Source organism: Lycorma delicatula, chromosome 4, assembly GCF_047948215.1.
Source record: "Lycorma delicatula isolate Av1 chromosome 4, ASM4794821v1, whole genome shotgun sequence".
Taxonomy (NCBI): domain Eukaryota; kingdom Metazoa; phylum Arthropoda; class Insecta; order Hemiptera; family Fulgoridae; genus Lycorma; species Lycorma delicatula.
The window spans coordinates 183,903,097-184,047,275 of NC_134458.1; positions in this window are offsets into that span (position 1 = coordinate 183,903,097).

Here is a 144,179-nt window from a genome sequence, read left to right on the forward strand (position 1 = left end):
GTGATAAGTTTTTCATATGAATTTTTAAAATTAAATATTTATATAATAATCAAAAATTATATCAGAGTAATTAAAAAATAAATAAATAAAATGGTAGATGAAGATTTGTGCAAGAAGATATCTAAAAAAAGACAATGATCTGCAAGTAAAAAAAACACTGAAAATACCGTCAATACATTTAACTTGTATAGACTTGTTCATTCAACTTAACAACTATCACACGAATGAAAGGAACGGTGTAAATCAACAACCCACAAAAATGTTGACAGAACTACTAAAAAAAAGTAGGTAAAAGAAAAAAGGGAACTAGAAGAAAAAGAAGGATAAAAAGAGGGAAGTAAATTGAAGTTTTTCCACTTCAAACTACACTGACACGCATGCACGATTTCAACTTCTTTGCAGTCAGTGGATCTCAAGAGGTAAATCTATAAACGTAAGGAGAAAATAAAACATTTAAGAAAGGGAAGTAAAGAAAAAAAAGATTGAATGTACACTCGAATAAATTTAAATATCTTATCATTTAATTCCATTTTATTATATTTCGCTAAAATTTTTAGACCATTCAGCCAAAATATACGCCTGTAAAAAAAAGTGGGTGTATATATAATTTTTTTTTGTATACGGATAAAGCTCTATCAAAAGACAAAGTCTAGCTGAAATAATCATATGATATGAAAAGAAATATTAAATTTTAATTTTTTTATTTCTTATTAAATTTCGTACAGTCAGTAAAACACTACAACACGAGAGCTAATTAAAATTTCATTTATAGTTTTAAAAGCGATAATTAATTAATTTAAATAGCTTTTAATTTTTGTAATTAATTAAAATATTGTCTTTCTAAAAAACTTTTAGAAAGACAATAAAGACAATTTCAGTTCCACACCGACAGAAATAATTATTCATGGTTAATCTCTTTTTCTTTAGATTTGGTTAAACAAAATATATTAAAATGAAAAATGTTAAATTTTTTAGACTAAAACAAGATGCTTATAAGAAGTATTAAAGCGAGTATTAGCATGACCGTTTTGAGTGCATAAATGTTCGTCCTACGAAATACGAAGGCTGATTTTTATAACTCGTCCATCGGAAAAAAACTATAGTGTATTGTTCATTTTTAAAGTTTATGTTTAATCTAATTCACCTAAAAAAATTATTTTGAAATCTTACAAAATAAATTAATATTTTAATTTTCATGAATAAAAGAAAAAAACAGGGTACTTGACTTTCAGTTCATTTTCCCTAATAGGTTTTGTAATCGTGTAGCAATAGAAATATTCAAAATAAAAAGAATTCAAGAATAATGTACTGGAATATGTAAAACAAAAAATTTAAGAAAATACGAATAAATATGAATTTCTAGAAAAGGGATTCAGGAATTAATAAAACTCGTTAATTCTGTTCGTGAAGCTTTAGTAAGGTAATTTAAAAATAAAATAATTAATAAAAAAAAAAAGTTAAAGAAGATAAGGAATAATGGTAAAGGAAAACATCAAAATTGACGATGTAAAAGATAGAAGTGTTTATACTGATGTGATAAAAGGAATAAAGGACCTGATACTGAAAACATCAAATCCGAATTTAAAATTGTAAGGAAGAAAGAAATCACACGCACGTAGAATGAATATTGGGAAGGAAGGAAATAGAAATAATATCAGATGAAGAAATCGTAATTGCAAGCTTATGAGTGGTCCTATAAGAAAAACATGTTAGCGTATATGAAAAAGATATTCCATCAAATAGCGAAAAACGGAAAAAATGAAGAATACATTTTTGATATGCTTGACAAAAACGTTCACTTAATTTCGAATGGTTTTCGCTCAACTATGAGATACATTATTATCGATAATAACGAAACATTAAAATTTTGGTGCGATTTCATATTTCATGTTAAAGCAGAGGAGATTATTTGTGGTCATGCACAATAAATTTATTTTTCTTGTAGTTTTTCTTTAGGTCTACGGAATAACAACGCATATTTAATTAAAAGGAAGTGTGGGACATAGTATGCAACTGTCCGTAAGATATCAATTTGCTGTTTTATTTCACTTTTTTTAAGTAGCATTAATTGGGATCATATTGGTGCCCTTTCTGGATTAATTATTTTTCTTCCTGTTTTATGACATTGACTTATAGTTATATTTTTGGTTATGAGCCGAGGAGTTATCCTCGGCTCATAACCCCTACTAATTTTTATTTTACCAATTTATATCTGAAAAGTTGCCGACTTCCGTGGTAGGGTGGTAGAATTTTTCTTCCGGAGGTTCCGGGTTTGAATCCCGATAGAGCCCAACATTTTTTACCTGACTCAAATTTCCATACCGCTTTCTCTTATCTTACCTGGCTTTAAGAAGGGCACCCAGTCATAAATATTTTCTTAAATCCCATTTGCCTAACACAAAAAAGGGGTAAAAATTCAACAAAATTTTATATTTGAAAAATTATTATAAATTTAACGACTGTTTGTAACTATTATGAGTCAATTAATCTCTTAATTGAAATCTAAAAAAATTTAAAAAAAAGTGAATTCTGATACGTTTGTTATAATTAAAAATAACGTAAACATTTAATACCAATAATTAAACCTAGCTTAAATTAAACAATACAATTTATTGCTTTAATTAAAAGACTAGTCATTTACTAAGTGTTCAAGTATTACAAGTAATAAAGTCGAGTTATTTATTTATCACTTTACCAGAACTTTTATGTTTATACCATCCCTCTCTAATCTTAAAATTAATATGAAATATACATCACTTATCTTAATATTTCGTGCCTGTTTATCAAATCTTTTCATTGCTTAACTGTTGTTCTTTAAAATTTTCTTTACTTGCTTGTTAATAAAAGATGACAATTTTTGAAGAATTTCAGGAACGAAATTAATTTATAAATATATATTTTAAAACACTTTTAAGTCTTGAACCTCTAAGACTAGAAGGTAGAAACTCTGTTTGACCTATTTTAAAAACGGACCTAAAATCGTATTCTTTTTCAATTTTATTAACAACTGCAAAGTTAAAAAAAAATTTACAAACTTTTATATAAGATATAAACTTTTATTGAAAAAATAAAAGTTATAAATGTAATGTATATTAATAAATTCAGAATAAAAAAGGAATGTATTAAGTTATTTACGAATTGCAATGATGAATTGTGATTCTAAAATCAGATTTCATTTTTCGTAGAATAGCATTCTTAATAAAGGGTTCAATAATGGGTGGACTAAAAGTCATACCACGATATCGTTTAATTAATACTCTCTGCTCGTTAATATTTTTAATTGGTAATATATACACTACATTAGAACTGATCTGTGGCCAACTGTCAAAACAATATCCATCTTTAATACGTACATACTATCTGTACTATGTTATCTTACAGACAGTTCCAACTACTTCGAGTTAGGTAATCCGATAGGCATCGATCACATGAACAGTGAATGAGTTTATTTACTGCAACTGTCCGGCTAAATGAAAATGTAGTAGTCTACCTTTCTATGGACATTCATCTCTAGAGACATGCTATTCTTTTTTTGGGGGTTTTTTACTCTCCTTCTAAAAACCCTTTCTTCTTTTTTTATTTCTCAATGCTGATGCCCATATCAACAAAAAAGAAAACAATTAAGACATTAAAAAAATGTGTAAAAAGTATTTTTTGATATTTTTCACTCTTTTATATTATGAGAAGACCTTTAATCAAAAGTTCTATTTTTCATTTATAATTTTAGAGATTTAACTCTTACATGTAAGAATTTAAAACAAAAAAAATTAAAAAATTAATAATTTATAAAAATTCAAAGAATTTTAAATTAAGTATTACTTACTGATTAATATTTTCTACCCACGATTAAAAGTAATAACTAGGTTAACAACTTCAAAGATAGCTAGCTATATTTCTTCTCCGACCCACCGGGTTGTCTCACACATCTCAGAAATGGTTGACCTCTCTCTCTTTTTCTGTTTAGCATCCGGGAATTACCGTTCAGGTATTACTTCAGAAGATGAATGAGGATAATATGTATGAGTGTAAATGAAGTGTAGTCTTGTACAGTCTCAGGTTGACCGTTCCGGAGATGTGTGGTTAATTGAAACCCAACCACCATAGAACACCAACTCCACGATCTAGTATTCAAATCCGTATAAAAGTAACTGCCTTTACTAGGATTTGAACCTTAGAACACTCGACTTCGAAATCAACTGATTTGCGATGATGAGTTCACCACTAGACCAACCCAGTGGGTAGAAATGGTCGACCTGAGACTCTACAAGACTACACTTAGTCATTTACATTCATACATATCATCCGCTGAAGTAATAAATGCCTTACGGTGGTTCCGGAAGCTAAACAGAAAAAGAAAGAAAAACTATATTCTTCGCAGCCGCTACTTTTACTTGTTTTCCGAAGTTCTAGGTGAACACCTACCCACACACACATATATATGTTTTTTTAATGGAAGAATAGCATTGTACTCATAAAATATCTTAACAATGATTTTCCAGACCGGTTAGACGAACTTAGCTGTTATATCTTAATAATTCACAATTTCTAGAATTCCGTTTAACTCTTAGCAGTGTTTTTGTTAATACAGTGTTATTCCCAAACTGTGCGCCGCGGCCTCTTGATAGTGGCGCCGCGAAATATTCTAAAAGCTTCATAATTAATTGAACCAAGACATTTATAATTATTAATTTAAAGTTAATAAAGTAAAAAAAATAATGAAGATACACGAGTTTTATTTATTTCTATCTCTTACGAGTCATACTTTTACTTAGGGTAGAACCCTATTTTCAAAAGCCTTTTATGAGAAAAGCTTACTAAAATATTTTTAATAACAGGTCATTTGAGATACGGAAACTAGATTTATAATATAATAATTCCAGGAAAAGTTAGATTAGAGTAAACATAAGATAAGTCTTTAAGTAATACTCTCAGTCCTTTTTTAGTAGTTTTTAAAAGCAATGTTTGATGCCACTGTATTATGTAAGCAGGTAGACAACGCTTTCACTATGACTTCTGGGATGTTAAATATTGTTCAACGGATACGTAGTACGTATACCAGTACGCACCCGCTTCTATGAACCACGCCCTTGATTATGCAAAGATCTTTTCCTGGCGCGACCGAGTTATTTCAGATATTGGTGTCGATTTGTTAAAGGAGAGGTATTACAAAATTATCATCTTCTCTGTTTTATGGAGTCTCTTATAAAGGGTGAGGGAAATAGAACGACCCATTTACTTCTCTAGAGATTCGATTTTAAGGTGGGTATAAATGTGTGATGTTTAGTCCGCCTCCTGCACTTAACTTATCACTGGATAACGTCACTAGCATACTGTACAGTCAGTGAATGGTCACTACTTCGGTGGAGGGTGTGCTACACCGATAACTCATTAGGTGTGTGAGAGAGAGAGACAGAGAGTGTGTCTACAACAAACATCTTTCTGGCTCACTCACATACGCGCTAACACTCTCTCTGTCCTCTTTTTCGTAAGCAAGCAATTTTTTTTTATTAATTATAAATTTACAGATAAAATTTAATTATTTAGGGAGAACGATGGTTTGATCCAATCTATTAGGCGTGAATTATACTTAATTATATTCGTCTGGTTTGGGTTCTGATACAAACAGTAATTACATAATCATAGGTTCAATTCCAGATAAACTTCCAAAATCTTTCCGCATAATATTTCGTTAAGTCCTCATTATTCATGGTAAAGTACATGAGAAGATATTTGTTCTAAGAAAAAAAAATATCAACAATAAAACAAATTCATTATTCCTTGACGCTATTTAATCCATAACAATAATGTTTATTTTTAATAATGCATGTTTATTTTTAAGAATATATGAAGAATACTCCTCAAAATATTATTAGCCTTTGGAAGATATTACTTATTAAAAATAAAATTAGTGTTTTTTTTTTATCATCTGAGCGCACTTACTAAAATATACAAAGATGTATTAAATAATATGAGAAACTCATCAGTAATATAGGAAATAATAAACGCGTAAATAAACTGACAAATTGTGGTATATATATATCTCACTCCATATTTCAAAATTATATTTAATTATATATATAAAATTATATATATATATATACATATGTTACCATAAAAACCGATATGTGGCAATGTCGATATTCTCCCGTGAATGTCGACACTTACCAAATACGTCGGTGAAAGACCGAAATATTTGCTTATTCGGACCTTCGCCGGTATATGCCGACAAACACAGATAAGCTCTGGTGGGGATCGAAACTATAACTAAAAATAAAAAAAAATACCCAAAACTGGAAAAATTTTTCCATTATTGGAAAAAGAGATATTACATTCTACAATTTCAATTTCTTTCACGGTAACATATATTCATACGTACCCAGATTCTTCAGGCAGAAATAGATACAAGTTGACATTCTTTAATTACTCACTGACTCTCACGACAAAAAAAAAAAAAAAAACATGTGGAAACTTAATTTTTCAAGATTTCTTATACGCTAACTGTAAGAGAATGAATTGCTAGAAAAAATTTCATAAAATATTTCTGCCAATTAAATCTAAGATATATGATTTCACAAAATAGGATGTCCCAATTAATTTAAAAAAATAATAACTCATTTTATCTGTTAAAATGGGAAAGAGATTTTTTTTTTTTTTTGCTAAACAGAGAGGAAAAATACATTAAAATTAATTTAAAAAAAAAAAAACACAGTTTTAAGGAAAACTTTGTTTCTGTTAGTATAATAACAGAAATAAAAGATTCTTTAATCTACAATCCAAGTAATTGGCGTACTACAAGTTTTCCTTCGTCTTCTCCCTTACCTGTTAAAATTTTATTCAATTAAAACTCTGCTTTCCTATGAACATGATGAAATTAAAAAAAAAAAAAAAAAAAAAAAACACCACTAAAACATTTCGTTCATTAAAATAAAAAATTAAAGGATTAGACGATATATCCTTCTTCAGATTTACACAGGAAGACGATTGTAATGTCCAACATTATGACTGCCTGAAGAGATCGTTTCAAAGCTCAGTATAATAATTTACATTTTAATCTTTTATAATGATTAACCAACCAAATTGCATATAAAAAAAAAAAAAATATTTTTAAAAACTTACTTCAGAAAGTTTTCAGTCGTCTTTGCGTCAATCTTCAGTGACTGGTGCTGTTGTTTTTGCACAAATGACAGCTGATGTTATTGCAGGCAGTTCTTTTAATTAAATAGACACGTATGGTAGTCGAAAACTGTATCTGATTTAAACTGATATACTTTTGTTTTCTGTTTTTGAATGTTTTTTTTTTTTTTTAATCTTATAATGTTCAATTGGGTTGAAAGATAGTGTTTTTTTTTTTTTAATTTATGTGTATTATATGAAGGTTTTTGTTAATTCAGATGAACTGATTTAACATATGTTGATTTTATATTGTTGTGAAAGACTTTATAAATTTTAAATGGAAATTTAATACCCCTGTTTTCCTTAAAACTGTGTTTTATTTATTAATTTAAATTTAATTATCCTCTATGTTTAGCAGTAAATTTTTTATATTTCCCATTTTAACAGATAAACTCAGTTACGATTTTCTAAATTACTTGACACATCCTATTTTGTAAAATCATTTATCTTAAATTTAGGTTTAATCTCCATCTGTTTAAAGCTGCGTACCGATTGATGACTGTATCGGTTGTGATAATTAGTAACAAATGATATATTAAATCAACAAAATTCAATTATACAACACACGTAATACGTATATGCCACATTATAATACACGCCTGCCTAATTAAAAAAAAAAAACCTGCCTGCAGCAGCAGACGCCAGTATAAAAAATCAGCACCATTCAGTGCGGATGGTCGCAAAGACGACTGAAAACGTTTTGAAGCAAGTTTCTTAAAAATGTTTTATTGCAATTTCGTTTAGTTTACTGTTATGGAAGTTTAAAATTTAAATTAATACCATCGCCAATAACCGTGAACAAGAATGTAATTAGCAAAACTTAATACACCTTGTAAAATGGGACTGATATGCAATCAAACCTGTTTGGAAATAAAAAGAGTGATGAAACATTCAAAGAGTGATTATTATTCGGATGTTAAGGAAGTAAAATAGATATTATTACGGAATGAGTTAGGATATTTCTACCAAACGGCAATCAAGGTGAAATAAAGTCATCTCTACTGTAACTTCCTCGTGAATTGCTTTTTGAAATGTAACATTTAATCATTAGTTTTTGTGAACAGATTAATGGAACACATTAATATGTACAATTAAAAAAATATAGCCTATCTTCCATTCAATTTTCAATTGATATAAATAGATCGACGATTTAGAATTCGAAGCTATTCAGATGTACATAGATACAGTAGCTAACACAGCTTTTCGGTTAAAATAGTGATAAAAAATTATCCAGTAAAAATTTAGCAGTAGGAATAAGTATGATATTTAGTCGATCCACACAATTTTAAGGAAATATCATTGATTTTATCATTAAAGAATGAGAAAAACATTTCAACTATCTGAGAATGGATGTTGAAAGATGTTGAGAAATGAGCAAAAAATATTTCTGAGTTTAATATTTCTTCATATTTAATAAAATTATACAAAATCAAACAACTTTTAAAGTAGAATATGATGAAATATAACAGAAAGATAACAATTTTCTGAAAAATGTTTCTGTCATTTAAATCTAAATTAATAGAAACGATTTGACAAAATTACGGGTATCGCAGTGGGGAGGTTTACTTTTATAGTATTTCGTAATCTGGTTAATCAACCAGATAGGATAAGTGGACAGTATAATCTGTACGACGATATAGAAATAGTTAAATTGCAATTAATTAACCAATTATAAGGAAAGAATAAAAAATATTACCCAGTATAATAAAGTTACTTTATCCTAGTTCTTACTCTGGGTAACTCGATAAAGGAAGGTTTTTGTGCATGTTTAACTGGCTTCTTGGTCAGCGGAAACAAGAATACCTCCCCATGAACACACGCACGCGCAGAAAGAGAGGACAGAACAGTCCTACAAATGAAGATTGCATAGCTATATTTTTACGGTAAGACAACTTTGGCAAATCGTTCCAAATGGGATAATAAATTTCAGTCAATCCGTATTTTAGGTTTTTGAATCTATTTTATCTTGAATTATTTATAAAAATGATAAAAAAATTAAATAATTTTTTTCTGGAATTTGTTGAAATAAAGATTACTCGAAACATTCGGAATTCTTTTTATAATTTGATAGCAGTGATTTAACGAAACCGTTAACGCAGTATTTGAAAGATATAAACATGTTTATCCAATGAAACGGGTTAGATACGCAATAAAGTCTGGTGTAAAATACAGAGTGTGGTAAAAGTCAGTAGAGCAATAAGATTTTAAGGCAATATTATGGAACTTGCTACTGTTAAACGAAATAGTATTTTTTAACCAATCGGCAACTGACATGTTTACGGTGGAGATTTCAGTTTAACATTTAGTTCTTTAAAACCTTTTTTAAAATCCGATTAAAACTTAGTGAAAGCATTACTTGTGCATGAATACTGATGAAATGCATTATAACAAAACAGAATTGCAATGCACTTGCACCTCTATTTCACCTGATTCAAGGATAATTACGACATAAATATTTCATAAAAAAATTTTTACGAATTCAATCTACACTGAAAAAAGGCAATATTTACATGAATATCGTAATTGATGACTTTCTGAACAATTCTACGTAAATTTAAACCAATTGAGATGGAGTAAATACGCAATAAAATCTGTTGAAAGTTGGAGAGTTTGAAAATATAAAAAAAGCTAAGGAAACGAGGAAGATTTTAAGGAAATAGAATGAGATGATATATTTCAGTCAACCGAAAATTAAGTGATATACATACATCTCAAAATATCTTTTTTTTTTGCTCCACCACATCAATGTTAAAATTTACACAAAAAAAAAAAAAATAATAAATTTTTTTACGATTGCATGAAAAGTGATGATGTATAACAAAAAAACATAATTTAGAAAGATACATCTTAATGGTTTATATCACTTCAATCTAAAGTGAAATAAATTATTGGAGGAAAAAGTCCACCAGTGAGCTAACGATATTTGCAATATTTTTTACTTTTTAAATCTGTATAAAATACGTAATAAAATGTCTTTACAAATACAATTTATTTTAAAAGTTACTAAATAAGATTCATAACAATGAAGGATTGGGAGGACTTGTAATTATTTAATGAAGAAACAGATTCCAACTAACTAGCAATTAGATTGAAATATTTATAATTGTGTATATGAGTAAAAATGTACAATATTGTAAAACATTTTATAATAATATATATAAATATGAGCAAAAAAAAATTAAATTTTCTTTAAAATACTGAAAACGTCGACCAGCGGTTATGTACAGCCAAACAGTATATATACGTATTTATATTCTCACTTATGAAACTAAAGAAAAATACTAACAAATATTCTTATCAAATCGTCCTTACTTTATGGCTAAAAGTTTGGTTTCAGCTGTAGCCAGAAGTGTAAGAAGTATATACGAGTACAAATCTATATTTTTGTTTAAATCTACCTTTAAACATTTAGAAATAAGTTTTATGCTAAATAAAGCAAACATTTTCATTGTCTATAACTACGCATTTCCAAAACAGCTTAGGATTTTAATAACTAGAGAAATACTGGGCATTAAAATAAATAATTTTATTTCCATAATTTTAAAGATTAAAAGCAAATAACTTAATGATAATATATGTAACAATAGTTTTGCGGTTTACTTATTTTCTTCTGTGGTCAACAATGTATTTGTTTTTGGTCAGGCTAGGCAAACCTGTCACAAAAATTCATGGTCGACTCAACAACAGAAGTAAAGAAAATATTTTTCATCGCAACATAATTCCTTACTAACGGTTGAACAGTATAATAAACTGTTGAAAAGTTCTGGTTGTTTTTTCATATTTTTGCTTATAACATCAAAATTAAATAACTTAGTTATATAACTTTAATATTATCTGAATTAAACTATACTTGGTCGTTTCTGTGGCTTAGTAGTAATATTAAAAATTGCTAAATCTATTTTCTCCAGTATTATTTTTAGCAAGTATTGAACTTTTTCGGGGTGAAAGAATCACCTTTTAAGGCATTTCTAATAATAATGGCTATACACGATCAAAACTAGGCAGGACAATTAAAAATTATCGATAATTTATTATTATAATAAACCACGGTACTAGGAGCATATGTTTAGCGATAAAACAGATTGGCTACCTGGAAAATCCAAATCGGTATCATATTAAATCATTTTTTTTAACATTACTCCCCATAAAGTACGTTTAAAATAAAACAATATGTAAGATCACTTTTTTATTTGAAAATCTTTGATGTGAGTAAATTACATTAAAAAAGAGTGTTACTGAAAATGATAACGGTTGGCTTTTTTCTTTCTGTGATACATAGAATTAAAATAATTTAAAAATTTCCGCTATAAATCTGGTACATTTTTATGATGTTCTTTATACATAAATAACCACTACTCATAAATTTTATGTTAAAAAAAATAGATATCATCACAGAAATTTCATCAACTTGAGCAAATAAAGGGGATTTAATAACGGAAAATTAAAACAGTGAAAGCCAAACTTGCAGCGAATTGTGGTAAAATTTAATTTCGGTAATTGTACAAATAATACCCACAACAGTCAGAAAATTACTAAGATAGACTGTTGCATGACCATCATTGTAAAACTTCATAACACGCTAACAGCCAATTAAATCCTTTTAAACACAAGTATAACATGGAAGAAAATTCTTTCAGGCATACATTTAAATGGTAATAAACCATACAAAGAAAATATTTAGATAAGATTTAAAAATGTCTAATAATAAAAAGTTGCATAAATGCAATTTATTTAAAATAATTAATGCAAAGGTCATTTTAAATATACTTTACGGATAAGCTGCTTATGAATTTTTCAATATATTTACAATACACGCTCTTACTATTTTCTTAAGTACACTAATATATCACAAATAAAACCAAATTCTGTTGTAGTTAACAAACAAATTTGTAATAAAACAAATTTCGTATATTAAAAGGAGTTATATACAGTATACCTGCGAGGATCTACACTTAGTAACAATAAAAAAATTACATTTTTAAATGGAAATTTCCTACATAAACACATCATATTTATATAAATAGAAATTAAAAATCGTAATTAATCGTTAACCTTTTATCAAAAACTTAACGGAATGTAATGTTTTGTTTTTTTTTTTAAATTAATTTCAGTGAAGCAACATTTTCAAATTATACGTATAAAATTAATTTTCTATCTCCAACAAAACCTTAATGTAATACAATTTATAATTAATTGTTTTTTTCAAAATAAAATATCACGAATTGTTATTGAAATAAAAAAAGGAAGACCCTCCATAAACCTCCAAGTATATGAAGAATTAAACACAAAAATTATAATTCTATATGTAACATTTGCTTTATTTTTTATTGTTCATGTTTACGTTGCAATTTATTCAACATGTGAAGAATAAGCAACCCTAATGAGATAAAGATGATATGTATAAATGAAGTGTAGTCTTGTACAGATTCAGGATGAACATTCCTAAGATGTGTGATTTAGATGAGTGAGTTTAGTTTCATTGTGCATGGTTGACATATGTTTTCGGTGCTCCGTGTCTTCTGTAAAATTTAGTAGTAAAAAGTGAGTTTCCTATTGTTTTTGTAGGGAAAGTAATAGTGTTATGTGCGGGTAACATTTTAGTGTATGAATTATAAAAATAGGATCGTTAATTTTTAAGTTGTTTACCGTTTTAATAATTGAAGTGAGTGACCACGTGGCTAAGTGGGACCATGTGTTGCCCAACTTTTTTTGTTCTGTTAGCTATCCTTAGGAAGCGTGTACAGTGTTTAAAAGTAGGTTTAGTTAAGTGAGTTAATATAATTTTATTTGGAAACTCTTAATTATTAAGCCGTTTTTTGAACAATTTCCGGTCCATCACATGTTTTCAAACTTTCGTGTTTACGGGCCGAAACTACGTTTATTTACTAGTTTATTGGTCCATAGTGCTTTAGAATAGATTTAGTTAAGTAAATTCATATAATTTTTATATTAAAACAATTATTTTTAAGCTTTTCCTGAGCAAAATCCGGTCTACCACGTGGTGACTATCTTTCGTATTTTTGCCGTACTCGACTGGTAATACCTCCAAGTTTTGGGGCCTAACCTCCCAGGCACTATTTTCGGGACAAAATAAGTACTTATCACGGGGCTGTATCTGTCGACTACGTTGACATACGGAATACAGGTTAGCGTCGAGAGACGAATAATGCAGTGGGCCGGGTATTGGTCTGGTACGTACTACGTGGGTGGTAGTTCTAGTTTTTATGAATTTTTAAGAGTTTTTATCTCACTACCTTTGTTCTTTGTTGTTGGCGCCAGTTTCTCTGTTGATGTCGTTTGTCAGTTAATCCTAAATTGGCAAGTAGTAGGTTTCTGTCGTTCCTGCGACAACAAATTTTTCTATTTGTCCATTCGGGTCAAAAAGGGTAGCCGGGGCCAGTTTTGTGCTTCTGAGGTCTTTGAACGACAGAAATACAGAGTATTCGGGAATCTTGTTTACGAGAAAAGTTTCGGTTTGTAACTGAACAGGAATGATAGAAGAAGACTGCCTCTTCTGTCATTCCTCGTCAGTAAGCCTCGTAAGAGTATTTCGAGGTCTCCCATCACCGGAAAAGGTAGGGAAATAACGAAGCGCCTAAAAACTGGCAGGTTGGCTCTGCAGAGTTCGAAAAGTTTTCAGGTTTAAAAAACCTTGAAAAATTTTGAGAGTCGGAAATTACGAAAATTACGGAGTCGGTGGCAATGGATGAGGAGAACCCTCATAAATTAGCCAAGGGTGACAAGATTGTAGGTTAAGTTGCCTAAGTGGTGAGCTCCCTTGACCGGAAGGGGTTGGATGGGGGAACGATGGAGAGACTGATCCATTCACTGATACAGTGGACAAGGTGGCCCGTAAGATGATAAGCATGCTACAGAATTTTGACTGCAGTACCAAGAAAGAATTAAAGTCCGGTCTTGCTGAACTACAGGAGATGATGGAAGACCTGATAAGTGCGGCCAGACAAACAGGTGAGCGTGTGATGGCCACCAATGTGGCCACCCAGGCTACATCCAACAAGGGACTTAAGGAGGTGAAAAATCTTCTCGATAAGGGTGTTGGTAGCGAGGATGAGGTGGTGGCAATATGCAATAAGTATTGGCGGGAAGAGTGGTTCCCCCGTGTGGCCATATCTTCTGACCCAACGGCGGATGGTGGATCTATTCATGTTGTAGATCTGGTCGCACACAGAAAGATTGGAGCTGTGAGGTCCATCTTTGGGGCGTTTAAGGTGCTCAGGCAGCAATACGAGATTTTGCCGTGCATTGCAGAAGATCACTGCTACCTCGCACCCTTCCTTATGTGTCAGCGTGCTGGGTAATACGCTGGTTAAGATCTTAAGGAAGTTTTCGGAGTACGTGGAAAGGCAAGGGGAATACAAATACTCCCTTAGAACAGTAGGTAGCGCTGCAAGGGATGTGGTGAATTCTGCAGGAAAGGAGCAATCGACTACTACAGAGACACAAACATTAGTGGTTCGTGCTAAGGGGCGGACTTATACAGATCTGCTGCATGATGTAAAGAGCAGTATCCCTAACGAGTAGGCAGGTGAGGTGTTCTTTGTTAGAAAAGTCATAAATGAATATCTACGTATTAAGGTTAAAGGGGAGAAGAAAGCACCCGCCAAGGTAAGGGAGGTCATAACAAAGAAATTCCCCAACGTGAAGGTGGTGGAAGGAGGGAGCGTCACGTAGCGCTCCTGGTGAGGATCTCAATGAGCTAGCTACGGAGGTGGTGGTGAGGGCAGGTACTGCTACAGCTGTAGAAACCTGTCGTACGAACTCACCCACTTTCTGAGTGGCCATGGGTGCTTTGGCACTTACCTGCATAGGATTGGGAAAAAGGCTTAGGTATTGTGCAGTCGTCGACTCCTCGGAACACGTGGTGTTCTGGTGTGGGTGCTGGTATGAGGTACGGCGCCCAGTAGTTGAGGAATTTGGGGAGTTGGAAGCGTGATTACCAAAATGCTCGAGCGGAGGCTGCATGGAAAGCCGTAGCTGCAATGGTGGAGACCATTGTTCGTGGTAGAGAGGAGGATGAAGGTGAGTAGAGGTTGTCTGATCCCTGTTCGTCCCCGTGGATGTTTGCTTGTGTTTGTTGCAGAGGTGGAGACCTGTTGCAGGGTGGGGACTGCGTTAAATTAAATAAACGGTCCAGTCCGGTCTCCACCTGGTACAATTGCAAAAAAAAAAATATGTGGTTAATTGAACCCCAACCACTAAAGTACACCGGTATCTACTGTCTAGTATTTAAATCCGTATATCACTAGACGAGTAGTACTCACCTTTAGTAGGGTTTGAACTGAAGCATATAATTTGATGGTGATTAAACTTCATGGATATTAACGTCGTATATATAATTTTTTATTTTATCTTATCCTACGAAAGAAGCTTGAAAAAGTTTGCGGTTCGAATCCCGGTCAAGGCATGGAATTTTTTTCATACGCTACAAATTTTCATCGGACTAATGAACACAGCAGTAAATTAAAAAAAAACCTTTTACTTAAACCCTAACAATACATGGCTAATACCATTGTTAAACAATCATATTATTGTATACATCATTATATAATTCCTCAGTATATGCTGATACTGAAGAAAAGGAAATAATATATAAAAAGTAAATGAAAATATATTAAAAAAATAATAAATATTAATAAATAAACAATATTTGCGAACACCATAAAAGGGTATTTCTAATGATTAATGATCTTTGATACATTAAAATTTTAAAAGGCTATTAGATATTTAGTATCGTTATTTAGAATTGATGTTTCTGCCTTATTACTGATAAAGTATCCCAACTAATTCCCTTAGTTAAAAGCCTTTATTTCTAATAAACTTATTTTCTGATCAATTTCCAGGCAATTTTGGGCTACAGCCAAATTTACTTTGTCTTCTATATTTTGCCTACGGTTTCCCATGCTTTAAATGTTTTCCACAGGAACGTTTGACTAATTTAACGTTCATGGTGAATTAATCATTACTGAAGTAAGTTTTTTTCTTATGCAACTCTATATAAGAGGCATACACTTGGTCATGATTGAAAATGTGAGTAGATTTCAAAGATTACATTTTCTTAATGCTAAATTTACCTTTTTTACTGGAATGCCTAAAATGACAGCAGTTGTTTTGTATTTATCAATTCTATTGTGTAAATATACGACGGTCATTTAATAATTAAAGACACAAATAACTGTGGAGGCAAAACTGTTGATAAGAGGGTTACGATACATAAGAACAGTAAGTCGGTAATTATTTTTCATCAGCTGAGTAAAGTTGTTATTCTTTTTAACTTCAAAATCTCATTTTACATCATAAAATGAATCCTTTTTAAGTTTCGGATATAGTTGAACAGCGTGAAGTGATCCTTTTTTGCTTTCCGAAGGTAAAAAACTGATTAATACTTACACTCGTGTGACCAAACAATACTGACAAAATTGTATGAACGGTAGAAATGTTTACAAGTCGGTAGAACATTTAAAGACGGATGAACTTCAGTTACTGACAAGCAACGTTCTGGAGATCCAATTGAAATTTCACATCCAGCGCTTGAAACTGGCATAGACATCCTAAAAGATTGATGGATTACATTTGAGATTATAGCTAAAAAATTACAAGTAACATTTCATAATTTTATCACCAACGCTCAAGTACCGTAAAACAAGCGCAAGATGGATTCTAAGAAAACTGATAGATTATCATAAGCAGACAAGGCTTCGCATAAGCACAAAGTTGAAACAGCGATATCAGCAGGAAGTTAATGCTTTGTGCACAGTATTATAACCTGTGGTGAGACACGTATTATGAACCGGAATCAAAAAGACAGAGTATGGATTAGAAGGAAATGGGTTTACCTATCAAGAAAAACTACCAAATCTGACCGTCAATTGAAAAAAAATCATGATGACAGTCTTTTGGAATGCAAAAAGCCCGCGTTTTTTATTTTCTAGAATCAACACAGCGCATACTTTTGTGACCTTTTTTTTCAGGGCGAAGAACACTTTCGTGTTATCATCGCTCGGGTACAACTTTTTTTTTTACAAAACCTGGACAATTAAAAACTAAAAACCCCGACAGGCAAAAGTGCATCATGCTCATCAAAAATGTAAAGCCAGCAGTGTCGGAGAAAACGGTCTGGATAGTTCATGATAACGCCCAACTTCATACGGCTCAAGTAACTTGAGAAACAATCAAAAAATCGCATCGGGAAGTACTACCTCATTACTGATACAGTCCTGACTTGACATAATCAGATTTCTGTTTATTTAGTCTACTGAAGGAAGAACTACGAGGTAAGAGGTTTTATGGCAATGAAGACGTCAAAGAAAATGTCCTAAATTAGCTCCTATACCAATACAAAGATTTTTTTACACCAGACATAAATAAGATGATTTAGAGATGGGGCAAATGTCCGAATGTTGCTGAAGATTATGTGGAAAACTCAAAAAACCATTATATTGATTAAATTAAATAGTTTTAGCTCCAGAACAATTTATATCTTTAATTATTGAAAGACTTAATTATATATTTAATTATTTTCTGTTTTTTTTTTTTTTTAATTAATATCTATTTTCAATAATAATTTTATTAAGTTTTCAATTATTTGTATAAAAACGAAATCACGTGTAATTTTTAATAAAAAATGTTTATGAGTCTTCTTCATTCCCAACTTTTTATATACATACTTCAATATAAATCTATTTTGTGTTTTTATTTTTGTTCATATATTTCATAACGATCATATCTTGTAGGTTACCTATCTTGAGGCAGGTTCTTTAACCATCTATCTATCTTTGATAGTTCTTATTTCCTTTTAGAATAGTTACCATTTTTCACCTTTTCGGCCTCTTGCACTTTACATTAAATCTCCTAGTATTGTTTTAATAAATCTCCTCTCTTGATATCTCCAATCATTTATATTTTACCTTTAGTAATTGATTCAGTCATACTACAATATTTAGGTTTCGAATAATAATGAAGTTCCGGAGAACGAAAATTAAAAACTTCCACAATTTTTAAATGAAATAATAAAATAATTGTCATACATATGTAAAAAATTCTTTAATTAATGATGACCTAATCATAATTATTAATATATTAGTAATACCGAGTAAATTTTCTTTCGTATTGTATATTTATCAACATTATAAGACAATAATTTACTGAAAAATACACACACAAAAAAAGGATTTGTTGGAGCTTAGAACTAGCAATTTTGTCTATAATGTTCAGTAAATGTGCGATAAAGTTAAAAAAAAATCAGTAATTAATAAACATGTTTAAAAATAAAAAGTAAAACGATTTGTATAATTTCAATGGAAAAAAATTAGAAACAAATCGTTTAAAAATATTCATTGTCTGAATTCACGGTTAAATATGACAAAAAATACAGATAACGACTTTTTGTAACATATGGATAAATAAAAAATATATATATGAAAGAATGGATGTCTTTAGAGTAATAAATTATATTTCAACAGTGTAAATTAGATTAATTGATTAATTATCCCACCTTTTAGAAGAATCACTCGTTTCATTGATAAAAATCTATAGTAAAGTTTTTTAAGAATTTAATAGTAAAGTTATTTAAGACACTTTCTTAGTGGTTTTTCATGCCCTACTTGAAAACTCTTTTTATCTAATCATACTTACAACTGCACTTAAATTTTTATAGAATCCCTTCATGCACGTTGATATTAATTAAGGTTTACTTTGTTATTAAATTAATTTTTTGTTTTTTGTCATATTAAAAACCATTGCTTGTTCTGTCTATTTCATTAGCTCTCAAAGCGTTTAAATAACAGTATATTTAATGCTGTTGGATAAATAAATGTTTACATATCAAGAGAGAACGTTTCAGATTTGTTTATAGAAATATAATTTATAAAAGCACTTTTAGTAGGCTACATGTTCGTTAAATAAAATATACTATTCACAGCCTAATTATTTCACCAGAATAACATTCGTTAAATGTAATAAAATAAAACAAATTATTCACTAAATATATATATAAAATAGTTTAGTTCTGCACACACAGTGCTGACCAGTTCCTGTGTGTGTGTGTGTGTGAGTGTGCGCACGCACACTCACACACACACACACACATATATATATATATATATATATATATATATATATATATATAAACGTAACCCGCTGGTTTAGTCTAGTGGTGAAACTCATTCATCATCTCAAAATCAGAGGATTTTCGAAGTCGGGAGTTCTAAGGTTCGAGTCCTTGTAAAGGATGGAAAACTGGTGGAGATATATAAAAACATATTTAAGAAAACGATAGTGAATTGACGATTTCGGTCGGTCAGGAAGATAGCAGAACGTTCTGTAGCTTCGGAATATTATTAAATCTTAGGACTTATAAACGTTTTCAATCCTAAAGATCTACTTCTGTTTTATAAAACATTATTTAATGCATCTACGCATTAGATTGCTTCTCTGAAATTTTTTCTGATCGTCTTAATGTATTTATCGTCTTCATGGCTAATCTTAATAATTTTAACCATTTTATTCTTCTTTTTTTATATTAGAATGGTTAACTAATAAAGAAATAACAATTAGTTACCTTTAAAACTAAATTTAAAGCTATTCCTTTTCTAATAAAATTAAAAATTTGTTTCATTTATTTATTGATTTTTTTTATTGTTGTAATTTTAAGCAACTTAATACTTTAAAGGCCAACCCCGTTTCATATTCCCTCACAGGTTTGCCTATTTAGACAAAATTATTTAAATATAAATATTAAATACAATAAAAAATAAAATAAAATATTTCGTTTTATTTCTAATGCTTTTTGTTTTTAGTGAATAAATAGATTTCTTTTTGTTTTATTGTCAATTTATTTTTTAATATTATAAGTATAATTTTAACTCAAATTGTCAGGTTTCGGTCTATTACAGGCTTCAGGAACTGTTACATTCTTTTTTACTAGATTTCATGATTAACACATCAATTTTGTTGTGTATATATATATATAAAATAATGCATATTTTTTTCCTTTCTTTTATAAACTACAAATTTAAAACTTATAACGATAAAGTTAGTTAACTTTAGTCGTTAAGGATTAAACTCGTCAAGGGTACTACTATTCGTTTAGTATAGTTTAAATGACATGAAAAAGTTAAATCTCTAGTAAATAACGTTGACTTCAAAATTATAACTTACAACTTTTAATTTTATAGTTCTTTTTCTTGAACATTTATGAACAAAATAAGTAAAATTACCTAAAGATGGTTGGAAAAAAATTATTGATGAAAAAATATATATAAATAAAATTAAAAAAAAAAATATTCTAATCCGTACTACTTAAAATCATACGTCAAAAAAAAAAAAAAATAAATACAAATAATACAGAAACATTAATATTATTCTTATTAATACCTAAATCAGGCGGCAGGGAGCAGGCCTACAAATATCCTTTGAAAAATCAGAAGTAACGTCCTGCATAAAAAACTATCCTAAATAGAAAATTAATATAGAATATGCCCCATGTCCGGAACACAACATCTACGTTCCACGTCCAGGGCGGCAACAGCTGTACTCACGTATATTACATATAGCTGGCTAACGGGGTTCCGAGTGTTGTTTCTCGGATATGCTTTTTTCGGCCGATTTTCAACAATAGGCCGTATTACAGGACTGAACTTCGCGGCCATCTGCAGATACGAAATTATTAACGAATATGGAAATGGATTGATACTACCTTTAGAGCTGGCGATGTGGCGGCCACGGTCGAAGTTATTTGCAGGTGTAACAGAGACCTTTCGCTGTCCACATGCCCCCCGCGATGGCAAGCATGTAGTTAAGGTGCCCATGTTGTTCGGGGCATGGGAGCCCTGAAAGCCTCGGTGTTTAAGGGCCTGAAGTCAGTGCAGAGACTGCGCATCCGCTCTCTGCCAGGACATATGCCGGTTCCACCGGAGTACCGGAACGGACCTCCACGGTTGGTAGCCCTGGAGTGGGGGTGTACCCCGGCGGCTAGCCTTACTACAGAAGGGATCAACCGTTCATGAATATTGAATAACCAAAAGTGGCAGAGGGTTCACGTAAACACCCTCGTCTCGATCCAGCCGTTTCGCCTGAGGCAAAACGGGGAAAGAGCGCAGAATGTAGGAAAATTGAAGTTGAGGCTAGGAAAAGCTTGCAAAAAGCTTTCTTCAAAAGCAACGTTCCAAAGCCAAAATACCTAGTTATTACAAAAGAAGACGGTAATTTCTCTAAGGTGAGTCCATTTCTCATTGCTCGAGAAATAACAAAATGTGCTGCAGGCCCTGTTAAGGAAATTAGGAAAATTTTCACGTGACTTCATGTAGAGACTGTAAATTATATACAGTCTCAGAAGATCCTAGGGCTGAAAAGGAAGGAGAACTGGCTGTACATGTCGATCCCCATGGTACGCTCAACACCTGAAGGGGTGTAGTCGTCTGTCTGGATCCTCTAAATTGTTCGGAGCAAGAAATTGTTGAGGAGTTGTCATCACAAGGAGTAATAGAGTGTCGCCGATTGAACATGAGGAGGAATGGCGAAGTCCTACCTTCTGCCTCTCATGTTCTCACATTTAACCGGCCTACATTGCCGAAGAAGATAAGAGCGGGGATACATCGTTTGGATGTGCGGGCATTTATCCCGCGGCCAATGCGATGCTTCAAATGCCAACGCTTTGTTCACACCGCTATCAAATGTGAGAGAACGCAAATATGCGTGTGCAGCAAAGAGGTGCATGAGGGAGAGCCGTGTAAAGAGCCTCCTACCTGTATTAACTGCAGAGGACAGCATTCCTGTAAATCCAGGAACTGTCCTGTATACAAAGACGAAGTAGCTGTGCAGGAAGTTAAAACCCTGCAAAAGGTCAGCTACTTCGAAGCAAAGAAGATCGTAAACGCTCGCAGACCTAGAGCAACAACAACCTATGCTCAGGCTGCGGCTGCTATTCCTGCTCCTGTTCCAGTTGCTGTTGATGAGAGTGCAATCATCAACAAATTTGCACCTACCTTGGCGTGCTTAATTGAGAGGATAATTGAAAATAAAATGAAGCCTCTCAGCACTAAAGAACCTGTTAAGCCAAAAATAATTGTACAGCCTCCTGAAGACACATCTCCAAAACAGAAAGTCGCTCCAGTACAAAAGAAAATGGACACTAAACCTGAAATCCAAGTGCGTCTTAGCGAGATTTTAGTGGATGAAAAGAAAGTAACAGCTACAGAGTATGTTATGGAGGTCCCAAGCCTCCTGTAACTGAAGTGGTCTCTAAGCCTCAGAGGCCACAAAAAATTTCATAGGGGGGACGAGTGTCCCCCCATTCCAGAGGCGGTGACCGGTGCGACCCCCGTGTCTGGGGTCGGCCAAGTTGCCGCCCCACAATTGGCGCCTGTAACCGGTGCCGATCCATGCCCGTCGTCGTCGGCGGCTTCGGTGGTCTCCGATTCGGAGACCGGAAGCTTCATGGGCGACGACCTTCTCCTCGAACACGATACTGTTCGTAAGATGTAGAAAAAGGACAAAAGGGTGGCCGAAAGGCAAACCCAGACGATAATATAATTTAAAATCAGCGAGTCGATAGTACAATGGAACATCAATGGATGTTTTTCAAACATCCATGAGCTCCAACGCTTGGTACATGATGTAGACCCGATTTGTATATGTCTGCAAGAAACGCATTTCCGCCGAAATGAAAATTTTAAATTAAAAGGATTCGATACATTTCGGCGAGATCAACCGCCAAATATTAGAGTTAGAGGTGGAGTAGCCATACTAACATCGACCTACCGCCGAAGCTGTTGATCTAAATACAAACCTGCAAGCGGTCGCCATTAGAATGAAGCGTCTGTTTCAGGTCACTGTTTGCAGCATATACTTGCCGAATTTTGATTGGAATAAGGATGATAAAGCAAGATTAATTTTTGAGCTCCCCCCACCTGTTTTACTGGTGGGTGACTTTAATGCTCATAATTCTGTCTGGGGATCGGATCTAGTAGATCCCCGCGGAAGAGAACTGGAAAGGTTCCTGATGAATTAAGAACTTATTATTTTAAACGATGGATCAGGAACCTTTTTCAATGCCAGAGATGGATCAACGTCCTGTATAGATCTTGCACTTATAAGCGGATCGATAGCACTGAGGTACAGCTTCCATGTCTTAGACGATTTGCATGGAAGCGATCATTTCCCGGTGCAAATTGTAACTGATGTTACAAGAAAAACATATCCCATCTCTAATAGATAAGGCAGACTGGACGAACTTCACAGCTAGAACGATACTCCTTGAAACAACTGGAGTTATCGTAGACGATGTCGACGCCATAACAAATACGATACTTGAGGCGGCATCGAGATTTATTTCCAAAACATCTGGGAAACTTACGAAACAACCCGTTCCATGGTGGAACGAAGAAATAAGTGAAGCTATTAAAAGAAAGAAAAGAGCGTATAACGCCTTCAAGAAACGCCCTACCCTAAAAAATCTTATTGCCTTTAAAAAATACAGGGCGTATGCAAAACGTCTCATGATTGACTCGATCCTGGCAGCAATACGTGTCATCCATCAACAGAACCACTACTGCGTCAGATGTTTGGAGGAAAGTGAAGGCGATTTGTGGGCGTAAAAATTTTGCGCCCATAACTAGCCTTCAAGATGAAGATGGAATTAAGGACACTCCAAACGAATTCGCAGAGCTATTATCCAATCACTTTGAGAAAGCCAGCAAAACGGCTAATTACGAGGAAGGTTTTCGGACCAAAAAAGAAGAACTCGAAGGTCTACTAAATTTTAGAACTGAGTTTACTTACTCATATAATGTACCATTTAAAATGGAAGAATTCACGAAAGCGTTGGAAAAAGCAGGTAACACAGCTGCTGGTCCGGATGAAATCCATTATAATATGATCAGGCAGCTGAATACCACTGTAAAACGCAGATTATTAGAACTTTATAATCAAATATGGCGGGATGGAATGTACCCGCAGCAGTGGAAAAAAGCTCATGTTGTTCCAGTACCAAAGAAAAATAAAAATTTAACAGATCCCAATAGCTACCGTCCTATTTCCTTGACGTGTGCTATGGGAAAAATACTGGAAAAAATGATTAATAATCCACTCGTCTGGGTTTTAGAAACCTGATATCAACATATCAAGCAGGTTTTCGATAGTACCATTCCTCCACCGATCAAATGATCAGCTTAGAGGACGTTACATAAAACAGCTTTATTACAAGGAAACATTGTGTCGGAGTCTTCTTTGATCTTCAGAAGGCTTTCGATATGACCTGGCGTCATGGTATAATGCTCCAGATACATGAATGGGGGATTCGTGGCAATCTGCCAGTCTTACTGAGCAACTACATGAATGACCGTACTTTCCAAGTACGAGTCAATAGCGAATATTCATCTGTAAGAAATTTGGAAAATGGCATACGACAAGGTTCGCCGTTGAGCGGTACCTTGTTTACCATCGCCATTAATAAATTGATATTAGCCATTCCAGTAGAAATCAGCAAAAGCGTCTATGTTGATGATTTGGCAATTGTGTATGCTAGCAACAAGACTGCTATGGTGAGGTACAAATTGCAACGAGCGATCAATGCTCTAAATGTTGCAAGGAATAACGGATTCCAATTCTCACCAGAAAAAACGTGCTGTGTAAACTTTTGTACGAAGAGAATTCCTCATCAAAGTCCTGCGTTGACAATTGATGATAATCCAATACAATATAAAGACAATGTAAGATATTTAGGACTAGTATTGGATAAATACCTTACATGGGGATTACATATACAGGACTTGAGTGATGCAAAAGAGCCCTAAACATTATAAAATGTTTATCGAACTTAAATTAGGGGCTCAGACAAAGAGACGTTATTGAGATTGTATAAAACATTGGTTCAACCTAAACTAGACTACGGATGTATCGTACATTCATCCGCTAGAAAGTCGCACTTAAGAAAGTTAGACGTAGTTCATAATAGCGGAATAAGATATGCAACAGGCGCTTTCCGCACAAGTCCGGCGGCTAGTCTGATGTCTGAAGCCGGAATAATGACACTAGATTATAGAAGAGAGATCCTTTTATATGGGCTTATCCTGCCCATATAAATAATAAACTTTTCAACAACCATCCTATGGCTGCATTATACGAACGTCGTGCTACCTATTCCAGAACAGCCGGAATTAGGTACCACGAATTAAGAAGCAAATACGAAATTGCCATTCCAGATACACTGGCAATTTCTACTAGAGGAATTCCGCCATGGCTCTTGCCAGCGGTAAATACAAGGTTGGATCTCTCTCAAGGAGAAATAAAAAAGAAATCAGCAGTGATCATCCAACGGGAATTTTTGGCAACCGTCAGTAGTTACGAAGAACATACGAATTTATACTGATGGTTCTAAAACCGAATATGGTGTTGGATGCTCAATATATGTAAATGGAGAAGCCCACTTTTGGAAACTGCCAGATGTGGCCAGTGTCTACACGTCAGAACTCACTGCAATTCAGCAAGCTCTTCGCTACACTGAACACTATTGCGAAGAGAGAGTGCTAATATGTTCCGATTCTTTAAGTGCACTTGTCGCAATTCGGAACAAGAACATTAAGGATGTCCTAATTGCAAACATCCTGTCCATTTTATACGTTCTAAATCAACGAGGACAGCGATGCGTATTTGTATGGACTCCGGGGCACGCTGGTATTACAGGTAATGAAATCGCAGACGAAGCTACCAGAAAGCCAACAGTCTGCGATGATTTGGATGCATTTCCTGTAAGAGTGGCAGATGTTAAAACCCGTCTAACAAACATAGCAAAAAACAAGTGGAATGCTGAATGGAGGAGTTTAAATACAAAATTAAACTCAGTAAAAACTTCTCCTTATAAATGGAAAAGCGACTTTAAATTGACTCGCCGTGAACAAGTAGCGGTGACCAGACTTAGAATCGGTCACACGCGATTAACAAATTCATATTTGTTAACCGGCGAAGTGAGACCAATGTGCGGTGTTAGTAATAAAACACTGAAAATCAAGCATCTAATAGAAGAGTGTACCATATATGAGGACCTCAGAAAGAGGTTCCGTCTTACAAATAATTATTAGTGCTGATCTGGATAATGGAAATGAAGAAAATATAGTTGCATTTTTACACGCCAGTGGACTTCTTAAAAGTCTATAAAATGAATGTTTAAAGCTGTGACAAAAGAATCTCTAAGCGGTAGTTTTATATATATATATATGTATAAGGGAGTCTCGAAGTGTGGCACGTATAGTGACTGGAGGTAGCCCTCTTGCCTAGGCCATTTTGGCTCACCTGCATTCAAGAGCAGGGAGTCGGGGTGTGTCCGATGATGGCACGGGGGACCCTCAAGGGTGGATTGAGGGCGCGAGGCTATGGGTGTACGCCGTCCATGCCTATAGCCTGTCCTTGTCACACTCGACCTTAGCAGTCGATGCCCGTAAAAATTCAGTTAAAAAAAAAATATATATAGAATATCGAAATTTTAAAGTGGTGTCTGATTTCAAAACTCTTAGGAAAACTATAAAATGCAACAGTACGGATAAAGTGGCAATAGAAGACCGAAGAAACATATTGGATAAATTACGTTTCACGACTGAAGATATCGATAATAAACAGAACCTCCTAAAAAGGGCCAAACTCTGGCATTACACCACGGTGATGAGATCAGTGGTACTACATAGAAGTGAACGTTTCACCTTATCAACCTGGAACGGTTAAAGGAAGTAGTGAAAAGAACACTGAGAACAATCCTAGATCCCAGAAAAAACACAGAAGGATACAGGCTGAAATCCCACCAAGAACTATATTAAGAAATGAGGAATTCGAAAAAGCGATAAGAAGAATGACACTGAGATTCCTGGGCCATTTGTTCAGAATGGACGAACAGAAATTAAATAAACAAATTAATCATTAAAATCTGGGAACAAAAAACAGCAATTGTGGGTAGGCTATATTTTTCTGTTACAATCTTTTTTTTTAAAGGAAAAAAATACACGAAGCTGAATTTGAAACGGCGAGGAAGGAAACGAATCGAACCAAAAATAAATAGTTGGGAAAAAGAAAGACCAAACATGCAGAAAGAATGAAAGAATATTGGGATAAAAGAAAAGGAAACCAGAAACGATATTTACATTGTCCATAGTTGACCTAAACGCAAAAAACAATATATATATATACATATATATATACATATACAAGAGTTTGTGGCGGGTTCTCTCCGTCCGTTTGCAACAGCATCACGCGAGAACCAACTGACCGATTTATTTCAAATTTTCAGGATACATTTCTGTTATCACAGGAAAGGTTTTAAGCCTCAGATCGAAGCTCTAGCCTCTTTGGGGGTAAAGTTGTGAATTGTTCTTTGACAGATGTCAGAATAATTTAGTTATAAAAGTTACTATTATTCCGTCTTTTGTAATTTAGTTCTTTCTCAGGTAAGTCTGTGTACTTAATTGTTATTTATCAGTATTACTCTCACAACCATGAGGGTAACGAACACAACGGATGTCCAGGGGGCGGAACCCCCTGACTAGAAGGGAAGGGCGAGCAAAGCCCTAACCGGCTAGTTAACATATACGGGTGGTCTGGAAAGTTCTCCGCCTCGTCCATAGATCGCAGCAGTAATCGTATGATTTTTTCCCACATGCTGGTGCAGCTGTTAGAAGGCATCATGTGAAATTGCAAGTCATTCCATTAAGCATTTGGCTAAAGGCAGCCCTCTGAGTCAGTTGCGGTATGTGTTGGAAATGGAGAACATCGAGTATCGTGCAGTTATAAATTCTTCGTAAATGAAGGATTCTTCCTAGAATCCATTCTAGGATCGTAAATGTGTACTCAATAAAAAATTAAACTACACTGAAAAATGAAACAATGACAAGCTGCACTGAATAAGAGAATAGAAGGTGGAGTCGCATAAATGAATTCCCTATAAAGAGTTCGCTGGGCTGTTTTTGTGGCTCAGTGTTCTCTAGGACACCATCGCTACTTTTCAGAAAGCTACCGCATATCTGCAATCTCAAAAACATCCGGCATACATAAATGAACTCATTCACTCTCATTGTTGTACACTACGGACAGAAAATGCAATTTACTAAACGCGACATAAGAGGAGCCTTATTAAAGGGAAAACTTATTGATAAATTTTGAGTAGGATGCGAGTCAACTAACAACACTTAAATTCTCTGCTGACTTCTGTGCGCAACTGCTTATACTAATGAGAACTGGATCTCTCTGCGTAACATTTACAAACCAATGAAATAAGAAAAACAGACAGAATAAACTGGCAATTTCGAAAATAATGAAGCATCTCCTTGCCATTTAATGTTATTTTAGTAGAATTAAATATTTAGTTACAGCTCCAAAAAAACTCAAGTTGGCTTATTTTTTTTTTTAACTTTTATTATAATTAGGAAGGAGAAGTAAGAAAAAAATCCGAATAATAAACGTTTTCAAAAAACCTTGATTAACAAGAGATTTAAAAATCTGTTGTTTTTATTTTTACGTTGGTTAATAGAATTTCTTTCCTTCCTGTTATTTATTTATTATATATTTTTTTTTAATTTATTTTTTGGCGCGATCGATTTCAGAAAAATCTTGTTTATACGTTTTTTTTATTGTGTGGAGATCTCTTTACAATACCTTAGCGATGTTTCCATTTGCCGTTCTATTACTTTTAAAATTTCTCTTTTATACATAGTTTTTTATTTTTCTGTAAAATTATATAATTGACTTTTACCTGTATTGCAGTATTCTGTAAATGTTTTTCAGGTTATAGTAAGCTCTTTAGTTGTTTTTCTATAGAAAATTAAAAAAAACTACCTTCTTGAAATTATAAATTTGAAAATCACGAGTATTAAGGCCCACTTTTTAAGATGAATTAATATGTTAAATTTTTTCCATCAAAAGATATAACAATATAAAAAAAACTAACTCCACGTCAGTTAATTATGTAGTGTGCGCACGCGTATATGCGTATTACTAATAGGTATTAAAAAAAGTATACAGTTTTCAAAAAAATAATATCTAACTACATACACTTCGATGCCTAGTCTAACCATTTTAAATCTGATTTCTTTAAGTATTTAATTATTTATAAGAACTAAAATTAAAAATAATAAAATAAAATCTCAAAATAAATAAAAAAGACTGAATGCATTGCATCAAATATTGGTTTAAAATCAACATTTAGAATATTCTAAATCATTTTGATTTACTAGTAATATATTTTTAATTTTACTTTATTTTTAAAAAGATATTTAATAAGGTTTTATATCTTAATTTTTAATTTCTTTTAAACAAAATTTTTTTACATTACAGGATAGCTCTGAATATGATAACTATTCGAAAAGGAATGATAATTTTAAAGCTGATTAAGTAGTAATTTATAATAATTTTATTTGTTCTAAAAACCAATTCACTAACCGCGAGAATTTAATACCTGCCAGCTTTCTTTTTCTTATAAAACATTGTGCCACAAAATTCTCTCTTATCCAGTTCGTTTTCAATATTCAATATTCCACTGCAACATCACGTTTTTAAATCCTATATTTTTTCCTTCGTTTTCTTTCTTATTTTCCTTGATTCTCTTTTATAAAAAAATATACTTCATAAATATATTTAAAACTTTTTTTTTTCTAATTTTAATCTATTTTAGATACAAGCAGATTTGTTTTCTTAACAAAAACACTCTTAGTTTGTACAAGTCTGCTTTTGACATTTTCTTTACGTTGTACATCCTTTGTTATTTCATTACTTAAATAAAAAACTTCTGTAACTTCTGGTACGTTGTGCTCTCACGTGTTAAATAATTAACTTCTTATTCCTTTTTATCTTAGACACGGCATTTTAGTCATTAAATTAATTGCAGTTCTGCAAAAGAATTCATTATAATAATCGATTGTAATTGAACGTTATATAAAATATTACCATTAGATGTAATTCTTTTGGCCTAGAAGATAAAACAATACTTTCTATTAACAAATTACTAAATTTAGAAGCCCTGTCCAAAAAATTTCATTTAATGTATAAAAATGTTGTTTAAAAAAAAGGAAAGAATAAAGTAAAATTAGATCAAGGATAAATCTGAACCCTCTTATAAACTTACTTTCTCATCATCTACTTAGGAAAATAATACACTATTTTGGCAAAAAATAAAATATATTAAAAAAATCATCTTAGTAGAGTAGTTCGTTGTAGGATCAACATTTATAAACTTAGAATATGGATTAAAATAATTTTTGCTGCATTTAGAAAACTGAAGAAATGTTTCACTAGATTAATATAAAAAATATTATGCAAAAGAAGTGAATTGCAATATAAAATCTATTATAAAAAAACACTTTACAGTTTCTTTTCATTATTAAATTTTCAACTATATAGTCAAAACGTTCTTCTAACTGTAATAAGTAAATTTTAATATCCATAAATGTAAAATTTTATTAACGGTCACATCTTTTCAATTATTTTCTTTTCAGATAAAAAAAAAAAAATAGATTAAAAGCGTATGGTTTTCTATTAAGATTTAGAGAGCGGAAAATTGGAAACAAAATTGCATTTAAACAGCACAGACATGTGGTATGCATTTTTAATCAATTATACTGAGTATTACCTGTTGTATGTAATTTTAAAATACAAAACAGTCTTTGATCTATACGATTTTAGCACGAATAATAGTCTTAACAAACTCACTGGATACCTTCTATTTTAGTTTAAATGATTGTAAAACGGTAAAATTTCTCCAAAAGTTAAAAAAAAAAATACCGAGGAAGATAGATATTTTTAATATAACAGAGAACAACTTCGAGAATCAATCCTCTAGAAACACATTATTGCAAGTAGGAATTGTAGGGAATGTTTTGCGAGTCAAGAATTTAAAATACATTCATTTTAGCATATAACATATACAAATAAAAAGCTTAATGATGCCATTAAAAAAAAGGTAAAACCTTTATGACAACAGCCGCTAACTGGAGCCAACACAAACCACAACAACGATTAGTTCGAAATTATTTAACAAACATTTTTAATTCTTTCTTTTTTTAATTAATATGTATAATCATTTGATTTAAATGAATTGTCTTACCTAAACAAATGAAAAAGGTTCCTTTTAAATATACCGGATGATTCAAAATGGACTGATATTTTTAATTTTCTTCCATTTTTTCGCGGTAAAACCAGAGAAGAAATTTTATATGCTATTATCTGTAAACACTGAAGTTAAATTATGGAAAAGTACACACTTGAACAACGCTTAAATTTTGTAAAAATAACAATATAACGAGTTTTCGAGAAAAAAAACATATTTAAGCGATGAGGTACATATTCTTCTTACCGGCTTTTTCAGTAAAGAAATGTGTCCAATTTGAAAATCAAAAAATCCCCAAAAAATTGAACTTCCTATGCATACTCGACGGGTCACGGTTTGGTACGGATTTTGGACTGGGGGAGGGGGTTGATTATCCTTACGTCTTCGAAAATGAAAATGGATGCCGTTACAGTCATGAAGCTCGATATCGTAAAATGTTTTCTAACTTTTTAAGTTCTAAAGTTAATTATATGGATGTGGAGGTCATGTGGTTTCAATAAGAATGCGCAGCATGCACACTGCCAATGAACCCATTCATTTATGGCAAGAAGAATTTAATGGTTCTCTTATCTCGCAGCGGGATGATATGAATTGGCCCCAAAGATCATGTGACTGTATACCGTTGGACGTTTTTCATTGAGGTTATCTTAAGAATAAACTGTACATCAATAAACCACAAACATTTTATGATCTCAAAGAAAACGTTTGACACAAGATTGCCGACATTTCCCAGCAATTATGTCAACATATTTTGGAAGATTATATAAAAAAGTGAACATATGGAACCAAGGCACTCATTTGTCAGATGTTTTGTATCACACATAACCTAAATGTCGCTACTTTCTAATAAAAACAAAAATATTATCAAATAAAAAATGTGTTTTATTAAAAATTTAAAATGTCAACTCATTTTAATTTTAATTTTCGACACCTATAGACGAATCATTAATTTAAAAACAATAAATAAATAAATAAAAATTAGTTTTAAATTTATAAATATCTAATTATAAAATTAACACATGATATTAAATTATTCCTAGAATAATACATCAAATTTTCAGAAAACCTAAGTTAATATTTTATTTAATTACAGGTTTATTCCAAAAGAATAATTCAATTATTATTTTTAGCAATTCATTAAGAGGCAATTACAAAAAATTATATTTAAAAAAAAAGAATTCATGTTGCCAAGTAATACTAAAAGAAATATACATAAATATACGGCAAATATAATTGCCGAAATAAAATAAAATTTAATCTTCAAGTTAACTATCAATTTTTCTATTACACATACTAGGGATTTAAATATATGATTTACGTTGAATAAATATAATTTTAAAACCGAAATATTTTAATTTATTAATCTAATAGTTGTTCAATGTAAAAGAGAATACGTATGGAGTCGAATGGACGTGTAGAAGAAACCGATCGGGCAATACGTTGCTTAGCAACTGTTATATCTTAATTAAATTCTGCAAATTTCTGTCTATCCATTCGTTGGTCGTGCGTAAATTTTGCTTGCGAGAATGCGTTATCCATATTCAAACATTACGCTACACCGTTTTTCTCTTTCAAATGTACCGCTTTCATTGAATTTCAATTCTAAAATGTTATTAATGTGTTCACACATGTACAATACACGATGAAATATATTAATACACTCTCCTATATTTATTTACGTTTGATAATCAATTGTTTAAACATTTTTATTATAAAAATATAAAGCAATAAAATACTATTCACTAGATACATCTCTTTGTTGATCAAAATAATTAATCATACTAATGGTAATACTAATGTAATAGTAATCCTAATTAATCATACTAATGGTAATGGTATGGAAGCTGGCATATTATCTCTTCTTGATGATATCAAATACCTTGGAGTACCTTTTAATCTTACGCTGAAATAATTTTTATTAAAATAGATTAAATTATAATCACGAAACATAACAAATTAAATTCAAACAAACGTAATGATATTTTAATTATACCATATGAGTAACTTTCAAAGGTGGTAAAACATTTTACCACCTTTGAAAGTTACCTAGCCGATATTAAAACAAGTTTTAAGTCAAAGACTTTGCTGTTGTAGAACGGTAGAAATTCTAAAAATCTTGAAATTTTTTTATTAAGCATGATTATAAGTAATTTATGAAGAAGTTGCCGCCGTATATAACTACGGATGGACCTTTATTAATCTGAGTAGTATAATTTCTTAATAGCAATTTTAAATTTGGGAAAATTTTTAAATTATAAAACTAAAATGCTTGCCTCTGAAGTTTCCGCGGATGGGATTGTCGATGCTGCTGTTACTAGGCAATTATTAATACCATTGACGACTCCGTCAGTGGTAGCTTCGCAGCCTGTCCCAAGCCAGGATAAAAGAGGGTTGGAAAGGCATGGCAAACTACCCGTAAAACCTGCCAGGAAAATTCCAATTGCAAAACATCAAAACGAAAGTTCAGTCATTGTATCCCTTGATGGGACCCCCGGATCAGTGGGCATCCGAAATTCTCTGGGACATCAAACGGCGAGTAGGAGCCACTATGAGCAACGGCCGGGCGCCAGTAGCTAAGGGCATTATGACGTGGCTGGGGAAAATTCCTGCGGAATCCCTGTTGCTGATGCATCCAGTGGTGAAAGACCCAGTTTGCGCTGACAACAGACAATCACAAAATAGCAACATGGAACGTTCGAGGTATGATAATTACAAATATCAGAAAAGTGTACATCGTAAAAACTGAAATGAAATACTAGATATTGATATCCTTGGAATTATAGAACTGCATTGGACTGGTAGCGGATATTTTCAATCGGACGATTTTACCATTTATGACCATGTCACCACTCGAAGAAACAGGGTAGCTTTCATAGCTCGCAAAAGCATCTATTGAACAGTTAAGAGATATATAATATTGAACGAACGAATTGTGGCCATCCGAGTAAGAGGAAGATCCTCATACTCGTTACTGAACGAGTAACATTCAGCCTCTTACTCGGCTGAATGTTACCCTCGTCGTGGTCTATGTTCCAACGGCAGATGCCTCGGAAGATGTTCTAGAATCATTTTACGCTGGCCTGCAAAAAACCATTGAAGCAAGACCAAAACGGGATATTGTCTACATCATCGGAGATTTCAATGCCAAGGTCAACAAGAAGCAGGCATTGTCGGACCTCCTTTGAACTAGGTAAAAGGCATGAGCCAGGAGATTGCCTGGTTCAGTTCTGCTTGGAAAACAGCATGTTAATCACAAACACTTGGTTTAAACAGCACAAATAGTGGTTTTATACGTGGACAACGCCCAATGGACAATATCGGAATCAAATTGACTACATTTTATGCACTCAACGCTGGAAATGTTCAGTAACAGCAGTGAAAACGTATCCTGAGGCAAACTGCGGTTTAGATTTAGGTAAAACTGTGGTTTTTATTTTGGCTCTAAGTAGCCAAAATAAAAACCAAAATAAATTAGCCAAATAATTAATTAGCCAAAATAAAGTAGCCAAAATAAATTTTAGCAAAAATCAAAAAGCACATTCCGCCGAAAAAATTTGGTAAGTCAAAAATACCAGCAATGTATTCGATCGAGGTAGGAAATCGATTTGAATTATTTAATTCAGATGAAAGACAATCAGAAGAAATACGTAAAGATATCAGTTCCATTACAATGGATGTAGCAAAAAACTTGTCCCATTAAAACTACATAGAAAAGAAAAAAAATGGCTATCAGAAAACACCATCACAATTGCAGATCAATGAAGATTAGCCAAAGCAATTGGTAATCGAGATGAAGTAAGGAATCTAAATACGGAATTTCAATGAGCCGCTAGAAAGGACAAAGAGTCATATTGGGAAAATCTATGCAAAGATCTCGAGTATGAATTTGGTACGGGGTACACCAGAAATCTCTTCGAACAAGTCAAGAAAATAAAATGCCTTTCAGAGTGCTCGCCAAAATACGCGGAAAGATAGAAACGAGAAAAATTTGACGGATCAGAAAGCAATAAAGAGTAGATAGAAGCAATATACCGAGAAACTATACACATGCGTAGATGAACCCAGCATTCCCCAAGATGGTTCTTGGGAAACAAACAGGAACAAACAATTTTGGAATCTGAGGTCTTCCGGGCGCTGAAACAGCTTACTAGCAATAAATCTTTTGGCATCAATAACATTCCAGTCGAATTTCTATATCCAGCACCACTAGCTTCTCTAACGAATCTATGTCAGAAAATCTGGGAATCCGATAGATGGCCCTGTGATTGGAGAAGATCAATCTTCATCCCATTACGAAAAAAAGGAAATACCAGAGAATGCTCAAATTATCAAACAATTGCTGGCATGTAAAATCATGCCAGCAAAATACTTCTGAAAATCATACAAGAACGAATGAAACACTTATCGAAACAGACAGAACTGCCTGCCGTTAAGGCAGGGTTAAGATGTGGCCGTGGCACTCCCGATTCAATTGCAAATCTTCACTGGATCATGAAAAAATGCCATGTATACCAGAAAGAGCTGTACATCTGATTCATAGATTACAGCTCATATTTCGACTGCGTCGAACATGCAGAACTGTGCGAGATCTAGAGAAATTAGGCGTGCACAACTAGATGAGTCGGATATTAGTGTAAAATAAGGTGGCAGGAACATCAATAATTTTCGGTATGCAGATAACACAACTTTATTAACTGAGACAAAAAGCGGCCTGGAAAAATTAATTCAGAGAATCAAAGACGAAAGCGAAAATTAGGCATGTATCTCAATATCATGAACACAAAAATAACGACAACTGCAGGTGATGGCAATATCAAGATAGAAATAATGGCGACGAAATTGAATGTGTCCAAGAGTTTTCATTTTCCTTGGTTCCAACATCAACCGCCATGCAGAATATGCAGCTGAAATTAAACGCTGTATAGCACTTGGATGAACCGCGATGCTTAGTATGCAGAAGGTTTGAAAAGTAGAGATGCCAGATTGAACACAAATTGCAGACTTGTAGAGGCGATAGTTTTTTCAATTACCACGTACGGTTGTGAGAGTTGGACTCTCAGGAAATCAGAACGGCGGAAATTCGACACGTTCGAGTTGTGGTGCTGGCGAAGACTGTTGAGAATTCCATGAACCGCCAGAATCACAAACAAAGAAGTCCTCGAACGTATAAAATCGGAATTTCACTCGAAGCTACGATCTCAAGACTTAAACTGACATACTTTGGCCACGTCATGCGCGCAAATTGCATAGAAACTCGGAATATGCTCAGTATGGTCGGCGGAAAATAAGAAAAACAGGACGACAACGTACAAAATTGACACGATCAAAAGTGACACCAGGAGGACAATAGCGCAGATTAAAGAAGCCGTACATGATCGACAATCGTGAAGAAAATTCGCCTATAGTAACGCCAAGGGTCGAATAAGACTGAATGGCTAATCATCACACTACAAAATATATTTCTTAAAGTAAATTGAAAGCATAATTTTATAATACATTTTTTTTTTCTAAGCAAATATGCAGTAAATTAATGAATGGCTTCTGTATAGTAAATATTTTTATTTTTTCACGTTTTAATACAATGTCTGAAAAAAGTATATCTCTTAATCACACGATACGCTTTTGAAAAATTTAAATTAATAAACGCAAAATAATTTGAAGATATTTCAAGTACTGCTGAGTTTTCACCAATATAGATTTCTAATAACAAGATGTAACACGTTCTTATAATCTAGAAAACTATATTACAAAAATGAATGGATTTAATAGATGCATTTTAAAATCTTATATGTAATATACGAAATGAGAACATTAATAAATTTCTTTTCGTTTTAGCTATGTAAATTAAACATTTTTTTAAAAGAAAAATAAATAAATTTCAAACATTATTTCGCGTACTTTCAAAGCAAATTTAAATATCAGACGAAAACTGCAATAAATAATCAAAAAAGATTGTAAATATAAATTTATATTAATATAAATTTTACTACAAAAACTCTTCTAATAATTATTCGGCTACAACTTTTTTTTATTATAATAAATATTCATAAAATTAAAATGGTATTAAATTGTCACAACTTTTCAACAGTTTTATTAAATGTAAAACACACTTTACGTTGAAAGCGTATTTTTTTTGTATTAACATTTAAAGAGAAAAATCGAAAAAAAATTTGCATTTAAATAGCATAGATATAAGGTCTACATTTTTAACAATGAAAAATCAATTAAGTTTAAAATGTTAGATTATTTTTTAGTGAATACAATTAAACAAATACAAAATAATCTTTGATCTGAGCGATTTTACATTTGGATGTATAATGAACATATATTGTATTTGTTTTTTGATGCTAGAAAGAAAATGACAGTACTATAACTTTTAAGAAACTTATCGAAATTTGAGTACTTACTTTAATATCGAACTACGTGGATAACTTATAATTAAAACTAGCATCCCCGTCGCGGCTTCGCTCGCGCTATTTAACTTCAAAAAGTGGAAATATTTTTTAATACTTATGTGTGAGCTGCTACTATAAAATAAAATATTTATATAAAGGATGTGGTCCCGAAATCAAATTTTTAATGAAATCAGAAGGATATTGAAGTTGTTTTAAAGAAATATTTCCCCCACAGCCCAGCAAAGCTAAGGATTTACAACATTCCATTTTTGGGCAATGCAATGTTACACATATTTTAATCGTATTAACTATTTGAATATCTTTAAAATTCAGATAATCAATTTCAAGATAATAATAATCAAAAGCTGAACATGCAATTTCATTTATCATACAATATTCCTGGAATATTTATATCCCAGGGCATTTATCTCGCAAACTATGGGAAAGAGTATAAAAATGATTTAACACTATTTTATTACACTGTCTCTGATGGTTAGCCACTGATGGTTAATCTTCAAAAAAAATGTCCAAGGTCATATTGGTGACCACATATTTCATTATACAATTTTTTGATCCTTTCATTGTTAGGGTCAAAAATAGGTCATTCCATTTGAAAAAAATTGTGTTAATATTAAAATAAAGTTAAGATCAATCCCAAGGTCAAATCCAAGGTCACCATGAAGTTTCTCTCTCCAATCTGAGTATCTTTTATATTAGGTCATTTTTTTTATCGTGCGTAGTTTACGAGAAAATCGCCTAAGGCTATTAAAATGAAACACCCGATATACGAGTATATGTAGTAATGGAAGTTTGCCGGTTGCAGCAAAAGGTTTAATTAACTGTGAACAGAGTTTGAACTGAATCAATCGAATGAATAATATTACATAATAATAAAATTAAATTTGCATTAAATAATCTATCCAATTACATAAAGAGGAAGAGAGTTTTGTTTTTTCGGAATAAACAAAGACCTTCTCGATTAATCGCAACTAAATTTTTACTAATGTTCCTTTGCTTAACTGAGAAGGTTTTTGTAAATATTTCATCTCGAAATATCTAATATATTTCGAATATATATATATATATTTATTATTATTATTATTTATTATATTATTATTAATATATATATTTATTTAAAGTGGATATTTGCCGGTTGAAGCACAAACTTAAATGAATTGTGAACTGTGAATGTCTGTCACTGTATGAGCTAGGTTTGAACTGAATGGTGTGAATATCTAAAAACTAACTCCTAGATTTTTTGAAATTCCGAGTTTCAAGGGTTAAAATGGATTTTTGAAATTTTTTTCAATCCCTGTTAATTTTAATCCCTGTTATTTCTTTAATTTCTCGGTAAAAAATAAAGAAATTAACCTGATTTTTGGTGAGTGTAATGTTCACGTCAATAAACCTATTTCTAGAATTTTGAAATTCAACCTTGAAAGGAGATGAAGAAAGGTAAAAAAAATTTTTAACAATGATTTTTAATTTTCCTAACCCCGGCTGTAGTAAACGAGGTATTCAGTATATTTGGGCTTGCAAATACTCTTCAGACAAATATTTAAAAACCATTTTCGGTTTTATCTAATTCCGATTTTTTAAGGGGTGCAAAGGTATACGGCGGTGTGGGTCAACCATTCCGATTTTTTAAGGGGTGCAAAGGTATACGGCGGTGTGGGTCAACCTCCGTTACTGAATGTGTGACTGGCTGCACCTGCCTCCGGTTATTTTATTAAAAACCATAAAATAAAAAATATTGACCGCTATGGAAAACGCATGTAACCGTGTAGTGCAGGCAAAGCTGCGACGGTGAGCTAATATTAGTATATAATATATTAATAATATAGTATATATTAATAAATTATATTAATTATCTGAAAATTTATTATTTAAAAAATAATAATATAGGCCTATTATGGGAAAAAATCAATGAAAAATCATCTTGGATAATAAATTTATTATTCTATTTTTCAAATGGTTAAACAACAAATAAGCAGTATTAAAAAGAAAAAAAATTAAATTACGGGAAAATCAAATACCTGAAAATCGGAGAGAAGGTTATTAAAAGTGAAAAATACTTGAAATAAAACACTTAAATCTTTCATTCATTAACTTCAATGTCTATAATATCGTTCTTTAAAATCTCTTTTTTAAGTGTATCATCTATATTAAGTGAAGCAAAATTTTAAAGGCTGAAGAAAAATAAACGAACTGTAAACGAATCATTTTCTGAAGGTTTTTCTTTGCGTAAGATTTATATATATATATATATATATACACACACATTTGAGATAAGATAATTCAAACACAGAGTAAGCGGCATATTTTGTTTATATTCCAATTTATTACTGTAACTCTTTTTGTCAACACTAATCTATAATATAAAAATAACTACGAAGTAAATGGCGTAAACAAATTTATATAAAAGAAATTGAAACTTAAACGAAGCGTTAACCTACATTGTTATTCTAAACATAAAAGAATAATATAATCCCTTGTTCAGCTACTTGGATAAACTATAAAAAGATATTGATTTTCATGCAATTTATCCAATTTTATATCCCTTAGCCTATTTATCAAAATGCTTTATTTATTTCAAATTAATAATATTTAAGAATTTCAAAATCACCTGTATTTTCCTAAACTGAGAAGGACTTCTAAAATAAATCTTTTTGTTTGCAAGGATGCAGCGATAAAATCTGATTTGATCAGTTAGATTGTACATTTTTTAAAAGAATAATAGTTCAAGTTTTAGGCTCAAAATAATTGAAAATTTACAAATAAATTTATAAGATAGTGATATCTGAATTTGCAAGATAATTGAAGATATTTTGGGCTAGAGTGGTATTAGTTAAATTTACTCTTTCATTAAAATCTGCTCTAAACCAATCATATGATAAATATAAATGCGTAAAGAAGAAAACTATCACCAAAAAATTGGAGGAAGACTGTGGAAAATGATATAAAAATATTTTGTTTAAATCCAAGAGTATTCCAGATTAGAAGAAATTGGCGTAAAAGAACTAGGATGATAATCACAAACAGCTTCGAGATTTACAATCGATGGAAAGAAAAATAAGAAGAAAAGCAACTTATAAAAATTGTTTTTAATTGCACATTCCAGGATTCCAATTCTTTATATTTTCGCAAATTTTAAATGACGTTCTATTTATAAAATATGAGGCAGATTAACTTTAGAAACATACAGACTTTTATTTTTAATTAATCAAATCGAGCTTCCCTTTAAAAAATTATGTGCGATTCATATTTTTTTATCTTGCACACTCAATACCAAATGAATAATTCATCATCTTTCAGTGTAACATATCTTTTTACAAAACGAATGATTGATAAGAACTAAAACAGTGAAAAATTGTTTTCATTATTTTTCAATAATTTTTGTCTCAGCGTTGTTTTTGTTTTCAAAACTTCCGCGTTAATTTTTTTTTTGTTTTACATACGTGTCGTTTTGTGGGCTGAGGGTAGGCTGGATCGATAAAAACGAGTGAACAATTCAACTAAATTATGAAACTTAATATTTAAGGAATATTAATATCTAGTATGACAATTACCATACATTATATATATATTTTTCTATCCTTGATTTAAACCAAATATTTTACGTAATTTTCCACCGGCTTCTTCCATCTGATACGTGATGGCCATATCCTGCTTTTTCCCTTCCACATATGGATGTACATGCTTTAGATTTGGGAAATTCATCTGCCACAAAAATATTTGCATACATGAAAAAAGAACCCTTTTTTTCTTTTTAGCCTGCGGGAATCACCGTCAGGTATTACTTCAGAGGATGAATGAAGATGGTATGTGTGAGTGTAAGTGAAGTGTAGTCTTGTACAGTCTCAGGTCGACCGTTTCTGAGATGTATGGTTAATTGAAACCCAACCACCAAAGAACACCGGTGTCCACGATCTAGTATTCAAATTCATATAAAAGTAACTGCCTTTACTAGGATTTAAACTTGGAACTTCGAAATCAGCTGATTTGCGAAGACGCATTCAACACTAGTCCAACCCGGTGGGTTCATAAAAAAGAATTTATTTGTCTTCAACTGGTACTTCTCAAGCTTCTTGATGTTTTTCCCGAAAAGCTAATGAAAATTCATCTCCATGAAATACTGTATTCATAACTAACCAGCAACAAAAATTAGACCTAAGATCCGTACCAATATCTAGAAAAAAAGATGTGATCTAACACAATCCTCTGAATTTGAAAAAGGTCTCTCCAACATATACCAGATACTCTCATTTCAGCTGATATTTGTCTAGTAGGCATTCTGTCACTAAGATCATCCACACTCATGTACTGTTCCCCCCCCCTAATTTTCTGTGGGACTTCTACCGCCCCCCTGAAGGGTTTCAGCACCCAAAAGAGAGCTTTATCGCCCACTTTGAGAACAAATGCTCTAGACTAACTAAACATAACACAGTCATCAGTTTGGCCTCTGCCATGATGCCACCGATTTAAATGCCTCGACTGACATTTCCATTAGTGTATTTACACAACTTACTCGTACTGACGCCTTCGTACAACGTCTTCCAATCACGACCACAGACCATAACGTACAACCCTCAAATATCAAATTAACCGATTCGCGGAATCGGTTAATTTGATCCGAGGCGTGGATCCCCACACCTTCCTCTAACACCGAAGGTTTCACATAAATCTCTTCCCATATCTAACTTTAATTATACTATGCACTCGGATCATTTCTTGATTAAATCTTTATACAACAAAAATACTATTCTCATACCAGCAAAACAACTACTGATCGCTTTTCGCAAATCTTATCCCAATTCTTAAGTTGCTTTACGATCAATACCCAGCAATCCGCTTTATATTTAAAAAGCACAGCCATAGTTTTATAAGATTTTACAATGTTGTTTTTCACTATTCGTCGGTTCATATAGAATGTAAGCAAGAAGTTGTTGATTTTATCCTTGAATAAAACTGGTATCTCATAATAAATTCACAAAAAAGTGCCAATTTTCTATACATTAAGTTGAATACGTTCTAATTAAAACTTACTTCACGATTTTTTTGAGGATTAAAATGAAATATTGATAGTTTGTATTTTAATACAAATTTCTTATACCTAATAATAAAAGACCTAATTAGTTAATATATAAGTATTTGATAAGTACAGATAAAATCGATAATAATTACTATTAGGTTTAACCAATGGAAGTCTATTTTAATTTTTTTTTTTAAGAAAATATGCGACTTAGAAACCTTTCCCAATTTTCTGAATTTTCTGCCGAATAATCTTTGTTTTATAAAAAATAATATTAATAAGATCTACGAGATACTGCGGAAAAAAGTTAGCAATAAAAGATTATCTTGTAAACGTATTTATTTTTTCCTTGGATCTATAAAAATTAATAAAGACATTACATTACTGAAAAATAATATAATAAAAACTAATTACTATTTCATAGAAATATATATATATATAATATTAAATATTCCTCTGCTAGTTTTGTCAAATTTACATACACTAAGTAAAAATTTTAGAACAAAAATTCGATTAAATTAAAAATAAATTATAAAATAGCATTTAAAAATAAATATTACAATTGGAAATGTTTTTAGTTTTCAGTTAAACTCTGCTCTTCCATTCAAGAACAAACTAATAAAAAAAATTATTCTAAATATTACAAATTTTCAATAAATATCTTATTAAAATAAAACTTTAAATATAAAATTTATAAAATAAAAATAATAGCAAAAATAAAAATAAAAAATTTGTTAGTAAAAATACAATCCTTAAGCCAGATACTCATTTCGATTTCTGAATAATGATCATCAGCAGATACAGGTGAATAGAATTAAATGGAAGTATAAAATTAGTATTTATAAAATAAATAAATTGAAAAAAATTATTGACATAAAATACATAATAAAAAAAGCCGGAAATGAATTTCAAAACTTTTCCTGCTAAGCCAGTAGTAAAGACATGCAATTCATTTTTGACATTTTAAAAAATGAAATAAATATTTAAATCAAAGTTGTAATTTTCTCGAAAAGCGGAGGTGAGCATTTTTAGCTAATTATTTTTCAATAAATACTAAAAAGGACTGTCAAAAAATTAGAATTTTTACATTTTAAATGCAATGGATAACGTACAAGATGGAAATAAATTAAACACAATTTTTTCAAAAATTAAGAATATATTTTTTGTTGCCACAGATCATTGGAATGGGACGGGCAAAAACTTGTGATAATGGTTTGAAGGCCTACTGATGTAGATGTAAATAAATATATACGAGTATATAGATGCAAAAAACTAACTCCCTTTTCTGAGGCAAGATTTAACTAAAAAAAAATAAAAATATATAGTCAATTTTTTTTGTGGGAGGGAATGTGATTATTAATAAAATTGTTTGGTAATTTTTGTTATTGATAAAAAAAACTTTTTTTAGGAGGAAAATGTTTTTACGTAAGGGCCCGAGTAAAGACTGACGTTTTATTTCGGCCAAAACATCCCCACCCGTTTTTCCAATTTTTGCAGAAATTTAATACATCTTTTCCTATCGCAGGTATTACTTGTCTTCCTAGTTTGAAGAAAATCAGTCATCGAGGTCCAGAATTATAAGATCAAATACAGGCCAACATACTTACGTGCATACGCACAAACATCCGTCTCATAAAAATAATTTTTTTGACTTGGGAGCATTGGAATAAAAAAATTCTTTCGGACATTATTTACAATAAATTTATTTTTTAATAAAATTTTTGTAATATCTCCTCAAGGCGCAACTTACAAAAGTCCAAATGTTTTACATACTTTTTTTACCCTTTTTTGTACACTCCTAAGTGAGATTAAGACGCTCCTATCTTCGTCAACCGAAATGTCGGTTGACTTCGGCGGGATTGGCGAGCGGGGTTTGTTGTATTACCTAACCGGATGATATCCGACTACCAATAACATGACACATTTGTATATAGAATGCAAACACACCCGACCAGTACAGTACAGTAACTCGTAAACTAAACACAGCAGCAGGAAAGGGGCAAACTTTCAGATCACGTATTGTACACATTTCCGTTATTGCTATAGCTGGGAAAGTAAAAATAAATACTTTATAAACACAATACAAGAATATTTTTATCTTAAGTTTGTAAATTTTATATTTAAAAATGTTTTATTTATTTATTTTTTTGTTAACATTTCTTTTATATTTACTTTTTTTTATTTATTCTTACATCAGTTCCTCTCTCTTTCTACTTATGACTATTTAACAACTGATTATTAAGGATTATTTTTTCAGTAAATATTTTTTGAAATGTTTCTTTGTCAGTCCTATCCTTATATAATTGAAAAAATATTAAGTTTATTTTTTACTATAATTTTTAAAATGTCTTTTGTTTATATAATAAATTAAATAAATAATTAACGTACTATATGTTTTGGCAAGAAACTCATATTACTTGAATTAAAGCACATTTAACTAATTTACTAGTTGCAAGATTGAAGGATTAATAGAATTACCGGTTAGTTATATCCGCATAAAGTTTATGTAAATTTCACATTCATGTAAAATTAATACTATTTGCATGTTCAAGTAACTTTATAATAATATATTCATAAATTGTATGAGCTGATTTTACATTTATTAACAAGTATTATTAATTATATTTCAGTTTAGTATTTTTTTTTTTTTTTCAATGTAATAATTACTGCTGTAATAAGAAAATTTTAATTAATTAAAAAAATAATCTAATAAAGATTTTGCTCATCTTATTTCCCCTTATTTGCGTAAAACTCTTACTCTTTATCAACTCATAAAATTACTTAACTTACTATGAATTTATGTATATTATCTATAATAAAATATTTCTGATTCAATATTTCTTTTAAACTTATTAAAAATTATAAAAAATTCACACGATTTTAATGTTCTGCTTTGGGACTTTCTCCAAACGTAACCAAAAAAAATTGACAAAATATTTTTTTTTGTTTATCTGTTATTATCTACAGCTGGTATACCTCATAGAGGCTGGTAAGTAAATCTAATTAATGATAACTACGTGAAGAGAGGTCCCAGACGAAACCCTTCATTAAAGCATACAAAGGTTCAACACCTCATATATAGAAAAAGCAGCACTTGCGTCCAAGTAAAGTTCAATACTCAACACAGCATCAGAAATGAATCGCAGATAAAAAGTACAAAAATAAAAACAATGTCATTAGTACCATAAGAAAACAACACTATAAATAAAACAAATATTCGTTGGTAATAGATGTAGCTGTAATTTGTACTCTATTAAAGTGACGTTCACTACACAGTGACAGAATGATTCTGTGTTCCCTCTCCTAGGTTTCTTTTCCGGTCATTTCTCTGGTTACATCTCCCGAGTCCAGCACGTGGAAACGTTTTAGTCACCTGATGTCATCGCTGCTGTCCAACAGATTTACTGCCAGATAATTTACATGTTTGTCTAATCTCTGTTTATATCGCGAGCTGAATTTTTGGATCTCTTCGTAAACAGATGGTAATCCTAGATAATCATTAATTTCTTTAACTCTAAAAAACCAATACGTTTTTATTACGGTCCTCACCAATTTATTTTACAATCTTCGAATTATTTCAATATTTCTGTGACTCGTGATCCCCCAAAGCTAGGATTCCGTTCGTCTAGATAGGTTTAAGGAAAACTTTGCACATCAACAATTTATTAGATAAGGATAAGGATAACTGTGAGTTTCTGCCCAGCAACCAGTTTAGTTACCTCTACTTGATGTTAAGTTGTTTCTTCTTAGGTTATGATCCAAGTGTAGGCCAAGGTACCATACCCGATCCACGTGAAAGATATAGACGCTTTCCAGGTGGATCCGTGGTCAATCACCCCTTCTCATCGTAAACGTCACATGGCTCGATTTGTTCTGATTCACCCTTATTCTCCATTTTGTATTTCGTTTTTTTTAGTCTCGCGCCAATCTCGACAAATCTGATTGTAATTTAGCAAAAGATTGATTCGGATCATCGTCATCAGCTAGGATTGTCATGTCGTCTGCAAACGATGGGATAGTGGTGTAATCCGAAGCAGGAAGGTCTGATGTGAAAGTCGAATGCAGAACAGGGCCCAGAACAGAGGCCTGAGAAACTCCCGACTTCGTATTGAAGAACCCAGATAATTCCTGACTAAATTTAACCTGGAAAAAGCGCCCATCAAGGTAACTCCACAGGACTAAGTAAAATGGGTAAGGTGATTACCCATTAGTAAAATGGGTACTCTGTTTAACTTTACAGCAGACCAGGCAGCCAGACAAACGCTGCTCAGCACTACTTTTCTTTCAAGATGTGGTTATGATGGTAACAGCTCTATGTATTTATTTGTTGATAGAGTGCCCACTCCTGAAGTCAAATTGATGATGTGGTATAATCACCTCTCGTTCGAAGATAGGCTACAACCTCCGGAGAAACAGTTTTTCAAAAACATGGATAGTATCGATATAAGTCTGTAGGAAGTAACATCATGAGGAGGTTTACCTGGCTTCGGGACGATTATTATATGGGAGACCTTCTACTCAGATGGGAAACACGTTGTTCTGAGGATCCCATTGTAAAGGTATGTTATGTATATGCCTTTTGTAATGCCTTCCCTTTACTGTTTACTCCTAGTACCTCCGATGTGGAAGAAGTCTTAATTGGTAAACACAGAGGGATCGGTCTGACCAGAAATTCTTTTATTTAATCTTCATCAAGACCCTGTACGTCCAGCGATGAAAATAGCTTGCTCAAATGAGAAGCAAATAAATCGGCCTTTTCGGAATCACTCTTAACCCATGTCCCATTCGAAGCATTCAAGGGAGCCGATGTAGGTGGAGCTCCCTGGAGATGCTTGGCGACTTTCCGTAGAGTTACGGCCAATATTCAGGGGGAAAGATTCTCAAGGAACTCCTTGAACGTTTCTTTTCTAATGGACTTCAGCAGTCCTTTTAATCTAGCCCACCGGGCTGATTTAATGGTTAACTCGTCATCGCAAATCACCTGATTTCGAAGTCGAGAGTTTTAAGGTTAAAATCCTAGTAAAGGTAGTTAGTTACTTTTATACGGATTTGAATACTAGATCGTGTATACCGCTGTTCTTTGGTGGTTGGGTTTCAATTAACCACACGTCTCAGGATTGGTCGACCTGAGACTGTTCAAGACTACACCATTTACATTCATACATAGAGAAGCCTAGGCAGCATTAAGGTACTTTAGGCAGCATTAGAGCCTTTTCACCAGGCGCTTCATCAAATATAACTTCAACTTACTACGCAATAAATGTTTATTTACAGAATTAAAAACAGTTATTATTTCGTTTTCTTTGTTACAGTAAATTATCCTTTAAATAATAGGGTGGAGGGGAATTCAAGTCAACAGAATTAATATTGTGAAGTGGAAAATTTAGATTTTTCGGACTGAGAATAATTTTATTATATTTAGGATAACGTGAAGTAAATTCTTTTATAAGTTAAAACGTTAATGCACGATTAGAGGTTTCATTAAGAAGAACCGTATAACAATTTAAATATTCAGCTAAACAATGGAATGAACTCATTTATTATTATTCTTGTAGATTTTTTAAAATTTTTAGTGATTTGCTGAATCATGAACTCGTTTAAGATAAATTCAAATAATTGATTTTTAAATTTCATTCATTTATTATTTTACATTCTGCACGTTAACCCCCTTTGGATTGTAATATTCAATTGATAGTCTATTCTACAAAGAGAAAATATGTTTTTCTTTTATTAACCCTGTGAATTAAAAACTAATTTTTACCTCTGGTGCCTATGACATGAATTTGTTTACTTAAGAAGATATTTTACATGACCTTCCACACCAAATTTTGTTTTTTATCATTAATCTAATAAAATAAAGATAATTCGGAAATCTCTGCAGAGTAAAATTCCATGCCTTAAGTTCAGAAATTGTTCAGGGCACATAATTTTTTTTTTTACCTACATCAGTCAGATCAGTATGTATTATTAACTATGAATAAGTAATAAATTATAACCATGAGAAAGAACCAAGCGAACTATTACACTAAAAATTTAGAACAACTCGATCTCGATCCTTCGACATTCTCAATAGAAAACTAAAGTATTAAATTAAACTCTTTAATGTATTATTTAAGAATAGGGTAAACCGATATTCAGAAGTCAACAATTAGATTGGAAAAATAGGAAATTAATTAATTATACCTGAATCAGAACACGGCTAGGAAAATAAAATAAATTCAAAATGAGTGGTTTGATCTGTACAGAAGAGGTGTTGGTGATCACTAACCTTGTTAATATGTATTTTTAGAATTTGATAAAAATTTTATAGAAGAAGATAAAAGAATCAGTACAGAAGAATGAATCATTAAATTAAAATTAAAATCTTAGATAATTAAAAACCTCTTTAAAATTTAAACTGTATTGTCCATTATTAAACTTTCATCTCTAAAACCAGACAGCCTAGCTTGTTTAATCAGCACTCAAACGCCAAACCCTGATCATTACATCGTACAATCAATTTCGAGATGATGTATTCCACAATTTTTTCATCACACATCATACCCATTACATTGTTAACCGAACATTAATGTGTAGGACTATATAAAACCATCACTGTACATTATGAGTAATCATAAAAGTCCGATTCAACAAATTGTTTTTATTATTATTATTATTAGTATGTCAAAAGATACAAATTTAAATGCAACTAGTCAATAAATCGGTATCTTAAATAAGAAAATATAATCACAACACTCATTAAAATAAATAAAAAGGTATCTAAAATGCCCTAAATATTTTAAAAATTTATAAATTTATGCTAAATTAATAATTTTTACAGAATATAATAAACATTCTAATCTATTATGATAGTAACATATTTAAATTATTTCAGGGTACACGGAATAACTAACGTCGAATCTAATAGGCGGAATATGGAAAATAAATATGTAATGATTTAGTGAACATACGCTGAAAAATCACTAATCTTCATAAAACTTCGAAGTAGGGCTTTTTTTTAACTTGTGTATATCATAATTTAATACATCAATCGTTAGTGTTTTTAAAAATCAGTGTTGTTTGTTACACCGAGGGGTAAATTATTCATGATTTTATTTACATTAAAATATAACGTTTTCTATCAAATCCACAGAACTGAAATAAATAAAGGTGAAGAAATAGTCCCAAAATATTAAGGCACATATGTACAATTTCATCATTAACATAAGTATATGATGATGGTATATTTGGTCTTTTCTTCGCCAATAACAGCTGATACCTAGGCAGTTGACACCTAGGCAGCATTAAGATACAATCAATCCTAATGTACCCTTTATTAGTTATAGAGTGACTGAACAGTGCTAGTGCTATTGATGATGGATATAAACATAGTTAAGTACCTTTTGATGAGATACATCCATCAAGTTTAAATATGATTCGATTTGTCAATAAAATTAATATATTTTAACAATTTTTAGCCTTGAAAATCATGATATATATAAAATTGATGCTAAGAAACAGTGCAATTAAATAAATTAGTAGAAGTTCCTATCGTAAGTACGTACAAAATAAATGGTTTAAAACAAGAGGAGCAAAGGTTACGAAGAAATAAAGCGAAGAATAAGTAAAGTGTTTAAAAAACGAGAATGAAGATTTTTTAGAGAAATACGGAGAATAAAGAAAGTAATTGGCGGAAATAAAAAAAAAATCAAGTAAATAAAGTATGTATGGATGTGTGCGCACGCGCACACAAATACACACACACGCACACAAAATTCGAGAAAAAGAGGGTACATATATTTACATTTACAATAAAACAAAGACTAAAATGTAAGAACAAAAAGCAGTAGAATATGTGGAAATATCAACAAAAAGGGAAAGAAAGAGAAGACGAGAAAGAAAACAAAAACACTAGAAAACTGATTTATATTAGATTTAAAAAAAAATCATTGAAGTTACTAAAAGAACGATAAGGAAAGAAAAAAAAGTTGAAAATAAAAGATAGTCAAACAAGAATGGGCGAACGATTAATAAGAAAAGAGTAGAAAAAAAGAGGTGGAGTAAGAAATGAAGATATACAAGACTTGGGAAAAGTACTGCAGAAATATAGTTTAGTTTACTACAATAATTTTGATACTCTATCTAAAATTCTAATGTCAAAAACAACTTTCAAATATTTTAGTCTTTAGATTATAAGTTACTGAAAAGTACTTTAAAATTTAGCTCATGAAGAATTTACAACATTCAACGTAGATGGAAAAAAAACACGACTACAAACAGCATCTCACATTTTACAGTCAGCAGCCAAATTATGGAATACTAGTATTTTCTTTCCTTTTATAAAAGATTATGCAGGTTTTTATTTAATTTTTTTTTTTACAGTATGGCCATATTTATTTATCACATATTACAATATTCTGAAGCATGTTGGCATATTTTTCAGATACGGTAGCACCGTTCGTTAGTCATAAAAGCTTAGCATAGGCTTACATAGAAGCATACATACTCAGTGTATCATGTGGTACACGTCCACATGGCTGATGTGTCGCCACTGATACTTCATGACTATAAGCAAACAGAATTATTAATTACAATTCCTTATTCTATTGAGTTGGAGAGTAGCTACAAACTGTCTGACTGATAGTCTGCTGTGGACAGACCACATATTTAATCTAACGTTGTTAGGTGGGAACTACGCGTCCTTTACACGGAGAGGCCCAAAATAAACCAAAATAAATTGAGTTTACTGTCTGAAGAAAATGGATCCAATGATTATCGTCCCCACACGGCGCACGACAATTCAATCTTTACGTCATGTAGCGAATGTTTGTCGTGGATTTTCGATAGACCAATATCGCGAATTTTACGAATTAACGTAGTCACTAAAGTGGAACCACGCTTCGTCCGTCATGAAGAAGAGGTTTGAATCAAGTGAATCACTTTCAATTTCCTGCAGTGCTCATGTGCAATACCGTAGACGTTTATCCATGGTCTGTAGGCTTTAACACTTGTAAAGCCATGGCTTTACAATTGTGGTATCTTGCATGGCTACCATAGCAACGATCGACGATGTAGACTCTGAAGCCTAGTCAGGTTCCTCTTAATATGCAGGGTGACACCCCTGACCGGGGCAATATACAGAATGAAGGACGTTATGTTTGACATACTGATCCTCCTTTTGCATGCACGTGGCGCCGCTTGAGACAAGAGGACGCGCTTCAGGGCCGCGAGTGTTTTCTCCACCCGTTCAGGGACTGCAAGTATGTGATCACTGAACCTGCATGATCTATCAATGGTTACGCCCAAGTATCGGACGATACGCTTAGTTGGAATTACATTTTCTCCAACAGGCAAGTCTATTTGTCTTACCGTTCTCCTGCCAGCCAAAACGATGTATTCACTTTTGTGTGAAGACGATTGTAGACCATGATCCGTTAGCCAACCAGTATTTGAGAGAGGACAAGTTGCCTCGATCCCGGAGTTCTTGCCCGGACCTGCCGCCAATCAGTATAACTGAAAACCTGCCTGAAGAATATTTTAATCATGATAAAAACAATTCAGCAAAGATTTCTATTTACTTTATTTTCCCTACCACCATAATGGCACACCACGACTAAGGGTAGATCCTTGTATAGTTTTATACAGGATTTGGGGGGATGGTATGCCTCGAGTTCCTTTTTAAGGGCGTCGGGTGCCCAGGTGCTCACCAGCCATGTGAATCTGAACCAATATCTGTTTCGGTTTCGCCTGGTGGCTGATGAGTTGTGTGTCTGCGGGGAGGTCCAGTCCAATGTACATATGATGTACGACTGCCCGGCCCTTGGGGGGGCCAGAGACCGTGCCACCCTGGAACTTAGAGGTCAGGGGGAAACCTGGCCGCTCACAAGCGGCGAGGCAGTGTGGCGAGAGCCGCACTGTCGGACCGTGTGGGAGTTCCTCGATGAGGTTGCTATGTTCAACCGTCATCGGTAAATTTAAGGGATTAAATGTAATTGCATTTAGACTCCTAAAGCTTTGCTGCTGGAAACCAATTTACCTTGGTAATAGGGCTGGCCACCAGCCAAATCAGCTCCAAGCGCTGTTAAATGGTGGACAGGTACTAGCTGGCATACAGCGACCGAGGCGTGGCAGCCAAAATTGCTGTCTTTTTAATTAATCGACGTAGTAATAAGTTGTACAAGGGGTGCGCCTCCCCGATCTAGTTTTATGTTTGACAAGTGAGCGATTGGGACACTTCAGCGGGTGCTGTATGGCGCCCTGCTTGATTCGCTCACGCACGTTAGGTAGCTCACTAGGAGCTTTTAGGATTTGGGTCGCTAAACTGTTTGAGGCTCAGTAGCCGTTCTTGGCACGGAACATTTGGTCTATGCTCTAGGGCAACCGAATGGGGTGGTGGTGGGAGAAATGCCAGTTAACCAAATTTCCCTACCACCATCATCAAGACTGGCTGCGACAGGGTCCTACGGTGGTCACGACCAATGTAGGGACCCGTCTGCGGTGGCCAGTCTGCTGATCAGAGAGTGTCTGGAGCCGTCATGACCGCTGCTTCCAGATTGCCGTCTGTTAGACGCAGGCGGAGACCCGGGTATAAAGTGGTGGTTCTCTGACTTGAGTATGCTGTCCGCTAGAAGAAGATACCAGCATCGATCCCCATCGGGAATTATTGTTGATGACGTGCGAGCTGAGCATCTGGGGATCTGCCGGCGCTTCCGTAACGAGTTTGTTCACGCCATCAAGAAAGCCAGACTCAAGTGTTGCTCAGACTCCATGAGCGAGTTGCAGTGCAATCCCTGGCAGCACCATTGCATGTTACGAAATCATTTTACCGGCCAAAACCATTGCACGTGTTGTCCAGTGTTCGATGCGGGTTTGGTGGTCGGGATCACACATTAACATCTGGGCGACATACCACGCGTTCCTGGATACTTTGTTACCAGATGCTCCGGAGGGTGAAGCAGAGGTCGATGTTATGGCGATGGCTATGCCCTTCCCTAGCGCACGGGCTGTGGATCCCGTTGATATAGACCGAGTGGTTTCTGAAATGACACTGAAAAAGGCACCGGGGAATGACCAACTTGACTCAAATGACTGTCTTTCGCCAATGATTGTCTCCTTTTAGTTCGTGGTAATTTACGACCACAGCAGGAATTGTTGCCTAGACGAAATAAATTTTATTTATGGATGTCATATATATTTTTAGTAGTTGACGGGGTGCGCCTACCCATTTTAGCAAATATATGACAAGTAAGCGGTTGGGACACGTAAACCGGTGGTGTATGGCATCGCGTTTAGTCCGCTCACGCTGTTAGGTAAGGTATGTTAGGATACTGGTCGCCAATCTGTTCGAGGCTCAGTTGCCATTTGTGGCACAAACATTCGGTCTTATGCTTTAGGGCGACCGAATGGAGTGGTAGCGAAAGAAATGCCAAGCAAAGTAATCCTCTACCACCAAGTAAACACACATATAGTCCCTCAATGATTAATTAAATTTAAAAAAAATAAAAAAAAAGTAATATGACCCGGGATTCGAGCTCAAAACTTTCCTAAAAAAATAACAGAGATGCCACTCTACCACTGAAGTCAAAATCTAGGTACCTCAAAGTAAGTTACAAGCAATAATATTTGTTAATTTTTAAGAATAAGCATTTTCTGAAATCTCTTCAATCTTTACAAGAATAATAAATTAAAAATTACACGAGCGTGCTAATTTTAGTCGGTGATTCTTTTAAAGATTTATTTTATTGTAGATAAATTACATTATTTAGTATAGATAATTCCTGGTATTAAAAAGGACAGGAATATTAATTAATTTTTAGAAATATTCATCTTAAAATATCATAAATGCAAAAAAAGATCTCTCATACGCAACTGCAAACTCAATAATTACAATACAAAACTAAAATATAAAAGTGAGTAATACGACATGATCAAACTTTTAGTTTGGTACACCAACTTTTATCCCGTCCAATTTTTAGTGGTTGCTTTCAAAATAGTGGTTCTTTCCTTTACTCAGATTTTAAGAAATTAAAAAAAAAAAACAATAATAAAAACTCTTGCACAGTTCTGTGCAAGAAGACCGAATTTTCGTTTTCGACCCCTTCTCTATTTAACGGTCAGAAATGCACTGATTTTTAGAGTTCAACGCCCTACGTACGTTCGATTAACAAGTAGACTCAACACACAAGCATCAATTTTCAACTTACTCATCACTGTAACTCACTGTATAAGTGCGTATGAAAAATACACCACTATACAGTCAACTTCACCTTAAAATATTTTTCGTCCTTAGATTGAGTATAACTCAAGAAAGACTCCACTAATCTGTATAAGATTTTTACATGCACAACTTCAGATACACTACTACAACATACCTAAATTTCAATAAAATTGATTCAGTAGTTTTGGAAATTTTTGAGCCACAATATTTTGTACACAGGACTATATACATATAAATATATGGATTTATATATATCAATAAGTAAAGTACTTTTTATATATATTAAGTATTAAGTATTATATATATATATATATCTATGGTAACCCCAGTTTAAGTGAATGGTAATTTCGTATTTCTCACCACATGAAAACGTAAAGAAAATCAATTTTTACCCCCCTCCCACCATGAGACCGAAAGTAATACCACAATTTTCTTCGAAAAGTCGGTAAAATTTTAAAGGAAACGTTCAGAAGACCCAAATTTAGCTGATTGCAACTGGTACATTTTACCACAAAATTGGTTCAAATTTTAAAGAGTAGTTTATCATTTTTTTAAAACATGAGTTAAATTTCAAATATCTAACCTTTATACTTATCTCTATGTTTTACGTTCTTTATGAAGTATGAAGTCCTGCTAACATTTTAATTATCAGACCTACAACCATAACAACAGATATTAATCGATTCATAATTAATTCATTGTAAGAAATAAAGTATTCAGATCTAATTAAGATGAGCACTTTTTTAGAGATTAAAAAAAGAAGTTTTCTTTTCTAGATAAGGGTGGCAGTAAGCTGACGCTGCCGGGAAAAGAATACAACGTGGCCAGAATCCTCATTGGAAGTGAAGAATCGGTTCATAAATTCCCCTACCCCATAAACCTTAAGTACTAGACATAATACTGTCATCCCAAGAATCATATAAATAGTAAAAAGTAACCATCCTCAGCTTTACATTTTGTAGGCAATATTTAATACCAGTTTATAAATTGTAGCCTAGTATTTAAATGACAATTCGTTGTCCATTTAAACAAATTTTTTTTGAAACAAAAACAAAAATTAAACGGCTCTGAATTAGAAAACCGTGAAAAAGTTACATAGAATGCAAAATTACAAAATCAAAATTAAAAAAAATATGCTATTTTACATGTGGTAGTAAGAGATAATTAAACTTTTTTCAGTACCAATTCATCACAAAAGATGTGTCAGATGTATGCAGGTGATAATTAAAACGTATATTATACCTATAATAATAGGTAACTCTAGAAAATGAACCAGTATTCAGATCCGCTTTAGTTCCAAACTTAAATATAGTAGTAAACATATATATCCTGTAACGCATATATATATCCTTTATTTGAATATAAAGTTCTATATTTACTGTAATGATATAAAATTCACAAACCTCTAGTTGAACTAATTGATTTTTTACAAATAAATTTCTTAAAACTTGATAAAGATTTCAAGCCTAAATTCGTTTGTATAATTAATTCTACTATAACTGGGCGTTCATAATAACTTTAAACAAAGATTTTTAGTTATTTATAAAGTAATTTTTCACGCAGTGAAGTAATTCGCCAACTAAATCTCTTGATTCATTAAAAAGCACACGGTTATCTAATCAGCGATTTAATAAGAAATTTAAATAAATTATTTTAATATTTAGAAAAAAAAATTAATAAATGAATTAAAGAAGAAAAGTTAAATATTGATGAAATTCAAAACAATTTTATAGTTCATCTATGATAGTAACAAATTAAAAAAGCTGACAACGAAGTTGTTCTACTTTTCTGGGATTAGTTATTTGTTCTTATGTAGTGGAAAAATAATGAATGAAAAAGTTAAAATTCAAAATAATCGATATTTTTTTGCTTTTTTTGCCCCAGAATTTATCAAATAACTTAAATTTCTTTAAAAAATAATTAACCAAGGTGTTTTTTTTCCAAATTTATATTATATTTAAAAAGCAGACAGGTCCTAACAATATAACAATGATAAGCTCCTAAAAGTAATGTTCTGAATTTCAGAATATACAAATTACAATTATTTGCCAATCTTATTCTAGAACTGTGAGATAAAAAACTACGTATTTTTATAAATAAATAATAACAGTTTTTTTATACACCTGAATTAATCTGAGACACTCCAAAGTCGTAGTAGAAGGTATAATGAGATACTGCACATTTTAAAAGTTAAATAAAAAATACAAAATATAATTTAACTTTTATGTTTTAATACGTAATTACCGAAAATATAATGCCATTTATTTAGGTAACTTCATTTTTTTAATACAATGTCGGATAAATGTTCTCCACCGTTTTCTAAACACGTTGTAGTCATCCCGCACATTTCGTATTGCTCCTTGAACCATACATGTGGGATTGCTCTGATTTCTTCCTGTTGTAGAGGTTTTGAGTTCGTAAATGTTATTAGATATACCGATAAACAATGTAGACTTTAGATATTCTCAGAGAAATCAATCGCATACTGATAGGTCTGGAGAATATACCGGCCATACAACATCCCCTCATCTGGAAATCATGCATCCCAAAACATAAGTCAAACTACCGGGATGGATGCTCTAGCAGTGTAATGTTGTTCCATCCTTCTGGAACTACACCACATTCAAGTCGAATTCACAAGGAAGCAGTTCAAAATCAAGGAAATCTTGCACCATCGTTGTGTACCGGTTAGAATTGATTGTTCCTGCGTGTGGGACCTCTTCGAAAAAATAAGGGCTTGTGATTCAAAAACTTGCTGACGTACACCACACAGTTATTCGCGGACTGTGAGGAAAATGAATACGACGCTCCTCAGAATTTGTATAAAACTAGTAACGAACATTTTATTAGCTCATTGTGTCCGATAAATAAACGCTTTCACTCATTAGCAGGATCATTCATCGGTAAACAAGTTAATAAAATTTCCCCAAAATGTCACCCGATTTGCTTTGTCACCCGCTTTTACTTGGATGTTCAACTATCATAATATTTTTTGTAATATAAAAATCAAATCTTACCGAATTCTTCTGATACTGCTTGCAGGATTAACGAAGGGCTGCAGTGTGCTTTCTGGTTGAGCGCTTCGGGCTCCTCATCATTGCCTATCTGACGCTGTCAGTGTTTCAAGGAGTTCTCACGGAATGCACAGGACCTAGTGGTTTGTTTTTTTTTACAGAAAGAGTAATTCGGAAATTTGTAATCCACATCTTTATCGTACTGCGGCTAAGAACGGTACCATAACGTAGAATTTAGAAAATGCCGCGGAAATAACCCCTATTTAATCACATCAAAATTGAATCACTATTTTTAAAATACGTTTCCACAACGAACGATCAGTGAACAACAGTCCACTGCTCCATTATAACACTGAAATGGCATATGGTATGCAAGATCATAACAGTCTTTTCGATTCCCATCTACAGGTCTCAGGGCTGCCTCTTGCTTTAAAAATAATCAGGTTCCCGTGACTCATCCTATAACTATTAATTGAAAAAAAGAAACTTTCTTGGTATATAAAAAATAATTCACATAATAAACAAAACCTTTTCATAAGAGTTTTAAATTGTAATACTAAATATTAACCCAAATTACAGATCCATAACTACTTGTGGAAAAATCTTCTTGAAAATTCTATTTACGCATTATATAGACAATAAAATAATAAAAATATATTAATTTTTTTTTTACCGACTTCCCATCAGCCCTCACAGCCATTCCAACCTTCATGAAGATACTTATCAAGAGGGAAGGGATAAGACTTACTCAAAATATGTGAAGAAATGCACAGAACAGTGTAACACGTTAATACATACAGATTAATAATAATATATTGAATTTTCAATAAGATTTTCGAATATGATTTATTAATTTTATTAATATGTAAATAAATATATTAAATTATATACAACATACGAAATAAATACACATTATTGGGTTAAGAAGGGAGAATTCTAATCTTATAGATACATAATCTCATAGATTATGTAAGCTCTAGATTAATTCGGACATGTTTTTTCCCGCTCTGTATTTCTGCAATTTTCCTTATGGTTTTGTACAATAATTTAGTTGTTTTATTCCATTTTCGAGTTGTTTTATTGTTTTATGTTACTGTTTGTCATTTTGTTTCGTTTTTATTTGTTTTAAATTTTATTTTCTGGTGTTTCCCATAGGTAATCAAGGACTGTTTGCTTGGTTACACAGCTGTTAGCATTAATTTATTCAGTTTGTTTACATTTGTTTGATAGTTTTGTTTCATTTTAGATTGTTTTTCTTTAATTTATTTTTTGTTGTTTTTGGACTATGACCGAGCCAGATCGGTCTGGGGGTGCGTCCCCACCTGTTGGAGGGGATTTTACTCCCGCTACTGGAAGAAGGTCCGGAAGGAGGGGTGCTTCTCGGTTTTTGTGGGTGAGGTTCCCTTGGACAGCAGCGGGACCGATAGTGCAGCGGAAATGAAAATTGCGGAATTTCGGCGTGAGGAGCAACTGATGGAAAGACGCAGAGAAACCAAGAAGAAAGTCACGTCGGCTCGGCGGCGGGGACAGGCTGCCGCTTCGCCGATTTTAGCCGCTACGGGTTTCGCAAGTAGCGGCCTTGAGGAGGACTTCCCGCCTCTTCCAGTAAAGTCTGACGATGATATGAAAGTGGGGCAGAGAATTCCAAAGAAATCTCGGAAACGGAGATTGCGCCTTTCTTCACCTCTTGCTGAGGAAACAAAGAAGACTAAGGATAGTGGTAGTGGTTCGTTGTACTCCTCAGAGGAGGCCTCTGAATTCGAGAAATTTGAGTCATTCCAAGATGTCTCTCGTTGGAGGGGGAAAGGAGTGCAGGTGGTGCAAAGAGCCTTAAACTTCGGAAGAGATGTTTTATTAATAACATGACATTTTTGTTTAAACACGTTAGGGATTTAAGGTCGCTTGTACGGCAGCGTACGAACATAAAAGTAGAAATCAAGGAGTGTTCCAAACGTATGGATGCATCTGTTCGTATGATGAAGATATTTTAAGATGTTCTTGATGAAATGATTGTAGTCCTCAGGAAGGACAATTAACATGGTACGATGAAAGAGGCCACCCAGACATATTTCATTGTCAAGGACATGGGTTCGCAGACTCCAACCGCGGGTCTTGACCAGGCTGTGTCCTGGTCAGGTGTGGAGCTCCGTCGAATGATTGGTGATGATGTTGGTGTTGCTGAGGAAGACCTTGAAAGATTGGTCCTTCGGGGCTGGCCTGAGGATATTTTCCAAACTTCAGTCCCGGTGAAGACACCGCTGAGGTAGAAGCAGGTACTGAATTTTCATGAATAATTGATCTGGCGTATTTGGTTTGCTTGGCGTTTCTCCCGCCATCACCCCATTCGTTCGCCCTAAAGGATAAGACCGAATGTCTGTGCCACAAACGGCTGCTGAGCCACGAACAGTTTAGCGACCAGTATCCCAAACAGCTCCTAGAGTTTACGTAACAGCGTGATGGGGGACAAAGGGCGGTGTCATACACCACAGGCTTAGTGTCCCAACCGCTTACTTGTCATATATTTGCTAAAATATATGACAAGTATAACAAGTATATATGACAAGTATAACGCACCCTGTTAACTACAAAAAATATATATGAAATTCAAAAATTAAAATTTATTTGTTCTAGAAAAAAATCGCTGTCACGCCTAAGTCACTGAATACCAGCAAGTACCTGTCCACCATATTAAAGCGCTTGGAGCCATAATTGGCTGGTGGACAGCCCTATATATCGTTAGGTTAGGTTCTCACAGCAGTGCAGTAGGAGCCTTTTTCCTTAGGTAAGCTACTAATTTAACTAATGTCGGTTGAACAAAGCAACCGCATCAAGGAACTCCTACACGATCTGACAGTGCGGCTCTCTCCACACTGACTCGCCGCTTGTGAGCAGCCAATTTTCCAATTGACCTCTACGTTCCAGGGTAGCCCGGTCTCTGCCCCCCTCCCAAACAGCAAGGCAGTCAAACATCATGTGTTCATTTGACTGGACCTCACCACAGATACACAGGCGGAATCGAAACAGAGACTGGTTAAAGTTAACGTTGTTGCTGAGAATCTGAGCGTTTGTTACTCCTGTAAACGAGCTCGAGGCATACCATCCCCCCAGATTCCGTACAAACTTATACAAGGATTTCTTCCCTTAGTCGTGGTGTGCCATTCCAGCTGGCATGCATCCATCGCGAGGCTCTGCAGCCTCTTTCGCAGGCGGGCGATGAGCAACTGAACGAAATTTAGATGCGGTATCTGGATCTTGCGTATGGGGTCAGCTACCTAAATCACAGTCAGGTACTTCGTAAAGCACCATGGATTGGGGACCTGGTTCATTCGGGTAAATTGACGGTGAGCTAAGTCCTTGTTGTATAGTCATCTGCCCGAGACCTGTCAGGGGACGGCGGTAGTTCCAAAATTGATCTTAGTCGTACTGATAATCTTAGTACACCCTAATAATTAATTCGGCGGCTGGGGACCGTGAAGTGGCCTCCATAGTCTGTCGGTCGGTTGCTCAGATGATGAAGGATGGGCACAGTCAGGCGGTGTGTTTCTCAGGACCGTCGGGACGAGTTGGGCAAATTTGCCGCGCACAGTTGAATATTGCAGTCGACGTGTCGGGAAGAAACACTTTGTGTAACTTTTAGTGTCGATGCAGAAAGATGTCGGCAGGAAACGGCCGGTAGGCCCCCGATGACGTCGACGGCGGGTAGTCAAAGCGGAGGGGAAAACTTACGCTGACCTCCTACCTCCTCCGCTGTGTGAAAGGAGCTGTATAGCCAGGTGAAGTCGGGGTCCTCTCCGCGTGTAAAGGACAGGGTGAGGACCTCCACATCCGGGTGTGGGCCGATAGTGGTGTTGCGGAACGGATAAGCAAGGATAGTTCTGCGAAGGTCGAGAGCACCACTACGGCTCTAACAGTGAGGGGTGGTAGGAGGGTCCACATCCGGGTGCGGGCCGATATTGGTGCTGCTGAACGGGTAAGCAAGAATAGTTCTGCGAAGGTCGAGAGCACCACTAAGGCTCTAACAGTGAGGGGTGATAAAACAGTATAACAGCAATAATAATATTTACATCGATTTGCACCTAAAAAAATTATACAATTTTTTCTAAAAGTTAAATGATTATTGTAAATTATTCTAATTCTTATTAATTTAAATTCAAATTAAAATATATATATATATAAATAATAATAAGTAGCATTTCTTTTTCACAATCATTAACATTAAAGAATAAACGAAAGTACTGTGTTTAGATAGGACGTTTCTTGTATTGGCGTGAGTCAGTAGGTGGTAGAAAAGTACTGTGCTAGCTTGCATATCGTGAAAAAAAAGAAAAAAAGGATAAGTGAGAAAAAATAAGTGGGAAGAGAGAAAGTGTGATAGAAGGGACTAAAGGAAATAAAGAGAGAAAGATGAAGATTCCTAGCATTGTTTTAACAGGATCGATATTTTTCCCTCTTTAAACCGTACTCTACTTTCTGAAAATTCTAAGAGTTTGTCCACCGAACTTCAGTCATAGTCTCATATACTATTACTACAACACAAGCGGACATTTTATATACAGTGAACGGACAGAAGGATGGTTAGACATAGTCAAAAGAGGTTTTGCTTCATCACCTACTGTAACATCAACAACCTTAAAAATCCCTCTTACCTAACCCTAACTTTTACCCAACCATACCGCCGTATCATACCTAACGTAACCTGACTCTCCTTATCTAACCTAACCCCATACCTTCCTATCTAACTTAACCTTATCTCATGTAGTTTAATCACACTAACACATTCACTATGATACAGACTACGCACAGATACAAACAGACCCTTGCCTACTCAAACAACAAATAAACAAACAAGGAAGGGTTACAAATAAACAATGATGAGAACAAACAAAACACTTTATCACAGTAGTTAATGAGACAAGCTTACTAGTAAGCTTTGTTCGCTGACCTTTATAAATTATATCACGTTAATTAAACAACGTGTATAAAGTAAATATTGGAGAAAAAAACATATTTATTACACTTTTTACCCTTAATTTTATTCGTTTAATTTATTTTTATATTAGCAATATAAAATTTAATAGTTTATTGAGTATTTAATTTAGCATATAACATAAAACTTTATGTTAATGTAAAAAATTATTTTCTTTTGTTTAATGTAATTTTTCAAAACAGATGGACATAAACGAACTTACCAGCCATATTTTTACACGACTGCCCCAAAAAAAGTGTAATGTATTTAGGGTGTATGTATGTATGTTTGTTCCACCGGCTCAACGGCTGAACCAATTTAGATGTATGACACCGCGTTTGAATCCTTACGTTATCGGGAATATCATCGGCTATATATATATTTGCATATAATACAAATGAATATATGTTCACTATATACAAAATTGTCACCCGCACGCTGTTTAATTATCCTATATTAAACAGCAATGTTTCTTGGCAGTGGTTTTTTTTAAATTTTTAATATTTATCCCTTGTTTTAAATAAAACTACCAGACAAATAAATAAATATTATGTATATCAACAATGTAAACATTTTTATCTAAATCATGTAAGTAATTTTTCTAATTATTTTAACATATTTATTACAATTGTTAACGAAATGAAATATATAATTTACCACAAGCCTTCTCATTTGGCGAGAAGCTGGAAGTTTTCTGATCCTCCCGAACCAGTAAGTTATATTTTAACGCTAATGGCTTCTCAATACTAAAAACTCCAGAAACTACTACGTTGTTGGATCATAATTAATAACACCCTGAATTTATGATTTATGGATGTCACAAGTTACAAGTAAAATATTACATTAACAAGGGGCGAATCTTACTACAAAGCCCAGTGAAAAAAATTGTATTGGATATCTGGATATTGGAATTTTTTTTTGTCCAGTCATTTGATTGGTTTGATGCAGTTCTCCAAGATTCCTTATCTAGATTATTGGAATATCATATGTATAAAAAGGAAACTTATTATTTCAATGATAAAATTCAAAAGATAAAAACATACTTTAGTTCGACTAATCGATTAATGATTTTTGTGTTCGAAAAATTTTTTTATAAACTAAATAATAGAATGTATAAAAACAGTCTGTAAACCCAAGTGGAGAGGAAGGATATCAAAACTGGTCAAATGTAAAAATATCACCTGTTCTTAATGTTGCATCTTATGAATGAAAGTCTTCATTCATTTTAATGAAAGTGAAAAATGTTTAGGACTGAAATTTTTTTGTAACATATTTAGAATGGTAAACAAGAAGCCGCAAAGGAACATAAAGTAAGCCAGAAAATAAAGAAGTGTTATCAAGATTCTTAAAAAAAATGTATTTTCTTCAAATACTAAGTATAAATTAATAAATCTCTTCATTACTGATTTATACATGTATGAAGAAAATACTTTTGGAAGGAGAGTGTAATTTCAGGTCACTGACTACACTGATAAACATAATTTTTGTTTACTAACAAGCGATATATGATTTTAATCTGTTTTTTGATGCTGAAAACGAATATGAACTCAGCATCTTTCTACCACCCACCATTTTTGAGAAATTTTTAATTTTAATTAAAGGATTTTTTTCATTTTTCGACGTATAGTTAGAATTTTAAGCTCCTATATTGTATTTTTTTAGTTCTTTTTTTATTGTTTAACTTTGTTAATATAATTTTTAAGCTATAAATAAACAATACTAGACAAAGAATTAAATCATATCACAGCCACATATTATCACATCATATCTAATACTGAACAGTGAGTCTTCATGGACAAGATTAATTATGTCTGTGCAGGTCAAAACAAGTAGTTGAAAACACAGCTGTGTTGTTTGTATTGAGCACTGGATTTTGAAATGGATTAATTTTGTTTAGACTTATTGCTGTCTTAAGTTTGTTAACACTGCAGCGTCATAATGCCTCGAAATTGTGTAAATGATGTGGATGCCTTTTTTTATGTATGCGGTGATTTTACCGTAAAATCAAATAAAAAAACATTACACATTTAATAAAAAAATCAAATCATTTGTACTTTCCGTGTGAAATTGGTGATCAGGATAAGACTTGGGCTCCTCATACAGTATGCAGAAATTTTTCTGTATATTTAAGAGGATGACTGAAAGGTACACGGAAGGCTTTGTCATTTGGTGTACCTACGGTTTGGCGTGAACAAAAGGATCATGTAACCGAGTTTTACTTTTGTTTAACAAGTGTCTGGAATTTCTAAAAAATCTAAACATACTGTAAAATATCCTTCATTCCAATCTGCAATAAGGCCTGTACCTTACAGTGAAGTTATTCCAGTTGAGCCACCTGTGAATGTATGTTTCGAAAGCAGTGATGAAGATCAGGCAGTTACTGAAGAAGAAAACAATGATTTTGATTTTGAATTATCTTCCAATAAGCCACATCTTATATCACAAGGTGAATTAAATGACTTAGTTAGGAATTTAAATTTATCAAAAAATCAAGCTTAACTGTTGGGATCAAGACTGCAAGGTTTGAATTTACTTTAAAAAAAATACAAAAATTTCGGGCATTCGAAGCCGACAAAAAGAACTTTCTCAGTACTTTATTGATGAAAATAATTTGGTTTATTGCACAAATATTGATGAACATGTTGCACTAAGGAAAAGGTCATAAACCTGAGGACTAGCGCCTTTTCATAGATTCGTCCAAGTGTAGTTTAAAATTGGTTCTACTACACATCGGTAACAAATATCCTTCGATACCAATCGCTTATGGTATTAATTTGAAAGAGACATACGATGTGAGGAAAGACGTTCTTGAAAAAATAAATTATAAAAAAAACAGCAGAAAGATATGTGGTGATTTGAAAGTTATAGCTATTTTGTTAGGCTGCACTAAGTGAATGTGTTTTCTTTGGGAATGGAACAGCCGAGCTAGGATTAAATTATGTCACCAAAGAGTGAAAGAAACGAGAAAACTTAAAACTCCAAATGGGAAAAATATTATTCATGAGCCCTTAGTTGAACCCAAAAAAACATCTTTACCCACTCTCCAAATCAAGCTACGACTAATGAAAAATTTTGTAAAAGCAATGAAGAAGGATAGTCCTGGATTTTTGTACATCAGGCAGAAATTTCCGAATGTAAGTGAAGGAAAAATTAAAGAAGGAATATTTGCTGGTCCTCAAAAAAGAGAGTTGGTCAAAGATGATGTATTTAACTTCATGTTAAATAATGTAGAAAGTGCAGCTCGGGCTTCATTGGCAAACAAAAATCCTACAATTACCACGATATTGTTAATCAACTTCTTACTTCATACAGAGTTATGGGATGTAATATGTCTTTGAAAATACATTTCCTCCACTCAAATCTGGATTTTTTCCCGGACAACCTTGGAGACGTAAGTGACGAACACGGTGAACGTTTCCACCAAGACATTTCAGTAATGGAAAGCCGCTATAAAGAGAAATGGAATACTAACATGCTAGCCGATTACTGTTGGATATTAATTCGGAATGTGCCTGAGACTATTTATAAAAGAACAGCATCAGCGAACTCATTCTAACACAGGTATGGCAATGCAAAATTATAAATTTTACAGATTTTAACTATATTTTACCTTAATTTTTTTGAAGTATAATTTATTTAAAACTAAGGGCGATAGAAAAATTATATTTACAGTTCTGTAAGGTACGCAAAAAAGCAATTCAAGAAATAGTACCACACTTAGAGAAACATCAAAAAAATGTATTTTTATCTATCAAGTGTATTAATTCATATCACCCTCATAAAAATTTTTATAACAAGTAAAATATCTTTCTATCAAAGACTTCTATAACACTATCATCTTTGGAAGCTTGTTGCGTCAAAGGGTCTCAGGCTGACATTCATTCATTGTAAGATGGTTTGAACAACTTAGCAACTTATATAACAACTTGATATTAGTTGCTGCAGTCTTTACTTTAATTCATTTTATCAAAACTACAGTACTTTTTAATGCATTACTAAAAAAAAAAAAAAAAAAAAAAAAAAAAACAAAGAATATTCACTATGTATAATTTATCACTATTTAAAATATTGATTATAAGCACCGAAAATTTTACTGTGTTAAAATTCTATTATATCAATAATGCAAAGTTATTAAAAATATTAAATAATTCGTAGTGGTTTTTTTAAGTCCTTTAAACTTGCATAAAAAAAATCTGAAATTTACAGAATATTTAAGAAATTTAGTAAATATGCAAAGATGGAATTTGTTTACTATATATTAAATTATTTGTGTAATCCTTGTTCCTGTTCTGTTTTGCGACTGTTTAATTATTATTCTTAAGTAGATCTCCTTAAAGCAAAAGTGGTGTTTTTTTGGTAAATGTGATTTATGTGTATGTGAAAACCTCCTTACTATTAGTTCTTTCACTATACATTTAACAATCTCCTGTTCTGAAAAGTTTTCATTGCCCTATGAATTCTAATGTGAAGAAGTTTTTGTATAATTTTTTACTTACAATGCATTGCTATAGTGGTGCAATCATTATTAATGTTACATTTTGAATTCCTGCTTTAAGAAACTTACTTTTAATTCTTATGGCCATACAATTAAGACTGACAGGTCTTTACTTACTCTACCTTCCAGAGGTATCAGGTAGATCTTATCACCTTCCAGAGTAATTCCTTCCGACCGTTCTCTGATTGCGCAGTAGACTACGGCGATCCAATTATGATTCGTCATGGCGGGCAGAAGTCTAAAACCTTGACTGAATCTTATATAGCATTCTTTATAGGTCTCACTTCAAGGCTATTCACTTAGAATTATTTTCTGACCTGACTTCACAGTCGTTCATCGCAGCCTTTAAAAAATTCATATCACACATCCCTACTTAAATATTTTCCGATAACGGTTCCAACTTCCGTTGTGTCAAAAATATCCATAATGAGGAATTATATAAGATTTTAACCCAATTTGAAGCCGATCTCAATTTCCTTCCTATTTTTCGCAATTTATACTTATCACAGAGATCCAGAACCTCTATCACAGGGATACTTTTTCATTGTATGTCCATTGACTTCTGTGCCTGAACCTAATTACCAAAAATTGAAATTACCCACTTAGGTCGCTGGCAACTATTCCAAAACTTTGTGCAATCTATTTGGAAACGATGATCTAAGGACTGTTTGCATTATCTTCAGATACGCAATAAATGGCGTTTTCCTTCCTGTGGCCTTTTAGTTGGAGACTTAGTATTAATTACCAAAGAAAATTATTCACTCGTGCATTGAAAAAATGGAATTGTAACCCAGGTTTATCCGGGTTCTGACAACCTAGTAAGGATTGTTGATTTAGACACAGTTATTAGTCAATTAAGAAGACCTGTGCTCAAATTATGCTTATTACCAATCTGTAATGATTGATTTAATATTCATATACTTTACAGTCATAATAACTTTTGATTTGTTTTCACATAATATGTTTGTTAATACGCTCATAAATATTGTATTATTTATAATATTTTCTGCATATTTATATTAATTTAATTGTGATGTCACACTCACTGCTCTTACACTCCTAAACAGTCTACAGACTAGTTACTATACTACATACATACACAGTTGCACAACATATACATGCACATACGTACAACATATCCATGCAAATACATACAACATATACATATGAGGTGTGTGAGAAAAGTAATAAGAATGGTAACACTTCGAGCGATCTGGCAACGCTGTGTCTACCGGTCTGTGCTAAACTGGTTTGTTCATTCCTTCCACATGCTCAGTACGAGTTTCAGCTCCGTTCAGCCAACACATTATTTTTGACAGCGCCATCAGTGAAGCTGTGTTTTTTTTGTGTTACGAAAATGGAGCATCGGAATTTAGAGCGACGTTGTGAAATCAAGTTTTGTGTTAAACCTCGGGAATCCGCGAGTGTAACCTTTGAAAAGTTGAAACAGGCCTATGGGAAACATTGCTTATCAAGAGCACAAGTTTTCCCCTGCCATAAATCATTTTTGGAAAGCCGAGAATACGTTGAAAATCAACCTCGCACAGGAAGATCTTCAACTACAAAATCTGACGAAAACGTTGACCATGTGAGGGTTCTTGTGAGATCAGACCGTCGTTTAACAATAATGATGATGAGTGAACAGTTAAATTTAAACACTTTAACTGTACATAAAATTTTGACAGACGATTTGGACATGCAAAATTGGTGCCGAAAAACCTCACAACGAAACAGAAGGACAATCGAAGAAACGTGTGCGTTGATCTTCTTTAGAGGATTGACAATGACCAAGAATTCTTCAGTCGTATGATCACAGGTAATGAATCCTGGATATCTGAGTACGATCCTGAAACAAAGCGAAGAGTAGCACACTCCGTCATTTCGTCGACCGAAAAAAATGTCGAATGAGCAAATCAAAGATCTAAACCATGCTGATTTGGTTTTTGACAGTAGGGGTATCGTGAATAAAGAATTTTTTCCTCCATGACAAACTGTCAACCAAGTGTTTTACAAAGGTGTCCTTGAAAGGCTTAGGAAAAGAGCGATTCGCGTGAGACCAGACATTGCAGACAAATGGATACTTCATTATGACAATGCCCCGTGTTACACGGCCATTTCCTTCACGGAATTTTTGACCTCAAAACGCATTCCTACGGTTCTTCAACCTCCTTAATTCACCTGATTTGAGTCCTTGTAACTTTTTCCTTTTCCCGAAATTGAAACATGTCTTAAAAGGACGTCATTTTGGAACTCTGGAGAACATTCAAAAGACTGTGACCGACCAGTTAAAACCCCTACCAGTTGAAGCCTTCCAGCGCTGCTACCAGGAGTGGGAACAACGACTCCGCCGGTGTATAGCTGCCCAGCTTTGAAGGGGATAATATTGTTTGAAAATATAAAAACTTTGGTAAGTAAAAAATCAGTCTCATTACTTTTCTAACACACCTCGTATCCATTGTAAGTTTCATTTATTGATTTATTACTAAGGTGCAATAAGACACAAGTGATTATTTATTGATTAATTTATTTGAGGTATAGATTATCCAAGATTTATTTATTATTGAATATTTTGATATGGATTATATACACGTTAAATGTCAATGGAATAATTTTCTCGCCACTGGATACATCTTACTAGTAGAATCACGAACAACACATTATAAGAAATCCTAGATCTATATGATTTAGGTACAAGTAATTTGTCATCGGTGTGAGTTATATACACGCCAATGGATTATATACACGTTAAAATGTCAATGAAATCATTTGCTTGCCATGGACACATCTTACCAGTAGAATCACGAACAAAACGTTAGAAGAAATCCTAAATCTATATAATTGTAGGTACAATTATTCGTACATATCCGATCATTGATTTTGATCAATTTATTATATTCACTTATAGAATACATAAAATGTGCTTGGTAAACCAACTTAAGATGACCATGAGCTTTATGACTATTATTCGTTATTGTATGATTATTATTAATACTATATGAAAAATCAATGTGAATACAGTTTCAAACTAATTACGTAATACTTGTATAATTAAATAACACTTTTTAATGTTATATAATGTAATATAATACTTAAATAAATAATGGTTTAATTGAATACTCAATTTATTTATTTAAGCGATATGCATAATTAAACATTTGTTAAAATACAACATTTTTGGTTATATTATTTGCGGGATCGAATCGTGGACACGTGTAGGGCCAGGGAGGTAGCCTCATTGCTGACGGCGTCTTGGTCCAGCCACACGCAAGAGTGGTTGGGTCGGGACGTCTCGATGACGCATTGAGGACCCTCGAGGTATGTGAGGCGAGCGCTCTATTCGGAGGGGTATGCGTGGGGTGCATACTCGGAGCCTGACTAGGATGTAGGGAAGGGGACGGTAGCTCTTCTGGGGAGAGGCACTACGGCAACCAGAAGAGGAGGTCGTGTTGATTCGATGAACCAGGAGGGATCCCGGTGGGAAGTCCTGCCTTAGGCTGCTTGTTAAGGTAGTGTTAGTCTACAGCCACGTCACTTAGGGCCGACCGAGGCGACGTCTTATAGGCGGTTACCGGATGGTCTTAAGTAGTTAAAAATGGTCGGCAAAAAAGTTAAATTATTTGTACGATTCATTTATTTATAATTACATGATCATTTAATTATATATTATTGCATTCATATTATTGTATGTGTTATATTACCATTACATTATTAACATTTATGAAATTATTCAATATCACAATGATATTACTTAATCTCACTAAAGTCTATTTTGCTACACTTACGTACACAGTTTTCTAATTTATTCGAAATGGAAGAATGGGATTTGAGTAGATGGAATTCATACTTGAATACGTATTGAACAAAATACACAAAGGCTTATGTTTTACTCAACGTATACAAAGCTAAAGCTATGAATATAATGTTGAATGTGAATAAATATATGTGTGCGTGCTCACTTATATACATACATTACAAATACTTGACATGCATTGTGTTTGCAAGTTTTAGAGTTGAGGTGGAGTGGAAGCTTGAGGCCGTGTAAGAGAAAATTTAAAGGGGGAGTTATACCAGGTGAGATGTAACTTCCTCGACCAACTTTCGCAATTAGTGTCCCTGGAACGTGGCTGAAGTGTTGTCAGATGAGGTTGGAATGAAGGGGTGGCTAAAGGAAAATACGAGAGAAAATAAGACGGAGATAGTAGGATGTGTAAGAAGAAAGAGTAGATATACGGAATGGTGAAACGTCCTAAGAGAAAGAGAGAGAGAGAGAGAACAAAAACAAAGATAAAAAGAGACATGTCCAACTCGTTCAAATACCCCATCCCTTTGCATTCACTTACCGTTCTACCATCCTAACGTACAAGTTGAAAAAGAGCGTAAAGGCATTTTGAAAAGCTATCTACACAACTAGCAAGTAGCTTTACTAAAAATTATATATAGATAATACTCCACAAATTTTGTAGTTTTGTAACATTCATTTAATACCTAATAACAAAATTTGTACCGTACATTTCATTAAACATTTTAACCACAAAAGCCAGGAACCATATAACTAAGAACTTTCTAAAATGTTATATCTTACAACAAATGATTTACAATCAAAGATCGGAATAAATGATTAAGCATGACCCAAATTATTCCTACGTGCAATTAATCTTGCCTTTTGCATTACACAATTTCATAACTTTTACATCAAACTAAAACCAAACAAGCTCATTATTACGTTTTGCGACTATTAGGAAACCAAACAATTACGACCAAACTAATTTTAATAAAACATATATGATTTATTTATCTTAACCCTCATTCCAGTCTAAACTATATATTATGAACCCGTTCACTAATTATAAAATAAAAGGTGGGTTTAACAAAATATTAACCATCTTATACAGAAGAAGGAATCGAAAATATATGGAAGATCCATGGTAGAAATACATATTTATCCAGATTTTACAGGTGCCAAATTAAACGGACTATAAATAAAATTACTCGGAATTGTCAAAATGACTAAATTCCTTTGAAAGTAATTCTCTATTGATTAAATTTTTATCTATTTCGTTATGAAACACATTAGAAAATAATAGTACATTAAGCAACGAGCCTATAATGATAGCCACTAATGCACAAGTGCGATGTAAGTTACGACACAAGCCTTGGCGAGTATCGTAAACTTCGCAAGAGTGCATTAATGACCATAATAGAGAATTGCATACCGTATTTTTTCTGCAGTTGAGAGAATATTGAGATTATTGATTTATCTTTGACAGAATACATTGTTTACGGAATGTTTTTTTTTTTGTTTCATTTAAAAATACACATTAAACAACAAATTTCTGTGTCAATAATTTATTAGTCCTTAATTCCGCCTTTCTTTAGTAATGATTGGCGTTAAAGACATTTCTTTCTCAGAATCAGATATAATTAACAAAAGGTAAACAATATAATATAGAAACTTAGTTATCTATTGGTGCAATTTCAAATTAACCTCTACTTGTTAACAATTAAATATGATTAAAATCAAATTAAAAAAAAGCAGCTGATACCAGTGGTTCCCAAACCTTTCCGGGTCGCGGCGTCCTTTTTCAATTAAAATTTTTCCATGGCGCTCTACCCTAAGTAATAGTATGACTACTTGTAAGTCAGACATAAAAATAAATAAAACTCGTGTATCTTCATTATTTTTAACTTTATTAACATTAAATTAATAATTATAAATGTCTTGGTTTAATTAATTATGAAGCTTTTACAATATTTCGCGGCGCCCCTGTAAAGAGGTCGCGGTTCCCCGGGGTGCCGCTATGCACAGTTTGGAAATCACTGACTTAAGACATTAAACAATATCAGCTTCCGATTGGACAGTGGTTGAAAAGAGTAGGATTGTGATTGGTTGAAAAACTACGAGAAGCACTACTATATCATAAGGGAAATTAGTTTCATAACGACCCTCATTATGATACGGTTTCAGCTGCTTAATTCAAACGTCATTAAACAACGATGAGTACTCATCGTTATTTAAGCAGTCACGTTTCAGCGCATTAGCCATCTCTGCAATTATAACGCATCGGCTATTCCATCTTTTACCTGCCATTTCTAGTGACTTAGCATTAAAATCGTCGGCAACTACCAATACCTTGTTTCCACGCGTCATTATCAAGTCCTGTAACGGTTCGATATAATTCCACTAATGCAGTGTTAAGCGAGTGGTAGCAAGTAGCAGGTACTTTGGTGGTTGGGTTCAGTTAACCACACGTCTCAGGAAAGGTCGGCCTGAGTCTGTACAAGACTCATCTTGTACATCTCTCATCTTTTTGACCATGGAAGGGGATTTCTTATTGGGTGGAAATTCAATGGAATCTTATATCAGACAGAATATTAAAAACCATCATTTTATGTTTACATAATTTTTATGTAAAGACCCTAAACATAAATATATTTTATATTTAGTTCATCCTAGACTTGAAGAAGTTTTTTTATCATTTACCTACTCTCAGGATATAATTTTTTTTTTAAACTGATTAGAAAAAATTTTAAATTCATAAAATTATACATACCAAAATTTCTTACAAAATATTAAAATTTATATGGCGGGTTCAAATTCCTTTTAAGAGTTTTACTGGTAAGTTAATTGGGCATCAATTAAGGGACTACTGGTTGAGACTACTAGCGCAGCATTGAGACCACTGAGAAAGTAGTTTTTTATTCATCCTGATGAATCATAGATATGACCAGAATGATATATAAAATTTTCATAAAATACGAAAAACATGAATAATAATAAAAAGTTACCTATTCCAGCTGCAACGTCATAATAATATTCCTGTTTAGTTTATTTGTTTGGCAAGTAATGTCCATCATGTATCGCGTGACTTTCTTTACGTACTCCAAAGAATCGACGTAAGGGAAATAAGTTTTTTACTCATTCAGCATAGATTTTCATCGATTTTTACCACTTTTTTTCCTCCGATGAATATTTGTGTAAGAGCGTATATAATGTAACCACTCAATTATTTTGTAAAAATTTTCTTAAGATCTTTTTTTCTGAAGATAAATATAATTGAAAAAACTTAATGACTTTACACAAAGATAAACAAATAAATTTGTATCTATTTTTTTTTTTAATTGTATTTGAATCGTTTCTGAGAAATTCAATTTTTAAGAACATTCTACTTAACCTGATTTGATTCAACCATTAAAATGTTAAAGTAAAAAAAAATAATACACAGACGAAAATAAATGCATTACATATAAACGACACAAGTAATCCATAGTATAATTGCTTTTGATTTCGAGGTTCATAATAAAAAAATAGAAAAAATATTTAAGTTCAAAGTAATTTAAAGATTACAGACAAATCGATAGATTAAATTTTGGTAATGTAGAGAAGTCAGGTGTACCATTTTCTGTTTCAGTCTATTCTTTTTATTGTCATTCCCTAGACTACTATCTAAAATCTAGACAGAAGACTAGAGCATGACAAATCTGTTTCTTGCTGCCAGTTAAGCCTCTCTAAGTCCACATACCCATCTTGTACGTGGTTCGCATGTAAACTTCTCTTGTTCTCCTCTACTAAATTTTATCCACCCTTATGTAAGTACACAGTAGTTATACTTCAATCTCCTTCACTATAATGGAGGAATCTAATGGTACAAAGAGAGAGATAGAGGGAGAAAGAGAGTGACAAGAGGAATGAGAATTTCTTCTCTCAAACTAAATTCTATTTTTAGTAGTCAGCTGTATTTTTCATTTATTCATTTCTACGTGATAGTTAAAGAGAGAAATGACCAAATATCTATACTATTACATAAATGGGAAGAGGGTTATACTTGTTCGGGATAAAAAAAACCCTACTCGATCAATAGTAACCAAATATTTACCCATGTTTCTTGACATAAATGAGAAGGTTTATATATATATATATATCTCATCTCGAAAATATATAAGTATATATATATATATAGATATATATATACATATATACATATGTGGTAGTGGAGGTTTGCCAGTTGAAGCACAAATGTTAATGAATTCAATTAATCAATTGTGAACTGTGAATCTCTATCACTATATGAATTTGCTTTAATGTCAACAATAGTCTCAAAACGGCGTCCTTTCATCTCTGATTTCAATTTTGGAAGTAAGAAAAAACCACAAGGAGCCAGATCTGGCGAGAAGGAAGGCTGAGGGAGGGATTCATCTGATTTTTGGAACAAAAATTGACGAATTGGGAAGCTGAGCCTGCAGGCGAATTTTCGTGGTGAAGGAACCATGAATTGTCTCGAAAACGAAGAAAATTAACTAATAACTTACTATACAATAATCAATAATGATTTTTTTTATCGAGTCTATTTTCCATTTCTAGATTATTATTTTCTTACAAATAGTATATAAGTTTTATATAATTTTAAAAACGTTTTTTGCAAAGTTCATAATTTTTTTAAATACTTTTATTTATAGTCGCAGTAACAACTAAAGTCATTAGCGACTTATCAGTGTAATATAACTGTACCAGTAAATATGTAGTCTTGAAAAAACTCAGATCGACTACTCCTGAAGCGTGTGGTTAATTGAAACCCAACCACCAAAGAACACCGGTATCCACGGTGTAGTACTCAAATCCGAATAAAAGTATCTACCTTTATTAGGATGTGAATCTGAGAACTTCAAAACCAGCTGGACCAATCCCGTGGGTTAATCATATTTTTTTATACGAGTCTATTTTCCATTTCTAGATTATTTTCTTACAACAGTATACAAGTTTTATTTAATTTTTTAATATTTTTTTTTTTAATTTTATAACTGATAATAATTATTTTGTTGTTTTAAAGAACAATGTTATCAATAATTTCCTCTAATAACCACCAAAAGTAATAACGTATCGTTTTCATTAACGATTATTTTAATTTTATTATGCAAACATTGAGTAAATTAATAACGATACATCAAACTTGTTTTAATTATTTTATTTGGTTTTGATAGTCATTATTTTTATTTTGGTTTCACAATAGATTTATTGGTTATTGTTATTAAAAAAACTTTGTATTTTCATAGTAGGCTATGTTAAGTTACATGGACTTTTTTATAACTTTATTTTTGTAAGCCGCTTTTTACAAATTTCTAAATTAATTAAAATTTCGTTTTCCATTCATAATCTCTTATTATCTTTTTTATATAAATATTTGGTATTTAGTTAATAATTAATCAAAATTCTTTCTTTTGTTAAATTATGTAGATTTCTTTTACTTTAGAAATTAAAAAAAAATTACATAAAATGAATGGATAAAATATTGATTATTTTGCATTATCGTTCTACCTTATTCTTCTTCTAACAAAAGGACGTTGCTTTTTCCCGCAAACATTTATAATTATTTTTATTTTTTATTAGTGAGGTAATTTATTACTGAAGTTATGTCTCGTATTTCGAAAACGGACAGAAATTTCCAAAAACTGAAAACGTTGTGTTAAACGTGATTATAAAGTTGTAATGACTGCAGTAACAAAATCGAATAACAACTTTTCTAGAAAAAGAGCCTGCTGGACAAATGTAAAAAAAAAAAAAAACGTTCATTTAGCTCTCCTGTAAATTTGCATTTTGTGACATGCTGCCCTTTACCTCCCATACACAGAGATGAACTGTGAGAAGCCACTTTTCTTATTTTTCACGTTCAATGATCTATTAAATGATTTTCAAGTTTGATTTTAATTGCTTTTATGATGTTTTCATCATTATTCTTAAATTATATATTAATAAATTTGTATAACAATTATTTTTCATGCAAAATAACTTTAAACACTTTTATATAAATAAATAAATATATATATATATATATATATATATATATATATATATATAAGTGTGTGAGTGTGTGTGTGTATTTGAAAAAATCATGTGATTAGAACGAATCGTTTAGCAATCTTTCAAAAAAATTAGTTGAAATTTTCTTGAGTTGCAGAAGCAGAAAATACAAACAGTCCTACCATTCTAATATATATATATTTCTATAATCATAAAAATTATTTCAATAAGTTTTCAAGTAATCTGTGACGGTTAATTACTTCAATAGATCAGCTGTAAGTTAAATTGAAGACCTTATTAGTGGATGCAGACTACGCTTACCTCACATGGCATGTTCAGAAATGCTACAATATCAAATCAAAAGGCTATAGTTCAGTGTTAACTCGCCAGCGAGGAGAGGTGTGTACAATAGTATGATGGTTTGTGAATCTCGTCAGCTGATATTACCCTTTAACACCAAAACCGCTCCCATAGTGGAACGGTTTAACTATTGAATGCATCTGATGAAGGGTGAAATACGCAGATATTATGTAAGATTGGAACTCAACATTCAATAAGAATGTGGATGCATCTAATAAATGAAGACCGGTGGGCAGATGGGAATTCTATAATTTTATCCCACAACCTAGAAGATTAAGAACTTTTTTGTGTATTATCAGATGTCAAAATATCAACTCTAAGCTCTTTTGAAAATGATTGCACCAAAACTGGAAAAATTGAGAATTCAAATGAAAGAACGTTTAGGCCAAAGAAAGACTATAATAATAATTTTTTTTTTAATATGGTTTGTATGTCTCTCAGGTACAGATAAATTACAAAAAAATATTATTATAATATTTAGTTTAATAGCGTAAAAATTATGAGTGCGTTTTAGATGTTTTGTTGGTTATATAAAAACTACTTTAACAAAATAATGTTAATAACACAAATGTACATCTAAATTACGAATTAAAGATTCTATGTTTGATTACTATACCGTGCATATTGGCTTGTTTGATTTTTTTAGAAAGTAGTGTTATTCTTCTGCATGTATTCAGTAAGCTACTCTTCTATTTAAACAATATTTGTAAAATTCGTTTCATTAAATTTGTCATTGTGAACCTTATCATGTATTCACACAACTGAGGTAAATCTGACATCGGTCGGTCGTTACGTGTAAAAGTAGCATGTATCCAGCTTATATATTTTATATCCAAACGTATTTTTATGTTTGTTTGAACATGAAGTGGAAAATTCTGATAAGAATTATAAAATACATTAACACAATGAACGATTGCTACAAAAGATAGACGAATCACGTAAACACCAGAAAAAAAACTAAATGTTTATAAGAATAAAGAAAAACTAATAATGCGTAATTTTCGGTAATAAAATCAGATTACCGATAAATAATAATTTACCGGTAATAAATCAGATTACTTTAAGCGGTTAATAATATTCTGGAACATCTGCTAATAGTAATATATTTTGCATGGATGATGTAATGAAGAAATTAATAATAAAATGGGTAAGTTAAATAAAATGAATTATTTACTTCAGCAAGTTGTACGACTCTTAAAGAGAAGATGTACGGTTGCGATTATCTCTGTGATATTGTAGGAATTGAATGTTTGATCCTAGTAGAAAAATTTGAAAAGGGTAACAAGAATAATAATAATAATAATAGGGAAAATACCCGATAACTAATATACAAAAAAAGATATAATGTAATTACGATATCGATAACTATGATTAACATTACAGATTATATTACGATAATGTAATTATGTAATGTATTTACGAGATGAAGGTTATGATTTGGAAGGAAACAGTTAAGATGAATGAAATGAAGCAAAGATTGGTAAACGAGATAAGGTAGTACATTATTAGAAATTTAGAGCGTGATTTAAATCTTTAAATAATATTCCAAGTGATGAGGAAAATTTTGAGAGATTGATTGGTCAGTATGATATACTACAATTTTTTTTAAAAATAGTAATGTTAAATTTTAGTTCATTTAAAAATTCCAAAGTCATCATCAATATTTTTTTAAAACATTCTACTTAAATTTAAATTCAATACAAATATGGTACGCACGCGCACGTGCATGGATATATAAATATAACTAAGATAATATACTTATTTCCTTTTAAATCTTTCATCATTATGTATTAAATTCAGTAAAATATTATGTAAGCAATATATAAAAAAAGAGTAACATAATATTATTTGAATTACACGCAAACGGGTCGTTAAACAAGTTTGAAACGATGTAAAAATTTTTATTATAACAAAGAATATTTAAAGTATTTTACCGAGTTACAAAAGTACATACATAACATAATATTATAATAATAATAAAAAGACATTTTTCATTTGAAAAATCATTTAAAATTTTGGAGTGGAAATATGGTAAAATATTTATTTTCATATGGTAGCTTTACAATTGTAGTGAAAAAGAGTTTATGAAAAACACTTTCAATTTTTATTAGAATATTCCAGATATAATCTCCTTAGTTATTTTATTTATTTACTGAAGTAAATTTCATTAATTTGCCTGAAGGACTCGGTTTCACTTGTTTAAATTGGTTAGGAAATATAATACTGAAATATAATATAATAAAGTATAATATCTATATTACATAACGTAAAGTGATTTTATACCTTATTTAATTGTGTTCTTCGATAAAATTAAGTATAACAATGTTTTTAACATTTTGTTTCAGATTACAGTAAATTTTTCCACTTTAAAGTCATCCAAAATTTAAAAGTAATGTTAATATTGGATAGTACGTTTAAAATAAAACATTTTAATTATTTTAATTAGTAGTATTAAAATTGTTCTGTTTTCCCCACCCAGACTTTTTATAATTTAATTGAAGTTCTATTCTGAGAAATGTACAAAGTAATTTGTATTATAATGTAATACAAAGACAAAAAAACGTACATAAAAACTTAGGTTCTGCTCATGCTTACTGAAGATTATACGAAACTCAAGCTGGAGTTGAATTAATTTTGAACTCTAATTCCCAGTTCCACCAGTTTCAATGATTGCAAAGTACAATTTATACGCCCCTATACACTACATGTTATCGAACTAAAAAAAAAATTAAAAATAAACTTTTACCTTACTTATATGCTGTAGACTCCTTTAAATCTGAATTTTACACTTTTTCAATTTTCAGCAAATAAAAATAACAGAATCAAAAATCCAATAATACTTCTTAATAATATTTGTGTATCTACAGTCGTTGTCTCATCCTAAAACACCAGTCTCGTTCACTCAAAAGACTCCTACTGAAAAAAAAGAGACGTTTCCAATTAAATCGTTACCTTTATTCATTTCAATGATCAGCTTTATAGTAGAGGTTGTAGGTTCCCTCTACTGAATAAACAAAAGAGCCATTTACTGGCAACGGAATAACAAGTAGAGATCGAATTAGAAACGCTGTAGTACGCGCTCAGCTGGAACAAATAAAAAGATATTAGATTGGTAAGGTCATATAGTGAAAATAAGAGAAAAACACAACAGAAATTTGTTATGAAAGTCTAGACCGGAAGGCAAGATCGGGAGGGAAAGACTCAGACTGGAATGCGAAGGAAATAAATATATATATATATATATATATTTATACAGAGGAGGTGGTTAGGAAAAATGAAAGGCTGTTTAGCAAATTATACATATGGCTGCGAACCAGGATAAGTGTATATTAAATGATTGGCTGATGATTGATTTATACGCTTAGTTCCACAAGAGAAAAAAGTACAAGAAAGAATTCTGTTCTGGTGGTCATAATATAAGTTTTTCTCATATAACTTAGGAAAATATTCTTTAACGAAAAAAAATACGTTGGTTACGTAGAAAATTTTAAAATAATCTTTCGTCACAGTTGTTAGATTAATAGCGTAGTGCAATTCTGATATTCAAATCAGTTTCATTCAAAAATTGAAAAAAAAATTAGTTAAACAGCTTTAAAGTAAAAAATTACACATCCCTGCATTTAGAAAGCAATAATTCACAACCGTTAGTTGTAATTTCTTTGCATTCTTTATTTTTATGAAAGTGCGATTAAAAAATAATAGATATTCCTAGAGAGATTTAATAATTGCAGCCGATGGCAACCCCTTTCTTTACCTTATTTCTCTGTATTTGTTTTGTTATTTTTATCAAAACCTAAATTTCTTGGTTTGAGTTATTAATTTGGGTGGCATTTTTGTAATCCTATAAAATTCTAAATAAAAATAAAACTAGAGCAGTAAAAAATAAACAAATTTTTCAATTCTTTTATAAATTTGTACTTTTTAAATTAATCCTAAAATAAGAAATAACAAACTGTTGGTAAGTATTTGTGTCTATTTCGTCTTTGATTTCTAAATATAAAAATTTTAAGAAGAATTAGAAGTAGTATCTTTCATTGCATATATTTTATAAAAAAATTCTGTTGTAATTCTACCAATAACTTATTTACGCTAATAACCATACACTACTCACAACATAAAACTATAATGACAATAAACACAAAAAGAGAAACACTAAAAATCTAGGTAAATTAAGAAAAGTAAAAGAGAACGCGCAATAACAGCAACCTATAATTTCAATAATCATAAAACAGATAAAAAAATTATTATTTCCAAAATATATCGGGAAAATACACCGAAAACCACCTGAATTCTTCTAAACGCTCCAGTAAGCAAGTTTAAATAGCTAGCATCAAATATACGTCCATTGTATTTCACTATATATTTTAGTATAGATCCCCTATCGACATCATTAACACTTTAGTGTTAGCAAAGTTACTTGTCATCCTATACTCAGTCAAAAGTCTGAAAGCGTTAATATAAAATAGTAGACCGGTATTTTTAATTATAATTTTTTAACAAATACTTCATAAAAAACAGTAAATGAAAAACATAATCACAAAAATGACTAATGAATTTGGAAAAGATTTTAAACTTTGCTCAGTATTTAATACTTAAAACTATACTTTAATACTATACTTTAATACTTAAAAAAATTAAAACCTGGACTTTATTTCCATTTAATGCCGAAAAGAAAAAAAATGGCCAGACAATTTATGCTACTTTTTAAAAAAATATTGCGTATATACGTACGAAAGAAAGTAAAAAAATAACGGGAAATTTTTATTTTCTTTCATGACCACATGTCTCGCATAACTGTTTTCCTGCAAATCATAAACCACATGTGTTCATTGGAAGTAATGTATCATTATTAGCGTTTTACGGTTAAGTTTTGAAAGCCAATTTAAAGTGAGTTCTCATTTGTGCGATTGCACAAAGGAAGTGCGAATAATGATATATTTTCTCAAATGTGTAAAATAAACAGAAATTATTCGTAGAATGCAACAATACGGATATAGTTGTTTGGGCAGAAGCAGGATCTTCAAATTGGATGATTTTTTTTAAAAAAAGCAGAATTTCTCTCAGTGATGAACAACGAAAAGGTAGGCCTTCCACATCAGAGAGCAATGACAATAATAAAAGAGATTTAACAAATAAATCACTAGAGAAAAGGTAAATAGTTAAAAATAATGTGAGGTACTCTGATAACTAAAGGGAAAATAAATAAAGTGATATACTTTGAAGAAGTATGATTTTGTTTCAGGATAATACACGGACCTTATACGGAAAACAAAACAATCATTTGTCTTCAAGATTTGGGTTTTGAGATGCTGAAGCACCTACTGTAAAATCCTGACATGGCTATAAACCACCTTCATCTTTTTTGTCCTCTGAAAGAAGAGCTAGCTGGCAGAGAAATATTTTTGTTCAGATGAAGAGGTCATGAAAAATTGGCTACGCGCAAGACCATAAAGTTTTTTCCAGGAAGGAATTCAAATGCTTGTTCAAAGATAGACTAAATGAACAAAAGTAGAATGTGATTATGCGTAAATTTTATATAAAAATATACATATTCCATTAATTTAAGTGCAAATGAAAGTAATTAATTTAACAATGTCACTATAATTTTTTATTTATCTCGAATAACAAAAGGTTGATCTTAAAAAACGAAGAAAAGCGTTGTTAATAAAAATAAGAAATTTAATATTGAATGTAACAGAATGATTAAAGAAATCAACATAAAGTGCTTACAGCAATGTGCAGATTAGAACTAATATTAATCACTTAATACATATATCTATTAAAAAAAAAGCTAAAGTAAATTTAAGAGCGTACGAAATTTATAATAAATAATTTAATTAATTTATCCGTAAGTTAGTAATTTACGGGTTAATTCTACTGTAAACAAAAGATTCGCAAAGTTCTTTTTAATTTAAGTATAGGAAAACTTTCATTAACTTAAGTAACGCAACCTACTCATACGTAGAGTTGTATCACAAGGTAAAACATTTTTCTTTTAGATTTAGTCATTCTAATTAAGTATTCTAGAAAAGATTAACAAATGTAACGACCCACATAATGTAAAACCTACAACATATTTTATTTTATAACATATTATGCAACTTCCTTTACCAGCATCGTTGATTAACTATCAAATATAAAAAATGATTTTTTCCTTAATGTTAAGGAAAAAATTCAGCGTATGTTTTCTTTTAATTTCATATATATTTTTTTATAGAAAGGTTTTTTTTTAATTGACTTCAAATAATGTAATAAGATCTTTAACTTTCCTGGCATCATAGCTATAGAGCTATACTGCAAGAAGTAAGGTATGGTAATCGATCAAAAAATGGGGTACGGTTTCTTTTTCCATTTCTTAACATCTCATGACACAGGGACCTCATAAGAAACAAAAAAAAGATGTGGGGATAATGTTCGTACGTACGAATGTTGGCTCGTTTGAAGCTTAATAACTTTTGATTGGATAAACCAATTTTGATGAAATTTAGCACTAAGAGTCGTGCACATAGGGGAGTTTGTTGGTAAACGTTTAGGGGTCAATATCTCTAGGGGGTGGTGTAGATGTTTCTTTGGGATCAATTCTAAAGCTTTTGCAAACGTAACTTCATAACATACGTAATATAAAGATTAGTACATGCGTACGTGCTTCTCTTACCATTTAAAAAAAATAATAATATTGCTCTCAAATTTTCCCCTTCCCCAAAAATCAAAAAACTTTTCTTATTTTATTTAAGGCATATTTCTTAAACGAATTTTTTAATGTCTTCATAAGCACAGTAATAGATAATTACTACGTCATAGATAACTATTCATTGACACATAAAAGATTACATATTAATCTACGAGTATTACATAGATTACTATGTAATACTCGTAGATTACTTACTTAAGCACAGTAACTTCATAAGCATAGTAACAAAGGCCCTAAAAAATAATTTGTAACAATATTGGAGGTTGGGGAGGCATTCAAAGTATAAAAATATCGACTTTTTGAATTTTTTAAAACTTTTCAACAAAATTTCATCATAATTCCATCCTCTCGCACCAAAAAAGAAACCTAAGGTAACTTTTTATTGAATGAACATTTATCAGTGGAATTTGTTTTTAGTTTCATTCATTTAAGCAGGAAACGTAGATAAATAAAAAAAAATCTTGGGAGGTGATTTTGGGGGGTAAAAGAGCAAAAAAAGTAAACAAATACCGATTTTTAAAATTTTTTTCATGTATTATTATTACTACAATAATAGTAACATGTATTATAAGTAATAGTAGCATGTATTATTACCATTACATAATAGTAAATAATCAATGCCAGGAAAGTATAACAACTTAGTTGTCAGCTTTTTTAATTTACACAGGAAATTCTTTAAAAAAATATTTCTATTGAATAACATCAGCGGAGAATTAATTTAATTAATAATTCGTTATCGTTAAGCTCAAAGATGTTTTCTTTTCACATAATTACTTAGTATTTATTTGTTATAGCGTAATGCTGTATAGCCTGACGCCATTCTAACACTCATAGTGTTTCGAATGAAACATCAAGAAAATTATCTGGAAAATTTAAGATAAAGAAAGATTTCATAATCTCGCACTCCTTAGTGCCCAATCTCATATTCAGTAGCAATTACTTAACATTTTTTTATTTATATTCCTTATAAAATAATAATACTTCTGCATAAATACAAAGTTAACTATTGTTGTTAAGACTTAATGATAACATATGAAAATAATTTCATTTACCATATATAATTAGTTATAATAAACAAGAATATTAATCAAACTTTTCAATAATACACTGTAATTACTATTTTATATATTAATTATAGTAATAGCACGTTATTGTACACGAACATTTATATTACATTTTATATACATGAATAAAAATATATGTTTGAAAACATACTATTTCACAAGAAAAAGATACTGATATTAAGTTTGTTAGTGTCTTTATTCAATTTACTGCATAATACAATTCATTTTATAATAACAGACGTAATAAGTAAAAACTAAATTTTTAGTTCAAAGAAGCTATAGGTATAGTCTGATGCAAAATTAATTTCATTATGTAACGACTGCTGACTGCATTAAGATCTATATTTAAATAAAAATTAATGTATTTTGTATAGTCTACTTTTCTAGTTTTTTTATATTTGAGTGTAACTATTGCTACTGATCATAAAATGACCTGCTCCAGTTTTTATATATAAACATTTTAAGGAGTAAAAAAAATGCTGAACCTGAGTTAAAAAATATTAATATCTAGTTTAATTGTTAGCAATGGAAATTGCTAGAAATACCGTTTTAGTCCTGAAATTTTGGTGCGGTAGCTTATGTAAGAGAATTCAATTTATAAAAATAAAGGACTAGAGAGTAGAAAATTTTGAAAGGGTACTCTTGCCGTGTTTTGAAGGAGACTGGATAACAAACATTTTACTTGTGCATTTATCTTTTAACTATCAAAAAAGTATTGTTTCAAACAATATTGGGTTTAATAAGATTTCCTCAAACTTCTACCCTTTCCTAAAAAAAAACAAAATGTAATGTTATATATTTTTCCGACTTTTGTTTCAATCAGTGTTTTGAAATTTTGTACAATTTTTCTTTAAATGTATTATCAGAATAAGAATGATTTTTACAACATATTAGTTACTGCATTCAACATATTTTAAAAGATTTTTATTATTAAAATGAAAGAATAATGCATGATTACATCCCAACCCCGAAGGGGAAGGCACCCGCCTAGTGACGTTCCGGTCGCCAGACCACCCCTCCTGTTCCTTGTCCTGTTGGGCTTTAACGGGAAAATGCATGATTACAATCAAAATTTGTTCATTATAAGTTAATTAGTAAGTCGTTCAACAGAAGATTTATATTAATTTATGCTGATACATTTGTATATGCAGCGTATCAACTTGAGAGTAGAAAGATTGGGTTAAAGTGTTTTTTTTTAATCATTTCTTTATTCATTTAGAAAACCAAATGTTTATTTTAATCGTGTCACCATTAGGATCTCTGAAACTATGAGAAGTACAAAAAACTCTTTAAATGAGGAACTTCACTTCATTTTTCGAATAGCGGCCAGCTTCATTTTATAAAAAATAGTCTAAATTTTTGCCTGTTTTCGATAAAAAAACATCATTTAAAGAATTTTGTTATTCTTGAATATGTTTTCTAAATGTAAGTTTTAAGATTGAATAAGTTGATGAGTGAATTTTTTGAAGTATTTTTTATTTTAGTTTATTTTTAAAATGAACCATTTTTTTCTTTTTACAATTTGATACTCAAGAATGAAAGTCTTAAAATTATGTTTTTTTAGAAGAGTACTTTAAAAATGTTTCATGGAAAAAATTATTTGAGATAAAAAATTTTAAAAAGTTTAATATATAAGAACTGAAAAATGCCAGGTAAAGGTAGGCGAAGTCTACCCTTTAAAACTATTTTTAAGGCTCTTATAGTTTTCTGAGATTCTGATGGTGACACACTTAAAATCAACACCTACTATACTGTTGTAATCAACCTCTTGGATATTTAAAATTAAACTTAAACATGTAATTTTAAATTTTTATAAAAATAATGATTTTTGAAAATTACTCAAATGAAAACCTGCCTTTCAATTATAAATCTACATTATTATAATTCAGATTTGAAAATTAAAATCAATTTTAACGGCAGTGAAACTAGTTTAAGAAGAATTTTCAAAGAATTAGGTTTTAAGTAGCGCAAAACAGAAAACGATAGGAAAATTTTATTTGATAAACATGATATTAGGTGGAAAAGGCTTTCATATTTGCAGGCAATCAGTGATTTTAGAAAATGTAACCGGACGATCGTATACTTAGATGTATGCTATGTTTTATCATCTCATTTAACGGGAAAATCATCATGGGCTGACGACAGCGGTGCAGGACTTCATTTAACAATAAATAAAACTGAACGCTTAATTGTAATTCACGCCGGCGGTGAAATGGGCTTTATTCCAAACGCAATGTTAACTTGGACAGCCAAATCAAAAAGAGGCGATTACAATGGTAGCATGAGTACTAAAAATTATTTCAAATGGGCTGAAGAAAATTTAGTTCCTAACCTTCCTCCTGAGTCTGTAGTGGTCACTGACAATGCTCCGTATCATAATACCCTGTCTGAAAAAAGAAAGTATGTACCTGTTTTTACATTTTACAATGTACGGTACAGAATTAGCCGACTGTATTTCATTTCAAAATTGTTGCATTCGTTTATTATAAATAGAACAGTTATTTGGTAAGGGAATTACTAAGAGCGAGGAACATGTGTTTACTTGGGTAGTAATCGTTGCTACTCCAAATTCGCCGTTTCTTGGCGGCGACTCTACAGAGCTTACGATGAAAATAGAAGGCTTCGTTGCACGAGACAGTCGCTTGACAGGGCATTATGTTATTCTTTTCTGATAACATTAGATTCAGTCAGAAACCGAGAATTCTGCAAAACAGAATGTTTAATTATTTTCATAAATAGCAAAAATTCTTTTCACAATTAAAATTTATTATCATTTTGTTTAATTTAAGACAATAATTTCTTTAAAAATATTTAGCATATTTATAAATATTTCTTACTGTATACAGTACAAAAACGAATAAATTATACTTTTATTAATAGGTTATTATTAAACTCCCTGCATCAAGTGAGTGATAAAATGAATGACCATTTTATACGAATAAATTTCATAAATATATATCATTAGAGTTATATTTATATGGCCTTTTGTAATGGGTATTAGTATTGATGATGTTTAAATATAGTAATTATCATCATCATTAAATAATAGGCTTATATCCAACAAATTATAATAATCTATTAATAAATTAATCATATTATACGTATTCATAGAATAGTTAAGTAATTTTTTCGCAATGTTGACTGATATTCAATACTATGTTTAATTTTCATTTTCAATAAAATAATTAAGTTCGATTCTTTGTGTGTCCCGGTACGAATGGTATAGTTGTACCCTTCTGTAATGAGTGGCGCGTTAATGTTTGGTTATATTAATGAATTCGTATGTTTTTTGCGTTTTATTTTACTGATTTTTTTTTCAGTGGCAGAATTTAAATCTAACTAAATATAATTTTATGGAATTTAGGCCTATACCCTATATCATCATCATCATCATCAGTGATCACTCCTCTCATGTTTGAGAGCTGGTGACTCGATTCATATCTCGCTGATAATTTACCGCCATAACTCATGGTTTGCTGCCATTCGAATCAATGTGCCTAACGTTTCTCCTATCGCCTCTTCAGTTTGGTCCAACCATCTTTTCGCGGTCTTCTGCATGACCTGCTTTCCTCGATTTTCCCTGTACGACTAGCCACTCAAGTTTTTTACCAAACCTACGGATGATATCGCCGAAAACGCGAAGGATGCATATTGTCTGTTAAAACAATCTATACCTGTATTTTTGTCCAATTATATGGGTATAAATGTTTACAAATTCGATAGTACTGCAGTCTCTAGCTTCTCCAACACAAGCTTTTATTTTCACTGTTGCCACTATATATATATATATATATTTATTTATTTATTATTATTTTTTATTCTAAGTATTACAAAATTTTTACGACATATTTGGAATTAAAGTAGGCCCCCTAAATACTAAACATTACCTTATACATTAAAGGAATTTTAATTTTTACCCAAGAATTGAATTTTAATATTAACTGTATCACCAAAATTTTAAAATTCGGCTAAAATACCAAAAAATCGTACCTACACTGTAGAATGTAGGAAAATAAAAAAAAAAAAATATTCATATATCATCAGAAAAGCCTCTAATACTTTTTTTAAATTTCACTGGAGTTCTATAATAATAATCAATGTATGATCATAGACTTATTTAAGTTTTATTCTATTTTTTTTTCAAAATAGTTACTTTTAATATGGGGAATATGAAACTTTAAATATGAGTTTCTCTTTATGTTATTTATTTCGCCAATTATGAAATTATCAATTATTATTATTATCATTATCAGACAAATTTAATTGCATGTAGATTATTCATGTTTGAACTCTGTATCTTTCACTGTATCGGTGAGCGCGACGCTAACCGGTAAGTTGTCGGGGAAGCTTGTAGCTCAAATATCCAACTGCACAGCGCTCCCCCCACCAAGTCAGCCGAGAGCGCAACACCCGACCACAGCAGCGCGGCACCCCACCACGCGCCGGCGACGTTTTAAGCAGCAACACAGTAATTCCGAGATTATTCAATATCGGATTACCACCAGAACATTAAGAAGAAAAAGAAATTGCCTGGCCGACCCAACGCGGGATGGTGGATGCCAACATCCCTGTCGGCGCAGAGGTGTGGTCGGCTTGGCATGAATCCCATTAGTGCCAGGTGGCGTAGCGGGGAAGAAGGAGCCGAACGAGCATCGCTCTGGGAGAACCGCCTAAGCTGTGCCATCGGAAGACGACCGACGCTGACCTAACACTGCGGGACTTTGGGAGCCATCACTGCCACACTTTACTGGGGACCCAACTTCCACACCCAGGGGAAGTTTCGTTAGATTCCTATGGCTAAAATAAATCCGATTCCAAAATAAATTATTTTCGTTATTGATTCAATATAAAGATTTCTTTTAATAATTTTATCAGAGTCTATAGATAACGTATCATAAATGTAAAAATCTGTTAAAATGTAAATAAAATATTTTTTTACTATACGCAGGGAATGAAGAGAAAAAAATAAAGCATTTTTAAACTAAAAGTAGAACTCAAAAAGCGTGATTTAATAAATCAATGCCGATTAGAAAACCTTTTCTCCATTTCTAAATTTTTCAATTTATTATTTCTAAACAAAGCCTATTTACATGTAGGAATATAATGCTACAAGACAAGAAATAAATGTACAATCTATAATATTATTTTATAGTACTGTTTTTCGACAAATTGAATTTAAAAGTTAAATTATTCATTACGTAATAAGGCTCTTAGATAATTTGATAAAAAGCCTTATTAGTATTACCAAAAATAAAATAAAAATAAACATAAACAACAAAGTTTCTCATCTGTGTATTATAAAAAGAAATGCGTTCTAAGAAAAAACTTTAAGCCAACCGTAACATTTTTATTCTAATAACGTCAAAATGGCATACGCTTGAACGGAAAAAATCATTTTCTAAAAAGAAGAATTTAAATCAAATTATTTACTTTTTAAATTTATTTTTATTTATTTTCACTAAAGAAATATATAAAACTAATATTACGTGAATAAACGATGGATAAATTTTCAGAGAAAATCATCGTTTTCTGTAACCGTAAATTTCAAATTATATGATAATGTAATCAGAACACAATGGAGTATTGTATAATACATTGCTGACTTGATTTTCTTCAGCCCGTTTTACCATCAAATCTTAAAATCGACCATACCTTTAATGGGTAAACTGTTTGTATTAGAATAATGCATGCTATAGCAGTAGTTTACACTTACGCTGTACATTCAGTACGGGATTGTTAAACAGAACCTAGTTCCATAAATATAGGCTTGTTAGTATTTTCTATTATAGATTTTGTATGTAATAATTAATATATAAACAAGCAAAAATGTATATGTAATATATATATATTATTAAATAAAAATAATTTTTATATTATTTTATATTAAAATTAGAATAACTGAAAGAAGTAAATATAAAATGAAAAAAAGTTAGTAAAATGCAATATAACTTGTAATTAGAATACCTAATCTTAATTTATTTTTAATAAAGAAATTTAAAAAAATAGTAAAAATAAAACGTTATCGCAGAGGCTAATTTGGTCTGAATTAGGATAGTTTATGATCAGTTCTTATGTAATTCTGTTGATTTTATCCAATAAAACAAGTAGATATTACTCGGCAAAGTTTAGAAAATTTATTTTGCTCTCAGCTTGGGAATGAATTGCGGGACCAACTGGCTTGTTAGGTACGACGTCCTCTAGCAGTACACCACTATCCTTTCCTGTGCTATCAGCAATACCCACTTTAGACACTCTAGATAGAACTACTGTACAACCATGTGTTTATGGTTATTATACTCTGACGAGTAGTATTACCGGGTGATTCAAAAAGGATTTCAAAAACTTAAAAGAATATAAAAATTTATTTAGATAACTTACAGATTACGTTGAGGTCTCATTTCATAGAAAAACACCCCAAGATTGTCACCCAATAATCACTTTAGTTCGAGATGGCTTCGATTTGGAACGCAACATACATCCCACCTGAAGTTGATTCCACACTGTAGCCAGCTGGTTGGGGGGGTTACCTCTGCAGCTGCGGCTTTAAATTCGAATTTTTAGCTCAATAACATCAGCAGGCAAAGTTGGTACATAAACCCGATTTTTAATAAAATCCTACAAGAAAAAATTTAGCCGGGTCAAATCTGGGGAGCGAGGAGGCCATGCAATTGGACCTTCAGGATCGATTCACCAACCTGGAAATCGAGTATCAAGAATATTTCGGACGTTTAGGTGGTAGTGAGGTGGTACTCCGTCTTGCTGATACTAATAGCGTCCATCTTGGTCATCATCATCTAACTGAGGAATTAGAAAATTTTAAAGCATGTCCAGGTGAAGAATATCATTTACGGTTGGAATTAATTTTCTCCGTAGTTATTTTTTCAACCTTTGTAAAAGAAAATGTTGTTTTATGACTCGCCACATGTCTTTTTACGGCTGCCATATCATCTCGATCGGATTTAAATCAGGATGGTACGGTGGGAATCTAAGAACACGATGCCCATGGTTTTTTTTTTGTGTTATTTTTGTACTTTTACAAAAATATCACAAATTTATTTTTATTTTTGTACTTTTTGTTTTGTGCAACTTTACCAATTCATATAACTGTGGTTTCAGAATTTTTTAACCATACGAAACATGGGATTTCTTCAGCCAATCGGTCATACCTTTTCTTCTGGAGTTAGAATTTGGCGCTTTATTACCATTATATTTACCTGTATTGTGATAACGGGCATTATCAAAAATACTATTGACGTTGCTGGAAGATTTGGAATCAATTTTTCACGCGCCCATTTCATGAAATACATTGTTTGTTTTCATGTTGTCATGGCAGTGGCAACTTTTTGAAATCGCTTTTCAAGTTAGTAATGCGTTGGGAATAAAACCGATTTCTCCTGCAGCATAAATTACTATTAAACGGTCACCTTTGTTAAACGGCACATGAAGTCTCTCAACGATACCTTTAGACCACGACTTTGTCGAATAATGCGAACTTAAAACGTATGCTTCATCCAAATAAACAATAGTAGCATTGCTTTGTCTGTACTTAGCCACCGCCTGCAAATATTCAATTCTCTTTCATCTGATATCGGATTTATCAATTAAATTTTTTGTGTTATTTTCATTTTTACGCCATTTGAAAATTAACTGTTTCAATATAACAGCTAAAGTTTATTCACTGCCTTTAAAATCAATGGATGACTGAAGTTCTTGCCTTATTTATTTAAAGTAGATAATTCCTTCTTCTTTGAATTAAATTCATTAACTGTTCTTTTAACTACACCTAAATCAAAACTGTCCAGTCCACTGACAGATTTCGAACGTCGTTTATACTTTTTCGGCGTGCTGAAAGAACACGATTGGGATGTTTACCGGAGAATTATGTCTTTTTTTCTCTTCTGAATTTCTGAATCTGTGTTCTTGATATCCCTCAAGCAGCTTGTGAGAGCAGAAGAGCATGAGTTCTTTTTCGCATTTTAGAATGCCAATTATACGTTTGTTGTCAGTTAATTTACCTACTTTTAGAGCTTCTTTTTTCATAAAATCATAAACATTATTGATAATTTCACGTGCTTGACTCCTATGTTTTTTCTTAACTACGGATTTAAATTCTGCCATAATAAACCGCATTAATTATATACGAACAAAAATAAAACAAAAAATAATACATTACAAAAAAATTGTGAAAAACAATGAGTAATTATAAAATAATATGACCGTACAAAAACGCTATCGGAATACCTTATTGAACACGATATAAACTGGACTAAAGTTTATTTGTTTACACACACTTTCTGTACTACGAATGACGGATCTAATTATAATCGTGATGAATGATATCATTTCTAACTGTAGGTACAGTCATTCACGGGAACCGGTTCGTGGTGGGAGGGGCACGTGGCTGGTGTCTGACGTTTCCTTTGTTCATAGGATTTACATTTTAGTCGTTGAGATGGAGCCGTAGACGCTAGCCCAACGCCTGTTCGCGTATGACAGTTTTGTGCGAAATGACGGATCCGTAATTGCTGTTCAGCGAGATTTCCGCCGTCAGTTTAATATCCATTGTAATACAAGTGTCCCTACTCGTAACACAAAATTGTGATGGGTAAACAACCTTCGAACCAGTGGTTCAATATTGAAGAAAAAATCACCGGGTCCCCGACGAACTGCTAGCATTCTGGAGAACATCGAACGAGTAAGGGAAGCCATTGTCAGAAGCCCACGCCGCTCTATTCAGAGGCATTCAGCAGCGCTTCAAATGAGCACAAGTACGGTAAGACGAATTCTGCATACAGACCTGCATTTCCATCCTTACAAGATAGCCGTCGTGCAGCAGTTAAACGAGCAAGATTTCACGCAGCGATTACAATTTTGTCGACAAATGCTTACCGTTTTTGAAGAAAATGAAAATTTGTTATTGTTAATGAGTGACGAAGCCCATTTTCATCTGAATGGCTTCCTCAACAAACAGAATTGCCGGTATTGGACAGAAAGAAACCCACATCAGCTTCACGAGAGACCACTTCATAGCCCAAAGGTGACTGTCTGGTGTGCAATAGGAAAGTTCGATGTTATTGGACCATATTTTTTTGAAGAAAATGACGCTGCCGTAACTGTAACAGCTGATCGTTACATTGCGATATTGAATACGTTTTCATCTCTGAGTTACGAAACCGGGGAATCGATTTTCAAAATGTGTTATTCCAGCAGGATAGAGCTACAGCGCACACAGCGAGGGCAACAATGGCTGTTCTCCGTAACTTGTTTCCGGGACGCATCGTTTCCAGATTCGGCAACATTCCTTGGCCCCCTCGGTCCCCCGACTTGAGTAGTTGTGACTTTTTTCTGTGAGGGTTTCTGAAATCGCGTGTGTTCGGCAATAAACCGCGTACATTGGAGGACCTGAAGATCGCAATTCGTCATCGACGCGATGACGAATTGCGATCAATCTGGGTGACGCACCCAGATTGATGTAGACATGCTGCAAAGAATTGAGGCCAGTTACCGCAAAAGGCTACAACAATATATTGCCGAAAATGGACATCACTTGCCGGACATGATTTTTCGTTTATGAGTAAGTAACAAATGCTTTAATTTAACAAGTGTTTCAGTACCAATAAAACTTTTTTAAAGTAAATAAATATTCAATTTTTTATATTTATTTTAAAAACATCCGGTGAATGACCCTGTATAAATTTTTATAGGCCTGGACATAATACTAGTCAGAGCATTAGTCACTGGTTAAGGAATTGTTATTTTTAACAAGATTGAGTAATTAAGCATTTTTATAGATGTAATCAACTCAAGTGGAAAGAATTGAACACACAACAACTTAAATGTATTGTTTGGGCGTCCGTATTATTTGTAAGTCGAAAAATGGGAAAAAATAATAATTACGCGCAAAAATAATGTTTTGGAAAAAAATAATATAATGACATATCAGCACGTGACGTCACAAACTCGTAGATTCGCTGGGACAAACCCACCGGGTTGGTCTAGTGGTGAACGCGTCTTCCCAAATTAGCTGATTTGGAAGTCGAGAGTTCCAGCGTTCAAGTCCTAGTAAAGCCAGTTATTTTTACACGGACTTGAAGACTAGATCGTGGATACCGGTGTTTTTTGGTGGTTGGGTTTCAATTTACCACACATCTCAGGAATGGTCGAACTGAGAATGTACAAGACTACACTTCATTTACGCTCATACATATCATCCTCATTCATCTTCTGAAGAATTATCTAAACGGTAGTTACCGGAGGCTAAACAGGAAAAAGAAAGAAAGAAAAGATTCGCTGGGACAACTATACAATCTTTGTTTGCTTAGAGGAAAAAACCACTGACTGTAAGGCTATCAAAAATGTGCTGCAAAGTTTCATGAAGGTAAAACCCCATATCTGGCAGTTATGGGTGCTCCCCTTATCACTCATGTGAAATGATAACTTACCACTAATAATTACATTATCTAAAAATGTAATATTACATTTCTATCAATTATTTCCACACAAAACTGCAACGAAGCAACTTTTTTCTCATTTGTAATGTGTTGAACCACAGTTAGTTTGTATGGCGTCAAGTGCAATCGTTTTCGTAATACGCGCCAAACAGTTGTTTGTAACTTGTAGTCTCACGTGATGCATGTCGATCTGAATTTTTCGGACTACGTGCAAAGCTTTCTCCGAAATGTTCCATAGCAGCTTCAGGGACGCGTGATGTTCCTGGTGATTTTGTCTTTAACAGAACATCCAGTCTCAACGAAGGTTTGATGCAAAGAATAAATTCTATGCCTACTAGGAGACTCCCTACCATATTCTCTACGAAAATGCGTTGAACTGCCGTTGCTGACTGCAAATCGTGAAACCAAAATATATAGCAAGCACGTTGCGTACCAGTAAATGTATCCGTTTTTAACGACAGCGCTGGTGGCCAAATTTGGTACCAATGAACTACGTGAGTCCAATCCAGGCAAGATCTATGTTCCGGAGCTTTCCTAACTGTCTGTCTGCCACTTTATGACATATTGATTGGAGACAATATCGGCTATGGATGCGTCTACTTCCACGTCAACTATGGATGTGTCAATTTCCACACTTTCAGTGACAGAGGGTCTACGTAAAAACCCTCGTCTTGGAAACCTTTGTCTTCCCAGGCAAAGAGGAGAAAAGCATAGAATTCACGAACATTGAAAAGAGGAATCGAAAAACAAGTTTCGACCGGAAGGAAACGTAGTGATATCAACATATTTGGTTATCAAGAGAAGTGAAGGAGATTTTAGGAAGAAACGTCCTTTCGTGATAGCCCAAGGTATCACAGAAGCTGCAGGAGAACCGGTAATGGATGTAAGGAAGACTGCAGTAGGATTGTTCGTTGAAACTGTCAACGATTTACAATCGTCATGTTTGCCGAAGGAGAAGAAGACTGGACTATTATAAATTGATGCTTCATTGCTCGAGACTCTAAATACCTCGAAGGAGGTAGTTGTGTGCAGCAACCTTCTAAACTTCACAGAGGAAGAAATCGTCGAGGAACTGAATGAACAAAGAGTTATAGCGAGTCAACGATATAACAGTTGACGCAATGGAGAATTTTTATCCTCCGCGTCGCATGTATTGACATTCTAAAAGTCAAAGTGCCTAAAAAAGATAAAGGCTGGCTTTGACAGACTAGTGATGTACGTTCGTTCATCCCGACTCTATCGCGATGCTTTGGATGTCAAGAGGTTTGGGTACTCTGATGACACGTGCAGGATCCACCTGTTTGCGTCAATTGTAACGGCAATCATTCAGCAAAATCTAGAAACTGTTTAATGTATAAAGAGGAGGTAGCAATCCAATTGGTTAAGACAATTCAAAAAGTGACTACTTCAAAGCGAAGTAAATCGTCAAAAAAAGATCGCCGAAGGTAATGTATCCATATACTGTGTCAACTCTTACAACTTCTTTCAAAGCGAAGGATTGCGTAGCTATCAGCGGCGTTAGAAAGTACGGTTGAACGTATCGTGAACAACAAACATGGAAATCGTGCGTGATTTAAAAATATTGAAGGAAATTTTTCTAAATGATCCGTCATTGTAATACACCGTACCATTGCTAGAAAACTAAAACATTCCGAACGCTTCGACCCGAAAGTCGGATATTGCCGAATAATTAAAATTGAGTACACTGAAGACATGTAAAAGTAGAACTTAAGAAATAATAAAATCAGTTAAACAAAAATATACTCATTATTATGAAGCAGATGAAATAGTAAAATCTAAAAATTGTGTCGTGTTCCGTCTTCCACTATACTAGTACAATTTTAACCCGATAGAATTGATATGGTCACAAGTAAAAGGCTGCATTGGGAGTAATAACACAACATTAAGTTAAGTGATGTAAAAATATTTGTCGATAGAAGATGTTAATACAGTATATGCAAATGCTTCGAAAAACTGCATTCAAGATGTACAGAAAATACATTCCTCATTAAAGAAGAAAAAAAGCGTGGGAAGCGAGCAGACAGTTTGAGTGATAATATTATTGATAAGATATTATATAATATTATAGATATACTGATAAATTTGGGGGACGATGACAATAGTTCGTACTTATGACAGTTAGATAGTTCGTACGATGACAATAGACGGTACTTTTTCGGCATCCGACTGCCACTTTTTTCAATCTTTTCTTCAAAATCAGTTTGCAGAGAAAATATAAATATAATGTAACCAAACTTAACCTACGCTCGCTAGTCAAGGTTAGCGAGCGATGCGAGCATAGGTTAAGTTTGGTTAGAATATATTTATAATTAACTAGCTTATCGCGTATTGAAGAAATACACTAAGGTAAAAAATATTTTTTCTGTTTTACTTGATGAAATTTAAAAATAGAGGTAACGTGCTATCTTCAAAATTGTTATTTTTAAGGAATTTTATCACAATTTTCTAAGTTTTTTGTTACGAGATATTTTTATTTTATTTTTATATTAAAAATAAAAAAAATGTTTTTCTCGGATGGATTGCGCTAAATTAAATTAAATTGAATCATCATACTGTTGCATTTTGGTTTGTGATTTGGTGAGACAAATTATAGCTTTAATTTGGTATGTATTTTTTAATATTATATGTTACTATTAATTACAAAATTCTATTACTTCTCAAACTCAAGAGCCTTTTTCGTTAGCCAGAATATAATTCATAAAACCGGAAGATCAGAAATAAAAGCCTAAATATGATCAACAATCATAATTAATATTTACTCAAAATAATAATGTTAATCATTATTTACGATTGTTATATTTGATAATAAATTCGTTATGGTTGTTAACATATTTAAATATAAATAGATGAACGTTAATTATTATTAATGTTTGTATACAACGTTAAATAATGCTGCAAGAGATGTTATTGGCAAAATAATTGTTATATATACGTTCCCTGAAATAAACGAAGAGTAGAGTCATAACTTCGTTATTCATCATCTCCCGATCTAATTCCATTATAAATAACGTTACATCTCGAGTGTGTAGTTTGCTATTGGATTACATGTGATAAAATGACGTCAACCAAATTGCTAAGCTTTTGCTGTCGACAAAATCAAGTAGCTTGTTAAAACAATACAAATTATTATCAATCAATTCATAATAAAATTCTCAGGTATATTTTAATCACTAAATGAAACTGTAAGTACCAAATTTATCTCTTCTATCGAAAAAAATACCGTTGTTTAACGACAGAATAAGATACGAATGTGTTGTTAGTTGAAAATTAATTATTTTTTTTTTTAAACTTATATTACCTTTACTAATATAAAATACCTGATATATAATTACACGATTTAGGCAAATTTTCTTTCCGAGACTAAAAATTTCAATATATAATCTTGAGATGAATTAATTGAAGGTATTTTGGACTTAATATCAACTAGTTGGTTCGCTCGGCAATGTTATATACAGGTGGTTCACAAAGCAACGGGAAACCATTTTGTTCATCAATTTTTCTACCTTGCATGACTAGCAAATTGGAGAAAATTTATAAATTTATAAAATATAATCATCAAACAATAAAAAGAATTTGTTGGTACGTTTTTAATTTTTTACAAATTATCAACCTGACTATAATTATACATTGAAATTTAATTAAATGAATTATCAAAAAAATTCCAATATTTATCCTTTACGAATAGTCTTTTGTCCTTTACGAAGATTATATTTATATATTCTCACAACAATTATTTTTTTAACTGAACTGGCTCTCTAATAGATGTTATAATAACAATACGGCATTTCATCAATATGATATTTCTATAAAAAAAAGACGACGACGATGTATGAGTCTAACTGAAAAAGATGGCGTATGAATGCCTATTTAATTATATTTTTATAACAAATTCATTTTATGAAGAGTCATGGAGAAATATTAAAAATGAAATTAAATAGTGCACAAACGTAACCAAGACTCAAACTTTGAATCTTTGGTAAAAAGAAAGAGACATAAGTATTTCGGCAAGAAAATCTGTGAAAACTTTTAAAATAACTGACTGTAGCTGCTAAATTAATATTCAATAATTTAACAAATAACATTTCACAGTTTTACAAAACAGTTTGAATTGATTTTCATAACTTCAACCATAAAATTTTTCACGTATTTTCGAAAACACACAAAAAAAATTCATCGACGTGAAATTACAAAATATACTTCATAACTAGAACTAAAACTAACGGGTAAGCAACTTAAAACTTTAACGCCGGTACCGCAGCTGCGACTACTAGCGCCATTATTGATTGTATACTGCTCTCGTCCATTATTTTCAGTTGTAAATTGTTCATACTTCAGTGAAGTATAGTTCTGTTCTTTGCAATTGCGTTTTTAAAATGTCTTATTCAATCGAGGAAAGGGTAGTGGAAGCTTATGTGCGTTCCGAATTCTTTCAAGAAATGCGTCAAATACTTGCGGAAAAATTTCTGTATGCTATCATCCAAAGACTAGTGTACACATTAAAAAAATGGCTTACAGCAGTTTCAAACACAAAACGAAATAGGCAATCTTCCGTTAAGACTTCAGAGACTACAGTCGACATTCAAAAAAGAATTTCTGCCTGTCCAAAAAAATTTATGTTGTCACAACAAACCGGTGTACAATACACATCTTACCCTAAGATTTTTTACGATTTAAATTTGCAAGCATACTGTGTAACAACTGTGCAACAGCTTAAGTGAATACATAAACCAAATTTTTTTAATTATTGCGAATGGCTTTTCAAAAATACTGTCGCTGGACAAATAAACCCGACGCTATATTTCATGTCAGACGAGACACGGTTTCATTTATCTGGACATGTTAATTAGCACAAAACCAGTTACTTAAGGACTGAAGATCCACATTAGATATCCACTTTACGATGAGAAAATCAGTGTAACTGTGCACCCTCTGTAATCATACGTGGGGCCAGTATTTTTTGACTGGATTTCAATATAGTTGTTTACCGTACAATTTTCAAAAAAAAATCTACGTTCAATTAATAGATCGTTAAAGAGTACAGTTTCTTTCAGCAAGACGGAAGAATGTGTCACACATCGAACTATTCAATAGAACGCATTCATGTGGGTTTTATAGAACGTATTGTCAGCAGAAGGGGGAGCATTCCACAGTCTTGTCTTTTGCGATTTTTTCCTTTGGGGCTATTTGAAGGATCTCTCCTTCAAATATTTGAAGGGGCTATCAAATCTCAACGCTACTGATGAACTGAAGGCGAATATTCAAAATGAAATCGACGGCACTGACAACAATATTTTGCGTTGATCGAGTCATTATGATCAATCGAGCACTAAAGTGCATCACTGTACAGGACGCTCAGTCCGAACATGTTTTACAAACATATGGTAAATAAGTAGACTTTTATTAATGTAAATACAGTATTTAATTTATGTTTCCGTTTCATTCATAAAATATTATATTTTGCAATTGTGTTTGGTCTATAGCGGTTCGGATTTAATTTGATCAGCCGGTATTTAACAAAATCATATGAAACTTTTTTAGAAACTAATTTAGGGGATTTCAGACCTCCAAATTATTCAAAAAATAATATCTGTTCCATAAATCATTAATGTTATTTACATTTGGATACTTTTTTTTTCTTCTCTCCCATACTTGGATACTTAGGTGTAAATAAAATAATGAGAAAATAAAAATAAAGTAGAGTTCACATTAAAAAACACACATACACACACTTAAACAAAACATAACGATGATCAAACTAATGTTGAATATAGTAACGGTAAAAAATTTTTTCAGATGCATATTTTGATTGACAAATAGTCGTCCCCAAATGTTATTAAAATAACAGTAAATAAATTTAAAAAAACACTATTACAAGCTATGCCCGACGAATAAAATGAGAAATTACAGAAACTGAGCGATTCAGTCTAGGAAGAATATTATTTAATCGGTGTAAAGTGTATTTGAAAAAAAAGTTACTTACTTCTCTTTCCTTCAACTTATAAACGTCCACTGCTCAACAATTAGTTTTTTAATACATATAATTTTTTTTTTTACAATTTTCTTAGATGTATATAAGTAAAAAATATTACTACATACCAGTTGCATAGGGGTTTTCACAATGAAACAAAAAGAATTTCGTAATATGTTCTACATGTGAAAAAAAATAAAACGTTTTCTGAAAACGTGGGTCCGGAAACGCTTCGTTTTCGAGTTATAGCTTGTAAAATTTCACTCCTAGATAAAGAAGTAAAATTGATGCTTCATATGGTTTTTGATATAAAAAATATTGAATAATACGGTCACAAAACCTTATCACTTAAATTTTTGAGAAAATTATGATAACACCAAACAATTGTGTCACAAAACACAATTTTTTAAATACAATACCTTCTTTCTTTTCCTGTTTAGCCTCCGGTAACTACCGTTTAGATAATTCTTCAGAGGATGATATGTATGAGTGTAAATGAAGTGTAGTCTTGTACATTCTCAGTTCAACCATTCCTGAGATGTGTGGTTAATTGAAACCCAACCACCAAAGAACACCGGTATCCACGATCTAGTTATTCAAATCCGTGTAAAAATAACTGAAATACAATACCTTCGTTAAATTTTCATTTTACGAAATCATTTAAAAACGAAATCAATTATTGAAAAATGATAAAAAAATAAAACTTAAATAAGACGATATTTAATTTGCATTATTTAAATTACGAAGGTATAAAGAATAATAAAACTTTTCGAAAATAAAGTAGTCTAGTGTAAATGTATCTATTTTGCTTGAAATACAAGTCTAATATTATGGAACTTTTAAAATAAATTAACTTTAAAAAACAGTTCGTGCGAGCGATAATTGTTTTTCTGTTACGAAAGAGCGCGTATCAATAGCTGTGAAAATTGGCCCGGTGAAAATTGGTAGCCCATGAAAAAATGTCGTGTCTGATCGGGATTCGAACCCAAGACCTCCGCACGAAATGCCGGTACACTATCTGTTGAGCCACGAAGGTCGGCGATAAAATGTTATAAAATTTTGTTAACGTGAAAAACAACAATATATATATTATTGCACGTTTTGTGTTTAACATACAAAAGTATCTTCCATCAGTTATTACAAATTCACATAAATTTTTAGTCCTCTGTATCTAAAGATTGAGCTTCTCGTAAATAATTCATAAAAATAAAATAAAGAAATTTATCACGCTCACACACGCGCGCACGATATATGTACGTTACATTATACAATACTGGTTTGATAAAAAATTCTTACAATAGTTATAAAACGGTAAAAATAAGTCGTCAAAATAGCTTTCAATATCTAATTATAAATTTGGAAGAAGCTCAGGTTGGATAATAAACACAATGTAAATTTTATTACTGTGGCTGCACGTTTATGTTATTAACTTATAAATACACATAAAGGTTAATTTAGAATAATAACAAAGCAAACGAGAAAAATAGAAATAAATTTATAGAAAAAGTTTTAATGTAAATTGGAAATAAAGCGGTTTTTATTCCAGTAATTGGTTATACGTGAACAAACACGCAATTTTAATATAGTTTTATACGTCAATTTACTGCAATAAAAGTCATTTTCCATTTCAGATACGTTATCAAATCAGCAAAAAATAACAATGTACTTTGTTTATAGAAAATAAACCCTACCATAACCTCGAGTGTTAATGTAATTTGCATTAATAGTATTATTTTAATTTTATTTTTATTGTATTAGATAAATATAAATAAAAACAAAGTTCCATTTTAATTATGTATAAAACTGATGTGTCAATTTCATTTTAGGAAAATTATAAATAACAGAAAATGAGCGTAATCCAACATTCAGCTAAGACGGGCATAATAAAAAATTTTAAGATGATTTAGAATTTTGTATTCGCTACACAATGCTACACGTAACAATACTGTAACAAAAAAAAACTTCAATTCTTTTAAAATACGACTTTTTCAGTAGGTGCCAAATTAAGATTTTGCAATTTTTATTTTTTTTATAGCACCAAATTTTATAAATTAAAAAATTAAATTTTTTTTACGTCTGTTGTACTTATTTTAAAATTTATTAAACTTTTTTTCTTTTTCTTTATATTACGTAATACGTCTACAAAACACGCTGCTCTTATAAAAAAAAATCGTTCGAAAAAGGACAAAGAGCAAGTAATCGGCTTTCTTGATAACTTGTATTTGAATTACTGTGCAATTTTACACCAGTTTTCTCAGAATAGTAAATTTTATGCATTCTGATGTTAATTTATTTGCAGTTATTAGTCATTTAACAAAGTTTTTGTATTACGAACGTAAAAAAAAACTGTTTTTAGAAACAAACATTTCTGTTTTACGTTGCATATTATAAAACTTCTGAAAATATGGTTCTGGAACTGTTTTTATTCAATTAATCAGTACAAAAATCATAACAAAGCATCAAGTTTATTCCTTAACTTGAGTTTCTAGAATTTCGGTATAGTTTTATTTGACTCTTTGTCCAGGAATCAAGGCGAAATCTTTAGCTAGCCGTAACTCGCTAAAGAAGCATTTCCGGACCCATATGTATACGAGCTTTCTTCATTATTTTTGCCAGTAGAATGAGCTCGGAAAGAGCTGGTAACACTACGTGAATCACTCTGTTTGTAAGAAAATATGTAGAAAAGTGTATTTTACAAAACTAAATAAAACTATGTTTTTTGTGACCTAAGTTCCCGAGTTAATTTATTTTATTTTACTTAATTTTCTTGAACTTACAAGATAAAATACTTTAAAATATAACTACATCATGTCATATCTTCATTCTTCTTTTTATAAAAATTCAATATCATCTAATGTTGAAGACAAAACTTAAAAAAATATTACAAATCGTACATTTGATACTGTAATTTTTCGTTTAAAATATCTTTTAACGGGTAATATCCTTTTGTTTTAATTTAGAAATTTATTAAACTGTTTAAAAAAAACCGAAAAACATTTAAAAAACATTCTGTATCTAAAATTTCTATCTCCGTGCCGGATTGGTAGCGACTCCACCTTTCATCTTGAGGTTCCAAGTTCGAATCCCGTTCAGGTATGCCAGTTTTATAGGCTACAATTTCCACTTTCACATACCCACGAACAAACTTCTGTAGTGAATTAATTCATCAGCCCAAAAAAAATCTCAAAAATAATCTAAACTACAAAAACCGTTATATAAATTGGATATGTAGTTTCAAAATCTTTTTATTATTCTAAAAACAAATTAAGACAGGTTCATTATGTATAAATGAAGTAATAGTAGGTTATTTTAATTTTCATTATCCTTGGATAATACAATAGAAAATTCATTGGATAAAGAAAAAAAATATTACTAAGAATTACAGTTGGTAGAAAGAAAAATAAATAATTAAACAAAAAATAAAAAACAAATCCTGTGCTTTATAAAGGATTAAAGAAACAATTGTAAGACAAACAATTAAAACAATGAAAAGACAGGGGTCTACTGTTTGTATTTCCTACCCTACTTTATTTTTAAACATTTTTTTTTCTTTTACATTTAAGTCTAGATTGTTTTTCATCTATACCAATCCCTAGAAATAAAAACAAATTCATAACCTTCGTTGTATTTAATTATCATCCAAAATTTCTATCACAATATTATTGAGTTAAAGTCTGAAGTCTCAGCTTTGTCAAAATATTTCAAACAAACATTAAACAAGTTAAAGTATTAAAAAAAAGTAAAAAACCATACAAAAAAAAAAAAATCGAATAATGTGGTCAATCAGTACTTGAATTTAATTTATTCTTCAAGAAAGAAAAATATATAGTCTGTTTCTATAAATTTTAAAAATAAATTATTTGAAAATAGGAATTTTCTTAACGCACACATTTTTGTAAGACTTGGATATAATTTATAATGATCATATTTTAAAGACACCAATTCAAAGTAGATTATTTTTTAATTTCAAGTAATGACATATAGTTACGTAATATTCTATCTTATGAAAAAGGTTTCTTTGTTTTCTATATAAAAGGCAGCAAAAGAAAACAATACTTCAAATTTTATATTGATCGGTAAATTTACAATCACATAATTCAACAAAGGACAACGTTTACAATCCCTCCACTTTGTTCAGCATCCACAATCATTAATAAAAAAAAACCTCAGTAAAAACAAGTTTATTACTATTACATGTTCTAAATCTTAATCTGTAATACTAAATGGCTGTCTGTGTAGCAATATATAACACTTAAAAAAGACTAGAAGAGAAACAAAACAAAAAATATATAATACATTGGGCGTTCCAATCCTAATTTACGAGAATTAAACATGAGTGAGATCGAAAAAGGAAGATTCTGCGATTGAAATGAGATATCTAAAGAGCAGCGGCAGGTAACACCAGACTAGACACGAATATATTAGGACACCGTTGTTAAACTCAATTATGAGTTACAGAAGTAACTGGTGTGACCGTTTAAATAGAATGTCATCATCAGAACAAAGTTGAATGTTTACCAGTCAAAGCTTTTGAATATAATCTTTGTAGAAGGAGAGCTCGAGGAAGACCGAATAAAAGATGGGCGCCGGTGCGGGCTGAATAGGTCTATCCTTGATATGGCAAAAAAGAAGAATTGTTCAGTGACGGATTTACCATAAAGCAAAACAAGCAGCTGCTTGAGGCCTCACTTTGACAGGGGCCTCGAAATAAAAAATTTTGAAAAATAAAAGTAAAATTAACAAAAAATAAAGAATATATTTATAATACTTTATGTATTACTTTTATAACTTATGTATAATTGTAATTGCTATCTTCAATTATGTAAAAGCTTCATTTATATTTATAGCATAGATTATAATGACAGTATATTTTAAAATTGGTTTGTCATGCAAACCATTTTTTCCCACGCGTCATTTCCATGTGTAACAATAAGATGGCGCCTTGGTCAAACGTTTTGTTCGTCTTTGTCTAAACCGGCAGAGATTCTTGAAGCATCTTGTTTCGTTGCTTCAGACAAAGATACAAGGTATGTATTCGAATCATACTATTTAAAAATTCAAACGAAAAATTAAGGTCAATAAAATTCATTAAAAAATGCACAACCTGATGGTTGTGTCTGTTTATTTCTGTTATCATAACCTATATGTTTATCAAATAAAATTTTGTAGGATAATAGGCAATTGCAACTTCCGGGGGGTCCTCAAAAATATCGATTTGCTTGGGGCCTCGTCCAAGGTAAATCCGGCACTGGAATTGTTTTTTTGGCTGAAAAAGAATAACCTTTTAGGATAAAAAGTGTTCAAGTGTCTTCGATCCTTATACATTAGTAGCACAGTTCAACCACTGAATTATTATTCTTTAGAGAGAATCTTAATCTAAGATTCCATCATTTTCGTTTATTACAACCATCATTACCTTGAAAAAAAATTATATTCGGCTTGCATTATACCTTTCCTCTAAAAGTAATCTACTTGAATTTTGTAAGCATGATAATATACAGCCTGCTGTAAAGCTTGTTGCACGGAAAAGGGGGAAAACCCGAGTATTAAGGAGTATCGAGTTCCTCATGCTCTCGCGCGTTCTCACTAGAGACGTGCTTTTCTTCCATTTCCACCTCCTTTCTTAGATATTGAACCTACTTTTTTTCTAAATTCGTGATCCAGCAGTTGATTGGGTGAGCAGACGGAACTGAAGAGTTACGACAAATACTAAAATCTATACAAAAAAAGCACCTCGAACAAGCATGAAACTTTCACAATTTTTATAATACGTTGTTACAGCAAAGACGCGCTATTCACCAATCCACGTCTGCATTATAACCGATTGGCGAGTGAGAAATTTCTAACGGTAGTTCCCATTTTACCTACTCTCCTGTGTAATTGGCTAAATCCAGTTACCGGAATCGCGCAAATCATTCAACCATAATTTATAACGCTAAGATCGTAAATAAAGTTTTCCTACAAAGTCTACAAACGACATATTTTTCTTTTTATATAATATCTATGAGTCGAATAATAATTTAATATTTTAACGTCAGTTAAAATAAAATTAATTTGAAATTTCTGGTAAAAATTATTAGAAATAGTAATGTATTGTTAATATTAAAAGCGTGTTCTATACAATTACTATATTATACTACTATTACTATATTAATATTAGTGTACATACGTATGAACATAATATAATTTTCAACATCGGTAATTGCTGCTTATACTTCAGACAAAGTTAAGAATAAAGATATACGAGGAGATAAACAAGGATATGTAAGAGAAATTTTCTGCAGTTATAATATATACAGGATAAGAGAGAGAGAGAGAACGATAGATGTGTAAGTTACATTAATTAAAGTACCAGCAATTAAAGTAACTTATTAGATGGGATTAACTAAGAAGATATGTTATTAGAGTAGAGAGCACATTTACTAGTAACTGGAACGGTATGAATGAACTGGTATGGACCATAGAGCTATGTAGAACAGTGATACTTCGTTTCAAGCTTAATGAAGTTATAAAATATATGCAAGTTTAATACTGTACCATATTATTATACTTTGCTTTATGCATTTAGTTTAATATTTATTTAATTACATATCCTTTATAAATCCTTGGTTTAGGTACTTTTATAAAATTATATATATATACAATTAAAATTAATAATAAGGTAAACACACACAAACACGCGCGCGAGCGCGCACAACACATACAATACATATATAAAATTAGAAATAACATTTAATTATTTGATTAATTATTCATTTTATAAAGAAAATGAAGTCAAGATAATTCACTCTAAATTAATTTAATTAGAACTTATTGTCGTCTATGCCACTGTATTTATTATTATTCGTTGGATAAATAGCACCATATCTTATTGCTATACGATGTTCTCACAAAAAAAGAATAGTAGTAACCAAATAATAAAAAGATTAATTAGTATTTAATAAAGTTTATTATACAGAGCTGACTTTTAATATTAAAAATCGAGTTGAAAAGATACCACTTCTGAATAGAAGTAAAATGTGATTAAAAATTTAGAAATATATTAAACACATACGCATTTCCTATAGATAAAGAATCTTATTTATTTAAATAAGTTCAAATGTTTTAGAATAGCGGGGATAGTTAAGCGCTTGCTTTCTCACGATTGGAAATTGATGGTTACGAGGCCCGGCCGAACCACTTATTTTTTAATAGTAAATCGATCTTCGATATTGTACTATTGTCGGATACTTGTCTGCTTTCTACTTTTCTGTTGTTTGATCCTAATTAACAAAACATCCTGGCCAGACGATTTATGGATATAACAAGACGCAAGTATGTTCATTAAACGAACAAGAAACGCAGCTGTCTACGGGTTTCGAGTCATGAAAGCTACGCTAGGTATTTGGAGAGTTATAGAATATAATACGAATCAAATAAAACACATTACTTTAAACGGAATACCGAGATCTATTTATTAAAAAAAAACTGTTTAAAAAAATGATACAAATTTTATGGGAAGTAAAAAATAAATACGATTTTAGTAAAAAAAAAAAGGATATGTAGAATTGTACTACGGAATGATGTGCTAGCATTTAGCCGAGGAGATTTATACGGAGGGACATGTTTTGTACATTAAATGTTTTCAACCATAGAAAACAACAGAAGGGAATATTTTATAATATTCAAGAAAAGTAGAGGTAAATTTGTTTTTTTCCGATCTCGATTGAGGTAATGATGATGCGTACATCGCAGATTAAATTTATATACATATATGGAGCGCGAAAAAGATACTAAACGTTTTCAAAGTTTTATGGTGTGACCAAATGTTGTCATACACTTGTTTAGATTAGTACCACCTTAAAGCTAACTTTAAAAGCTATCAACGCTATTGTCTATAAATTCTATAGTAACCAATTTCTGACTTTATTTTCGAGTGAAAAACACAGCTTTCAAAATAATTTTTCAAAATTAGAACTCTAAAAGTGTGATAATTCAAAATAATATATCTCGAACATTTTTCCTACACAGCAGTAAAACAAAAACCCACTTAAGGGAAATATTGTAATTCTTAAAAAAAAAGGTTAATGACAAAGTTTTAAACTATTTGGAAAAAACGAAATTCCCTTCAAGTAAAATTAACGATATCATTGACCGCTCCAACAATCGCCACTGATCCTGCTATGAACTCAGCGATTCCTAAAAAAAGAGTACGTAAATTTGTTCATTTATTTAAGTTCAGCTTTCCCATTATTTTATTTCTTTTTTTTTTACAACTAATAAAATAATAAATAAAATGCAAGTATGATCCTTAATTATAAGAAGAATGTAATTTTATTCTAATAAAAATTACTGTAATGAAACTTTTAAAAGAAAATATAGATAAGGAAATGAATTCCATGATCAGAAAAATTTACCCATGAAAAATTTCAAACCTTAATGTGAAATAGATTCAGCAGATAATGAATATCACTATCTACAAGGTATATTTTATGAATCATAAAAGTAGATAATAATAACAACGATAATGGAACATTATTATTTTTATAATAACCGGAAAAAGTACATGAAACAAGTTCTAATGTATATTCCTTAAAACTGATGTATATTTATTCATTAAAGTCAAAATTTATGTGTAAGAAAAGGGTGTCCAAAAGAGTTGACATTTTTTAATAAAATACATATTTATTTGATAAATGATAATATTTTTGCTTTATTTGAAAGTAGTGACATGGAGGTTATGTGTCATACAAAACATCCGACAAATGAGCGCACCGGCGTTGGCTCACATGTTCACTCTTATGACAAAATTGCTGGGAAATATCGGCAATGTTGTATCCAGTTTCTTCTTTGGATTTCTAAATTGTTTGTCGTTTATTGAAGTACAATTTATTCTTAAGATAACTCCAAAGAAAAGAGTCAAACGGTGTCAAAATCACATGATCTTGGAGGTCAATTCACATCCCTTGCTGCGAGATAATACCACCATTAAACTTTTCTTGCAATAGCTACACGGTTTCATTGGAAGTGTGGCATGTTGCACCGTCTTGGTGAAACAGCATGTCTTCCACATTTATATCATTAATTTTAACCATAACAACTTTCAGATCATCTCACTCCATTGACGGTAACGGCATCTCCATTTTCATTTCCGAAGTAAGATCCAATCAAGCCCCCCAACCAGAACTCCGCACCAAACCGTAAGTCGAGGATGAATAAGAAGTTCTTCAAAATGTTTTTTGGAATTTCTAATCCTAAAATTCGACAATTTTGTTTATTGACAAAGCCGTAAGAAGAAAATGTGCCTCATCATTAAAAATGATTTTTTTTTTAAATTCATTACCACCTCGTTATATTGTTATTTTTATTAATTTCTACGCGTTGTTAAAGTGTGTACTTTTCTATAATTTTAACCTCAATTTTTAATGATAACACTACGCAAAAATCTCTACTTTGGTTTTACCTTGAAAAAAATGGCGGCAAATTTGAAATATCAGTTCATTTTGGGACACCCTATATTTTTTTCAATCTATGTAAAGATAAGCTTATTATATAAAAAAATCAGCAGTTTTCTGTTTACTTAAAAGAAGATTACGCAGGCCTACAATTAAATAAGACAAAAAGCGCTTGACCAAAAATTAAATTATTTAAAATGTCACTTTTAGTTTCAATGTACACAAATTAAGACATTAATTATGTTTCCTATTTTTAAAACTAGTTTATTGGAATTTTTTTACTCTGATGAATAAATGAGTACACATACACGCATATACACATACATATTTTCATACCTGTTATCACTCACTTTTACAATTTTTATAATGCATATCCATAATAATAGTAGTATACTGAAATTTATTTATGCAACAAAAATAAATATTTCCAATAATTTTGCATTTTGTATAAAGCCCATATTTTTATTACGCCAAACTGAAAGTTAAAATACATATATTATAGGTGAATAAAGGGAAATAATAAATAATGTGACTTCATTATAACCAACAAAATAAGAGTTTTCCCTTTCAATATAAATATATCGTTTTTTTCTCTTTTATTATTATTTTATCTTTATATTAAAAAAAAGTAATATAAAAGAAAAAAAAATCTGCAAACTACCTCACCTTCATACAGAACGTTCATTTTAATTTATTTTCTTATACCAATATTACACTATTCGATCTATGAACTTTGTAAACTTTTATATGTATAAAAAAACAACAAAAAAAGATCGGTAACAGTCAAAATTATAAAGTTAATATAAAATCAAAAACAAAAATCAAGATACTTTATAGTTTGATACTATAATTGATAAACATAGTTATCTATGTTTATGTATATTTTTTATATATATATATAAAAAAATGTTTATATATATATATATATATATATATATATATGTATATTTTTTAATAAAAATATTAAGTTGGTTAAGTTCAACAAAATTGAGAATTAATAAACTTGTTTTTTTAAAGATTAAAAAATAATCTTAAAAATCCAAGTGCATTATAAAAGTTTAATGAATACATTTCACTAAAGGTAACTAACAAAGTGATTAAGAAATAAAAAAAAACACTTAAATATTTTCTTAATAATTTATTCATAGAGTTCAGTCATTTAGTTCAGTCTTCTATCGGTTGATGTTAATTTAGTAATGCGCAATATTATCTTATATTTAGTGAATTAATAATATTTTCTCCAAAGAAAAAATAATATTTTATATCGATCGATATTTCATTAATAATTAATTTATAAATTCTTGCTATTATTTATTAATTCTCTAACACTTGCTATTCTTTGTGTATCTGTAATTATATATATATATATATATATATAATGTGAACCGAAATAATGTGGCTTCGCCCGCAATATATATATATACTAGCATTCTCGTCGTAGCTTTGCCCTCGCTATATGGTTCATTTTGTTACCCATCGTGGTCACTTATGTTTTGTTTTATGATATTTAGTCAAGTAATCGGAAGCAGAAGAATCGAGTCGCGTCGCACAAACAGTAAGAGTACCAGTGGCTGTGTGACAAGTGGATGTGACTATGACATCCCTTTCAAAAATTGAAATTTAAAAAAATCCGAAAATGATTTTTAGATATTTACATGAAGATTACACAAACAAAAATCAAGTTCATATCTTTAATTGTTACCGAGACATTAAAAAAAGCCGGGTTTCAAAGAGAAAAAAATGAAAATGTTAATCATTAGTGTCAATTTCCTTTCTGTTTAAAACTACCGTAATTTTAAAACAAATCATTGAGTAAGAGGTTAGCATCTATTTCGTTCGGTCTTTTACGATAGTAAAAAGCCCAAAACTAAGAAATAATAAAAAGAGAAACTAAAAATATCTTCAAATCGTAAAAATGAAGATAAATTTTCATTTAAAAAAAATTTGTTTATATTATGAGGAGAACCTTACACAAGACCGTCAAAAGAACTACATCAACAAAATAATAACGATGATCAAACAGGCTCATTTTTCTAAACAAATTGATGGACTTTTGATACTTCGTTTTGTAATGAAATCTGTTAAGAAATAAACATGTTAAGTAATGGTATATCTACTTTAATTTTAACAAATATATCTTGTAAAAATCAGCAAATGTAAGTTGTGTATACAAATACTTTCAAAATATGATCTACGGAGTAGTAAAAAATAAGTACGAGATAAAGACAAACAAAGCCAATTATCGAATCTGAGATTATTCGCAACATAGAAATAAACTGATATTAATGCACTGGTCAGATTTTTTTATGAAAATATTTTCAGTAATTTAACTGTAGTCTGGAATACTACTCAATTGAGAATAATTTTCAGTAATGTAACTTATAATTAACATTTTCAAAAATGATCATATTAAGAGAGGTTATGTTAATATTATAATGAAAATAAACATGCCTCTTGTAATATAATTTATATTTATTCTTTATTTTTTGCCTATTAAGATATTTTGAAAAATAGAATTTTTTAAATACTAATTACTATTCGTGCTCAAGTATACGCAGTACGTAATAGAACAATTTAATGCGTGCTGTTAAGCTGTAATGATTATAATTGTAGCACCTCTCTGGTCTTATGAACAATGGCGTAATTACAACTTCGACGCAATTCACAAACAAAATTACGATTCATAAATGTAACCCAATAAAAGCCTACCAGCATTTAGTAATAAGGTAAACTTTATTCATTTTGAACACATTATAAGTTAGTAACTTTAGAAATAAGTTTTAGGAAATTCTGTAAATTATAGGCTATTAACAAATAAACGAAATGTTTTAGAGTAAAAGTTAAGTGATTATAAGTTTCTGTTTTAAATAAAAAATCATAATTGACTTAATACGATTAACTGAAAAGTTAGTACGATTGGTCATCACAAGTTTTAAGCTTAAATTTTTGTAGGTAAGATTCCTTGTAAATTTTTAAATTGTATTAACATTTATATTTTAACTAGCATCCCCGTCACTACTTCGCCAGCGCTATATAGTTACTTGCGTTTCCCGTCGCGGTCAGGGGATAGTTAGCCGGTCATGGCTTGTTTTGCTCGCCTTTCACGTGTAGCCAGTGAGCTCTGCCCCTTGGACAACACTGTGTTTATTAAACCCATGCAAGAGAGAATAATAATGATAAACAGGTTTTTATTTGTTAAAAATGAAAAAAAAGAACTGCCAAAAAATCTAAAAAGTTAGGATGTCCGGCCAGTGCAGATCATTTTACACGACAGTTTAATGTAGAAGTGCGGAGCTCCTAAATTCTGAACTATTGCCATTACATCCGTGAAGCTTTATGACTTTATTAAAATGCCTACGTATTATAAACTTTACGTTACCTATGTCTTGAAAATGACAATGTTCATTTCATTCGACGTATTGATTTTGCTGCGTTATTAGTATATAGTAAACATTTTTTTAAATTTGTTTAGACATATTGTAACAAGACCGGTATAACGGACCTGATTAACGGATTCCTGCCGATTAAGAAGAAAGTAGTAGAAAATATAATAATGGAAGCAATCCAGAAGGGGCCTAAAAGGAATCCTTTTTCTAAGGTTAACAGGACTGTTTAACAATCCTTCTTTGTAATATTGCTCGCTAACTCACCTAAAAAAGACGTTGCTCAATGAGAAGAATTACCGGACCAGAGCAGGAGGATTCATGGGAAAATGTAAGGGCTTGGATGATCATTCTAACGCCACAACTTGGGTCTGGTTCTGCAGGTCAAGAGGATAGGTGTATAAATACTCCAGGAAAGATGAGTTAAGATCAGTTTTGAAGAGGCAAGTATAGGCGTATTGCTGGTTGTGTCCGGCGCGATTGTAAGATGGCGTTATCTGTCAACGTGTAGTACTGCAGGGTGCAGGTTAGTGTTCAACGTGACGTCAGAAGCATTCTGAACATTGGGCAATGTGGGAAGTGGGAGAATGAAGGAGGTTGTTTGGTGAGTTACTATAAACAATTAGTGAAAGGTGTAAAGTATTAAATTCATCCATAAATTATAGGGTAGTTTTATTTGTGAACAGCAAAGGTATGGGCAGATAATAGAATGGAAGAAACTTTAAACTAATCTTATCTTCGTATTAATACAATACCAGTTGTTGTAAGTGTAATATTAACGGTTATTATAATGCCTTTTATCAATGGGACTGAATTCCGGTTTTATGTTTACAATAGTTGGGTCGGTACAAGACCCGAAATTTTGAGTGATTCAAGAATGTGAGTTTCAAAACAGTCGGCCTCCATCTTAAAAATATTAGTTTTTAATTAACTGATAGTCGGACATGGGGAAAATTTGCAGTCATAGTGAAAAAAAAAAGTTAACTTTGACAAGACCAGAAATAAAACATATAATTGTGATACAACGTATGACTCTATACTACAGAATTATTTAAAATGTGATACTTTGAAATGTGAAAGATGAATAAAGAAGTTTTTGATAAATTGGATGAAGAAAGAAAAATTAGGAAACATAATATAAAATGTAAATATAAATTTGTTAGTCCCATCATAAGACATGAGAGAATTATGAAAATTGACGAATAAATTGAGGAAAAAGCAACAAAGAAGACAAAGACTGTAATATTTAAGTCAAATAATGTTAATTTAGGACAATTATAGTTCTCATGAAGAAATAAAACGGAATACAGAAAAGCGATTCATATGGAAAACAGATAACAACCAAGCTTTGGATTGAAGATCAAAGAAGGAATAAATTAAAAGTAACGAATTTTAAGAATTAATTTCTGGAAGTGAAATTTTTGAAAGTAAAGAGAACAAAATAAAGTCGAGAGAAAGAGATATATAATGGAGAATTAAATATTAAAGTAAACAGAATAAATAATATGTTGAAAAATTTGTTAAATAATAAACATTTTAAAAAATCCATTCAAGGAAATCTAAACAGATGGTAATACTGAAAATATCTACAGGCAGGAGAACTTTCAGATTATAAAGACATTTTCTGATGTCTGTAAGTTATTGAGTAAGTATTTTTACTGAAAGTTGCTCAAGTGATAGTAAAACATGAGCAATAGAAAAAACAGAAGAATAAAGAATAAACGATTTTAAATAGAAGAATATTGAAAATTTGGTTTATAAACATTTATAAAATTACTAAACGAAGAGCATTTAAGATTAATTAAAGGAGAAAAGGATAGAGAAAATTCTCTTAATATCTTTAAAAAAAAGAAAAAAGTTAATTGAGCCACTGATTTAGGGTTATAAATTAAATTTAAAATAAAGTTTAAAGAATAAAAGCAGTAAAAGAAACAAAGATAAGTAAAATTTAGGTACGCCTATATTAGAAAATATAAAAAATCGATTATTGATGATGTGACACGAGATATAAGATATTCCGAAATTACATAACTATCCTCTAAAAATTACGAAGTATATCATGCCAATATTTCTTTCTAAGAGAAACCAGGAAAAATGTGGTTTCGCGTTGCTCCTTCATGAAGTTGAATATAGTGCTATACACCACCGTTCAGATAACTGAAATATCTTACCAATTATTTAATTGTAAAAAAAAGCACGGCGTTGCTCTAAAAAGATTTTTATTTGAAAAACTTCATAAAATTTTAAAATAATAATGACTTACTCATGTAATATTTAAAATATAATAAGAAAAATACTAATTGTTCAAAAAAAAAATTCGGTCCGATTGATCCAATTGATCAAATTAATTTTTACCTTAAAAGTTAACGCAGTATTAAAAGAATAATTGAGAAAAAAGTTGACCAAGTATTGCATGACTTTTCCGGCTTCGTCGATCACTTATACTTTTATGAAAGTAATGAGAAAGATTGTACTCATTTTAGGAATATACTCGTAATACAGGTGCCAAACCTACTTTAAATTTAATAGCCCTCTAAGAAATGAAGAAAATAGAAAAGATAATTTTTAGTAATAAAAATTAAAAGCGTTAGAGCCAAAAACAGGATATTTATTTTTTAAATTTTAAGACAAACGTTTCTTAACATATCTCATATGTAGGCTAAGCTTAAAAAAATTTCCTTAGGTAAAGTTTTCTCTAAACACTCGTTTCAATAAAGGCTAAAATAGAAAAATAAATTTAAAAAAAAATTTCTGGATTTCAAGTCCAGGGTCTACAATTTTAAAAAATTGTAAACATTCTTGATAGATCTATAAACTATAAAAAATATTTAAACCGAAGGGAGATGGAGCAGAAGAACAAAATACCTGTATTTCAATTTTGAGAGGTGGGTTGTTAATTTTTTGAAACATGTTTTTGGATTATTTAAACATACATTGTAGATAACTACAAATTTTGTGGAATAAAGTTTTCTCTAAAACTTCTTTGATCCTAAGATAAAATGCCAAAAGCAGTATGACACACATACGTGTTTTTTTGGTCTAGATGGACTTGTACCCTAAAACGTAATGATTTGCAAAACAAACCCCAATACTCCATTTTTAACATGATCACCATAGTTTCCCAATTAATATAGTAATTGTAACGGTATTTGCTGGGAAAGTAAAAACTAAAATTCTTAATAAAAAACATATGGATCTCATTTGAACCCCTTGGTATAACTTCATATAACATTTTTAATAACAGTCGCAACAGATTAACAAAAGCAGAAAATAGATTAACAATCCAAAATTAAAAATATTTTGGGACTCAAGGTATCCCCCTTTTTTCAAAGGAGGTTCCCTTGTCGTTTACATTAATACTACGTAAATCCAGCTAGAGTTTCAATCTTGATAATTTTTTTTTGAAAACTCAAAAAAAAAGAAATTTATATTTTAGATTCAGATGGTTCAGCGCCTTTATTTTTTGGAACATAAAAGTTTATTTATGAATTAATTATTTGCTTCAATAAGTCGGTTTATATTTAATGTAGACTTATTAAAAAAATTTGTACTTCACTAAAAAAAAGGGATGACTATCCACCGATCGACTTAAAAAGTTGGAATTTTAAATAACTTAATAAGTACGTATTAAAGTTAAATTTTCAACGACTACTAAACAGAAGTCCAAATATAATAGATAACCTAAAAAGAATTGAGCCTTTTGCGCACGAGATAGTGTTAGTGTATTCTGGCAAAGGTCGAGAAAAACCGGCAAGCACGCAGTCATGACATCGCCCACCTAAACATCCACCACCAAACACTGTTAAACCTTTTTGAGAAAGCTAACAAAAAAATAACCTCGACTTTTTGGTACCACATGATAGGCTCGAAAAATTTTTCTCCATCGAATTTTTACCTACGAATCTCTACTGAAACGTAACGAAATCGAGAAATTTCTGAAATGATTGATCACGGGTGATGAAAACGCAAAAAAGATCATGGTCAAAGCGAGGAGAATTCACTGTCTGTGGAAAAACCCACACTGACGCCCAGGAAGGTTCTACTGTACGTTTGGTGAGATTGGAAGGGCATCGTGAATCACGACCTGCTCCGCCAGGCAGAACGATGGACTCAGACCTCGTACTGTCGACAATTAGTACGATTAAACTTAGCAATTCAAAAGAATTGATCAACAGAAAGGATGTCGTATACCACTCTGACAATGCCAGACCACATACATTTTTAACGACCCGTCAGAAATTAAGAGAACTTGACTGAGAGGTTTTAATGCATCGAACGAATAGCCCGAACCTGACACCATCAGACCAATTTTTCGGTCTATAGAACTGTCTGAATAGTGTTAGTTTCAAATGAGGCCAGTGAAAACCATGTGTGACAATTTTTTGAGCAGAAACCACAGAAATTTCATAGCGACGTGATTATGGTGCTACTGGCAAAAATGGCATAAGTTTATCGAAAAAAAATGGTGCATATGTGGTTTCATAAGGTTATTTTCCAATAACAATAAATGTATTTTCAAAGGTTCAACACTTTTTAGATAACCTAATATTGTAAAAAGGGCGCAATATTCTTTCCCCTTTTTTTAATTTTGCCCAAAATTTAATGCAACCTGTGTCCCGTACATAAAAGTTTATGTCACTTTCGAAGAATTTACATTGAGCAAATACAGAGATATTTATCAAATAAGACTAATGGAAATTCAAACATACGTACGTACATACATTTTTCGGAAATTTCTATAACCTTTTTGTATTATTTTGCATTATACTTGATATGTCAAAACTTTACAAAAACCCAGATAACCGAAATTGTGGCCGGTCGCCATACGTTTCCTTTTAAACGAACGATGCTGTTGCGGCAACAATATCTGGGAAAGTAAAAATTAGCTCTGAGATGACACTTTCATGAATAGACAATAAATTATCAATTTAATTTTATAATATTACATATATAATCATAAACTTATCGTTACATAATTAGTACATATAATAATGTCAGATAATTCTATAAATTGTTTCACATATTATTGTAACAACACATCCTCTACATATTATAACACGATACTTTTAACACGTAATTTCACTTTAAAATTGACCATGAAATAATGATAACCAATATAATTGACTACAATATCTATTGTAGAACGTTCGTGTAACAGTAGACTGTTTTATATTGTAATTGATACGTATTCTCTACGATTAAATATTCGAATTAATACATTATTGGTAACTAATTCTCTCTAGTAATAATTAATTTTAACGGAAATTAACTGTGATTTACATTAATTACAATTCAATAATGTAAAATAAATTTAAAAAAAAGGTAATTTAATTCTTGTTAACAGTATCCATAAAAATTACGTTGATAACTGGATAAAATTAATTTGATATAGTAAATAAAATGGGAATGCTTCTTAAATCGAAAAGTTATATATTTTAATAATAATTTTAATTAAAAAAAAAGTTTATTTTTTTATTTATGATGATTAAAATATTTTACCGATTTTTTGCTTTATTTAATTTTATGCAATGGATTGTTGTAATAGTATTTTTTTAAATATACGCAAAATGTACTCATAAAAGAAAAAAAGTATTATTTGTAGAACATTTTAATTTCCAGATATTAATATGTACGCACAATATATATATATTATTTATTTATGTTTTAATACATCAATCGGCGATCGTATTATACTTAAAATGTCGGTAGGAATATCTGTTTCTATCCAGAGCTGAATGGATTTCTTTAAAGTTTTATCTAAGTTATCAACGGAAAGGGTCACTTCCACAGCACTTAATAAATATTACCACCATAGTATTAAAAATTTTCCGAATAAGGAAAAAATAAAATAGAAATAATTATTTTACTGGATATTATCTCCAAAATAATTTAATTGACTTGTTCCCCCAAAAATAATTGTTTTAGCCCGCCAGGGTAGTATAGACGTTAACACGTCGTCGCAAATCAGTTGTTTAAAAACTGATTTTCGAAGTCGAAGTTCTAAAATTCAAATCCTAGTAAAGGTTAGTTACTTTTATACGGATCTGAATAGTAATCAGTGGATACCGGTATACTTTGGTTATTGGGGTTTAATTAAGTACAAGTCTCAGGAACGGTTGGACTGAGTCTTTACAAGATAATAATTTTCATGTCATATAAATCAGCATCATCTCATTGGGCTGTAAGGGGGTTGCATATTGTTCACTACTTAGACAGATTGTAGCGTACACAGGAAAAAGAAATTGTTTCATATACTCGTTTAATAATTGCTGTTATGAGAAAACGATATACTTACTAAGTGGTACTAATGCATTTATGAATTTATGAAATTTAATAACGAGACATAGTATGGATTTAGAATAATTGTTCGAGTATTGTATTAAACATAATATTATTACACTTTTATTTATTCAGATTTTAATAGGACTTTAATCGATATCAAATTATAGAGTTAACCTAGATAACGTATCGTCTGACAGGTTGTTATGCATCAGCTGCTAACTGTTCCTAATAATATCGATGATACAACACATAAAAACAATAATTCACAGCCTAAAAAAGCGAGAACTTCAAAAGAGCCTCCAAGAGGTGTTTAAAAGACACTCCAGAAAAAAAAAACACGTCGTACTCTAATTAGAGATGATATTATTGATAATATGAGTGACTATCGGCGAGTAAGGGTGAAACTAACTTTCAGTTTCACAAACAGACAATCTGATATGGTAGACCAAACCAATAATACGTCCCCTGAAGGTGTCGCAGATTGTTCTTAGGAAGATTTACCGTTGTTTAATCAGCACGAACACCTACCGATAGAGCGAGCCAATTAAACAGCATGAAAATATCAAACATTCGTCGATAGTCTTATATGGTATTACTGACCTAAAACTTTATGAGTTGTTAGAAATAGTTGTAAATAAATCCGAGTATAATGTACGATTGATTAATAATAAAAAGCTGACAACAATTTCGAAAGACAATGACGCCTACAAAAAGTTATTCAAGTAGGCCGGGAGCACAACCTCATAGGCCACACTTTTACCAGAAAATACAAGGAAGCATTTCGGGTAGTCCTAAAGAATTTATACTACTCAATTCCAATCAGTGTGATCAACACATATGAGTACGTAAACGTACTAGTTGCCGCTTTATTGCAGGAGGTGACTAGAATGCGAAATATTTACCCTGAGTTCTTGACTCGAAACTGCTCGTGGAAGGGCCTTAAAGGAATGTATCACCAGAATGCGACTCAACGTTATTTCTAGATTAGTACCAACTTATTAGCCGTCAGATCCAACAAAAACTCCTAACTTATTGGAATTCCTCGTTACCTTGTTCTCTTATTTCTACATGAGAAATAAATTTGCTTCTATGTCTGACCAATCACCTGTTGTTTTAACTGTTAACAGAATGGTTATAAGGAAGAAGAATTCCCCGATCATTTATATTAATAGAATCGACTGGGAATTCTATTAAAGCTGGATTCAGGACAAGTTTCTTGTGGCTATACCACTGGAGTGGTCAATTGATATTGATAATGCCACCCAACGTTTGACCTCGCTCGTACAGGAGGCAGCACACCGCTCGTCATCTGAGAAGCATGAGGGGGCGAGAAGGCACAGATTAGCAGATCGTGGTAATGGACCTTATAACCACTACAATATGAATTAGGAGGAGATGAAAATGCTATAGGAGACCTGAAGGCAGAACGGCTCTAAAAAAAAGCTGCTCGTAGATTGAGAAGATAAAGTCGATAAAAAATTATACCTTTAGGGGTTACGTCGTAAATCTCTCCCTTCTTATCAGAGATGATCACTCCTTGTTGAAAGCCACAAAGAAGTTTAAACAAACTTTACTAACGTGTTAACCTTTAATAACATCGAATGGATGGGTGTGTCGTGAAGAGCCTAACGGCCGAGTTGCTTATTGCGCACCTAAGCAAGGTCTTCTAGCCAGATGCGATAAGGGGAGCTGATGAGGATGAAATTGTTGATTTCTTGAATAGCTCCATTCCCTATGCCTCACTATAAAACTCTTCCCATCTGTAGAGATATCGTAACAATCTAAAACGATAACATTTTAAAAAAGCCTCCAAGATTTGACTAGTCATAGGATGTTAGTTGTGTTATCACTAAAACCGTTCTATACATAACTAACCTTTTTAATGCGATCCTTTGAATAAACTTATTTCCCATCAGAATGGAAAGTATCAAATTGAACAATAGTCTGGAAATCAGGTAAACCATGCACGATATATCCTCATACAAACATAAAAGCTTATTGCTTATTCTTTCTAAGATCTTTTAGTGGCTCTTCCTTCAAAGACTGCCAATTTTGATAAGCAAAGATGTTATTCCCGACCATCAGTTTGGTTTCCATCGTTTGCGGAAGACACAGCTATCTTGGCCGTTGATGATGACGCAACTCTAGTCTCAGATACACATGTGGCTTTGTAATTGGATAATCCGCGGCTAAATAAGTGGAAGTCAATCCGGCTAAATCAAAACAGATAATGTTTACAATGAGAAGAGGAGACACTGTGTCTCCGCGTAAACTGGAGGAGCCAGGCCGAATGGGCAATAGTGGAAAGTTTTATAGTGTATTTGACAAAGGAGAGGAATGTTGAGGGGATCTAGGCCCTGCTTGAATTTCTCTTGTATTCTGTTTTTGTTGATGTTTTGTTTTATAAATTATGTTTTTGTCCTTTATTTTGTTTCATTGTTACTGTATTATTATTGTTCCGTGTAAGTTTTTATGTTTTGTGTTGTGTGTTGAACTCACTTCTACGGGTAGCTAGTTCAGTTCCTTTGTTTCGTTAAGTCCTTTCAGTCTTACTTAAGACTCGGTGAGATGTGTTTTATTTATAGTTCATTAAATAGTAGTACACCGATGGGAATGTCACTAGTAGCATCCTGGCCGAGGCGGACTGGAATATATAAAAAACGGAGGCTTTACCGGAGATGACCTCCAGGAAAGCTCATAATGGCTAAAATCATAAGGGATAAGGGAGTGACGGAGAGTGTCTTCCCCTACGGGGTCAGGATGCCCCCAAGTCCACTTGGATAATTTTTATATCCCAAATACGAACAATGTATGGTCAAATACCTACATATGGACTGTTGTATGTCGTGAAAGGTCACGTAAAAAAACAAACAAAAGTAAATAAATACTAGGTTCATGAGGATGTAATGGTTGCTTGTCAGGGGATCTCAGATGTCTCTATTAAACAAAATAATGCTATAAGTGTTGCAGAACATACCGGTATTATTCCTGTAAATGGAACTACGATGTTCAACTATGGAGTACAACATGTAACAGCAATGTTGAGGTCAGCAACGTTATATTTTTATAAAATAAGGTACATAATAGATATAAAAATTCAAACTTTAAAAATATTATTTAGCATTTGTTTCTTAAAAATCCCAAGTCTGAAAATTGTTTTTTTCTTTCTATTTTCCATAATAAATTACTTAGTTTTATGTAATGATTGATGCAATAATATAATTAAGTAAATTTATGAATAGGGATAGATTTTCTAGTCATTTCGATTAAAGATCCCAATCATAATCAGTAAAAATAAGTATAGGTAAGTAGAAAAATAAATTGAATGAAAGTTTTTATTTACCAGAATGAAATAAGTAAATAAATGTTAAGTTGAAATTAAAAAAAGGTAATAAGCAAACGAACGATATTTCATGAAACACAAGAAAAATAGTATTTCTATTAATTTTTTTATTTTACGCCTTTTTGCCCATTTTTATTACAGGGGGGGGGGTGCTGATAAGTTGGGATTTTAGGGTCTGTGATGTTTATAAGGTAAAAACAATAATAAAGCTGACTAAAAAGTATGTACGATTGTTTCACAGAGTCAAATTGCTTTCTAGAGCAGAAAGTTAAAAACCATTCAAAACTATTTAACTTTAACTCGGACTGCTCCTACAACATTACTCTGCTGCATGGCTTTTATTTAGCAATTTTTTATTTGATAAATCTTATTTTATTAATAAGGCGATACGATAAATCTTAAATAGTCAGTTTTTTATCCTTTACTTTATTTATTATAATAATTATCCTTTATCATTTTTTTAACCTTTACTAATTCTTCCAATATCTAATGATGATGAGTGCGATCAAAAAGCGTAAATGTTTTAAATTTTTTTAAAACTGTTTTTCAGATTCTTCTATTTAAGAATTTATTTTAATAACCGCAAAACTATTTTTTGTATACAATTTAGTAGGTACAGAATGCAACGTAACAATTTAGCGTCATTGGGATTTTGTACGATTAATTCTTCTAACATTCTACATGTCAGGGGTTTTTTCTAACAAATTATATTACCATTTCCAAAATATAACAATTACATAAATTATTAAAATTGGTAATGAATAGTAATAATACATTTTTTTAAAAATATTCTATACCTCAAATTGAAAGGAAATATGTCTTGTAAAAAGAAAAAGTTTATACGTGTTACAAACGAAACCAAACACGATGTCACAGTGTGTGTTTATTACAACCTCTACAACGGTGCTAAAATATTCCAGCTTTCCCAAGCAAAGTAAAGTTCTATGTGCCCAAGGCCATTAATCCTCAGCAGTTTAGGAGGAAAATCCATCCGTATACAACTGCCTCACACAGATGCAAATATTCATCCATTTAACTATGCTATCAAGCATGAATTTAAGAAAACAAATGTAAGTAAAAAATTGTTACATAAAATTTTTTTTTCTTTTTATAAGAACAGTCATACTTAATACAATCAAATTAGGAGAACCCTTAAATTCTCAAAGCTATTTAAATTCTTTTATTATAAATGTACAGCAGAAAAACAAAAAAATATTATACATATAATGAATGTGTGAAGAAGTTCACCCGGGACTTTCATAACCTATTCCACCCATGAAAATAGTGTAAAACGTTCATAAAAACAAATGTCCTAAAATGCTTCTTTTGAGAGTTACGGCTAGTGCTTTTTATTAATGGCAGTGTTTTAAAAAATTGTATTAGTGCTTAAATCAATCAGTAAGGTACATTAAGTATATCGGGTACTGTGAACTGTTCTGTTCACAGAACAATTCGGCCTGGTAGATTTTGGGATTTGTCCTCAGTGTGGACAATTGGACGACACATACCATGTTCTGTATGAGTGCTCGAAATACGAGTTATTGCGTACGGAGACCATCTGTCGGCTTGATCTTATCGGGTCGGCGTTGGATCTCCGTGTAAACTGGAGGAGCCAGGCCGAATGGGCAGTAGTGGAGAGTTTTGTAGTGTACTTAGCAAAGGAAAGTATTGCTGAGAGGATCTAAAGCTCTGCTTAGATTTATCTTTTATTTTATTTTGAAGTTTTGTTTTATAAATTATGTTTTGTTGTTGTTGTTTTGTTTTGTGTCAGTGTTACTGTGTTGTTATTGTTCCATGTAATATTTTTATGTTTCGTGTTGCGTGTTGAACTCACTTTTACTTTCTACATGTAGGTAGTTCAATTCCTTTGTTAGTTAAGTATTTTCAGTCTTGCTTAAGACTCGATGAGCTGTGTAAGATTGTTTTGAATTCATTGATTAGTAGTACACCGATAGGAATGTCACTCGTGGCTTTCGTATCAAAACATATGACATAATGCGACTGAAATATGTCAAAAACCGAGATTTCGAAGATGATTTCCGGTAAAGCCCATAAGGGCTTGGAACGGGTGCCTTCCTCTACTGGGTCAAAATGTGAAATGTTCTGTCGTTAACGAAGGTTTTCTGTGAATTTTTATCTGAACGTGATCGGTTTGCCATCGAAGTAATGCGTACTTACTTACAGTAGAAGAATACGCTGATATGATATTAATTTTGGGTGCGTGTAATAGTAATGCTACAGCAGATGCAGTAAAATATGAAATATATTTTCCAAATAGCAGGATTCAAAATCCCAAAACAATTAACGCCACTTTTTGCAATCTTTGAGAAACAGGTTTACTATCTTGTGTTCATACCGTTTTACCAACGATCTGTCCAACACGACGCTGTTATTGATGAAATTATTATCGATGCAGTTTAGCGGAGTCCAAGCGTCAGTTTACGACGTCTTTCTAAGCAGATCGGAGTTTCGCATTCAACGGTTTGGAGAATACTTAAAAAAACAAGTTTTATCCTTATCATAGATAGCCAGTTCAACATATACACGCTGCAGACCGTCTCCTGTTTCACTTGGAATTCTGCAACACGTGGAAAACAAATCGACAACTCTACAAGTATGTTTTGTTTACCGACGAGGCAAATTTCACTCCAGATGGTGTTAAAACTTACATCATGGGCATACATGGGCAGAAGTAAATCATCATGAAATGGTGGAAGGCAATTTTCAACACCGATTTAACGCTAGTGTATGCAGGGGCTTTCTTCACAAGGTTGTTTGAATCGTTCATAATATCTAGCCGCTTAAATTCTGAGGTCTACTTGTACTTTCTTCAAGAAGAATTGCACCGAATCTAGCGTCGAGACGCATGTATACTTCCAGCACGATGGCGCGTCTCCCCAATTCTCTCGTGCCATTTCAATTCGCTTAATTTATCGTTTTCCTGAGGAACACATAGGTCGTGGCCATCCCCATTCCTAGCCATTAACATCGTCTGATATAACTCCTTTAGATTTTTGTGTTTGGAATGGATGACAAATATTGTATACAAAATGAAAAACACATTCTCGTGAGGAATTAATTACCCGCATTATGGATGTGGCTGAGCAACTTAAGGACAACCCTGAAGAACTAAAAAGAACAACAACGCAGTACAGAAGCGTGCCAAAAAATGTGTTGAAAATGCCTGGCTAATTTTTGAACATTTATTACAAATTGGTTCGTGTGATGCGCCTTGGTCTACTGTACTGATTCTAAATAAAATTTGGATTTTTTTCTAACTTTTCTTTGTTTTATTCAACGTATCTTACACTAAATGTTTTTTTAGTTGAAAACTAAATTCTCTACAAGTATTGTTTGTAATATTTATGTGTTTATTACCCATTTAACAAATTTATTGTATGTCAAACATAAAAAACAGGGGTTTTTTACCCCAATTTATTCATTTTTACCCAAAATTTTTCAAAACCTACTTACTGTAGATACGGATTTGAAATTTAATCAATTTTTCATGTCAAAAACTATAACCAATCACTAATTCTGCCCTTTAACGTCATAAAAATTTCAGTACGACCGTATTTCACCGGTGTAGCTGAAATCCGAGCGAAATCTTTCGCTAGCGTAACTTGCAAACGTAGCATATTAGGACATTTGTTTATATGAATTTTTTCCATTATTTTAAAATAATTGTATAAGCAATGAATTGAAATATGCTTGCTTGAAATTAATTTATTGAAAACGGGTTGGATGATTTTATTAATAGGAACCAACAAACTGCGAGTGTATTATCGTAAATGTTATGTTTAGCTCACAAAATCGATTTCACAAAGTATTGAAAAATAACATTTTTTTTTTAATAATTATTTCTTTAATTTCTATATTTCAAGATTAATATCCTACTACGTAATTTATAAAAAAAGGAAGTTTAATAATCATTTTAAGAAGAATATTATTTCTTTCCTATAATATTAACACCTCAAAGAAAGTTAATTCTAGTATGATGTGTTCTCGTTCCCGTGATTGCGCACACAGGTTACATTCTATCTATAAAGAATTTACGAAAGGCTCTGAATCACCAGAAATTTCTCTTAAAATTTTTCTCTTCGATTCTTTCTCAGCTTATTGAATGTTTTTTAGTGATTCCGAGATTATTAAAGGCACCAATTAAACTGCCATTTCCAAAAAAAATTAACAAATACAAGTGACTTTTTTCATCCATATAGTCAACAACAAAACAAAAATTTTACTTTGTTTTATTTACTTGGAACATCCTTGTTTTTGGGCTAATATTTAAACCTTAAATGGATATTCTTTTACTTCATAATTATTATAAAATTTATGTAATATATTCTACCACATATGTCTCCTTAATGTATCAAAACAAATTTCTAAAGCTATTACACTTAAATCTTACATACATTGTTACTGATCATCGTAACAGAATCGCACACTTCATAAAACTCTTTTTTAAAAAGATATAGGTGTGAAGTTAACTGGAAAAAAAAGTGCATTTAAATGAAGAAGAGGAAATGAAACTAAAACTAACAACATTTTCTTGTAAAATATAAACAAGAAAGATTATTCACCACGTTACTTCCACTGATAAATAGATTTTCATGGTGAGAACATGGTAATCGTATATATAACAAAATAAGAACGGGATGCAATGAGTAAATGTTTTAGAGTTTCAATGTTTTCGTGGTAATCATCCTAAATGGTATTTTCGTTGTCTTACAAAAGAAAAAATAGTATATTCAATTACTTTAAATCGCTTATTTTTGAATGGACTAGACACTTACTCTTCTGCTCAGTTAGGTAACAACAAATGCAAGGTTTCTAAAGCAACAATTTTCGGAATCTTGTAGCTTCTAAACGTATCCAGGTAACTATAAAACTTTCAAACATACAAAAAGAAATGAAGAAGACTGATTTTTTAAAAATGTTTTTCAGAATTAATTTATTGTCAAAATAGGATGAATAATTAATATATAAAAAATAAATGTTGACTCAAATAACGTAGATTAGTTGTAGTTGATGTTGATTAATTGAAGTTGAAATTGAACAATTCTTTTAACACGACGAAATAAATAGTGGAAAAAACTGTTCGAGAAAAATAAATTATTACGGTAAATAAAAGACGATATTCCTTAAAGACTTCCCCCTTTAATACACGACACCATCTACACTTCCTTTAATAAGATCAACAGAAACATACGCCAATCATAAACGTTAATTCTTTGTGATCAAACCCGCGTTTCCGGACTGAGCGAGAGTTCCTCAGTGACGTTGCTTTGATCAAGTATCATTGTTAGTTTAATGAAGAATTTCCGCCTTATCTCGTTGTAAATGCGTATCCAGTCACATACGAATTAACAACTTTCATCTTTTTATTTTTATTTTTTTCTCCCTGCACCCCTGAACCGGATCTGCAGTCAAGCACGCCTCAGTCCAGAGGCGTGTCCTTGCAACTCTAACAAGCTTCCCCGCCAGCCGGCAGTAGGTCCAGCATGGCAGGTCGGCCCGCCGGTTCTGGATTCTTATTTTAATTTGTCTGCCTCTAACTTCAGAAGCGTGGGTAACCGGGCTCGGCTGTGCCGTTCCTGGGACCCCGCCCCATCTGCCGGGCTCGGTCTTTTCACCACTTTCTTTTTTTATCTTTTTTTTGATCCGAGGGTGTTGGGAGTCACCGTGCCTCCTCACTGTCCCCCACCCGTGCAAGCACGGATGAAGGGCAACTCAGCAAAGGGGTTGTCCTTCCACCCGGGCATCAGTCTGCTCCCCCATTCATTGTAATATTTTTCCTTCCTCTTTAGGATGTCTGTAATCAGCTTCTCCATGTTTAGTCATTCCCTTAAACCCTTCAGCATGTACGGAACAGCGGTTTCAGGTGTCACCCATTCAACCCACCGGGTTGGTCTAGTGGTTAACACGTCTTCCCAAATCAGCTGATTTGGAAGTCGAGAGTTACAGCGTTCAAGTCCTAGGTGTCACCCATTTGAGATTACAATTTAACTTGGCCCCATCCCACCGAGGACATTCAAAGAAGGTATGGTAGGGGGTATCCCGCGGCCCGCAATATATGCAATTCTGGAACATCTTTCTACCAAATCGGTAGAGATATTCCCCAAATTCGCCGTGACCTGAGAGGAACTGTATGACATGATATTCAACCTCTTCATGTCCCCTCTCCAGCCATGGCTCTAACCTGGGTATGAGTCAGCGCGTCCAGGAGATGAATCGGGGGGGGGGGCCCAAGCGAGTATCCACACCGCCTCTGCAGACACCGTTTTGTACGCACATGTTATTTTTAGCGCGGCTCTTCGCTGTATCGATGTTAAACAAACATTTGTTGTATTTCTTTCTGTCCAAGGCAGCAAACCACGCCGGTGTCGCATGTAACAAAACCGACGTTGCAGCAGACATTAGAAGTCTTCTTTTTCTGCTTGAGGGCCCCATCTGGTCCGATTAATGGAGCATTAATCGGCTCATGATTCCAACCACACGCTCCGCCGACACTTCTTTAATAAGTTTATTGAACAGCCCTGCTTGTTCAAACCATAAGCCAAGATACTTGATATGGGGCTGCATGGCCACTCGAAACTCATCTAATAAAATATAGATATTGCAGTACAGTAATGTTAGTTTAAAGTTCTATTTACATTTTAGTAAGTTTACATTCAACCCGATTAAATAGCCTTAACAAAAGAAAATTTATGTATTAATATTTTACAATACCTTCTATAATAGGCAAATAATTATATTATATACATGAAAAGGGTTTAGGACACCAAAGAAGTTTTTCTACTAATTAACAATGGTTAAATTGGTCGGTTCCGTCAAAAACCATATTTTAAAAGTAGATTTTTTAAATATTTTTATGAGGTTGCAAATTAATTAAAAAATTAGTAGAGTTGTTTGGAACAGATTCTGAATCTATGGTATGCTATTAGATGACCCAAAAGGGAGGTAGTAGGCGAGATGACCGTATAACATCCGTTATAAGTCACCGCCCTTCAATACGTGATTTTACTACGAATATGCGTTTAATATAATGAACTTTAATTTATAACTTTTCTAAAAAAGTTAAAATGAAAACGTTTTATAACTATACTGTTACAATGTATGTAAATGTGACATAAATTTAAAGAAAAAAAAAATTATATTTAATTATGATACGTGATCGACTTCCTGCGATTTATTTTATATTAAACACATTATTACACAAACGAAAATATATTTTACACAAAATCCGAGAGTAGTATTTATTAATGAAAGTCAAAATGAATTATATATATTACTTGCAATCAATAAATTATTGTTTAGAAACTTAAATAATTTAAAATGGAAAATTGATGTTGGAGGAAATAATTACTGAAACTCTAAGATCAATATGCTATAACTATCAATCCCGAATGTACTTTACGATATCAAAATGTAGTTATTATTTAAATAATTAATTTCGTAATTTTATAAAATAATCCATATTATATTATTTTGTATCTTAAACTATGAAAAGAATAATGAATTGTTTCATTTTAATTGATCAACATATAATATAGACGTTTCTTCACATCTACCATGTTTCTTGCCACTACTCACGTATTTCAGAGTTGAACGCTAAATTATTGGTGGGAGGGAACCTAGATTCTTCATAGACATTGGTGTATTCATAATAACGATACTGGTGCAGGATTGCCAAATCGCCGTGCACGCCAATCGTTATTTCCCAGAGTCAATCGTTATCCATTCACTTTTAAGGTACTTTCTGCTTCCTGCTGCCGTTGACCTAGATTGAGTGAATGTGAAAGAGTTATTTCGTTTGAATAATACGATTATTACACTTATCAGGCAAGAAAAACGTTCAACTCTGAAAAAAACAATACGTTAAGTTTATACCTTAAGTTTTACGAGTTTATCTTTTGTTTTAATTTTCCAAATAAATGAGATGATAAAAATTTAATTCAAAAAATGAAATGTTATTTTAGTTTGTAGCCTATAAATTTCTTTTTCCCGAATTTCTTTATATTTATTATTTTCTTTTTTAATATAAAAATGCTGAGAATTTATATTATTAAATATTGTTACTCTGTTAAATGTCAATTCTTGACTATTAAAATTTTTCGAAATACGTTTTACTTAGTAAAATGTAAAATGGTTTAGAGCATTCGTTCTCAAAGTGAGAGATAAAGCCCTCTTGTGAATGCTGGAGGCTATTAGGGGAGGGCGGTAAGAAAGCCCACAGAAAATTGGGGGCGTTCAAACGGTTTAGAAAGGGGATAGCTGAAAAAAAAGGCAAAAATTATGTTTTCCTAATATTTCAAAGTAAAATTAAATACCTACTATATTAGTATAAAAAATTAGAGGGACATCTATATTTTATAATTAAAAATGATTATATTCAAACTACTTTAACTTTGCAACCAAGAGACTTAGAGAGACGAATAAAAAAAAAATATAGCTTGAATACTCTAATTTTTGACAGTATACTTCAAATCTCAAAATTCATCAAATTAAAATAAATCCGTGAGAAGAAAAGAATAAAAATTTGAAAGTTTGTCCTCGTGTTTAATCGAGCGCATGGGGAAAACGAAATTTTTTCAGTAAACTGAATTAAAGTCGTTTAAGAGCTTAAAACATTAGCTTTAATTAATTTTTTTATGTCTACGATTTTTCTGAACTGAAATATTCCACTTTAAGGAGAAAAGGCCACTTTTGTCTTTAATGCTGCATATCTCCTGATCTAAGTAACATATTGATATAAATAAATATGGAAATTGAAGGGTTTGACTTTTACATTAACGTAAGAGTAATTTTTCAATTGAAAGCTTTGTTTTAAATATTCCATTGTTATATTGAATATGCTATCACTACTGTTGTAACATAACTTCCTAGATAAAATTGTAATTTTTTGAAAGCAATTTTAATAGAAATACTTCCAAATATGTTAAATATGCGTTTTAAAATTTCTCATTTAAAATGTAACTTTCAACTCAGAAGTAGGTTATGTCACGGTTAAAAACAATAACTACATTTGCTGTTTTTAAGAGTGCATCTTAATAACAGCAATTGCAATTATTATTTTTAACAGATGGTATGTTTAAAAATTTGGGGGACGCTAGAAAAGTTTTGATTCTCAATGTGGGCGGTGGGCGAAAAAGTTTGAGAATTAACGGTTTAGAGAAACGAATTTACTACTTTTCATCAAGAACAATGCGGGAATTCTTGATTTGTATGTAATCAGGGGTTACCGCATTTTGAACTAGACATTTAATCAAGACTACCAAAGATTAATCAAGGAGATTTATTATTATTATTTTTATACTAGTTCTGTTTTTCTTTCGTAATATGTGTTCAAAAAAAAAGAATTAATGTATTAGATTAATAAGTTTCATGTGATGCTGTGATGCAACCATATTAAAAATTGTATTCCAAGTATTTTCAGACTTCATTTCTACACACACACACACATATATATATATATATATATATATATATATATATATATATATATATAATCATCAGATTACATTACCTTCTTTTTAAAATGCTGTATAAAACGATAAAATTTAAATAATTTAAATAAAACTATTTTTTATATATACTTTATTATTATTATAATATTTTGAAGCAGAAGGTAGAAATTACAATAGCTTATATGTTTAATAAAAGAAGGTAGAAGCAGCAGGTGTAGATTATTCTAAAATAGTGTAAGTAAAAAGCATGTTTTCATTTCATTTACGGAAACCTATTTTAGTATTAATAAACTAGAATTCCACCGTTTACGCTCTCACAAATGTTAATTGTACACAGGTATAAAGGAAGGTCTATAAAATGAAATACTTTGATCCCAGAAGTCATTAATAACATTTACTCTTTACACTCCGTCAATTAATAAAGAATAAAATAAAATTTATTTTCTAAATATAATATAAATAAATGTGTAATTTTTACCAACAAATTTTTTAGATAAAAATAAATATAAAACAATATTCTGATTTAAATCTCCTACCATACAGTTAAAATATTTAACATATCTCATTTGGATTCCACAGGTTCCAACGTAACACAATTTGTGTCAATGAAATATAACATCAAGCTTTGTTATTACTGTTGGTCAATAATTCTGAAATACCTTTATTTTAAAACGCTGTAGAATGAAATTTTTAAGTCAAGATAACTTTGTTCGCAAAAATATTGTTAATATAGCTGAAGTTTATAACGTAATATTAATATTTAATATTGCCAATTAATTTTGAGATATGAAATTCATTAAGATATGAAATTTTTTTAACTTCACATATGAAATTTCCTTATCAAAATTAAGCAATATATACATTCATAAGTAGAATTTGACATAAAATAGTGTGTTTTTCGGTCCTAATCTTTTGTCATTAACCCAAATTTCTCAAAAACTACTAAAAATAGAGTTCTAGGATCTTGTTTTTAATTTGTCACGTCAGATTTCGTAAAAAAAAAAATGTATATAAAATTTATCCCTTAATTTGGGTCTCTAGAATTACAGTCTGGCTTAATTTTACGGAAGGCGAACAAATCAGAGCGAAACTTTTCGCTACCAGAAAATTCACTAACGAAGTGTTACCAAACCAATGATTATATGAATTTTTCTTCTTCATTTTCATCAGTGGGATATGCCCTAAAGGTTTGTTACATTCTTCGTGAAACACTTCGTATATAAAATAGTGTAATAAAAATGCTACAATATATACTGACTTCAATCAGTAGGAGTGAGTAATTCTTAATAATCCATAATGAATAAAAATTGAAAGTAAGGATAGTAAAATATTCCACACCCTATCTTGGAATAAATAAGGTTTTTGATTTAATCTACGTACTGCAAATGCAGACTCAAAGAACATTTGAGATAAAGCATATTAATGCAATAAAAACCGCGTTTTAACGGTTAAAATCCAAGCGCTTATGAATAAAACGCTTAGGCTTTTTTGCAACCGAAATATATATCTTCTTTCTATATATTTGTTAGTTATGTAGGTCTAAATTTCTCAGTCAGAATCATAGACAGATGCACAGCAAGAGATTTAATCGATGTGCATTAGAGTCAACACTCCTTGCAGATTCTCTCAGGAAACTACTCTGTAAAGAGATAATACTTACAGAATGAATTTTTTTTAGGAAAAAGAAAAAGCCCCAAAATTTGTACCTTTCAGAATAAAAGGAAAGAGAACAAATTTTAAGATCTTTAATAACAGCTATTACATTAACTAATTTCGTTTCAATGATTGAAAACAACGTCTTTCATGGATGAATAATTATGTGTCAATACGTGAGCTGTAAGTTTGCCCCTCACAACTACTGTCTAGTGTACTAGTCCGTTGTGTTTGTGTCATGTTAGTAATCATATCTGGTTACATAGTACGACAATCCCCGCTCGCCCATCCCGCCAAAGCCAGCCGACATTTCGGTTGACAAAGACAGAGCACCTTCAGCTCACTTAGAGTACCATTCGAAAATCGGATTGTTTTCCGCTTTCTTTGATGCTCATCAAGACAGATAAACTGACTATTTTATGTAGGAGGATGCACAAATTAACCAAGCTTATAAAAAGCTTAATATATTAATAAAAAAACTAATAAATAAGTGAACGATTAAGTATAAACTCTGTTTAAATGGAACATTTTCGTCTCTAAATTTACTATGATTCTTACTTTTATTGCACGTCTTTACTAATTATATAAAATATATTTTTTAAAAATGTATTAAAAAATAAATTCTTTTATTGACAGAAAAAATAGAATTATATTATTTTAACAAAATAATATAAAAAAACAATATTTAATAGAATGCAATTTTAAATCAGATAACCAATCTCAGCCTTTAATATTATTTATTATTACGTCGTTAAAATCTACACTTGCATTAAAAACAGACTATATTTATAAAATTAAGAATCGCCTTCGTCAGATAAACCAAGGAGTAAATCAAGTCAATCTTAACGTGATACAAATATAACATTTTTACGTAGTTAATTTTGGAATTTTTTTATTTTTAGTTACTTAAAAATAGATAAATTTGTAACTTGTAAACGTACGATATTTCACACAACTTTACAAACTTTATATAAATAAATAAGAGAAATATAATTAAACATTGAATATATAATTTTAATATATTTATAAATTGATAACGTTGTTAGATAGAAGACGAGAGAAATATATCAAGGTACATAAATAAAGGATAAGAGAATATTCGTAGAAGAGAAAAAGTTTAGGAAACAAAATTTGAAGTGAATTTGATGGGTTTCAAGATTAAGGAGAAAAGACACATTCGAAATAGAAGAGGAATTTAAAGGAGGATGAGGAAACTGTAATGTGGGTACTCAAAAACAGACTAAGGCTTGAGTTGGATAATATTAAAGCATCATACTGGATTGGGATGGAAAGAAGATGCGTACTTGTGCCTTCACTATTAGCTTTTCAACAGCTTCTTCAAAAACAGTGTTTGTATTCATTCGTCCTTCCTTATACCGTAGAACTCCAAGTCTACTTACTTAGTTACTTTACTTGTTCTTCCCTCTACAAATCTACTGCTCTAAACCATTTCTGTCTTCTGCTTCTCACAGCATTATTCTCACTTAAACGTATACACGTAAACTGTAATCCTAACTCTTACGTTTAAATATGTAAGAATACGAACGAAATTTTAAAGAAAAAATAAAGATATATATAATACATATGTATATCTATATACAAACAACACAGTTTTACGCATAAACCAGACTATGCAATCGAGCTATTGTTTTACAGTTATTTCAATTTTGTAACTTTTACTCAACTTCCGTAATAAAGGAGTACGCATATTATAAGACAGTAAAACTAAATTAAATTATGGTAAAAAAATCTTACCATTTATCGAAATGAATGAAAATAATAAACAAAATAACTTTAACATACCCAACTGAATGAACTCTTGTAATGAATATTACATATATAACTATAATTTTCATTTTTAATTTAATAAAATATCATTCTTTCCAATGAAATTATTACATAATTAATTATTCTAATAAAATGCAATAGTAAGCAAATTTTATTTTATTTTTAATCACAAATTTAATTAAACTAACATCATAATTAATTTGAATAAATGAATTTATCTTTTAAGTTAATATACAAATTTTTGTAAAAATAATTAAAAAAAAAAGTTTTTAAAGTTATTCATAAACAGGTTTGCAGGAATACAATCATAAGAAAGAAAAAAAGAATAGCTGTTTTTGAAACGTATTATTAAAATAAATATTAATAAAGAACTTGAGTGCTTGGTTTATTCATTCATACATTCCGGAAGATATAAATATCTAATACAACTTAATTACTCAATATTAAATCTCAGCTTATTACATTTTTGGATTTCAAAATATACATGATTTAATTTGATTAGAAAAACAGAATATTGAAGATATTATCAAAGAACTAGCCAGCGTCAAAACATAACTGGTCGGACCGAGTTTTAAACTGTCTTCCACACAAAACGGCAGCCCTCCTTGCTTACTTTAACACACTTTGGAGAAAGTAAAAACTTGAACGGGGAAGAAAAATTGAGATTTTTAAAATATTTTAATGAGAAGAACTAGTTTAATAAGGGCTTTAGTCTCCAGCTCAATTAATTTAAGAGAATTAATTGTAGAAGAATATTTGGCGAACTGAAACTGTAGAGGAAGCTGAAAAAACATCCTCTATACTGTAACCTTTGTTTAAAATATATCAAACATATAAATAATGATTTACAACTTACGTTATATGCCGATGTTGGTAGATTAGCGTACAATACAAATAAATGAATTAATATCAGGTTATCTCAAACAGATGGATGATGAAAAATATTCTTAACACTTAACACTTAACACTTAAGTTATTGCGTTAAAATTATACTCGTATATCTTATAATAAAATGCCTATTTTTAATAGAATAACTATATTACTTCTAGGTTAAGCCTTTTTATAGCCATTATATAACAAGCAGTGTCTTCCATAATGTTGTTATAAACACAATAATTTCAAAAAAAAATTAAGGCACAATTTCTACAGGTTCCCACATTAAATGGGATGTGCAGACGCAAAGGATTTTAACTCGGATCTAATGGACATGTAGCTAAAATCTATTGTACCTGGGGAAGAAACGTTACGTTCTAAAAGAAAGTGGTGAATAAAAAGGAAGGAAAACTTTACCCATAAAGAGACTCCAAAACGAGACAAATAAATCCATCGAAAGGAATATTTCACGGTAATGTGTCGTTTTTAAGCATTAATTGCTTGGAGAGTCATGTTATTTTACCTAGAATGATGAGAGCTGCATATTAATAATCAACGAATTTGTATTGACTGATAGTGTAATAGTTTAATAAAAAGATTTATTTCATGATACTTCCTAGACTCACACTTCCTGAAGAAAAACCCTAGCTTAGCTTTAAAATTAGATGTTACATAAAATACCATAAAAAAAAATTACGTTACTTAGCTAGATTCCTAATATAGGGACGTCTACTACTTTATTAAGAGTAAAATGTGAATTACACTCTTTTTTTTTTTCTCAGCTCCCCTGGGCCGGACCGACTTGGGGAGTGTCTAAACTCAAATAGGCCTCCCCACCTACCGGCTATATACCGGCAAAGCAGGTCGGCCTACCGGTTAGCTCTTTTTGAGAGTTCTTTATCAATATTGCCCCCTTGGGGACCCAAAAGGGCAATACTAATACACCACATTATTACACCACGCCAGACCCAGTTCGCCGCGATGCGGTACCGGGTCCCTTCAGTATTCAGTGTGCTGTTGCCTGACTGTTACCCGTGGAGTCCTTTGTGGCTCATCAGTGCCAACACACCGCAGCATGCTGGACCTCACCAGCAAGGCTGTCCACCCAGTCCTATTCTAGCCAACACCTTGTCTTCTCTCATCGGAGTATTTCTGTAGAACAACTTGTCTAACAAAACTAGCAAAATTATTCCAGTTTGACTCGCTTCTTAGCATGTAGTCTATTGTTGTCTCTGGAGTTATACCTGTGAGTGCCTTACTATGTCTAAGTGTGTCCCACCTATTGCACTCAAAAAAGGTGTGCTCAGCATCATCTATCTCGTTGCAGTAGTTGCGAATTGGCTCTTCTCTCTTGCCTATTTTGTGCAGGTAGTTATTGAAGGAACCATGTCCTGTAAAAAACTGCGATAGGTGATGATCAACCTCACCAAATCTTCTCGACAATCATGGCTTGATGTTGGGGATGAGGGTTCTCGTCCATTAACCCACAGCTTCCTGCGACCATCTTTCCTGCCAGATATTATAAACGGCATCCCTGACCTCTTGTTCTGGCTTGCCTTCTGCCCTCTCCACCCTCTTTTTTGCGATTAGGTCAATAGGAAGTGTACCCGATAACACGCACAGGGCGGCATAGGACACTGTCCTGTATGCGGACACAACACCTAGGAGCACACACCTGTGCGTCCTCGCCAGTCTCTCTTTGTTGCGCTTGATGGCGATAGAGCGCCACCAGGCCGGAACGGCATACATAAGCGAAGACACGACGGTGATCGACGGTGGTCGACGGTGGCCCGAGGGGCATTCTGCGATGACAATGATGTTTAGACTTTTTATCATCCTTTCTGCCTTGAAAGCTGCTTTTGACCAATATCACGCCAATCGATACTTAAGATATTGACATTACCACTCACCTTTAATAAACTGAGGTTACGGTCTAGTAATTCATAGTACGTAGTAGTAAATAGCTTTACTATATTTGGAGCTCTAGCAATATAAAAGATTATAACAATAAATTGAATAAGAAAAGAATCTGAAATCCTGATTTACATTTAATGTAATTAGGTAATTTTTCCTAGAGAAAAGATATCTTACATGCTGTATACATTTTCATTTCCTTAATTTTCGAATCACGCACAAGTTTCATCAATATTTGCAAGCACTGACTAAAAAAAAAATAAAAAAAAAATAAATAGGATAGTTATGAATAGAACTAAAACTGAGCTAAACCCACCAATTGAAATAGTAAGAGATGTTTATTTTAATAGCATTCTACGCTGTTTTACCAGGAATAACCATATAATAGAGTTCCGTTTTCTTACAGGATTAACATTTTTCTAAGGGTTTTTATCTCACGTCTCTAAAGGGGAAAAATAAAAATCTGAAACTACAGAAGGGAAAAAGAACACACTATACTTTAGCACTTTTTTACCTTCCTTCTGTACCTTTTAATACAGTATTCATAAAATGAGCTTTCATATTTTATGACAACAACTTTCTAATAGTAGGATTATCACAAAGCTTTAGTTTGTAGACCCACCCAAATATAATCCTTTCTTTCATGCCACAAGATGGTCATTCATCCTCTATTTGTTCGTCATTTAAATGTTAGGAAGTTTTCGTATTAGCTACTTAAGTATTTTTCTTCTAGGAGTATGTATTTTACTATAATCATTGAATAGTTTCGAAAACTTCAAGTTAAAAATATGCAGATTATTTTGGCGGAAGACTGAGCATTTTTTAGTAAAAAGGAAACCAAAAAAAGACCATTAATTATTACAAATAAATGGTGGAATCATTTTTTTAAGTAATAAATTCGAATAAAAAAACAGTTGTAGGACTTCCCCGTCACGTTAGCCGCGTATCGGCGAAGTCCTAGAACTGCTGGTTATTTTTGATGCACGACTTACACACATTTAAATATACTTACACATCATTTTATTTAAATATTTTTCGTTTATTTAATTAAATGATACTAATGAAAGCGCGTGCGCATACCGTATCTAATTTGCGCGGGTGCGGCGGTACTAGCGGCGACGGTCAGCACTAACTAAATTAATGTAATTTCACAACCTATATAGAACAAATTTCGCTTGTATGGTCGGCGCTTGTGTAGCCGCGATGCTTAACGCACCAGATACAGAGTTAACCGGGTGATCGACTTCGTGACCCAGGCAGACTGACTTAATTTTAAACTTTAAATATTATTCTTTATTTAATTCTACCACTCACCTGTGATGTCACAACACAGCAGACGATTACAACAGCGTCTTTTGGGGCGGAGGTACGATTTTGCTTTTTTTTTGTTAAAACTATTGTTATTTTTTAATTGTTAACAAATGTGCCTAAGAAAACTATGACCTTAATTAGGCGAAACGTCGAGATACTGAGGGTGACCTTGCTTACAGCCTCACTCCCTTGACCTTTTAATTTGAAAATTTAGTGGTATCGTAATAGAAGTATGGCATATAATATGATATGCATCCCCATACACAGAAGTAAACTGAACTAGGTTGGTAAAATTAGTCCAGTAGTTCTAGAGATATAAAGTGATTTAGAGGCCAACACCGAACACACACACACGTACATACGAACATTAACATCCAGAAAATTCCATCCGGTTTTTTGGGTTCTTTAGATGTCAAAACGTCAAGATCCGGTGAAACCGCATGTACCAAAACTAGATCGATTACAAACAATAAATAAATAAAGCGAAATAAATTTAAAAAAATTAATAAAAATAAATAAATACACAACTATGGTCAGAAAATTTACGGTATCATCATCATTATCGGTTTACGAGAATCTAAAGAAATTTTACAGGAAAATTTATCTGTTTTATATATATATTTAATTAAATTTGTTAACTAATGATGAAAAATCATTTGGTGAGAGAATAATACCAGTTTTTTCTTCGGCCATTAAGAAATATATTCGAAAAAGTTTTGGTTGGTAGAAGAAAAAAAAGGAAATTTCCTCTTGCAATAATACCCGATCAATATACTTAAAATTAATGAAATGTTTAATTTAAAAAGAAATTCTTTATTGATATTTAATTTAAAATTATTATTTTCTTAAAACAAATACAAAGTTATTCATAAAAAGAACTTGAATAATTTAAGAAAAAAAGGTTGCATAAAAGTATTTTTATTTTTATGGTAAACACCGTAAGCGGCAAAAAATGCAAGTAATATAAAGAAAGATTTAGGGTTTCTACCTTAAATCCCTAAGAATCGTAAACGGAGCTCCACCTAATGTCAACAACATTATTCTCTATTCCATCACATATCAAAATTCTTTCACCAAGAAGATACTTCCAGATCTCTTTCCGCTCGATTTCAAGAAAATGATGAAAAAACATGGTTCATTTTTTTATATCTAAAAAGGTTTTTTCTCTCTAGATCAAACAAATTCTGAAAATATTTCCTATTTTCAATATTTAATCGTCATACAAATTTTAAATATCATTAAAATAAAATAATTATAGAGATTTCAGTATTATAAAAAAAAATTATATTATTACCGAAAAATATAAAACAAAACTATTCTTAAACGTTATATTAAATTATCCTTCCATTTATTAGATTAGCATAACGGGGAGAAGGCTTCGTAAAAGATTTTACATCCTTACACGATAAAGAAGAACCATAAAATATACATACATAATTTCTGATAGAAACATATTTGAAATAAACTAAATTTTTTAGATGAAAATCTATAAAGAATAAAACAACGTTTAAACAAATTTCAAATAGATTTCTAATTAAAAAAAGATAAAATTAATCCAAATCGTTGAAACTTTATTTTAATTTAATTTTTATCTACAGTAAGTGAATAAATAACAAAGCTCATTTTATTAGAAAAATACCTATTAATTATCTATGAGTCAGGAATGCTTTCTTTCTTTTTCCTATTTAGCCTCCGGTTTTTACTCTTCAGATAATACTTCAGAGGATGAATGAGGATGATATGTATGAGTGTAAATGTGTAGTCTTGTACAGTCTCAGTTCGACCGTTCCTGAGATGTGTGATTAATTGAAACCCAACCACCAAAGAACACCGGTATCTAAGATCTAGTATTCAAATCCTTATAAAAGTAACCGCCTTTATTAGGACTTGAACGCTGGAACTCTCGACTGCGAAATGAGCTGATTTGGGAAGACGCGTTAACCACTAGACCAACCCGGTGGGTTGAGTCACGAATACTTAGAATAATTTAAAAGAAATTAATTTATAGAACATTTTTATAGAGTTAAATAATTCCAAAAAAATAAAACTTAAGTATTTTTAAAAAATACGCATTTCGGTTAGTAAACAATAATAATCAATATAAGTATGGGAATTCATATATGTAAATTACGAACACTATCTCTTAGTATAAAGCCGAAAGTTTTTTGGCTGTTTGTTGGTTTTGGTATCACGCGAGAACCAACCGACTGATTTCTTACAAATTTGCAAGATACAGTCGCTATATCCCAAGGAATGTTTTAAGCCATAGACCGAGGCCTTAGCCTCCTTGGGGATTGAGCTGCGAATGTAAGATATTTATTAAACAAGTAAAGATTAATCCTTTTACTTGAATCCTTTGTTATGAATTTTTCGTCGTCAAAGGTGATGTACTTCAGTTGCCATTCTGTCTTTTGTAATTTAATTTCTTTTTAAGTGTTCTATAAAGCCTAACTTCTTTAACTGATTTATCAGTTTTATTCTCACAACCATGAGGGCAACGAACACTGCGGGGGACCAAGGGGAAGAGCCCTTTTGGCTAGACAGGAACGGCAAGCAAAACAAGCTAGGCGGTCCTGGGGGATAGCCCCGTGTCCCCGGGTGGCCCCAGGGTCGGCTCCGGGGTTCGCCTGGGTCCCGAGTCGCCTGGCTAGACGGTCGGACGAGCCAAGAGAACTCTAACTTGCTAGTATATAAATTATATATGTATATAAATCTATATATGTACTCGTATATATATTAACTGATAACTACGATCCGTTTATTATCGTTCCATAGATAAGTGCCATAACCAGATGATAATCTTGTTCTTTACTTCTTACTTTTAATCTGGCATTACAAATTACGTAAAAAATACGGTGGGAAAAATCTTCTTAATTCTGATACAATCTTGCTTTTTAGAGTGGGACTGAAAATCATATTACCCTTAAGTAATATATAAACTGAATAAAATAAATATTATCTTGTAATAGAATTAAAATTATAAAATATTTTCATAATTTCTATATAAAAAAT